The sequence below is a fragment of the Serinus canaria genome, chromosome 5, assembly GCF_022539315.1.
Source record: "Serinus canaria isolate serCan28SL12 chromosome 5, serCan2020, whole genome shotgun sequence".
In the NCBI taxonomy this organism is placed as follows: Eukaryota; Metazoa; Chordata; class Aves; order Passeriformes; family Fringillidae; genus Serinus; species Serinus canaria.
In genome coordinates this window covers 47,508,282-47,625,875 of record NC_066319.1, presented here as the reverse complement: position 1 = coordinate 47,625,875, position 117,594 = coordinate 47,508,282, and the positions used below count along the sequence as shown (strand labels likewise).

At 39.0% G+C, this 117,594-nt stretch overlaps 1 protein-coding gene across 8 annotated transcripts; it reads left to right on the top strand.

Annotated features, from left to right (window-relative positions):
• Positions 1-10,526: 10,526 nt before the first annotated feature.
• On the top strand, positions 10,527-74,326 carry DICER1 (dicer 1, ribonuclease III). Of its 8 annotated transcripts, none has more exons than XM_030239823.2 (30): positions 10,635-10,827; positions 20,370-20,493; positions 27,139-27,204; positions 28,117-28,217; positions 35,627-35,819; positions 36,724-36,886; positions 37,293-37,423; positions 38,322-38,456; positions 39,214-39,374; positions 40,628-40,796; positions 42,887-43,359; positions 47,030-47,162; positions 48,069-48,311; positions 48,410-48,564; positions 49,821-49,953; positions 50,393-50,468; positions 51,577-51,716; positions 54,205-54,384; positions 55,222-55,435; positions 55,517-55,670; positions 56,468-56,650; positions 56,968-57,073; positions 57,170-57,345; positions 57,626-58,409; positions 59,790-59,945; positions 63,114-63,996; positions 66,060-66,328; positions 68,900-69,062; positions 69,158-69,233; positions 69,531-74,326. In XM_030239823.2, the coding sequence occupies exons 5-30, from the start codon at positions 35,676-35,678 to the stop codon at positions 69,694-69,696; spliced, it is 5,766 nt and encodes a 1,921-aa protein (XP_030095683.1). In that variant the 5' UTR covers positions 10,635-10,827; positions 20,370-20,493; positions 27,139-27,204; positions 28,117-28,217; positions 35,627-35,675; the 3' UTR covers positions 69,697-74,326. The 8 variants fall into 8 exon arrangements, with proteins under 8 accessions (XP_030095682.1, XP_030095683.1, XP_050830702.1 ...); XM_050974745.1 differs by lacking the exon at positions 20,370-20,493 and adding an exon at positions 18,656-18,723; XM_050974746.1 differs by lacking the exon at positions 20,370-20,493 and adding an exon at positions 11,277-11,387.
• The last annotated feature ends 43,268 nt before the right edge of the window (positions 74,327-117,594 follow it).

Below are 117,594 nucleotides of genomic sequence, written 5' to 3'. Positions count from 1 at the left end.
GAAAACCTATATAAGAATTTTTGAAGGTGCTTTCTGAAAGTAGACTAAAATAGAAAGTTGAAGGGTTAATGCTTTTTCCTCTGAAAGAATAAAATTTAGTAAAAGAAACATTTTATGTTTATCCTGAAAACCAGGGAATACCAGGCTGGGGTACGGCATCTATTTAATAGCTGCAAGCAGCAGTGTACTTCACTAGTTTGGAGCAAAACGTTGACAGCTTTTCATTATATTCCACTCTTCCTAGGCTTCTTTGGTTTATGATAACTTTTCCTGACCCTTTGTATGTTTACTCTGGTTCTTCCATGTTTATTAATCTTCAGCAGAGGCTACTTGGAGTTGGATTACAGTCTCTTTATAGGGTTACAGCTATCAAAGTTCAATCAAGTATGCTCCCTTCTTCTTTCCTTCCTCCTAAGAAAATTAATCAGGATGAGGAGCTCTTTGGATGTCTAAGCTAAGCAACAGACATCCATGAAGAATGGAAAGGTGAACAGGAATGCAGTGATGCCAGAAATGTCATTACACAGTATTTTTGTCTAAGAAGGAGAAAACACAAGGTTTTTTTGTTACCTGCCACTGATGAAGAGTGACTGATACATTGCAATGAGCAGTTCAAATGTCAAACAGCATCCCACAATTGTATTGGTCATTTCTGCCAGTGTTTCAATTGAGGTACATTTTCCAGCCTATCCCATTGAGAGACAGATTGCTTCTTCCATCCAAAATAGATTAAAAAAAATTACTAAGCTATTCCATGATACTTGGTATTACATTGCTTTCAATTTTTGGGTTTGTTTTGTTGTGGGTGTGCTATAACAGAAGCAGTGTACCTTACCCAGCCATTCCATGGGTGAGAAGACCCAGGGTGAAGAACTAAGAGTGATTGTACTGATGTTGTCAGTTGTGCTTAAAAAAACTGAACTCTTCAAGAGTTTTGCCTTTACCTTGAACTGTAAAGACTGACATCTGCATAAGCAGCAGCTTCCCCCAGTTAAACTGACTTGTGAGCCTGCATCTCTTCTTCCACAGTGCAAGATCCAATTCCTTAATGCAAGGGCCCTGTTCCGAAAACATTGCTTGGTTTTGGGGTTTGTGGCCTATTCTGAGCTATTGCCTAAAAGCCTGATTATGAAACATTTATTATGGCAAAGCCTATTTTAACTTGCCGCCCAGAGGGCTGGCTGGCGATAGTGGAGGGTTTAAACCCTGGTGGGCAATCCATTGTCTACCCATTTTCCAAGAGAGAGGTGCACTGTCTGAATACAGAAGTTTTTGCTGAACTTTTGCCTGGGTTGAAAAATGCTAAGCTTGAACTGACCACATATAGTATATTGATTAGGCAGCTGAATTCAGATACACAGAGGAACTGATCTGTTAAGACTCTTTCTAAAACCTGCTGGTTTTGAGAAAATGTGGTTAGCAGAGCATTGTGAAGTGTGTCAGGAAGTGCCTTGAGGATCACTGAATAAAGGATGTTTGGTGTTCACAGGAGCAGCATTAAAGACTGAGTGGCAACTGAAATAGGATGGTTCAATGTCATTGTAGTCATGTAACTTAACTGCAAAGTGTTTCATTGTGATTCTATAGAAAGTGCAAGGAAAGATAGTCCATTAAAGACAGAACCCTGCTAAACATTTATGGGGCAGATGACTTAGAGTTGAAGAAGTGAGTTAAACAGTCACATAATCTACAAACTGACCAGAATATAGCTTTTGCAAAATTGTAGGAAATTATCAGTGCAAAGGCAGGGCAAACACAGACTACAGTAAAAAACGACAATCAATTTTCAACGCCATGAATATTTTTGAGAGATTGAGCTCTAAAATGTATTTTTATTGAGTTTCTAGATTGTAATGAATGTGTCTACAGAATTTTATGCAAAGCTTGAGAGTTCAGCTGTTTTAAAATGATTTTTTTATATAGCAGTGATTATTTTATCTATATATTTAATAGAATTGTAAAACCATTTTAAGAGTACCTGTAAAATTCTATGTATGTGATACAATTATTTATTAATTATTACTCATGAGAATGAACATTAAGCTATGCATTGGTTGTATCATCCATTTGAAAACTGGAAACTGAAAACAGGAGAAGTGCTTTTAACGAACAGCAGATCTGAAAAGCAGGGGAAATGATTGAATACATGTGTGTGATTCTTAAAGCTGCATAGCAATATGTCATTTTGTGATGTTAAACTTTCAGCTAAAGTTGCAAAATATACTGAGTGATTGAGCTACTTTCTTCCATTAAAACTTCCTGAGGCTGAAATTTCTACATGTTGATATTTGGCTCTAAACACACTTAAATCCCGTACATTTTCTGGACACTCCCAGTTTACTCCTGTTCAGTACGACTGCAACTTCTTTATTCAAGTTCACTGAGTTTACAAGGGTACTATGCTGTACCCAGTGGGAGTTTTTAGGGTTCTCTGCACTAATCCTCAAAGAATTCGAGCTTTAGGAGATTCATTTGGCCAGTGTATGTGGTATCACATTCAGCCATCTAACACAATAATTATTATAATTGTGCATTATCACTTATGCTAGCTTTAAAGACTTGGGAGTCCCTTCTTGCCAAGCACAAACGTGAATGCATCCAGTGATGTGTTCAGTTCCTCTACTTCTGTGGAAGTCAGTGCAACACATCTGTGTGCTAAGCACACACTACAAGATCTGGCCCTGAGGGCACTTAAATCAACATCAACCACATAGGCCAGGAAGTCGCTGAAGCCTATGAAATGCCCATGCAAATCCAATGTACACCAACCATACACCACTCACTTCAGTTACCTCCATTTTACACAGAGCATTTATTTGCCTAAATTCTGCAGAATCAACCCTCCGAAGAGAGGAAGTTAATATCTACTTCTGTCTCCAAGAGAACAGCAGCAGGGAACAAATAACTGGAAAACGAGGGTGAGGTTTCAGGCTGGGGTATGGCCATGGAAGTTCCCAAACTGCTATAGCTGAAAGCTCATACCCTGACAATAGGTTGCCTGCTGTTTCCATTGAGCTAATAGGTAGCAGATCTGAATGGAAGTAAAACCCACAAAATCCTTTGTATTTCTGCATTGTGCAGGTTTTTGTCAGGTAAATATCTTCCCCTGGCACACCACTGATAACACTAATTTACAGCTGCCCAACTTACCATTCATGTGCCAGGTTTGTATGTAAACGGGACACACAGTGTGGCTTGTCCTCACCCATTCCAGCCCAAGGTCATGAAGCCGTTCATGTAGCAGGATGGGATACATGCGCATTCAATGATATGGAAAAGTCATGTTCTCTGTGCAGTAGCTTGCTTGCTCTGTCCATTGCTTCACACAACTCCAGAGCTCACAAAGGGTGAAAATTTAATCTTTATTTTTTTAAGTGCCAGAGTCATTTCAGGGTTATTTTAACTGAAATTGTGGAACATCAAAGTATTTCTTTCCTCTGCTAAATGTAAGACATGGAAAACCTCCTCCCCCCTTAGTGACACTTTTGACAATTCCTTTCCAAGCAGCTGCTACTGCTGATACTGGAAAATGAGACCCATGTTATTTCTCTCCATAGTGGGCGGAAATGTCTTAAGTTTGTGTCTCTGGAACATAAAATTGGCCCCTGAGTAATTAATGTTTTTTTTCTTCATGAAAGGTTAGAAGGACCAATAAAAAGGATTTTACCTTAGTAAGAAATATTATAACCTACCATTCCAAGAAAGGCTAGTTCCTGGTCATCACTACTGTGTTTAGGCCGGGTAATATCTTATTCCCCAAATAGTTTCCTTAATTCCACTGGGCCTTCCTGGAATCTCTTTGATTCATATAATAGATTTGCTGTGTCCAAGGACTAGTTTGTACAGGGGGGTTCTTGGTCCACGGCCATTATTAAGACTGTAACAGAAAATCACTCTTGTTTATTTCAGAATGACTGGTCTAATGTGAATCAAGTAACTTTCAATGTATATGCTGCTGAGTTCTTGAGAGAAATAATGCAGTCACATTTTAATGCCAAATAAGTTACACAAGTCAATTAAGTATTTTTACTGTAATGAAAAATTCAACTTGTACTTCTGTCTTGAACAAAACATTTTAGTAGGCATACCACCTTTTGCTATTGTATACTGCTGTGTAAAAAGCTGAATAAACTGTTTTACCTTTCTTGTTAAAGTTCTCTAGTTTAAACTGTAAAGTGCTAGATGGCTAAAGAGTTAATGAGGGACTTCATTCTAAATAAATAATCTGTAAGTAAGGAATGTAATATTTAAAATACATGTTTCTCTTTGGCAAGTGGTGAGGAATGATGATTTTTTAAAAATGAGAACAAATGCTGGGAGGATTTGAGTGGTGTCCAGATATACTGAAGGAAATGCATTTTCATGTACTATCAAATACATTACTTCTAAATACTTTCTGTCAGGGGCTTGTATCAGATGTTTGCACTAGTTGATCAAAGCTAATTTTTGTGAGAAAGAACTAAATTCTTCTGTATAGCTGGTAAACAAAATGTTTAGAAACTGTTATGCTGTTATAAGAATAGTATTTACTAGTGAATAGCTCCAATTTATTTTACAGATTTTCCAATTTTGAAATAAATGGACAGGTTTCCTGTATCTAATCTGTTACCTGTGGGTTTGTCTTGTGGATTCTAATTGTTCGATTTATTAATTGTGATAATTATATATTGGATCTGTTATATATATTATTTTGTATCTATTACACATTTTCATGCCCAGAAACGAAATGTATATTCTAGGAGAGAAGACCTCAGTAAAGACTGCAAATTCATAAAGTGCATTGTTTCCCACTTACCCAAAAAATGACTTTTGATTTTGGAGGAAGAATCTAAATTTTTCTTCTGGTCAACAAACAAACGGATTTAAAATTTTTATAACTGACATTATAAAGGGAAGCCACAGGAAAGCTTACAAAAACAGTTGTGCTTAATTATTTACTGTTCTTATAATTTATTTATCTGGGCTATTTCTATATACATGTTTAGACTTGGGGATTAGTAAATTACTAGCTGCAGTACCATTTCATATTTACTATGTACTTCCCCCTACACCTTAATTCCCTTTGCAGTATATGAGAAAAAGAAAATATAGTACAATAGAGTTGCAATAGTTCAGAATCAGCCCCATGATGTGTGTCCTGAAAAATATATCTAAATTGGATAAACACACTGAAAAGAAATGGCACACTGAAAAGATATGGGAAAGGTATAGGAATGCTTCCTCTCTAAAAGTTTCATGGGTATCATGCTTTAGGACTTGTAAATATTCCTCTAATCTTTCTACAAAATCAAATCATCTCACATGTTTTCAAAGCGCTTCTAACCACTCCTGCAGTAGTTGTACCTGCCTGTTGGATCACCCTCCCCCACACCTAAGTGTACACAGCAAGAGAATATTCATGTTTCTGTTGAGAATTTGGGATATTTGGGTCCAGCCCTGTCAGCAATGTAGATTTCTGGAATCATAGAACAGTTTTGGCTAGAAGAGACCTTTAAATGTTATCCAGTCTACCTGCTCTGCCGTGAGCACCTCCATCAAATCAGGTTGATCAGAGACCTGTCCAGTCTGACCAAATGTTTCCAGGGATAAGGCATCTACCACTTTTCATAACCAAAACTTTAAAATCTCTAAATACACTTTCGGTTTTGGTTTTGGTTTGATTTTTTGTTGGTTTGGGGGTTTTTTGTTTGTTTGTTTGTTTTTTTTTTGTTACTGACACTGTGGTTAGTGCAATTTGCAAGGGCACTGGGGATGGGAGGATGCAAGCAGGATGTGAGTGGAAGCAGAGTAAACTTTTACAATGGTATGAGATCCAAAGTTTAGTTCAAATTCAAACACAATAAGACAGGAACTGTTGGACTGGTTTTCTTTTAAGTACTCTGGGATAAAAGTAATTCTGACAGAAACTCAAAAATAATCTTCCTTATCCGTGCTGTGTAATCACAATTATTGTAGTATGAAGATGATGCACAATGCAGTGCTGGAAACACACTGGATCCATCTGGATCTTGTCAGCAACAAAGACAAGCACAGGGTTCATTTCAGATAAGGAGCCCTCCACATGTGTTCATACTGAGTACGCACTTGGGTTGTGCAGGAGCCCAGACCCCCTAAGGATAACCTGTGGCCATCACACATATTCTTGTTGGCAGTGTAAACTGAAATCTTCATCCTCTCTTCTGGGCTCATTTTACCCAGTCAGTAAACAAAAGCCAGCAGGAGCAGGAGAACCTTCAAACTGGTGAGTGGAGAGAGCAAAGCCTTTGACTTGAGCTGTGCTCTCTATTATGACACCAATATATGGTGGTAATCTTTTCTTGAGTTGCTATTTCAACTGATGTTACAAGGATTATTTCCAGGAGAGCTAATTGCAGCAATTTATGAAATGCCTTCTGTGACTAACTCCATTCCTTGGTGAGACAGTACCACTGGCTTACCACAGTCCTTGGCAAACCACACTTTATCTTGGAATATCATGTAACATATGATCAGAGCAAAATGTATAGCTCCATCTGCTGTAAATACTTTGAATTTATTATTTTTCATTTATTTTTTATGGTTGCTCCATACCCTGGGGAACAGATTTATCACTCCGCTGATATGTATTTTCTGCATGTTAACAAGAATCGACATACATATAGATTTATACATTGTAAAATGGTATTTCTTGGTTCTCAGGCATAAATGAGCTTTAACAAGGGTGTATCTCAAGGACATTAGGAACTTCTGTTAACTGCTGTATGACAGATCTTTTGCATTGTGCCATTGCAGCTACTTGTTAAATTGCTCCCCTCTTTCAGTAAAGAAACCCTATCAGGTGAAGTTTCAGGTGACTGGGAAAAGGAAACCCTGCACCTATTTTTAGAAAACTCAGAAAGGAAGAGCCTTTCCCCCTTGCTCCTCTAGTTCCTTACTGGCAGAAACCTGAAAGGAAACAGTGCAGTGCTCAGTTCTTCACAGGCTAACACCATCAGTAACATCATCAGCAAAACTTTTCCTTGGTGCCATGTTCAGGAGATGTTTTTAGTCACACCAAAGTCTTTTGTGACTCCCTCCTTTTTCTACTTTTGATGTATTTCTAAATTTATAGGAAAATAATTCACAGCATCCAAACCCATTGTAGGTTTGATGGCATCAAAAAAAGCCAAAAGTTATTTCTAGAGGATTTGGAAGCCAATTTTGGTTTAAAAATATTCTCTCTCTGTGAGGCATTCCAGAACAGCTAACAGAATTCAAAGCTCAGAGTTGAATACAAATCTTGCAGTTGACATAAATTTTGTTCCCCATTTTTTTTAGCCACTGGTAGCTATAGGGGATAAAAAACGGATTTCTTTCCTAACAGAACATTTATTTTTCTCCATTCTTCTTCCTTACCAGTAATTTAAATTTGTTTAGTTTCTTTAGTGATATGTCACTGTGATAGAGACACTCTAGAGACTGTAAGTAGATGATTATGGAGGAGATCATCAGTCTGAAGAAATCCAAGGAAAAAGCAGGGAACTTTGCCTGGGAGATGTTGCCAGGAGAGAGAGGGGTCAGTTTCCAAATGACATCAGCTCATATCCTCATGTCAGTAATTTAAAGAGGGGAAAAAAGAAAATATTACTGAAGTTTCTCTTGCGCTAAGGAAAATATCCCTGGAATTATGAAGTCTGGGTCACTGAAGTGGGAAAGCATGCCATTTTTTCTTTTTTAATGCATTTTAGGGTGAGACAAAGATTCATGCAACCTAACACCTTGTTAAAAATCTAAGCTTCAGTTTTAGAAATGGAATCTCCTTTCCTTCTTCCAACTTCCTTCTCTATAATCATACCTGCAGCTTTTTCTCATAATAAATTGCAGGTGCTATTATTAGCACTGCGGTTTAAAATATTTTCAACTGCTCTTTCCAGCAGCGATTCACAGCTATGAGTTGGAAAACCTGGTAGCTAGACTAGGGGCTTCCTTGAGAGGAAAGCCTCAAGGAAAAATTTCCCAAGTGGAGTGCAGAATAGACACATCCTTTCCTGGCCAGAAACTAGAATGCAACACTTGGGCAAGTTCTGCCTCGGTAACTGCCAGCTTGTGTCAAAGTGCCTCACTGAACCCGGGTGTGACAGGAGGCCAGAAGGCACCGTGGCTGGTACCAGCAGCAGGGAACAACAGAGGTCACCATTGTCTCGCAGGAAGGAATCTCTTCAGCGTCCATTTTAGACCCTGATATGAGTGGAGCTGAAATGCCTGGTTTCCACCAGTGTGATTGGAGAGTTCTGTAGCATGAACAATAGCAATTCAATGTGACAGAAATGATTTTTAATGTCAGTTTTTCTCTTTTCTAACCCAAACACAATCTTTAATCTTAGTCAACAGAAAAAACCAGAAAAGCCTCCACTCCCCATCCATTACTAACTCTTTTTAAAAGGGAGATAAATGTCTATTTTCTTGTTGTCTAACAACAGTTAGCCCATAGAATACATATCAGTATTTATAGTACTAAAGATACGGGGAAGGCTGTTCCTTGGTACATTGTAACTCATTCCATTCCAGATTTTAACAGCTGGGTAGCGCGTCCTTTTCCTCCCACAGCCTGTTTGTTCTGTTTTTATGGTTGATTGTGTGGTTTTTTACCGAACTCTGAATGCCAACCAGTTTATAATATGTGGAATTTTTCAGTTGCATCTCACAAGTTCATCTCACTTTAAAAATCTTTGAAAGGAATTTGTGAAATCAACATAAAAGTAAATTTTTAATTTGGGGTTAAACTGTGAAGGTTAGCTCTGATTACACAAATACATGACATCAAATATTTTTCTTAGAATAGAGAGAGGGTAGTGGGGATGGGATTGTAAGGAACAGCACAGATTGTATCCTGTGCTTTTATATCAAAAACTCCTGTCAGCCTGCAGGCTCAAGGAGGAAATAGTTGTGGAGAAAGACACCTGATTTTATAAGAAAATAACTTACAGAGTTCTCCTGGTATTTGTCTATTTTGTTTTCTAAGCATTCTGCTTGTTTTCTCTTTGAACCTACTTGAAATGGATAAAATTCATTATTTAACCATGGCCAGTACTAAGGAAGCTTTCTTTCTGCTCTATTTCATGTTAGAAGGAACCAAGAATGCCAATTTACATCAGTACTTCAGCTAAAATTGGAAAAATAGACCCATATGCTCTGACAGCTCCCACTGGATAAGACTGAACAGCTGCTCTTCTTCCTCAGCTTTTGTCATGGGATATAATTATTCTTCCATCCATAAAAAAACAGAAGGATGCCCTTTCAATCCTATAAAAATACCCAGTACTGTAACACTTAACAACATAATGGCAGGCATTACAGAAGTTGTGCTCTAAACAGCAGCAGAGGTTTGTGCCAAGAAAATACTTAATTTCATAATACCCCAGGCCTCTAGATCACTTTGAATCTGAAGTAATTTTACTTGGGTTGTTTTCAATGAACCTCAGGAGTGCTCCAGTCAGCTTTATTTTTTCATACTGATTTTGCAGGCACTATTGTGTTACAATGGTTGTTTTAGAGCGGCATGTTCCTGGTCGAGAGCAGATGGAAGGAGGAAGCTGCACATCCAGCGACGGATCTTCCACTGAAAACACACTGCCTTCTGCTCAACTTACAAGGGCAGTGGCTGGCCAGAAGTGGTATCGCATTTATAGTCATCTTTTATCAGGCACCAAGGTTGATCAGCATCCTTGTGCAAGCACACGAGATCACAGGAGACTCTCTCTTGGTCCCCTGGCTTAACACAAATGTAACTCATTCACCTCTGCCTGAAGGGTTTTGGTGGTGGCAAAACCTTACCCTACACCAGCTGTTTAATTCCAGATATTTCAGGGCACTTCTAAAAGTATTAGTAGTAACAACTACTAGATCGATGAAGTCTTGCCAAAGTACTGGAATGAGACCAGTGCTCCAGCCAGGCAACAATCTGCCACATGCAGTGACAGAAGGGGATGCTGCCCTGGCAGCCCACACAACCCCCTTTCTTCTTCCACCTTCTGGGCCCTGCACCAGCAAGGACTGAAGACTCCTCAGTGGAAAAGCAGCACTTTGCCTGTGGTAGGGAGGTGACTTCTTATGGAAATGGCCACCAGTGTGTGGAAAGGTGGGATTTTTGATGGAGAGCAGCTCAGCGCTGCTCTCTATCCGCATTGCCAAAAGGGATCGCCTTTTTCCCCTAGGGCTTGCCATGCGATAGAAGAACCCCATTCCCCCAGATCGGGCACTCCGTGACCCTCAGTGACACAAGGAGCAAAGGCCCGGCCTACACCTCCCTCCCAAGATGGCGGGCACCGCCCTCGCCTCCGCGCGCCCGTCGCCCCCGGCCCCAGCGCGAGACCCGCCCGCCGCGGGAACGGCAGAGCGCCCGCTCCGCTCCGGTGGGGGAGGGGAGGAAGGGTAGGAGGGAGCGCGCACGTGAGCGCCCGAGGCTCTCCGGCAGTCGCTGTATCCCGCCCTCCCATTGGCCGCCTGGCGAACCTTTCACCTTTTACCCGGCTGCGGCCGCCAATCGCCTGCTTCCTCTCATAGCGTAAGGGGATGCGGAGCTTGCCGACTGCGCAGGGCGGAAGTCTCGGAGCGGGGTTGCGCCGCGGGCGCTGGGCGGCCCCCGTTGGTACGGGCGGGAGGGACGGGGGCGGCGCTCCGTTTGCGTAGCGCCGGCCGTAGCGCAGGGGCAAGGGAGGGAGGGGGAGGCCGTCCCGGGCCCAGGTGAATGGAGGGACCTGACAGCTGCGGGGACTAAGGCGGCGGCGGCGGGGAAATGGCGGCGGCGGGAGCACAATGAGACGCGGCCTGTAGTAGGGAGAAGCGCCGGGCTGGGTCCGGTCCGAGCAGGTAGGAGATGGCGCGCCGGGGAGCTGCATGGCGGCCGAGCGCGGGTGTGTCGCGCCCGCTGGCCGCACCTCCCGCTGCCCCGGCGCCGCCGCCAGCGGTGTGGGATGGCGGCAGCCCGTCCCTCCCTCCGGGGGCCCGGGCAGTGCTGCCCCGCCTCCGCCCCAGCGGCCGCCCGCGCCGGCGCCCGGGCCCCGCGATCGGCCTGGGCAGCTCCCCCGGCGCCGGCGGGGCCCGCACGGCTGGGCCGCGCTGCGGCCCCGCTCGGCTTTGTCTGTGAGCGGCGCCCCCCGGGCAGCTGCGCCGGAGCCTCCCGGGGGCTCCGGGGCCCTCCCGCCATGTCCGGGGAAACAGTGGCGGGTAGTGAAGGAGTTTAAACTCAGCAGTGCTGATGTTAAAGGCGGTATAAGAATGGCTTGGCTCTTCTTGGCTTCATTTCCATCCTTTTCCAGGGTAAATTAAGGCAGCGTGATTAAAGGCAGATCTTCTGCTGGGTGAATGTGCGTTGAAAAGTGAAAGGTTAAAAGACACGCATTTTGCACAGGACTTCGTTGCTGTGTTAGGTAATATAGATGTAGCCTGCATGAGTAGAAAATAGGGGGTGATACTTTGATACTTATATCTGACCAAAAAAAAAAAAAAAAGTTTTTTGTGCATTATGCTTAATCAGGAATTAGTGTTCAATATAAGTGACTCTCTAAGTGAATAGTGAATCTCGGTTAACTGCTAACAGTCTAGAGGATGTTTTGTCCTTCAGATCAGCCTTGAGTATTTTTGATATTAAGATTTTGGTCTTCAAGTTAGGAGGTTGGCTCAAGTGGTGAAAGTATGTAGGTTGGAAGATTGTCTTCTGTTTTCTTTCCCTAAACGTGGTAATCAAAACAGTTAACTTTGCAGACACTCAGTTTGCCCTGTTTTACTGTGTTTTATATGTTTTCTTTAAATAAGCCACTCTGGATGCTCTGCTGAAATGTTGACTGCACGTGCATGTTCTGTAGGTGGGGGTGGTGCTTGTTTTAGCAAGTTCATTCAGACACTAACTGAAATTAATTTCATAACTATTTTCCTAAGTTCCTCTCCTAAGAGAGTCTTTCTTATTGTCCATCTCCACACTTTTGTCCATGAGCTTTGAAGATGCTACTAGCAGTTTTCAGCTGGAAGGTGCTTTTTTTACATGTTTAATAATTGGGTTGTTTATTAATTGGTAGGGTTAAAAATCTGTATATATTTATTCAGAAGTGTTGACCCTGAATTAGCTACTGCTGTTCTTCAAAGCATCCTGATAATTCAGTTCTGTGAAAGTGGCAGGTCAGTACTTGGCAGCCACAAAGCAATTAATATGAGAATTAGCAATTAATTGAGAAGGCAGTGACATCAGTATGTGGTTGTATTATAAACCTGTTCTCAGGCCCTATGTTTAATATTAAATGCAGTTTGGGTATTTTCTCTTTATCTCCCTTCTACTTCAGAAAGGTTGTATTAGGCTAAGAGAAATGTAGATGGGAAATTGACTAGGGCTTTTCACATGAGGAAGGACATACCAGTGAAGGGATAACAAACATCACAAAGGGAGTCATGAAGAAAGTAGAAGAGGGAAGTGTTGATTGTTTGCTTGTTTCCCTTGTTTTTGAAGGATTTCTGTATCCTACAGACTGAACACAAATGTATACTCCTTTATGTTGTGTGTAACTGACCAACATGGTGCATCAGTCTATTTGGAATGCCAGAAGTTTACCAGACAGTTGAAACAATTAATTTGTGGTGAAACTCATCCAAGACTCTAAAAAGCAGAGTATCTTTTCAGTCTTGGCAAACACCAAGGTGGCTGGTCCATGGAAGGCACTTCTTCCTGCCCAGCAATTACAGAGCTCCATACATGTCCTCTACTAGTTACTGGTAGGGGGAAGCTAACCAGGCCCTTTTGTCTCTTATATTACACGAATGTTTTTCTACAAGTTAGGCTATTTTTTCTTTCTTTTAAAAAATACCTTGTTCATCTGTAGCATTCAAATGGAAAAAACCTAAAACCTGCAGTTTAAAAACAGATGTATTTTCATGGGGTTTTTTTTGTAGACAATAGATGTTTCTCCTTTCCCACCTCAAAAATGTGCAAAGTACTTTGCCACTTTTTCAGCAAAGTGTATGGATTTGCTTCAGCACAGGTGCTCAGAGTCTGAGTGTATCTGCTTGACCTGTGCTGGCTTTCAGTATGAACTGACTAAATGTACATTTATCTGTACTGAATGCAAATTACTGGCAAAACCAAATGAAAACACATTCATTCTTATAAGATCAAGGAGTTATTTAGCAAAATGGATAAAAAGAGCTGAAATAATTTGATTTCTCTTTAGAGAAGCTCTAGAATAAAAGTGAGAGCAAGAATTCAGGAAGATTTTGAAAAGGATTCTAGGCCTTTAGGATCGATGAGCATTACAGTAAGTGTGAAGATTACAGACAGGTTTTTTTATTTTGGGGCATAGGTTAATCTATTGATACCAAAGGGGATTTTGCCTTTTTTGCTTTTATACATTCTCTATATTCTTTACATATGTATTTTTAGTTCTGTAGCCTACTGTTGTATTTGTAGCTAGCATTTTACCTACTCTGTTGGACAGAAAGACAAAAGAAATTCCCCAGCGGCACCAAGCCCTGAGGGTCCAAGGTTATGTCCTCTGGGAACTGTGGTCAAAATGGCTTCTCAAGACACATTTTCATGAACAAAGTTTAGTTATTATCCTAGGGGGAGTTTCAGAAAAGGGTAGAACCAGGGGGAATTGCCTCATCACCTATGTCTCTAACTGGGGATTCTTGTAGGTTATGCTTATTTCTAAACATACAAAAATTGTATCTGCTTTATATTATGTGTGCATCTTCAGTGCTTTTCATCCAGCATGTTACGCACCATTAGGACCCTTGTAAAGGTAACCACTTTTAGTCACCTGTGTCTGGGTCATGATTGTAGGACCAGTGAAAAGGCATCACTTTCAGGCAGCAGGTAGAACTTCAGAACATTCTGAGATAGGTTGTTCTGTTGTTTCATAATTCTCTCTGACCTTTTTCTCTCTCATGTAGGTAATACAGACTAGGGAGTATGCTAAGCCTGGTAGATTGTTGGCAAAACAGCAAGGTGGCTCCTATGTCCCAGTGCCTGACTGTAACCAACCACTAGCCATCTGTATCCCATCACCTTCATGTGTTCAAGTAAATTCTTCAGCCTGATAGCAGAAGTTTGGTTTTATTTATAGAGATATTTTTAGGAAGTTCTACTTTTAAAAAAAGTAAAAAGTATCATTATAGCATTGTGTAGAACAGGAGCTTCTATAAAATGTTTGGAATGTGCTTTTAGAATGTATATCCTGAAGGCTAAGAATAGTTGGAGTTGATCAGAAAGGATGATTTTGCTTTACACCTTCCTGACATCTATTTTTTCATCCTTTAGTGTTTTGTGAGTACTATATGTATTGTAATAACCCAGAAGAGAAGAAACTTGATATATAGTAAAAACTAAAAGTTAACTTTTTAGCTGAAGTTACAGAATTCGTTGACATTTCAAGTTTTGGTGTTTAAACTATATTGACTAGGGGTATGGTGGCTTTAGGACTGTTACTAAAATAAACATTCTAAAATACTTAATCTAGAGAACAAAGTAGTGCCCATTTTAATGTGTGCCATGTTATTATATTAGGTAAACTCTTGGTTTTGATAGTTCTTGAATTCTTATCTAGTAACATAATTTTTTCAAGTTTGTCTATTTGGAATGCCCTTGTAGTTTCTGCTCTGTATTGCGGACTGCATTAGTTAAATCGGTTTTCCATCCTATTTATCTTCAAAATCATACAGTCAAGAAGCACAGAACTGAAGGAATTTACTTGCATTGTTGCACAGCTGGAGGTGTTAAAAGGCTGTTCTCTGATGGGAAAGAGAAGAAAGGGCAATATTTTCCAGTTTCTTCTGTTGTAAATACTCCTGAATCCAAGAGACTTCAGTTCTGCTTGTTGTGGTCTTTCCTTGAAGTGCAATACACTTGCCAGTTTGTGATCTGTGTTTTGGTTGGCGTGGGTGTTACTAGTGAGTTCCTTCTTACCAAGACAGAAAATCAAAAGAGTTCTCTCTTGATCTTTGCTAATGATAGTAGAAAATTTTGGTTTGCTGTGTTTTCTCCTCTTTATGTCAATGAGTCAGTACTTCTGTGATGTAAGCTAGCAGGATCAGTTTCTACCCATGTTTTAAATATTCTGTTATTCTTCATAAAGGATTAATTCCTTTGGGTTCATTGAATGAACGTGAGAGATCTGAGAGGCAGCAGGGTAGCTTCTGACTTTAAGGATTGGTTGTTGGAAACACAGGTGGTCAGTTTGGGACTGTTTTAGCTGGCCTTGGGGTTTTTTTGTTTGTTTTAGATATCAATATCCTTGTGTTTTTTCATTTGTGCAAATGCACACACAAACATAAAAAAATCCCAACCCCAAATGCTTATTTGAACCAACCACTTATTTTTAGTTATTAAAACCTGTTTTCTGGTGCCTGTCTCCTCTTTTGGATTCCGATTCTTGATAATTTGTCAAGGCATGTAGCAGCCTTTTCCTCAGCTGAGATGCTAGTAAGTAGCTGGGTATCAGTAAAGAATATAAGAGTATATGGTCTTAAGCATAAAGAATATATGGTCTTAAATATAAGAATTTAAAAATTTTATTTTTGAAAACTGGAGTTTTAGACCTTCCCATTTACTGATTGCACAAATCTCCTTTCCTTAGGAAGTGAGGTAAATACATCTTGCTTTTTAAAGCTAATTTGTATGATTCCACTGAGGTGTTTTGGCTATGCAAGCATCTCTGGGCTGGCTGCCTTTGCAATTCATGTTTCTCTTTCATTTGCAAAGTCTGCTTTGTTTCTGATCTAGACCAAGTTCCTTACTGCTTTCTTTGAGCTTTTACTAGCCTTTTATGGTATTTCTGTTCTATAATTTTTTCTTCAAGCAGAAAGGAATGAAAAAGGCTTAGCTATCTAAAGGTGAAGTTGTCTTGTAGTTTGTAGTAAAAACTTTTAGACGTGATCTGATTTCTAGACAGCACTCGAACCATAGAAGACGTAATTTCTCTCACTAAATTTTGGCAAGTTAATTCAGGTGTTTTTATTTTCACCTCCTCTTTTGAGTTTAACTTTCAAGTGCACAATAAAAGACATTTTTTGGATATTTATATTCTGCATACCTTAAAACATTTGAATGTATTTAATCTGTCTTATTAACTGGGGTTTTATGAATTAATAATATTATTTGGTAGTATATCTTCTTTATTCAGGATATTAGTGTCTGGGATCAATCTTAAGCAAGACTTTAATTCCTCACTGAAGCAGTGTATTTCTGAGCAGGCAAACTTGTGCTTTGCTATATCTTCATGGTCAATGGCTACTAGGCTCTTGGTTTTGGAAGAAGACATAAAATGAAAGTCCTTACAATATAAACAAAAGTCTGGTCAATTTTCTTTAGTGACTCACAACCTTTGCCATCTTTCAACTAAAGTTAAATGCCCGTATTGTCAACTTGCTACATAAAGTTATTAAGAAGGAATATGACCTCTGTTAAAATTTGTTTTTGGGGAAAAAAAATCTATGCTTCTCCCTTTGCCCCCAGCTACTGAAGATAATTTTTCATGGTTCTTGCTGTCTAACATAGTGCTATCTCAATGACCTCCAAGACTGTAGAAACTAAATTACTGTTGGAGATGGATAATGAGCATAAAAATATACTACTTCTTAATATAAAAATAACCCCAAACAAGCACACATTTAAACCTGTTTCTGCTTTGTCTTTTATGAGTCCCCAAGATGATGTATGTGTTTTTGTCATTTGTTCTTCTTGCTGGCTATACTTTTCTGTTTGTGTGATACAAAGTAAGAGGAAAATTGGAATATGAATGTTTTCTACCAGTTAAATGAACAGATTCAGCATGAATGGCAGAGACTGTAAGGGGAAAGTGAAGCTTGTTACTCAGAGCCATGGGATTATCTTTGTATCTTTTTCATTATTTCTACAGTTACTACCAGCAAGGTCTCATGGACAGCCTCACAATTTTTTACAACTTGTAAAAAAAGCATGTGAGGAAAGGTTTTCCTTTGTTCATTGTTTCTAAAGAATATTGAACTCTATCAGTATTAGCCACAGGATTTCACTGACACTAAAGAAAGATAGCAAGCTGTAAGTGATAGGGCAACAAGAAACTGTCTGTATACTTGCAAAGATTATAAATCAAAAAATAAAAACATATCCAAGTATTTCCAGAATTGTATCCCCAGTGTATCCATAGGTTTATGTAGTGAATAGATAAGTTGATTTGTTTACTGTGCAATCAGTCACAAAGGCTCTGAGTTAATTAAATCTTCCACTACAGAAGTGTGGCTGTACCACCTACTGAGCGATTTGGAAGCAATGGGTTTGAGGCATGATGGGTGATGAAGCTCTGGAGGAGCAAGTGTGTAGGTTTTAGGAAAGTAATGCCTTTTTATCTTAAAGTATTTAATTGAAAAAAGGATTGGAAGAATGCCAAAGACAATTATGAGCTCTGTGGGTTTTTGAAAGACGTATGATCAACTTCCAGGAGATGAGCAATTTTCCATGTTGTAATCCTTGCATAGTTAATGCTTTGCTATGTTGAAGTTAAGAAGTTAAACCTGCCTTAATTAACAGTAAGTTGTCTGGAAAATGGTCTCCTAATGGCTATGTGTTGTCTAAATTGAATACAGGATGAGATTTAGTGACAAAATTCATGATTTGTTAAAACTGTACTGACCATTTGTTATCCTTTGAGGATCTGCAAGGAATTATTGGACCATTTTTGGGCATGTAGTGACTGGCATAATGATGAAGCAGGTGCTGATTTCTGGCAGGCATTTGGAATAGTATGCCACTAGTGCTACTAATGTATACATTGCCAGCGATTAGGAGTTGTTAAAACCTTTTATCGGTTCATCCCCTTTCTGCAGTCTGCTGCCTGTAGGTGTTTCCTCTGGCACCATTCAAATAATTTTGGACTATACAGGAAGAAGTTTTGGGTTTGGAATTTTTATTGATCTTAGTGTAACACAGTTCAGCAGCAGTTGGCAATAGAGAAGTGAAGCTGGTGTCTGATTTTAAATTGCATAGTCAAAAACCTGTTGAATCTAATTTCATTGTTTTCTGTAATGAAGGCGTCAAAGTGGATGACAACCTTCTCCTCATGGCAGCTCTAATACTCCTCTGATCCATATCAGCTACTCAGTTCAGCTTGCTGAGCCAGTAGAAAACTTGCCTAGGTCAAGGAAAAAAAAATGCCACTTGGTTACATTGTCCTGAGCCATTTTTCTCCCAGAAAGTCAGACAAGTGTCCAAGCTGTTAAAGAAGGGAAGGATCAGAGACAGTGGGGTTCCTTCACTGAGCACTAGGTTGCCATCAGGTTGGATCTACAATCTCATGAAAACTAATCTCAAACTACTACTTCTCACCAATTAATTGAAATAATTGTACTATGTTTTTCTTGAATTTATACTTTCTCACTTACTGTTAATAGCTGCTGTTATAAACAAGTGTGTTATGACAGTAGTTTTGTGGGTTTGTGTATGAAAATCAGCTGTGGTAAATCTAGGATAGGAATAAAGTGAGGGGAAAATTATGCTATGAAAATTAAAGAAAAAAAATTGGATTTAACAGCACTTCTTTAGAAATTACTATTCTGACATAGGAACTTTTTAATAAAAGTAACTATAATCAGTGCAGTAATCAAGATGAACCGCTTAACAAGACTAATTCATCTAAGAAAAAAGTTATTCTCTGTGATTTCTTTCATTCTTTTATAGTCTGACTCAGCTGTGGTCACAGATGACTTGGAAACAGTTGTGGAGGCAGCAGGTAGATGGAAGAGAGGGTAAGAGTGATGCTTTGGGGGTGTAACAGTGCTTGTACTAAATGCATGGTAAGCTGTGACCAGGAAGCCTTTATTATACAGTGTTTTGTCTTGCTGCTGAGTGAAAATGAAAAAAAAAGTCATAAAATGAAAAGAATCCTTCCTGTGCTTTTTTTACATCAGGAATTTATTTCTTCTCTGATTGATTGTTTTAGGAAAAATTTGACTGTACAACCAGCTACAGATTTTTATAAACATATGTGAGAAAGCCAAAGTGAAATACTGATCTGATAAAATGATGGGATGTAAAGACTCTGCACATGCCATATGCTTAATCCCACTAGAAGAGGAGTAAAAAGGTCACTCTTCTTAGTGACAGCTTCCTCATAAGGGTTTAAGGCACTCTTCAATGTATTTCATTGCTTTAGTTGATTAGTCTCAGTTCTCTAAAGTCTTGTCTGTGCAACAAGGTCAGACTTAATAATTTTTAACTTAAAAATCACATACCTTTTAAAATTTTATTTCAAAACTACTTTCCTATTACAAATCTTAGAGGCCTATATGTTGGATTTCGGTGTTTTGTTTTTGGTTTTTTTTTTTTTTTCTTTAGTGGTTTGATGGGTTTTTTTCACCAGTCTTCGTATGCAATTGAAGTCACTTGAATTGTAAATTAGGAAATTACAAGAAAGGTAATTTCTTAAAATCATTAGTTAAAAAGAAGTGAGAGACTTGGTGTTCAGCGTTGAGAAAGCAGTGCTGAGGAAGGGGAGAGAAATATCCATTGAGGAAGAGGAGAGAAATCTCCATTGAAAGTTAGGCATGTAATCTGCTTAAGTCATTATGGAAGTCATCAATTATCTGCCTCTTTAGGCATCTTAATGCGTCTGTGTATGCCTACTCAAATAAGCTGCTCATTAGCTGATGAAAGCAAATGATTCGTCAATGAAATTGAAAGTCACTTGTATTTAAATACTTATTTTGAATAATTTCAACTTCTGTTATTATAAATGTAATATATGTTTGCATTAATTGAGTTATAAATTCTTTCCAAGTACACCATAGTATGCAGGAGGAAAGTTGTTCTACATAATTCAGTATAACAATTAATAAGGATTATGGTGTGGTTACTGCAGTGTTGATGGCTGTGATGCTCTTTTTCTAATTAGTCAGATGCCTGTGTTGTGAATCAGCCTAAATGATAGCAATATGGATGCAGTTATTTCTAAGGAAAACTATAAAAACAATGTAAGTTCCCAATAGGGTAGTTTTGTAATAACCCTAGATTTAAGCTTTCCTAGTATAAATCTGGGATGTTTACAAGTATACATCTAAATTTGGGATGTTAATGCCTCTGATTTAATTGCACTTGCTGTATTGGCATATTAATGGTGGAGTAATTAACTTTAAAATGATTGATTATTCCTTGTTGATAAAAGAAATTATTTGATATATAAAGACTTATAGTAAGGTTTTGGGGTTTTTGGTTTTTTTTTTTCTTTTTTTGAACTGAAGTATCTCTGCTTTTCCAAATCTTTGATTGCATTCATGTCTTTACTTCTAGAAACTTGCACCTTTCCTTAAATTCCCTCATAACTAGATCGAGTTTTCTTAGTTGCTTGCATGCTCCCAGTGCTTCTTCTGACAGTCTGACTGTGTTTTCATTACAGCTGCCCTTCACTTATGTGCTGCTTCATGCATGTCTTTAGAGAGTCTGGGTTTGATTGACCTCTGGAGAAACAGTCTGACCTGCTGGAATTGGTCATCTGCAGGGTAGTGTGAGAATAAATGAGGGTAAGAAAGTACTCTTAAATCAGTACTCATCATTAAGTGAAAGAATGGGTGCATGCGCAGAGCTGCCCAGACTGGAGGAGTGATACAGTGATAACTGTGAGAGATTCTCTGTGAATTTGAATTTTGTTTCTCCTATTCAGAATGGAGGAGATGTGTTCTACTGTTTATCTCATTCTTCTCTCATTCCTTGTCAGTCACCAGGAATGTACCTGCCAGGCTGTTACTGTGTTCTTCCAGTAGGTCTTAATGTATCCACAGTAGAAGCTGAGCACAGCAGCAGGAGAAAGGAGGGGTAGTCCAGGCTCTGCCAATGCAGCTGCTAGTCAGCCTCACAGAATTTGGCCATATTTTTTTCTGAAAATTGAGAATTACTGAATTAAGAAAACACCTCAGAGGTTTTGCTCATAGTTGCTTGATGTTGGCTACTTAATGTTGCTGCAATCAAGCTACTGTACTTCTGGTAATTAGATGATACCAGGCATAATAATTGGTGGTTTGGCAACATCAATGCAAACTACAGCTGATGTGGTAAGAGCAGGAAGGAATTCTTTCTTTCACTTTGTATTTTCTATTTTTTGATAACTAGGATTTGTGGAGCGAGTAATCCTGAATACAGCAAAATCTGTGCTGTTGTTTTTACACAGGAGTCTCTACTCAAACTTGTGTGTTTGGGTTCTGCTCTGAAAATGCAGTTCACAACTGATTCAATTACAGTTAATATTACAGAAGAAAGGAGCTCTCTTCAGCTAATGGCTGTGGACTAGTGTCGTGTACATATGTGTGTCTTTTTTAATGTAATATTGTGTCAATAATACAAACAGGGACTGGAATTGAAACAAGTTTCGGAATATAGTCATTCTGAGTTTGCTTAGCGGAAGAGTTAATTGACAGGTTTAGTAACTTAGTTATATTGTTTCGAGAACCCAACATAGTGTCAGAAACCTTCAGTTGCACCATTTACAGGGATTTAACTCCTGTAAAACATTATTTCTCAGGCCTGAGTAGTCATAGATAATAATATAAAAAATGGAATTAATAATTTAATTTCTCTTTCCTTCTAAATTGCCTCTATAATCATTAAATGAGTATTCAGTAAATACTATATCCAGTATTTACAACTGCTTGAATGTCTGGAACAATCCTGTCCTTTGCATATCTGGGAATGCTTTTGTATTCATGCAGGAGTAGCTCTCACTCCGTTCTGGAAAATGAAAGGTAAAAAGTTACCTCCACCTTTATGCCTCCCGATCTTTTTTAATGATTGTTGTAGCAAAGCAGCTTATTTCAGGTTTTAAAGCTTTTGTTAGCATTCAACGAGGAGGAACAACATATATATTTTTTTTAACTCACCTAGTTAAGAGAACCCATCGCTATATGTTATGATCAGACCTGATGTTGACAATTGGATTAATACTGCGATGAAGTGTAATCTACGTTTGATATAAAAGGAAGATACCTATCCATATACATTCAGAGAACTCTCTCAAGGACACTTATTTTCTCAGTTTATTCTTCATCTTGAATTTGTTCTGCTACTGTGCAAGATTGATGGATGAATCAGGAAGGGGTCTGTTTTCTGATTTGGATCTCTGCGCTGCAAGGTTTAGTGGTGCTTAGTTGCAAAAGGATTGGAACTAAGGGACCTTTATCAACTGGTTAAACCATCTCCTCTCTCAGCAGTGAAGTATGTTTGACCTTGTTCCAGCTTTCATGGTTGATCATATGAAAAGTTTTCAAAGAAGGAAAGAAAATGGAAAGCTTCTCAGTCAATATTTAGATGCCTATGACCCCATATATTGGGGAAAGCAAGCTGTCCACGTTGCATTTTGTGGATCTTAAATATTTTTATTTTTCAAATTCACTTGGGATTACTTATGTTTACTCCTAAACCTAAGAATTTGATTTAAGGCATCTATTAAAAAATAAGCTTTAATTGAAGATAAAAACCTTTGGAGTTACTTAGCACAAGAGGAAATCCTTAAGTCTGCACAAATCATTCCAGTTTTTCCTACCAATAGCTCAGGACTGACAGTGCACAGAACAAACATGTCTTATCTTGTAGGTATTTTTACCACTTTACCTTAAATAAGGATTTCAGCTCTTCTGTCACTACCTTTTTGCCAAGTAAATTGTTGAATATTTTTGATTCAGTTTCAGTATTGTGTCATTTGTTTTGGAGGGGCAACAGGGCTAGAGGTAACTTGTGATCTGGAATTGCTACATGAGGCTTGAAGCATTATACTGGTAAAATGTAATATTTATGGCTTCTCACCACTTTTGAACCCCAGACAGTGTGCAGATGTTTGCTTTATTGGACAATACTGAGAAATAAAGATTGCATTAAAAGATAAAAGTTGTTTATTGATAAGAGCTGCTGAAGTCTTATATTATTTTAAGTGTAAAGAATGTGAAGTAACGCTCATGTTCTAGTTTAAGCGCGTGTATTTACATAGAGGGAAATAACTATAGCTTCTCCACTTTGGAATTAAGTCACATCATTTTACATGATGCACATTTATTCTGCTCAATCTGCATTTGAGAGCCCTTGCAACACTGTTGCTTTGCCACAGAGCATTTTCACAGAATTGTGGAATTCCATATGATTTAGGGAAAAGGCCCCTAAAATCCAGCTATCAATGTAAGACTGTCCCAAAAGCATGTCCCTAAGTGCCACATCTATGCATTTTGTTAAATGCCTCCAGGAGTGTTGACTCGGCCTGGGTAGCATCTTCACCTTTACATATTCTTACATATTCCAAAAGAAAAACAAATACAAACCCAACAACAAGGAAATAAAAAAAATAAAACTGAGAAAAGAAAACCCAGTGGGCCTATGGAAGTGTCTTGGAAGTTATTCACATTTTCCTTCAATAAAGTAATCAAGTGTGTTTTTTGGTTGTTGTGGGGTTTTTTCTCTCTGGTGAGGAGCTTTGAATGTCTTCTAAATTTGGGAGGAAAAAAGTTTCTTCGTACTACATATTTTTATTAATTTAATACTCACTTCATCCCAGCTTCACATTAAAGAAAATTTCAGTAGTGTGCCTACAAGTTCACTTCAGGGAAAGGCCATGTGAAACCAAGTAGTGTAACTGGTGAGAAGTTGTTCTTTTTTAGGATGAAATTGAAAATAACAAAGCTTAAAATGGGGAGTAAATTATATGCTACCCAACATATAGTACACATTTTAAGCTTGCACTAGGAAGAGTTGGTTTGATTTACCATTGATGATAAATAATCTTTTGTTTTGTTTTGTTGGTGTTTTTATTGAAACTAGGGCTAGAATTTGGACACTGGTTCTTTGGTGGTACGTAAATTTGATATGGCTGACTGCAGTAGATGTGAACTCTCGTTTTAGAATTGGTAGAAGTTTAGACGTTTTAGAGCTTGATTTACAATCCAAATGTCTGCTGGCCTTGCATCATACAATTAAGGACTTCAGCGAAAGCCTTTTGTAATGTAGGGAACTTGGTAAATTTGGATGTTGTGGCACAGTGGTAACAGTGAACTGTTGAATACCCCTGTTTTGAGGAGCTTGACTTTCAGCCCCATGCAGAGAAAGGGTTTATGTTTATGCAAATAATGGGATTGAAGTCCCCACATGGGGTTATATTCAGGGGGCAGCTGCTGCTTTTACTTATCCAAAGCAAGAATAATTAATGCTTTGGAACTGTACTTGCTTCACAGCTTGCCCCCAAATTGGGGAAGAGAGAAATCCCTGCTCTAATGTCTGCTTAATTGCCTTCCTGTAGAAAAACATAAGTGCCTGAAAAGCTTGAACATAACCTTTAAATCAACTAAATCATCACAAGTAAATAATTTGGTACCCAAGTAAATGACTAAATGATAAATAAATTCCCAGATATGGTCAGTTATCCCTACTTGTGATACTGATATTATAGTTACCCATAAATTAGAATCTACACATTGGGCTGCAAATTTCCTATGCAGCAAAAAACCCTCAAATATGTGGCATAATTTAATTCTAATTGCTGTTAAAACTAAATAAGTGTGTTTCAGAGCGTTTTCAGATTTTTTTGTCTTTGGAGAGATGTGTGTCCTGAGTATAATTTTTTTCAAATTAATCTGAGGCAGTAGGGAGTTTGTACTATGGTTTCTGATGTAATTTCATTGTTTGTACCATAATAAACCAAACAAAAATAGTTAAAATATTAAGTTGCTGGAATAACAAAAACAAAAGGAAAAGTCCCGTTCTGTAGTCACCCCTTCCCCCCTGCCCTCAGCAACCAGCTGTGATTATAGAGGCAGGATGCTAGCCCAGATGTACTTTTTCTTCCCAATAATAAATGCAGTTTTTACCTTACCCCCTAAAGATCATGCAGGACTTTGTTCCTGCTGGAATTCAGTTGTATTTGCCTAAAGATTATTCACTAAATAAATCATGTGATTTTAAGAGTCCAGTTGCATAGAACTTACTACAAAATAACTTCATTTTCAGATTGCTAACTGTTTGAATAATGATTTAATTGCTCTAGGGACTAGCTGTTTAATTTCAAATTGTCAAAAGATGTTGAAGAGCAAGAACATGGATAGTCTTTCAGATTCAGCCTGTTGCTTAGACTGTGACAGCAAGTGTTACACTGTAAGCTTCAGTTGTCCTTTTTCTGGCCATCCTTTTTAGTAGCAAGTTAGGTATCATATGAGTGTGATTATTTTCAAGGACTGAATTGCAAACCCATGAAATATATTCTCTCTCTCTGATATATTTGGATACTTGATTTTTGCATTAGTGGTGTTTTAGTAGGAAATAGCCGAGATACTTGAAGAACTTGGCTGAGATTTGCAGAAGTAGCTTGTGGCTGCTTGCAGATTTCTAGAGCACTGGAGATCTGAAGAAGCACCTGCTCTGTCACTTCTTGGATGCTTCTCTTGATGTCTCTATAGGAACTGATTATATTTTATGCTAATGCTTTGAGTATTTATTGTGTTTGGGGTGTGTTTTGGAGGAGTGTTTGCATATCTTGGAACTCTTTCCTTCTACCTGTTGATAAAATATGTGAATGTAGAGCTCTTAAAATAAAAGGTGAAGCCCTTAAAAAAAGGGGAAGCCTTGCTGGTTCGTAGAAGACATTGACATTCCTAAAAATTAGGTTTCTAAAATGTCGCTATTTTTTCCTTTTTCTGTTTTTTTTAACAAGATCCTCAGAAACTATAGAGCAAAATTGAACACACACATATATGTGTGTGTGGTTGTGTGTGTATATGTGTATATGTATGTGATATGTATGTATGTGTGTTTTATATATATATATATATATATATATTATATATAATATATATATATAATATATTAATAATTTTTTTTAATACGGTATGAAGTGTTTTGAGTGTTTTGGCGGCTGTGGCTGCAGCCCGGGGGATGTTCAGCGGCGGGCAGCCCTGGCGGTGCCACTGACGCCAGGGACAGGTGCCCGTGGCCCGCCGGGGAAGGATCTGGAAGGATCGAACCCGGCTTTGTCTGGGTGGGTGCAGCAGCGCCATTGAGATGGTAATGTGATAGACGCTGCTGTTTTGTGCTAGACCTTGACTGCATCTCAGGAATGTGGCCTGTCTGGTTTTAGGTTGGCATTCAAACGCCTACTGTAACTCCTGCCCGCCGATCCATTGATTCAAGCCCAGGTCTTCTGGCTTCCGTGTACCGAAGGAAGCGGTTGTGCTGGTGGAGAATTAGATTTATGTACTTTTTTTGGTTCTCAGATCTTACCTACTGGTCTCTGTGCTTTGTGTTTGCCATCTGCCATTTGCAGTCAAGTAAATTTGCTCTGTTAAACCATACAGCAGTAGCTTTACTAACAAGGGTTGAACCTTTCTTTCTGTTCGTGTTTGTTTTGCTGGGGTGTTCAAATGCTCCATTGTTCCCTTCAGCTTTTCTTTCAAATATATAGAGAGTGGAGTATATTTGTATATTTTTACCGTGAATGTGGCAGTTTTCTGTTGTTAGGTTATTTTCTGGTTCAATGGAATATACTGGTTCATGTTAACAGGCAGTGAATAAATGAATAACCTAAACATAACAGGAACATGCTGTAATAAATCTAAGTTCTACTTACTACATCTTCGAAGCAATTTGCTGTATTTTGTGCTGAAAATAAAGGATATATTTATGTATGCTCGAAAGACAAAATTTAAATGTAGCCTAGGGAATTCATTTTTTGTCAATCTGTTTTGTACATGAATGCAGTATCCATCAGATTTTCTGTGCAGCATTCCTTTTGTATTCTTGTAAAATAAAAGAACTGTTTACTTTGTTTTCTGGAAAAACATACATTCTCTCAGACGCCTGTCTTAAATGTCTTGAATAATAATTTTCTTCTGGATTTCGCTACTTGTTAGGTGAAACATGCATGGAGCACAGGGGAGAAAAGAGTGAATCTAATTGGCTTTAGCTAGCAATTACTTCAGCAGATAAAACAAAACATGCAGATATCTCCTGAGCACTTGAAGCTGATCTTTCAGACACTGACTGTATCCCTAGCCAAAAAGGGACATATGATAATTAGACTTTGAAGGACCATGTGCTCTTGCTACAGAGCTAAATACTAGAATGCAAGAAAGCAGACTACCACATGGCACAGTTGATTTTAATGGCAGTTCATGGTAAAATGCTCTCTTTATGTTACCTTTTAGGTTACCTAGGGTGAAACAAAATTACAGGATTGGGGACTCTGGAAAAGCTCAGCATCAGCGTTTGAGGTAAAAATGAACATACTGAACTAATCTTGCGAGTGTCCTCTTTGTTAACTTTATGGAATTGATTGGAGGAGAAATTTTCATCTAGATCCATTTTGTGTTTAAGTTTTCAGTATTGATTTTAAAAAATTGGACTTCACAGTCTCTCTTTAGGTCTGGCAAAACTCACACTTTTAGGTGTATGTATTGTGGAATTTTTTTATTTCATAGTTTTAAGAACACTCTAGATCTGCTGAAATACGGTATTTTTGCTTTAAGTTGTAGTTTTACGTATGTGTGTGTATATATAATATGTTCAGTATAAATATATAATACCTGTGTTTGTCTAATATATCTAGAAATTTACTGCCATGAATTTGTATCTTTCTGAATTTTACTTTTATGGTTAAATCACCATCTTAAGTGCACAGTATTTTTTCTTTTACTGAAATGACTGGTGTAGGTCAAGAGAAACGGGTGTTGCTTTTTCATGACTGCATTTCTTCCAGTTTTAAATTGAAATAGTTTAAATAATCTTGAACTCTGATTTTTTTTTAATGTCTTAACTCCAAGTGAAAATGCATATGAATGGAAAAAGCAGTGCAATTATACAAACATAGCATAATTGTATCACTCTACTCATGTATTTCCCACATGAGCTAGTAATTAATGAAAGTAACCTGGAATTAGGACTGGGGAAGTATGTGCACATTTAAACTAAACGATCTTTTAAATTTTAGGTTCTGATAGTAATCTAAACTATTTCATGTTCAGAGTGAACCTAGATGGTTTGTTTCTGTCAGCAAGTTGTGTTGTAGACTCAACACATATAAATGTTTTTAAGCAACTGATTTAACCACAATTAATCTTGCTATTGTAGTTCCCTTTTCAAATAATTTTTATTGTTCATGGGTTTTTGTTCTTGTTTTTTTTAAGAGTCAAGGCTTACAAATTATGTGATTATTCTACAAGCTGATATCATGATGTCAAAATGCAGTTCAGGAAGCATAAACACAGAGACTGCGGAAATTAAAACGGTAAGACTGTGCTTTGTGGTATGGGAGAAGCAGGTTTTGATGTATCCTGCACTGTGTTCTCCTGTTTTGTATTTAAAGATGCTTCAGAACCACAGACTAAAGCAACTTCCATATGTGAGTTTATAGAAATTGACTAAATTTCTTTGGAAAGAAAAATGAAAGTAGCTACTTCATTTTATTCATAGAAGTTTAGATGTTTATCATGAAACTCTTGCCCTGATACTTCTTATGAAGCTGAATGTGATTAGAAATCTATTCAGTTTTTTATAAGGATGTGCATGTGCTTTTCTTGTGGATCTTATATTCAGATGTGGTTGTATTGGTGAAATATGATCAGCTTTAAAAAAGGAGTTGGCACAAGGGGTTAGAATTAGAATTGAATTCATATGTTGTTCCAGATAGGAGATACAAACTGAATGGTAAGGAAAAGAAATGACAGGTAAATTAAGGTCTTAGTTTCAATAGTATGCTTCATTTTGAAATATGAGTTCAGCAAAAATAAGGAAAGAGGCTATCTGATTAAAACTACATAGCAGAAAAATGTGCTTTGATAACATAGGGAAGACAGAAATGTATTTATAACTGCTGTGCTCACCTTGCCTTGCATCTTTGATCCACATACTTCATGTTTTATCTTTTGTCATCTGTGTTGTGGAGGTGAAAGGAGTCTGCATAGCACCAGTTCTACATTGCTGATTAAGCAACTGCATAGTTAGGGTTGTTGCCCTGGCCTTGTACTCATCATTTTAAGAAATGAAAGTCTGTTCCAGAATCTGGCTGCAGATCTGTATTCTTTAAAGCAGAAACATCCCCTTTCTGAATGTTTATTCTGAATGCCTCATGCACTGGTATCACAAGAGATGAACTACAACACTGATTTTTGTTTTTGCATTGTATTGCTTTACTTGTAAATGCCCTGCAGCCTGTGTGTGTGTTATGCTGATAAATATTGGCATAATCCTTTTGCATTTGACTGTTCAGTGTGCAGCAGCTCAACTTCTCTGTGAATGATGACTTGCTGGCTCCATTGGTTGAGGTGGACTGAATGCAACAAAAAGTGTTTATTAGGCTTTTGCCCCAAGTCCAGGTTTGGTCATACTGAACACTTCATGAAGGACTTAAGGGGTTTTCTGAGTCTGCTAAGTGTCATGTTGTACTCCATTTCTCTCTTGCAAGCAGACATTTAGGAGGTGTCTGCCAGGAATTTCACCTGTTAACTGTTGTAGTGCTTGTAGAAGTGCTTCAGAATCAGCTCATCCAAATGTAGAGCCTCAATTTAACTTTTGTTTTAATAAGCTCTGTAATGAAACTTCTCCTGGACAACAGAAAGCAGCTGTTGTTGTGCTGGTATGTCTTGATAGGCTATTAAAGACCAATGTGTGACTGGTTATGTATCAGAAGAATTGAAAAAATAGAATTCTTGTAGACAAAATGGATATTCACAAAGTATATTCCTGATTGTGCTAGGGAAACCAGGGAAGATGGTCCTTAAAGGAGTACTTATATTTGAGCATTGTAAGTGTCTATGCATTCCCTTGGAAAGGAACACATCTGAAATACGTTCTTTCTTTTTTTCATTTAAGAATATTGTAAGACCAAATGTAAAAATTGCTGTTAGGCAATGCATGGGATAAAGATCTTTGAAGGACAAGACAGAAAGAATGTCTCATAAGATATGTTCTGTGTTAAAGAGAGCACAATATAAAAGAGATTCTTGATTCATCTTACTGAGTAATATTGACAGTTATTTGATGTTTGAGTTGTGGATTTTTTTTTTTTTTTTTTTTGTTATTAATTTTTTTGTTTGTTTGTTTGGGATTTTTAAGTTCTCTCAAGAGAACTAATTTTGTTACTATTACTTCTGCAACTAAAGTTGCAGGAGTAATAGTAACAAAATATGCTTCTTTTTCTGGAAAGAGTAGTGTGCTCTTCTGGGCTGTTACTGAAAAAGTCAAATCCTTTTAAAAAGTACACTTCTTTTAAAAGAAAGCTTAGAAACCAGACAACATAGAAATATTGCAGGTTCACCTAAATTGATGCAAAACCAGTTCTTGCCTGTGAATGGTTACAGTATAAGTTGTTATGGAACATTCTCAGTGACATTTTACATTTTGTATATTAACATTTACATTCATTTTCTACTCTGTATTTCATATTTGTAATATTTTACTTTTTTTTCATTTTATTTGTTCCTCCTTTACCCAGGTAAGAATTCTGTGTTAGATCATTCAGCAAGTTGATATTTCATGTAGCACTTGAACATAGAAAGTGCTGTAAAGAAACTGCATTCAGACTCTTCAAGTTTTTACGTAAGAGACTATTCAAGCAGCAAAGTTCTAATAATATTTTTTTATAAATTGTGGTTTATTTCCTTTAGAGTAAGTGGATTATTTTTACCTCTTGAGGATAACTTGTTTTGGCTGATGCTAAGAGTGTTTTTAGAGGATAAATTAGACATTCCAGGACAAAGATGAAATCCTAAAGCATCACAAATAATGTTTGTATCACAAGGATTATATTAGGTACAAATTTACAAATTGGTATAGAAAGCAATTTTAATACCCTGCAAATGGCAGTAAGAACTTTTTGTTGTTAATTGGAGATGATATAGTTTTGCATTAGCTTGTGAATACAGCACAAACTGTGCTCACAAATGGTGATGAAAACTTGAAAGTTGCATCCCCAGCTGTTGCTCTCTTATCTGTGTACCTCAGTGCCATTCCATTAATGTTTTAAACTGCCCTCCGAGCAGGAGTGGATCCAGGATGAAGCCTCTGGTTGGTGTGGCTTGTGTTCCATAGTGCAGTAAACCTTGAATTAATGTGTGCCAGGGGATGGCTTCAAATTTCATATAGTCATGTGACTGAAAAACCTACACCACAGTTCCAAATTTATTAAAGACTGGAAAAAATTGCTGTTGGATGTTGTTGACTTCATTACCAATATTGTATATTTTTCTGGAAAACGATTCTTTAAATGATGGAATAAAGTGTTAGTTTTAACTCTGCAGTTCACAATCTGTTCACATAAATGTGCATTAAAATAAGGACACTGGGTTGTGAATTCTGCTCTTAACACTCTCAAGATTCGTGGCCATGAAAACTGAACTTTCCCTATTATTTAAGTAGAACAAATAAGGTTGAGCCTTATCCAGCTTCCATAACTAGTCTAGAGTCGCAGGAAGTATGATTTATTTCAGGTGTTTCTCACTCCAAATTCAACTTCAGCACGTTCTTACAGTTTCTTGTTCTGTCAGATTTCAAAATAATGCAGTGGACAAACATGGAACATCTTAGCAAGTGTCTTTATTACCCAACACTGGCTGAGCAGGACTAGTTTGGCTTTTTGTTATACTTCACTGTTAGCTAGTTTCAGTTAGCTCATGTTCAGTTTTCTGTCCACAGATTCTGAACATATGTGCATACATCTCAAATGTTTTCAATTTAAAATCTGTTCTTCAAGTAGTTGTGTTCTTTCCCTTTTTATTTCTAGATGATCCTGTTCTGCTTTTCTTTTATTGAAGAACTTGATATTTTTCCTTGCTATTGAAATAGAGACTAGAATGGTACAATTACTGTATTATTCTGGCTTAGTCCCGTAATAATGTTGACATTGATCTTGTCAGATGCTATATACTTCCAATACAAATTGTAGAAATGAGGGCCAGGACTAGGAAACCTTAGTATAGCAGAAAGAAACATTGATTTGGTTTGATAACCTTTTCTTTTTACCTGACTTTGCTCAAATTCCCTCTCCCTATGTGTTCTTTCAAATATGTTGTGTCTCATGCAAGCTCAGCCCAGGTATGATTGCAGTGGCGCACAATGCTGTTTTGGTACACAGAAACCAAAGCTGCAGTTTAGAGTATATGTTGTTTCACAGCCTTTCCAGATAAAGCTGGAGCCATAAAGCATAAATCCTCTTGCTTCTTTCAGCAGGGTAGCTAAACTGGTATCACTGTTTTTAGGTGCATAGAAAAAGAAGTGAATTATTTGTAATATTGGATCCTGTACTTGTTTCTTATTAGCAGCCTTTTAAAATAAGGTTGGTTTTCTCTCCTTAATTCCCTTCTGGTGTTGTGATATAGCTATTTTATATGTTCCCAAAGTTGTATTTATCATTGAAAAAGAAACGCGTGACAGATGGAACAGTAAACAAAGAGGAGGAGCTGCTCATCTAAAGTGATTTATAAATAACTGAAGTGGGTGAGCTTATGTACAAGAACGATTGAGGAATCAGCTTCAGCTTTTACTATGGAAGATGTTTGGTATTTTTTCCCTTGTCCATTCTAGCAATTGTTATGACAGAGAGGTTTCATTTTAAACAAAGCAAACATTAGTTGTTTTTCACCAGTTGCTCTGTGTAAGTAGAGAAACATGATTTACTGTAGTCATGCAAAAGACCTTTGTGTTCTTCAAACACTGCAGGGGGTTTGAACTGTGCGATCTTTGAGGTCTGTTCCAACCCAAACCATTCTATGATTCTAAGGATGTTTTTGTCTGTGTTACCAACTCATGCTTCCTCTCACTGGAATACAAAATGAGAAGCTAGATATATCAAAGGAGAGCATCATTGATAAGCTGGGAGAAGGGGGTGTTGTGGGGATGACATCTTTCCCTGCTTTTTCTCCCTTCTTCCCTGTTTTCCTGCACCTAAACTGTCAGTTCATACAAAAGCTTCGTTAAGGTTAGTAGTGCCCAGAGTTTTTGATGTTTTCTGCTAGTGTCTGTGGAAGACTGTGTGTCATGCTACTGTCCTGGCCATGTGACTGATTTAATCTATCAGTCACATACTGATAAACATCAAGTACATTTGATGTGTGAACACTCAGAAGATCAGAATGTCAAGGATGATCGGATTGCTACATGCAGCTGTATAACACCTAAACCATTCTATGATGATTGTGTCTTTCCTGCCAGCTGTATCCTCTGCCCCAAAGCTTTTGAGTCCCAGTGGAGGAACAGCCACTAGTTGCAAGGAGGGAAGGAACCAAAGCATCTTTAGTTATGCTATATTAGAACACTCAATAAAACTGTTACTATAGTTGCGTTGTTAGAACCTGCATGTGCTTGTATGCATTTTTTGAAATGTATAGAAATCTACAAGAGTATTTTTTTGTACTGAAACTGAAATGAATAATGACATAATACTGATTTTGTGTTTTGTGTAGACTGCTGTTCTTTATTTACAGCTAAATAAAGCAATATTGGTCCTTTTTTTCTGTTTAGGTAATATGAAATAGTTGGGCTGAAATGGTAACTTAACATTACAGGAGTGAAAAGTAAATGAGAAGGTTGCCATGAGTTTGGAGATCATCCTAAAGCAACTGAAAAAACATAAGATGTTAGGCATGTTCCTTATTGTGTCCTGTGGAAATGCATATTTGTTCCTTTTGAGTTTTTTAGGATTTTAAGACATCTTTTCTTTCTAGAATCTTCTCACTATGACAGTTTTGGTGACACCCAAATAGAAATATCAGATAATATTCCAGCAGTATCAACACACTTTGTATATTAAAGAGGAACATTTTTGATGGAGGGGGAGTATGTTTATTGCTGATCCTAAATTCAAGAAGTTAGATATATCCTTGATCCTATACTAAGTAGCATTTACTACTGAATGTTTGTCTACAAAAGATAAATACGTTTTTACAATGGAGCTATATGTGTAATGGTATTTCAGCTTAACCACACTGTCCTTCAGGGCTTTCCCTGCCACTTAAATGAATTGAGACAAAGCTATATCTGACCACTTACTGTAAAGTGAAATTACTTCTGACTGCAGGAGGAGTGATGATGTAGTTCAATGTATTGCCGTCTCTTTATTTTACAATATTTACCTGAGATGGAAAGTGAGATCATTGGTTTAATCTCTTTTTTTAGGGCTTCCTATAATTATTTAATACTAGTTTAATATCAGTGTCTAGACATGGTCCAGATTATAATATTTAATTTAAAAATATTAATATATAACAGAACAACAGTGTTATGAATACTTCTCTTAATTACAGAATTACATAATTACTAGGGTTGGAAGGGACCTCTGGAAATCAAGTCAGTGGCCAGTTTTTTATTTGATTGTACTGCTTCCTTTTTTACTCTCTCTCTTTAGTTATTTTTGATAATCATTACTGGTTCTCTCTTAGATAATGTATTATACTTCTCTTATTTATTTTTATTCCTTGCTGCACATCTGCAAAACTTTAGCAACTTTCCTATTGTATAGAAAAGCAAGAGCATTTCAATGCAATAAAATGATAATTAGCTCTTCCTCATGCCTTTTAAATGAATTATTAAATATGAATGCATCATCAATTATATGCATTTCTCAACCCATGTTGATGCTAAAATTAATATAGAGCTTGCAGGAATTTTGAGGAAAACTAACTTTTGAATATATTGATTTTTTTTAATAGGGTATGTATCCAGTTTGAGGAGGGAGTATTCAAAATTTCATAGAATTCATATAGTATGTTTCTGTATACTTCAGCAACATTTTTCTATATCATCAGGCCATAATCACTTTCCCAGGCTAAAGGTTTTTATGTTGTGGGGTTTGTTTGTTTGTTTTAGTTGGCAATTTTTTTGTTTAATCTTGTTTGTTTAACCTTGATCATTCCTGTCAAATAGCAAATGTTTTTAACACACACACACACACCCCGATGATGAGGTCTTCATAGCCTCAGCAGGAAAGTGTTCTGCAGTGCTCAATTGTCATGAAGTTCTGAATGCTTTGTTTATTTCTGAATTACAGTGTCTTTATGGAAGTTGGTGGTTAACCTGGTAAGGATTCCATTCTCAATTAGTCCTTACCAGAGTCATCAGCAATTACCTATAATGCTTCTGCCAGTTCTTAAAAAGCTAATCTAATCAGAATCTGATGATTTGAAAATACTGACATTCTTGTGTAATTTCTGTTCTTTTCCTAGCAATTAGAATGAAATTCCTGTGTATTTAAAGCTTTAATTTGTCAAAAGCCTTTTTGGTTGGAAAGAAAAATGGAAAATCTGATACTTCTTCCTGTGCTTTAAATTTCATTGTTTTTCTTTCCTGAAATAAAACTAAGACAGCTTTACTTTTTAAAGCTTAGATTTCAAATGAAATTCTTTCAGACCATAAATGGAACTTCATATTAAAATGTGTGTAAATCCAAATGCCTGTAATGAGCATTGTCCTGTAAAGTACAGCTCCTTTCGAATTTCTGGGGTACTTTGATAAGCACACATCTTCAAGTGGAGAAGTGCCTGTAAATTTAAAATTAACATTTTCTGCTGAAAATAGTATGAGAAGAAACACTTCTTCTTAAGAAACACTAAGTAAAATCAAGTAATGTCATTTTCTTGATAAAAATTTTCTCTTATTGTTTGAGATTGCAAATATATCTAATACTGTTCAATTTTCTTCTCATAGTAGGCTGTGCTGGAACAAAAATGCAATGAAAGAAACACTGGATGAATGAATGAAAAGCCCTGCTTTGCAATCCCTCAGCATGGCGGGACTGCAGCTCATGACCCCTGCTTCCTCCCCAATGGGTCCATTTTTTGGACTACCATGGCAACAAGAAGCAATTCATGATAACATTTACACGCCAAGAAAATATCAGGTACTAGTGATAGTACTAATACAGTATCAAAAAAAGTACAATTAAATCTATTAATTAATGGAAAAACAAGAGCAGGTGGAGAATGTGCTGCAATGCAGACTGCGAGGGCATGTCTCTCTCAGCTCCACCTGTTGGGAGCTAATTCTTTAGTTTGGCTTTGTTTGACATTTGTTATATCCCCCCTTCCCTCCTCTCAGTTTGCTCTAACGAGCAGAACTGCTTTTAAGCTGAATGTTCTCCTGCCACTCTCTGCAGAATGCTGCTGGGGACAAATAAACTGTGCCTCTCAATTGCATGCATACATCATGTCTCCTTCCACCTCTCACTTTGTCTTCCACATGGTATACTAATTTTGATTTTTGGTTGACATCCTGGTCAAAGCAGCCCTCTAAAGTCAGAGACCCCATCAGGGTACTCTGATTTTTCACTTTAAGGAAAACTGAGTTCTAGAATACCAGTTCTCTTTGCACTGCACAGGTGCCCAGAAGCCTTTTGATAGCATTACTGGGAAACTTGGATCACATTCAGCTGGTCTGCTTGCTTATTGGGCTGAATTTATGCATGCAATTGGATTTAAAACCTGTAGTTTCTTTCTTCATACCATGTATATAGCAGCAGAATCATCTATTTAAAAGATACATTCAGAAAGCTACCTGAGAGTAAGTTGTGGTACTGAAGGGTTTTAGATTTAAAAACTGGGTTATATATAGTGTGTTAATATTTTTGAAGGATTGTGAGAACACATTGTTATGAAAGAGACATGTTAATTATATGGCACCTGAAAGATTTCAAGTGATACTATTGACTTGCCCTTGTCTATAGTTTATTTATCACTTTGGTTATTTTTTTGTCAGCTTTTTCACTGCATTACTACGAGTAAGAACATTCTTATTTTTTAACCTAGGTTGAACTGCTTGAAGCAGCTTTGGATCATAATACAATAGTCTGCTTAAACACTGGCTCAGGGAAGACTTTTATTGCAGTACTACTCACTAAAGAGCTGTCCTATCAGATCAGGGGAGATTTCAACAAAAATGGAAAGAGAACTGTGTTCTTGGTGAACTCGGGTAAGAAGAAATGTTCCTAAACACACTGCTAATGCTTGCATGGTAAATTCTGTAACAGTAGTTCTTTGAAAGCAAAGTTGGAAAAAACTTTTGTGTAAAGCCTTCAACAGCAAATATGTGATGCCTTTTGTTTCATCGTCTGTTTAATGTAATCTGTTTATGTATATAACATGTTCTGTTTTCTAGTTTAAAGTTAAGACATTGACTCTGAAGTGCAATTTAGTTAGCAATCTGTTTCCTTGATGTGGTTCTTCATAGAGGCAGTTGCCATGTACACGTGGTTTAACATTAGTCTAAGCTAAAGACCACATTATGAACTGTGGTGCTAGGTTATATTACACACATCTTATAAACTGAATTATGAGAAGACCTTTATGTAAATGAGATTTGTTTTGTTTTCCTTAAGCGAATCAAGTTGCTCAACAAGTGTCAGCTGTCAGGACACATTCAGACCTTAAAGTGGGAGAGTATTCAAGTTTGGAGATAACTGAATCATGGACAAAAGAGAAATGGAGTCAGGAATTCTCTAAGCATCAGGTAATGTATTAAGTAAAAACTATAAGAAAAGCTTACAAAGAGTTAGGTTGGTTCAAAAGTGATTCCTTCCAATTATGCATTCAGTCATTTTTAAAAAGAAATCCAGCATATTGGTAATATTTGTATGTTAATTTTGAGGCAAATATATGTAGGTGTTTTCAGATTGTTTTTAAAAAGCCATCCTCTAAGTCCTTTGTTTTCAATCTCCCTGACTTGTTCATTATGTTGATTGCAGAAGAAATTTTGAGTGTGCATACTGTACTTTAAATGCTATTAAAATTTTATTAAATGTCAGGGTTTGTGGGTTTATTTTCTGGTGATTAACAATGCTTTATGGAATATGTCTGAGGAACATAAAAAAGTGTTACTATACTTAGTGAAGTTCAAAGTGACTGTAAAAACTACATAATTTTATCAACAAACTCAATTTTTATGTGTTTGTGTACAAGAAATAAGTTTTTATTTAAAAATAATTCTGATAATGTCCTGCTTATATTACAGCTGCAAATAGGTAAGAGCTTATGAAGAACTGTCTGTCTGGACACATGATGATGGGACACATATAAGGACACTAACTTAATTTATTAGGATTATTTAATGATACTTGTTCTGTGTGGTCTGGTTGCTGTTGAGATTGTCTGTTGTATTCATTTTTTAACTAGGCATGTGCCTGGAGAGATACAGACAAATGTATAAATACACCTTCATTCAGAGAGATGGTTTTCTCCAGTAGAGAATGTTTTAGTCTCTTTTGTCCTTACCTGGTGTAACTATATCAATAGGGATTGGTATTTGCCAATACTGTCTCACAAGACCTGCAGAAAACTTTTCCTTCTTCCCCTTGACCTCTGATAGCTTGTACTTTTCTTGTACTGATACTTTTTTCCTTTCAATCTAGGTTCTGGTTATGACATGTCATGTTGCTTTGACTGTTTTGAGAAATGAGTATTTATCCCTGTCAAATATTAATCTTCTGGTGTTTGATGAGTGCCATCTTGCAATCCAGGATCATCCATACCGTGAGATTATGAAGGTGCATTTATTGCATGAATGTTTAATATACTTGGTTGAGGAAGAAAAGTGAGTGGGAGAGCTGGAGAATTGGAAACCATTTAAGGCAACTTTTGCTGCCAAAAAAGATATTAGTGGAACCAATGTTAGCATGTTCCTGGGGCTGTGAAATTACTGTATTGAGTTAAGACTTCAGTGATACTGTGTGGTAGAAGAATAATGTATTTACTGTATTTTACAGTGGGGATTAAAGACAAATGTGTCTTTACAGAGAAGCTGAATTTACTGAATTAGGGGAATTTTAAAAATTCATCAATAAAATATTTGAGTTAAGGAATGGGATATGCTAATCAGTTTTTATTGTTTTTAAAAATGCTGATCTCTAAAGGTGTTACTGGGGCTCTTTCTAGAATATTATTGGCTCCATGTCATTTTTGGCTTATAAGTGAGAGATACCTGCATAATAAGTATCTTTCCAAATCTCTTTTCAAATGTATGTCCCTTTTTATATGGCGTGGAAGTATTATGTTATGTATTGTAGGTGTGACAAGACTATTCTGTTTAATGCTGTTTCCATTTTTCCATGTTGTAAATACTTACCTTTAAATGCGATGGCTGTTTAATTTCCAGTCAGTAGAACAGAAAATATTAATTCAATGTTTGGTTCCTTTTGCAACCCCTGCTATTGAAATAAAAGTTTCCAGCCTAAGCGTCATAAATTTGCAGGTAATTTAGCAGGATACCTTTTGTAAATAATTAAATTTGATTTGATTTCACAGATCTGTGAGGATTATCCATCATGTCCTCGAATTTTGGGATTAACAGCTTCCATTTTAAATGGGAAATGTGATCCTGCTGAGTTAGAGGAGAAGATCCAGAAACTGGAGAAAATTTTGAAGAGCAATGCTGAAACTGCAACAGATTTGGTGGTCTTGGACAGGTGTGTTTTATAATGGTTGTTGGTAAATGGATGCCTGCATTTTCATTTTGGATAAAGGAGTAAACCAGTAGCCATATTTAGTCTTTTAAATTTTAGAAAAGTTTGTGTGTATATGATGCTGATATTCCATTTAGAATGGTAAATGGCTTTTGAGTATAAAGGCTGATTAGCCTTGGTAGGGAGAGATTTTCTGTCGTTAAAAAACAAATCAAAAATACAACAAAACAGATCCTCTAATAAAAAAACCCAACCCAAAACAACAACAACAACAACAAAAAACCCCTCAACACACCACCAAGCTAAAAACCTGACATTTCACCAAATACTTCTGAACTTTTAAAATGCACTCTTTTTTGTGGAGTGTAACTGTTTCACATCCAGTGTATGCCATAATGTCTCTATTTAGGAAAATGTGGCAACATCCACAGTGCAATGTGCTCTTAAATGCAAGAGCCTTTGTTTTTTTTCTTTCTTTTCCCCAACTGCATAGCCTGGGTTTTAAAGGCTAATGAAAGATAGAGGGAGAGGGGAGGAGGTAATAAATACTTAAATAACAGAGCGAGTGAGTTACAGAATCTAGAGTCCTGTGAGTGTTGTTTAAACTAAAAGTGGTGATAATGCATTGACTTGTTGTAGGGGAAAGTAGGGTGAAATGATTGCTATGTAGCATGTTTTCTTCTACCACCTGTACTGTATTGTTGAGTTTCAAATAAAAAACTCAAATAAAGTTAAAGGTTAAAAGTTATGGAACAGGTGTTTTGTCCATGCATAAATGTTTTAAATGCATTTTTTTTAACTTGTCTGAACCATTTCCTTTTAAGAATTTCCTGCTGCTATTCAAGAATAATAATTACTCGTGTAAATGTATTTAGAGACATAAATTTACATTATGTAGCTTGGTTTTCTTTTGTATAGCAAGAGAGTGCACTATCGAAAAACAAGTGACGATGCTGATGAAGTAATTAGAATTTGCTTAAATTTTCCAGTATTTGAAATGAGGATAGCAATATTAGCCTTCTATTTAGAAGTGTATTAAAACAGTATGTAGAATTAAGTAGTTCAGTATTTTGGGAGATGGAGGTTTTTCTGAAGTGTTTAATGGTATAATTTTTAATAATTATTGATTCATGGTGGGGAAGAAAATGTTCTTGAATACATGTCACGTTGCTGTTGTGTTTGCTGTATAACCTTAAGAGCTGAAATAGCTCTGGCTTTCAGAAGCTGTGTTTAACTTCATCTTTGCCCTCATTAAGATATACTTCTCAGCCATGTGAGATTGTTGTAGACTGTGGACCATATACTGACAAAAGTGGGTTGTATGGAAGATTATTAAAGGAATTGGATGAAGCACTTGCTTTTCTGAATGACTGCAACATATCTGTACATTCAAAAGAACGAGATTCTACCTTAATTTCTAAGCAGGTAAGGATATCAAGAAATGTGAGAAACCTGGGAATAGAAATCTTACTACTGTTTATCTTTTCCATGTGTGTTACATAACTGAAAACTCCTTAGCTAGCTATCCTTGATTATCTGAAGCAAAAAGACTTCTGATTTTTTGTGTTCATTAAAATGCAGTTGTTTCCATAAATGAGTGGGGCTTCAATGTCAGGCATTGATTAGAATTCCATTTAGATTGAGATTCAGATTTGCTTAAAGCACTAAAACAATTCTGCACCCTGATGTTCTAGGTCCTTATTTCTGAAATCAAGAATTTGACATTTTCACAATCTCCAATGACCTTTGAATAATTCAGTACAGAAGAGGAAATAATGCTTCAGGAAGAATTTGGACTGTTCCCTTTTGTATTAAAAATTGGTAAAGGAAGAATTTAGGCAAAAATTCCAGCCAGAGATGTACAGTGTCTGTAATTTATCTTAGACCAATGTTATCCTAGTGTCACACCTTGCTGGAACAGAATTTGAATCTCAAGTCTTGCTTGACTTTCTCTGTGTTTGCCCCTGTGTTGTCCTGACCTTTGGCAGAGGATGGTCCAGAAGGTGTGGAGTGTTTAGCAGGGACCTCTCATACAGGGGGTCCAGGTACCTTTTTTAATCCTGCTTGGCCTTCCTGGTTTGGAATTGCCTGCTAAATTACAACTGTGTAGGGATGTAAGTCTTTGGACAAGAAGTCATTAGTGAGCCACTACTGTGGCTATTCTTCTAACAGTCCATGAGAAGTTTGGAGAATATATTTCTTCAGCCCAAAATATTCCAGTTTCCTTTAGCGTTCTCAGAAACTGAAGACTCTGACACTGTCTATAAAATAATATTTGTGCCAGAGGGAAAGATGGTGCATAAGGCAGCCTGTCAATAATAGTGCATGGGAATTGGAAGTCCTGGTTACTTTTGTGCTAAACTATAATAGGCTAAAATACATAAGGAATGCTGGCTGGAGGCAATCTTCATGACTTGCAGACTTCAGAAGAGTGTGATTAACTGCTCTCCATCTAAAGCTTGTAACCCTCTCAGCTTGTTTTAAACCAGTAGCTCTCCAAGAAGATGGAGGCACCCATATTAAGAAACAAGTTTCAGACTCAGGTGCTTTATGTCTTGGCAGTGTAGAGTATCAAGCCTCAGTATTGCAGTTACAACTAGACTATATAGTTTTGCCCATAAGTCTTAGAACTAATAAACTCCATGGAGTTCGGATAGCATCAAGGGGATGATAGTCTGTTCTTTATTTCCTCACAAAAGGGAAGAAGTCAGAGAAATTAAAGTTGCAGCTGAAAACCAGCATCCTCTTATGGTGCCATTGTAGTTCTTCTGGTCCAATATAGGGCATCCAAATGATAAGTCCTTTTAATAATGTTATCAGTGTACCCCATTTCTGAATTCCTAGTTTATTGTCTGACAACTTCACTCTTCTGGAGGAAACAACTTCTCATAAGATAAGATTATGATGGTGCTCTAATGCTTATTCTCTTTTCTATGAATAGGATATAGTTTTCTCTTTTTTACTATTCCACCCACACGAACTATGTTCTGTTTTTCCTAGGATAGACTTACTAAGACTACCTTAAGGCCACTGTAAAACTTTCTGGTTATATACTTCTGAAACCCTGCCAGCTGTCAGTAGCAAATAAAGTAAAAATGCCCAGTAAACTGTTATTCTATTAGTTCTGTGTAAAGTAGTAAAGATAAGAATTTTTGCTTTGTTTATCTAGCTGCTTCAAAAAATATTCTTCTTTTTTGTATAAATTTCAAATTGCAGTTCTACAAAATGACAAACTTTTGATTAAGTTTGGGGTTTTTTGGAGATTCAGAAATGTACAGTTTGAAGTTGGTTGGTAATAATTTAAGGGGGGGGGGAAACTTGCTGCATTAGAAACACCAAGTTTCCCAAGGTCATCTAAATAAGAAAAGCAGACTTCTGCTTTTTTTTTTTTTTTAAGTAGAAAAATTGCCATAATCCTTACAAAAACTGTGCTGTAAGAGAATAAAGCCCGTAGTCTTAAATGAATAGTTGATGAATGTACTCTTTGAACTGATACTTGAATTCATTTGTTGTAGATATTGTCAGACTGTCGAGCTGTGTTGGTTGTTCTGGGACCGTGGTGTGCAGATAAGGTAGCTGGGATGATGGTGAGAGAGCTGCAGAAGTATATCAAACATGAACAAGAGGAGCTGCACAGGAAATTTTTATTGTTTACAGACACTTTCCTAAGGAAAATACATGCACTCTGTGAAGAGCACTTCTCGCCTGCCTCACTTGACCTGAAATTTGTGACCCCAAAAGTAATAAAGCTGCTTGAAATCTTGCGCAAATACAAACCATATGAACGGCAGCAGTTTGAAAGTGTTGAATGGTATAACAATAGGAATCAGGATAATTACGTATCTTGGAGTGATTCTGAAGATGATGATGAGGATGAAGAAATTGAGGAGAAAGAGAAGCCAGAGACTAATTTCCCATCTCCCTTTACTAATATTTTATGTGGAATTATTTTTGTGGAAAGAAGATACACAGCAGTTGTTCTAAATAGGTAAAGCTTTTTTATTTAACAAAAAAAAAAATTCTGAAGAAAAAAGGCAGCCTTAGCTGCCAGGATGTTAATATCATGAATATGTAGGGGATTGCCTTGTATTTTCAGAACTCTATTCATAAGGTTGGTTTAGGAGATCATGCAGAATATTTCTAAAGCATACGAGAAGAGCATATGTCTTTGAAAGTTGTACTCAAGGACTTGTTTCAGACATGAGTTTTTAATTTGATTCCTTTAGAAGGCAAAATGCAAAATGTTAAATACTGTACTAAACCTGTAAAATAAGCATATATTGATTTGTTGTAATTAGTCTTTAGATTTATATTTTCAATGATGTTGGAAACTTCTCTAGCCTACTGAGTTCAGTACTTCTGGAAATCTCACCATTACCCTACTAAATCACAATATTATATGATCTAAGTCTAGAGAAAATCAAATTTACAATTGCACAAATATCTCTCAAGATTTACCAGTATTACTTTCACAGCTGATGTTTAAAAAACACTTATTTAGTCAAACACTGAGTGTTTTCTTAAAGTCTCCACCAAGAAAAATATGAATGTGAGAGTATTTGCCAACTGGTGGTATTGTAGTTCCTTACCAGTTCCTATTCTTGAGTATGATACATGTTAGTTATGTATAGCACTTAATTGTTAAAAGCCATTTGTCACAAACTGGCAAATAGGTGAATCAGTCATGTCATGAATGACAAGACTGATTCACCTATCCTGATTTTGGTTTTGGATAGGTTTCTTTGACAGTGTAGCAAATGTCCTGTGCCAGGTGTTCATTACATTCTGGATACCTCTAAATCTAACCCCTCTCTTGGTACATTTTTGCTCAAGTTAATAAGTGCATAACATATCCTTTGATCTGCAGACTTGTCTATGTCAACTTTTGTTTTATCTTTTCTCTTTTCCTTTGCATTTTAAATATGTTCACATAAATCTGCAGTATGCGGCAAACCAAGCTGTTCAGCATAATGAACATATTCTGTTAGTAAGTCCTGAAGAAATGACATTAACAGTCATTTGCTGAGGTGAAATGAGTATTTCATTACCCTACAGGGAATGAATAGAATTATGAAAACTTGTTTCTTCTCTGTTCAGTTATGAATGTGATTTAAATCATACTGGTTTTCTACTGTGCATTCATTCTTGTATTCTGTGATTTATACACTATACAATATCCTAACTGCTGTTGAACCTGACAGAATACACAGTCTAGATTAAATAGGTGATCAAATTCTGCCATCTTTGAGCTTTAGGCACCTTTAGTAGAGGTTATTGGTGGCATAATATAAAACTATATATAACTTTTTATCCCCTTCTGAAAGCTAGCTGCCAGACTCTCAAAATGCTCCTTTACCTCATATAGCACCTGATTTCAGAACACCTGATATTGTATTGACCATCAGGTTAGAAGCCTTTGGTGGAGAAGCTCACTGCAGGCTTTCTTCAGCAGAGGGCATTTAATTTCAAGGGTCTCTGCTGATGATAGCTCTACCTAAGCTATATGTAGGGGAAAGACTCTCTACTGAATGAGAAAGTCATGAGTGCTTGAATGAATATATCACAGCTACTTCCAGTAATGGAACTGAGTTCAAACAGAAGTATAATTTTTCTTAAAACACAGCTATTTAGAATACCATTTTGTGAAATCTAGGATGACTAAAGAAGGGCAAAATTCATGGCATGACTTGTACTTTCTGTCTTTAGTATTACACTTAGTTGGTGGAGTGGCTCACTCAGTATTTAAGTTGGTGTATACAGTTCAGTTCTGGTGCCTGTAAGCTTCTTTTCAGAATAGAAGACATTTACTAAAGTCCAGTTTCCTTCCATTTGCATTCTAGCTCCTAAGAGGCTAGTGCCTCTTAGCTCCCTTAAGAGAAGGGTTTGAAAGCAGAAGTTTGAAAAGCAGAAGTTATCTGTTTGAAAAACACCACCCGTTACCTACCACAAATAGGTTTTTTTAGTCACAAGTTTGGAGTCCTATATGTTTCTCAGGAACTTGGCAAAGATTTGCAATGAAGTGTTTATTCAAATGCTTTTTATTGTCCATTTCTATACAAGTAAACTAAAGTAAGAATCGTTTGAGACGTTTAGTAGGTACTCAATTTGTACCTATCTCACAGAAATGCCATGTCAAAAAAGAAATAAAATATTTCTGTCCAGTTATTAACCCATACTTTCTTAGATAGTCTGTCTCAAGAGCCTGGACTGCATACAGAAATGTAACTTCATTTGGCCTTAAACTAACAAACCACATTGGCACTTCAGCACAAGAGGGTCCTTCTGGTCTGTTTCCCTAAGGATGGCAAGTTGTATGCCTGTTTTCTGTCCTCTTGTCTATCTCTCTGTTCATTCCAGTTTTAACAGATTGCAAAAGAGAAAAGCCTTTGAGGTGTTTTATGTTTCCATAAATTTTGTTTAAAATGGGGACTAGGAAAGGAGCTAGATTTAGTAGTTTCCCAAGGGTAGAAAGAGCAGGGATGACTTTGCATTTTCCCTCTGGTTTGGCAGCAGCTTGCTGGGCAGATGGTAGGCTTATAGCTGGGGACTGGCACAGCATCCATCTACTTCTGTGTGAGGCAGAAGGGCCAGAGATTTTTTGGGGAAAGTTTCGAGTTACTGCTGGAGGTGTAGACAGACAGGCTGTTCTTTGGCTGTGGGGAGCACCTGGTAATGGACATGATGGATGTGCTTTGAGCAGAGTAGTAGTGGGATGGCTATAGTGACACATGCAAGGGATTATCTGTTGTATATAATCCTTTGGGTTTTATTGGATCTCATGTTAAAAAGCCTGTTGCAGTTGAGTAATTCCAAATTCTGTTCTTCCTGAAAACTGATCAGCTAATGATGCTTCAGCATTCTTACTTTGATTGCACACTGTAATTGTGGTTTTAAATCCATAAATGCCGCATTTTTAGATTTCATGCATTGTTTAGTTGAGCAGTCTTCTGCCTTATGTGTGAAATCAGAACACTGCAGAAGCCAGCCTTTTCTGCTTCTATAACATAAAGAATACACTGAGTGGAAATAAAGTGAGAGCATGAAAGTTCCTCACATCCCTGTCGATTTTTCCTTTTAAAGAATTTTATTACATCCTCTGTTTGGGTTAATTTCACAAGTAGTGAACATCTGTGTAGGCTGAGCATCACTCTTGAGAAAAACAGGTCAACATTTTGTCACCAATATACTTGAACAGAATGTATATTCTAATATTAAGTAGAACTATAATCTTACATTTTAACCTAGAAGTTAACATTTTATACGAAGAAACATGCTTTTGTTGAGGAAGCAGATACAGTTCTTTCTTCTAAAATCAGCTGGAGCCTACAGAAAAAGATTACCAAAGTAATTTTGAGTAGAGTGCTTTAACAACAGAGAACCTTAGAGTAATAGATTGGTTTAAAAATATCTAGTTTTAGCATGATAGGTCTGAGATGTGTGTGAAGCACAAAATGCATGAGCACTCCTTGTGTTTCTGAATGCAGTCTGTGTTGTGGTAACCTTACCGTGATTTACGAGAAGACTGCAGTCAATTTATGTGTTAACATGACTTAATTGTCATGCTTCCACTTTTCCTTTTGATATAGATCTTACAAATAATAGCTTTTCCTCCATTTTGTAGGTTGTGTAACTTCTAAAAACACGTGTAATATTTTTAGGTTGATAAAAGAAGCTGGCAAGCAAGATCCAGAACTGGCTTACATCAGTAGCAATTTTATAACTGGACATGGCATTGGCAAGAACCAGCCTCGTAACAAGCAGATGGAAGTAGAATTTAGAAAACAGGAAGAGGTAACTTCAAGAAAAATGAAACCGGCAGTACCCTTTTTTTGTGTGTGTGTGTGTGCGCCTTTGAAAACAAATCAACAGGCAGAGTCTGGGCACAGTCACAGGAAGTTTATAGGCTTTTTTTTAACAAATATTACTTACTGGAGATACAGATGTTGTTTGTATAACAATAGAAGTATGTTTGGAGACATTGCTATGTCACATTACACAAACAGATATTAAAACTTGATGCAAATTCATGTTTATATCTAGTCAGATCATTATCTAATATTTCTGTATTGTGTTAGTGTAATATAATAATATTTTAGAATGTAAAGAATGTCAGGTTTACTGACATTTTCAGTGGTTCAGCTGATTTTAATATTTGTCTTTTATAAATGTGAAGATGGTTAATTATTGAATGTTAAAATGTTTAAAAAAACCCTGATTTTACATCATTTAACGCTCATCCTGGCTGGGTTGTGCTCCAGACACCACACTTTTCCTTAGTATTGTTTCATATATAGTATAAATATCAAAAATGCCAGCTCTAGAATGTGTTCAACTCCCTGAGGATGCTTCAGCCTCAGGAATGTTTGGGAAAAGATGGTGTTCTGAAAGCATAATTTGTTTTTTCATTAATACCCCAACTGAAATCTTGTAATTAAATGGGGGGGTGGGGGAGATCCTCTCCATAGCTAGGGGTTATAGTAGCTTCTTAGACACATGTCATTCCACAGACCTGATTTTGTTCTTAGAAATCTGCTGGTTCTGATAAATAGTCTTGTTGTATTTCTTAAAATATTCTTTGTAATAGTTTTTTATTTCCATGTCTGGACATGTTTTGTTTTCTGTCTCTGGACACAATTTCATGATGGAAACATATCTTGTAAAATTAATCTGTAAAATTTGTCTTCATTACTTTTGCAGGTTCTTAGAAAATTTCGAGCCCATGAGACCAACCTACTTATTGCTACTAGTATTGTAGAAGAGGGTGTTGACATACCAAAATGCAACTTGGTGGTGCGTTTTGATTTGCCCACAGAGTACCGTTCCTATGTGCAGTCAAAAGGAAGAGCTAGAGCACCAATTTCCAATTACATTATGTTAGCAGATACAGATAAAATCAAAAGTTTTGAAGAAGATCTTAAGACATACAAAGCAATTGAGAAGGTATGAGGTCAAAGGAATGTGCCTGGGGTTTTTTAAGTGTATCTTAGGACTTTTTCAGGGAAAAATCTCTCATTGTGTTCTTTTCTTGGAATGTTTAGATCCTCCGAAACAAATGCTCAAAATCTGTTGATGCCAATGAAACTGAAACTGAACCCATTGTTGATGATGATGATGTCTTTCCACCCTATGTATTGAGGCCAGATGAGAACAGTCCAAGGGTTACTATTAACACTGCTATTGGACACATAAATAGGTAAGAGGTATATTCACTTCTTACTTCATATCATTCAATAAAAGGTTTCTTAGTCGTTCTCGCAGCATGGATGCATGGGACATTATACACATTTCCTTTTAGGCACCTTGACAGAATCTTCTCTCCTAAAGAAAGTGGTCACAGAGGTTTGAATGGGTTATATGCTTTCTTTATCCTACCAGAGATTCTAGCTCTGATAATAAATGTGGTGATGTTAATTCCTGTTTAAATAAAAGTTTCTCTGAAAACATTCAGCTTCAAAATGTGTTCTAAATTTGCATTTTTGCTCTTGTCAAGCTAGTTTTAAAAATACATAAACAAACTGCTGAAACAGTAGTTAAATCTTCAGTTCTAGTATTCATATTTGTGGTAGCAGTTTGTTGTCATCTTTACAAACAAAACCACAGTAACTAAGGTGCACCAGACAGGATGGGAGCTACTCAAATATCAACTCTGTAGGGGGATGGTAATTAGAGGAGGTTCTCAGTGATAGGTAGATGAAAACGACAAGAAGATCCAGGAAGCTGTGGACCAGTCAATTTAACTATAGTCATATGGAAAGCTATGGACCAACTCATGGCAACAGTTTTTAAGCCCATAAAGAAAAGGGGGTTGGCAGAAACCATCCAAGTTTTACTGAGGGCTTTTTATCTCCCGTGTCATGAAGTGGTTGACTATGAAAAGCAGTGAATTGCAATTGCCAAATACTGCCTTAGTAGATAAATTCTTGAGATGTAGACCATTTTGATGGATTGCCTGGTAAATAAAGCCTCTCAAAGCTGTCAGATTTGAACTATGAATGGCAGATGGCAAATGGCTCAAAGGCTGTCTTGCAGCTGTGTATGTGTTGCATTGGGCTATTAAGAGGTCCAGCACAGTTTAACATCAGCATGTTGGCATTTAATACCAAGCTAGGAGAGGGAAGTCAGTACAAGGGAGGAAAGGTGGGAGGGGGAAACCATGATAAATAGGAGGAGTAAGACAGCAGTAAACTCAGGAGGCATAATGGGAACCTTGGGACCTGGCAGGAAACAGCCTTGTGCATCATTACAAGCTGGAGTGACCAGGTTTATTATAAAGGACTTGGAGGTGTTCTGCTCAGAAGTTACTTGAATATGAGTCAGTAGTGTACAGTGCTCAGTATGCCTGAAATCATCTTCTTTAGCATTCATACCAGTAAGGTAAGGTTCCAGTGAAATGTGTTTAGGTTTCGGTTTGCAGGTTTTGATGATGTGTAAAATGTTTTGTCCACTCAGGTACTGCGCTAGATTACCGAGTGATCCATTTACACACCTGGCTCCCAAGTGTAAGACCTGGGAACTACCTGACCATACGTTTTACTCTACTCTCTACCTGCCAATCAACTCACCTCTTCGAGCTTCTATTGTTGTAGGTATTTGGGCAAGGAAAATCATGGAAATACATAAATATGTTGGGCTAAGAATGGTCTGTGCCATTTCTAGATTTAGTTTCACTGTTGGTAATGAAAGCTAGATTTTTCTGTATAGTACTAACTGATTTTAGATCGCTGTCTTTGTTATAATTCACTTTCCATCAGTTACTGTTCATGCCAAAGGCAAAAATATTTAAATATTCCTCCCCGTACATTGTTGTTTCATGCACTTGTCCTTTATTGGTTTTGATCAATAGTATAGTTGAGTTCTTGTAATTTTGATTTCTATGGAAAAACAAGCCTGAATACCTTCATAAAACTGCCATCACTGTGTTTTTTACAAATATTTTGCTTGCCTCAGATGTTTGTGCTAAACTAAATATAAGTAACTTGCTAGTAAACCAAAGTTTTTACAAACTATTTGAATGTTTATAGGGCCCTCCAATGAGTTGTGCAAGACTGGCTGAGAGAGTTGTCGCTCTTATTTGCTGTGAAAAACTGCACAAAATTGGTAAGAACTGGAAAAACAACCCCTTTGCTAAAGTACATTTTATAGTTGAGAAGTTGCATATGATATGGATGTTGTATATGTACATGCCCTTCTCCTGTAGCCATCTGTTGCAGCTTTCTTTTGCTTGCCTTATTTTTGTGATGTGGTCATCTACTTACTAATTTAGCTTACACCTTGTAAGTTAAATTTGCCAGGGAAATCAGGTTATTTAACAAATTTTGTATTAAACAGCAAAAGCAACGTTAGTACAAGAGACAAAGATCTCGGCATTGAATATACTTAATAGGGGAAAGTGTCTTGTTCTCTAGAAGATACTGATTATAGGTCAGGAACTACATCCTACAGCCAAAAGAACATGGTTTTTAAAGTGATTTTTGACAAAATATAAAACACAACCCTGAATTTATTGCTTTCTCTACTGTATTCTAAGTCATGGTCTGAAAACAGGACATTGCAGGACTACTTCAGCTGTTTTTTCTAGTAACGATGATGGAGCATGTTCTTCATTGTGGAATGTTTTAAAGATAATTCTGTGTTACTTTTTTTGATGAAGTACATAAGTATTTATGTATTTTTTAAGCAAAAAGGAATTATAGGTCTGGGGTTTGTATTTTTTTTTTCTGAGTTAAACCTTTCGAACATGGAATTCATGCCAACAAATATATCCAAGAATGGCACCCTGATGGTGGCTCAACCCAGTGTTGAAAGTGTACATTCAACAGCAGTAATTTACTTTTTAGAATGATAGAGAAATATAAATTTTCCCTCTTCATTTGTATAACTCCATATGAGTGATTTTAAAGTAAGTGTTTAAGTAAAAGATTGCTTTTGTGCAAAAGGAATTATTGGATATTTTCGTTACAGAATTCAATTTTTAAATTAAATGTAAGAGGGTTTTTTTACTCCAAATAAGCATTTTTTCCCAAAATTCAGTCTTTATCACTCTTTCCCCAACGTTGCACTTTTGGACCCTTGCAGTAGTCCATGTATTTTAAAACCTTACATGTGAGGTGTTTTCACAAGCAATCTCACTACTGCGTAGTATCTGAAGGAACCAAGATTTGATTGTTCATAATACTATTTCTTTGTACTCTTTCACAATATTCAGGTGAACTGGATGATCATTTGATGCCAGTTGGTAAAGAAACGGTTAAATATGAGGAGGAACTCGATTTACATGATGAAGAAGAAACCAGTGTTCCAGGAAGGCCAGGCTCTACAAAACGAAGACAGTGCTATCCTAAAGCTGTTAGTATCACTTACTGCTGTCCAGATCTCTGATCTAATACTTTATGTACTAATAAGACAGAATTGCCAACTCTTAATCTTAGCTGATCAGAAATTTTTGGAAGTTTTGCATTTACTATTTACTTTGGTGTTCTAATTCTGTGTAAACCTGCAGTGCTGCCTGAGTTTATGGTACCACATGCTTTGGAAGCATGCCTGTAAGCTCAAAGAACATACACTTTCTGTAGGGTTTGTTGGCAGACACTTATTTGCCTAGTATGAAAATAAATGTGAAAAAAATAGTCCTGCATTAATAATCTGTAAAATCTTTACCTTATTACTGGCTTTCAGGACAAATAATTGAACACTAAAGATGTGCCCCGGGCTAAATACAGAAGTATGTTTGGGGTTTTTTTTGGATGGCTGGTTTAGTTTGGTGAGTTTACTGGTTGAACACAGAATTTCATAATTCCTGGTTTAAATCTTAGAATATCAAATAAGTGAACCTGTATTTTTTTTCTTTTAAATTAGTTCCAAATATTATACGTAATATTGTACTTGATCTGTTGAAAGGGTCACACAAGAAAGTACAGCTGTGTGTTAAGTAATGTGTTCACAGTCTGTTACAACAGGTTTCAACCACACCAGCTTGTAAAACTGGACTTCTTAAATGGTATTTGTGGGGGAATAGCATATGCTTTAAGAAAAAATGGAGGAAAGAAGCTTTGCAAGAGTATTTTGCAACTCCTCTGGAACCTTCTTTTTTCCTCTGCAGTTGTTACAGGTTCTGTCTAAGGTCCTTTGAATAGGACAGGTAACTCATATAGAATCTAATAATCTTTGCATTTTACAAAGATGCACAGTTTGCATTTTTGCACAGTATTTCTTGTTACAAATGTTTTTCTCTGTCCTTTTGCCTCACTAGTGATTGTTGGAATAGGGGTGATTCATAAAATGCAAGATTATGGTATCTCATTCAGAGGAGTTGATTTGTCAAGTGATGCATCATTCTTTCTCAGTTATTTCTTTTTTAATAGGGAACCTAAGAATACTTTCCCTTGCCTTTGTCCCAGCTTCTCACATCTGGAAAAGAAGCTTTGGCAAATGTTTAAGGTCTGCAAGATCCTCTTGGGTTTAATGTAGTTATTAAATTTATGAGTAATTTTCCATTAAGCCGAGGCCATAGTTTTACTGCAGTGTAACTCTAAAATCCAGGACTACATGTATTGCAATTTAGTTTTAGATAAACAGGAGGATCATTTTGAGACCTGCAAAGTAATGAACTTCTACCAAACATAAAGCATGGTTTCTTAACGTCTATGACAAATATGAGCAGCAGAATTAAAAGTGCTTGTGGCTGTTGCAAGTATTCACATCTGCCAGCTAGAATTGTAATGAGAGAACTCATACAGTGTAGTGCTTGGGCGAAGGAGCAGTGTATGGAATTTTGTTTGTGTGTTTGTCCCAAGTGTATCAAAACATTTTTTGATACTTTTATAGAATTCTGCTGGGAAAAGAATCTGTGTTAGTGAAGCAGTAAGTTCAGTCAAGCTTTTTTTTTTCCTGACTACGCACACTTTCCTTTTTACTGTTTTTTTTTTCTTGTTCTGCTGTTAAGTTCCAAATGTCTTGGACATAAAATGTGCTCTCGTGTTACTGGTTAAATGCAGACATTTGCATCAAATCTTGTTTCAATCTGCCTAAAGTGAGGGGAGGCATGTTTTGCCTCCATCCACTACTGCAGAAAGGAAGGTTCTAAGCATACCTGAAAGCAAGATTAAAATACAAACAAAGTTAAATGGTGTGATCCAAAGCGATGATACAACTTTATATTTTATAAAAGAGGAAGGAAAGAGAGAAAATAGAAAAGTAGGAAAATGCCCAGAATAATTACAAGAAGCACAGGAAAGGGGCTACCACTACGATGGTGTTGGCTTACAGAGTGTGATGTGTCTCTCCAGTGAAGTCCCTCCCAGTGTCTTGCCAGTGAGGGAGCAGAGCCACAGCAGTGGGACCAGCACAGGGGGTAGGGGGCACAAGCAGCCAGCACCTTACCTTAGCAATCTTTTGAGGCTGGGTGTGTCCAAAAACACCCACCACCAATATACTTTTATTTGAGGCAGTGATTCCATGTGAAGAGGCATCTTTAACCTTGGGGGCAGACATTTGAGCTCTGGTATCTACTAGAAAAGTTACAAGAACTTCATGAGGACCAGTAGGACAGGTTGTCAGTAAGTCTCCTTTAGAATTTTTGGTAAGTCTTCTTATGAAAGCTCACCTACTGAGGACAAAGGAAATCTCATGGCTGCTATGCCAGGCTGCTGGCCAAACAGTTTTGCTTAAGAAAGAAAACACTGCTTGAGCCTAGAATAATTTTTTTTGTTGTTCCTTATTTTTATCAATGTGCTTCCAAATAAACTTAAGAGGACTAATTCAGAGAATAATAACTAGGTGGACTTTGCTGATTTTGTCATGTTAATGTTTTTATTTTTTTGATTTTTTTTTTCAGATTCCAGAGTGTTTGAGGGATAGTTATCCCAAACCTGACCAGCCCTGTTACTTGTATGTAATAGGAATGGTGTTGACAACTCCTCTACCTGATGAGCTCAACTTCAGGAGACGAAAGCTATATCCTCCTGAGGATACTACAAGATGTTTTGGCATATTGACAGCCAAACCTATACCTCAAGTAAGGAATCTATTTCTTTTCCTTATTCTGCATGCCTTGCAACCTGTTATTTTCCACTTACTCCCCACCCAACAGAGCAAAGAGTTGGAAATGACCATAAATTATGCTTGTATCAAGTAAGCTCCAGAAAATAAGCAACACTGTCCATTCAGTCACATCACCACTTCTTTTTCTATCTTTAGGGATGGAACCATCTATTTTTGCTGAAATTTTGGTTTAGACATTTAGTATTTTACATTGGCAAATTCAAGATGTCCCTCCTTTTTGTATGAGGTATGATAGGAGTAGATATACCATCTATGGAGGTGGCCTGCACTGCACTACCTTATCTATACAAAAGCTATGGTAGCAAATTCTCTCAGCATTCCTAGTCTGCAGCAGCAGAAAAAGTGAGCCATGTTAATTGAAATTGGCACCTCTTGCTTCAGAAAATTTTTAATAGGCATTTTCTGTTGGTGAGACTCAGCTGAGGAAGATTTTTTCAAATTGTATTTTCTGCTGTCCACATAAGAAGATGTTACAGGAATATTGCTGGTTTTCACATATCTTATTTCATAATAGAAAAAACTTCATTTTGTACTTAGCTTTTATAAAGAGAAGACATGTAAAACACAAGGAGAACTATTAAAAAAAACAAATCAGTAATTCTTTAACATTCAGAGTCTCTTATGTAATTGAAGGGTCATCGCAGTTCAAAATTCTGATCCTGTTTGTTCCAATTTGCTGTAGGCTCAGTCAAGCATTACCTCAGAATCTGCACTAAACAGACAGTACTGTGTAAAGGAATCCCACTTTGGATTCTCTTTTGTGATTTCTTTCAATTTTGTTCTTGTTTAGATTCCTCACTTTCCTGTGTATACTCGCTCTGGAGAGGTTACAATATCCATTGAGCTAAAGAAATCTGGTTTTACTCTGTCTCTGCAAATGCTTGAGCTGATAACACGACTCCACCAGTACATTTTTTCACATATTCTTCGTCTTGAGAAACCTGCACTAGAGTTCAAACCTACAGAAGCTGATTCAGCCTATTGTGTTCTACCTCTAAATGTTGGTAAGAACAAAAATTTTGTAATTTACAGCTTGTCAGAAAAGTTCAGCCTAGAAAACTGAGTTATGCATTTTTCTTTTTAAGTTGATGACTCCAGCACTTTGGACATTGACTTTAAGTTTATGGAAGACATTGAGAAATCTGAGGCACGTACAGGCATTCCCAGTACACAATATACAAAAGAAATGCCTTTTATTTTCAAGTTAGAAGATTACCAGGATGCAGTTATCATTCCACGGTGAGTACTCTACATAGTGTAGGTGTGTACCTGTTGTATTTATACAAACACTTGTGATAAGGGCATGTTAGTATCTGCAGCAGAATTGCTTTTTAAGAACTGTATGCTGTTAGTCTGAAGGTATGTGGTGGCGTTTCAAATAATTTAAGGATTTTTTAAATCAGTAGTTTATCTTCTATTAGTAGGATATCTACAAAAAAGATGTTCCAATAGCCTGGCTTTAATTTTAATATTCTGCCTGTACTGCAAGAACTTCACTTTCCTTGAAAAGCTTATGAATTTACCTTGTTAAGTATTTGAAGTTTGTATTTTAACTTTGTTTAGAGGATTACTTGGTTAAAATGCCAGTTTAGACATGAGGTAGTACAGTCCTTGTATGCAGAGGAACTCAGTTTCTTCTGATGCACAATATCACATTGGAGACCAGATGCTAAAAAGCCAGATTATCAAACTTAATTGTTAGGTGTTCTGAATTAAGAAATTATAATTTTCAGCATTGTCAAGAGCTTGACTTTGTATTATATATTGAAGACCTAAATCCTCCATTTAATTTAAATGTTTATTTTGTAGAGGGAATTTCACAGATTATAGATTGACTTTATTCATCTTTGTCTTAAAACACATTTCTCATTTAGCATTTGAGTTAGCTAGATGAATGGTTTTTACAACAAAAAGAACCCTCATTAACCAAAAATCTCAAGTGCACTGATCAACTGTTAATTTCCTGGCCATGTTAGAACATGAAGAACTTAACAAAAGCTTTACTGTAATGCCAAAATATTTTATATTTTTTTTAGATACCGAAACTTTGATCAGCCTCACCGATTCTACGTAGCTGATGTATACACTGATCTTACTCCACTCAGTAAATTCCCTTCCCCTGAATATGAAACTTTTGCTGAATATTATAAAACAAAGTATAATCTTGACCTTACCAATCTTAACCAGCCACTGCTGGATGTGGACCACACATCTTCAAGGTAAAAACAGTCATATTTTGTCTGATATTTGTAGTTTGACAGTAAAATGCCTTTTTTTTTTTTTCTTTAAAATATGGGATAAAGCTGAGTATTTGTGTCTTCCAAAATAATTACTGATTTATTTATTTTTTTTTTCCTTGAGAGATACTTAACTTGTGTAACAAAACCCATTAATTGAATCAGTTTTTTCCCAGAGGTAATGGTGCTGTCACTTCACAGCGCTTTGAAGTTGAATATTAAGAAACTTAAGGTTTAGGCTAGTAAGTTCTAGTCATTAATTATGTACTTACACCACAGTATTTTCACATGGTTTTTAGACTTAATCTTTTGACTCCTCGCCATTTGAATCAGAAGGGAAAAGCACTTCCACTAAGCAGTGCTGAGAAGAGGAAAGCAAAGTGGGAAAGTTTGCAGAATAAACAGGTAAAATAGCAGCATCTAATTCAAGTGGACTCTCTTAATGGTTATCTGATGGATACCTTTACAAGGAATATTCTATTTTTCCCCCTCCTCTCCCAGATACTGGTTCCTGAGCTCTGTGCTATACATCCTATTCCAGCATCATTGTGGAGAAAAGCAGTTTGCCTCCCCAGCATCCTTTACCGCCTGCACTGCCTTCTGACAGCAGAGGAACTAAGAGCTCAAACAGCCACTGATGCTGGTGTAGGGGTTAAATCACTTCCTGCAGATTTCAGGCATGTATTTTCTCAATAGATATTTTTCAATATGATGTCTGATTTAGAAGGTGGAAACAACTATTACATGGATTATGAAACTGGTAACTCTTATTTAACTCATGGCACTTCTGAGTGAAACGCAGTTTAAAAATATTTGATTGTAAGAAGTGAAGTTAGATGTTTTAGTCACTGTTCTCTTCAAAAGGCTGCGGCTCTTTTTAAACATTTATGTGCACGTAGAGTCTTCTTGTCTTCTGCTAATATTTTTTGTTAACAAACCTCCTGTTTATCTTTACAGATATCCTAACCTGGACTTTGGATGGAAAAAGTCTATTGACAGCAAGTCCTTCATCTCTCTTCCTAACTCCTCTGTAGTAGAGAATGAAAATTACTGTAAGCACAGCACAATTGTAGTCCCTGAAAATGCTGCACATCAAGGTGCTAATAGAACCTCTTCTGCAGAAAACCATGACCAAATGTCTGTGAGTTACAGAACATTGCTCAATGAGTCACCCAGTAAACTCCAAATTGATGTCTCGGTAGAACTTGCAGCAATTAATGGTGTTTCTTATAATAAAAATCTTGCCAATGGCAATTGTGATTTAGTTAACAGAGACTTTTGCCAAGGAAATCAGCTGAATTACTGCAGGCAGGACATACCTGTACAACCAACTACCTCATATCCCATTCAGAATTTATACAACAGTGAGAACCAGCCCAAGCCCAGCAATGAATGTACTCTACCGAGTAATAAATACCTTGATGGAAATGCTAACAGATCTACCTCAGATGGATGCCCCATAATGGCAGTGACCACCAGTACTTCAAAAGCTATTAATCTTTCAAAAGACAGAGCAGATTCTGAAAAGAGCCCTTGCAGTGGGTACTCCTCAAAAACTCTTGGTCCTAATCCTGGTCTCATTCTTCAAGCTTTGACTCTTTCAAATGCTAGTGATGGGTTTAACCTGGAGCGGCTAGAGATGCTTGGTGATTCATTTTTAAAGCATGCCATCACTACATACTTGTTTTGCACTTACCCTGATGCTCACGAGGGACGACTGTCATACATGAGAAGCAAAAAAGTGAGTAGAAACAATCCATTCATACTGTGTAAAAGGCATGCTGTAACAAGCCATATAAATGAAATTTTTGCTGGAAGGTTGAAGGGGGGAGCAGGTTGATTTAATTTCACAGCATTGTTCATTATACATTGAGTATCATGCATATTAGAAACAAAAATTCAGGTTTGAGGGCTTAATGTTGCCATAACTGTGATTGATTGAAACTGTTTTCTGCAGTTCAGTTTGAACCAGCTGATTACGGATTGAATGAAACTAAAAGTTCTGGATTAGTGAGAACATTTGATGCACTGAACTTCTAGAGCTGTGTTGAGTAGAAGCTCTTTAACAGCAATGCTTGAATGAAGGATTGAATTAACAGCACAGAGCCTTAGTTTGCATCTTTACTTGAACTTTCCTTTGTTTCTCAAGAAGTGATTGCCTTGAAATTTCTAGTGTCTTACTTAAAAATGAAACAAAGAAATCTTACAGAACTGTTGCAATAAAACTTGTGGAAGTATTTTAGGGTAAATGTAAACAGTAGGGAGCAGAGTCTTTAGTTCTGCTGCTGCCAGAAAAAAATCCACCGTGAAAACTTTTCTTTGTTTTGCTTTTTCCTCCAAATGAATGTGATAATTTCAATTAAATGCCAGGGCATTGACTGTTGACCTCTAATAAAATGCATCACTCTGAAAATGAAATGATTGTATAGCTTAATCTTGGAAAATAAGGAGGTCTAAATAAGTTGCACTGTTCATATAAAAGAAGTGATTGAATATTCAAGTTCAAATTTCAAGACTTGAAAACATGCAAAGTGCATTTAAAAAGAGAAAGAAAGATCAGTGGTTGATAGTTAAAAAAGAAAAGGAAATATATTTGTATATGAGAATGCTTTTTTTCCCTTCCCTTTAAAATACTTACAATCATTTTAGAGGCTATCAAAATAACATCTGGATTATGACTCAATAAATGTTGTATGGAACTGTTTTAACACTTTCTTCTGCCAAGGTTTAGGTCAACCTACCTATAAATAAGAATTTTTCATTCCAAATGTAGGCTGAATGATGGTTATTTAATACTGTAATAAATTACACTTGAACATGTTCTATTTACTATTATTTTAAAAGTAGAAATCAGTTTGTTTTGTGAGGAGAAGGTAATATATTAAATTTTTTTTAACTGAAACAGTCACACCTAATATGCTTGGCCTCAGGAAAAAAAAAAAGAAGATGTGTATCTTGCTTTGGGTTGGTTCTGCTGTATTATGAAAACTGAACTCCCTTTTGAGAGTTGGAGAAAATGCACAATAATATAAGATCCAGCTTGACTCTTTTGTTCCTTTTGCCTTTTAGCCTATTTATGTAAATGTATGTCCAAAGGTTTATCAGAATGTTCTTCTTAAAGGTCAGCAACTGTAACTTGTATCGCCTTGGAAAAAAGAAAGGACTGCCAAGTCGCATGGTGGTGTCGATTTTTGATCCCCCAGTCAATTGGCTTCCTCCTGGTTACATAGTAAATCAGGACAAGAGCAACACTGACAAGTGGGAGAAAGATGAAATGGTAAGAATTTATTTAACTATGTTGATGGGTAATCTTTTGTGTGTCTGTGTTTCTTTCGCCCCTACCTGATCCCACCACCCCCAGTTACTTTGCTGTTTTCAGCAAAGAGAAGGTAAATCTGTACATTTCTTTCTAAAACTTCTCTGTAAGAAATTGAGAGGAAAACTGATTCTAACCAGAACCTGAAGTAAGGAAATTTATTACCCATTATCCAGTATTGAGTGTAGATATTAATGGAGAAGCAGAGAAGAAAAAAAAAAAAAGCTTTTCTGCTGATATTTAGCCTGCTCCCAGGAGTTTTTCAGAAGTTTCTGTTGGAAATTTTAAATGATAATATCATCGCTGCTTTAGCTGTAACATGTTCAGGCAGAACACTGTCTGCTTTTTAATAATGAGTTCACCTTTATAGAATATATGAAAAAGAGTTGGTGTTTTTCACAGTGCTGAGGCAGATTGAAGAGTAGAACTGACTTGAGATAATGTTTAATATTGATGGCTGGTGGCTACACCATGGGTATCACTGAGAGCTGCTTCTCATGTCAAATACAATGCTGGCTTAAGCTCTCTCACTTTCTGACATCCTCACTGTCTTATTAAGCTCTTCACAGTGAGAAATCCTCATGAGGAAAGGTTCACACTATTTTCTGATGTTCTAGGACTAGGAGGACATGTTCAGATATACCAGTGATCACAGTAGTCAGTAACATGACCTTTAAGTGTTTCAGACTGGTTTGAAGTTCAGGGGAAGGAGGTGGAAGGACATCTTTAGTTTTCCCAGTTCTGAAGACCACACTCAGGCTATAGAACCACCAGAGGGCAGATGAGAGTACTGTTAGGTAGATGTACTGTGCAAATAAATGTTTATTGCAGAATAAAACAAGCTGATTATTGTGGCTCTGTACTGTGCCAAGATTTCATTTCAGAGAGACTTCCTGCTGTACCTTTCTGGCAAATGAGATAGTACGGTTGGGACTGGGGCTAATTGTTGGTTTTTAGAAGGTTTCAGTTTTCCACAAGTTTCAGTGGCCACTTCCTCTGTGATAATCACTGTTTATTTGTAAATAAAACATACAGTTTCACACAGAAATGCAGACAGTGATGCAAATAAATAGTGGGGGTGGGGGGTTTGTGCCAAGTAAATATTTTGCTTTCCTAGATGTAAATTTAATTTTCCATCCATGGGCTGATGGTCTATAACTGAAACTAGAGATCTCATTATGATAAATCATTACTAAAACATAGTAGTCAAATTGTAGTATTTGTCAAGCTTTATTAAAGAGAAGAATCTTTCTTCATTTTATTAAATGGCTGATTTACAAAAGAGCATTAAAAAAGCACTTAATGTGTACTTTGCGTCATCTTTTAATTGGCAATAACTTCCTGAAAATTAGTCAGGTATTTAAGAAAAAAATCATTTTTCTGGGGTTCATATTTGATATTTTTTAAAAATGCTAATGACAAAAGAATTAATGATTAGAATTGCTTTCTGTTTCCTTTAGCCACTGCTCATCCTTATCCCTTAGAATTTTTTTCTAATGTACAAGAAGTAATGTACAGACAATGTTAGAATAGTTCACGTAGCTGTCCTGCTACTTACAATTTCATTTTAAGAAACTTGTGAATGAAACCACAGTAAAAATTTATAATTTGTTCCATCTTTGTAAAAACAGATGCCAAAATCTGTTTTGGAGCATCCATATAGACGTGTCTCATTCAAAGATTTTTCTTATTTCAATAATAAATGTGACGGTGGTGTGTAAAAATAAAAAAGCAGCACTTGTCCTTGTTGGGACTGGTTAAATTAATCTCTTTTTAAGTTTTATATTGCTACAAGTATTTAAAATAACTATCTCAAATCCAGTTTTGATATCTCTTTCTGAGTAATTTAGGTTACAGAAGTCCCTGTGTGTGTGTGTGAGATAGGGAATTACAGCAGCAGGAATGCTTTCAGCAGAATGTCTAAACTAAGAACTTCTATAGACACTTTTTTTTCCTCTCCTCTGATTACTAAGCCTGGTCCATCCCGATGAGGAGCACTGTGATCTCTTTGATCCTTAGGTAGTTTTAAGTGCTGCCCAGTGCCCCTTAAGGCTGCCACCCATCCACACCTCTGGATGGGTTTGCATTTTGCCCAAAGGGAAGCATTCCCTGTGGTAGCATCTGGTTCACAGATTTGCAAGATTAGTGACTGAGCCCTGCAATATGACATGCATAGGTTCAGGGCAGATAGAGGCTGTTTCACTTGAATCAAAATGTTGTTGGCTTTTAGGACCCGGTCCAGGAAAGTGCTTTGAATCTGATCTTGCTCCTATCAAATTCAGTGGCAGAATTCCTGCTGACATCAGTGTTGCTGTGTTGAGCCTTTTGATGTTAGGAAGACTACCAGTGCATTTAGCTAAGCATGTTTAAGTGTTTTCCTGGATAGAGGCCATGACAAATTTTAAAGAATTAGAAAGAATTATATAGTTTGGGAATATTTGTGTTCAAGTTTTAATTTACATCAGTCCATACCAATTTGTTCATTATGAGGAGGGAAATGACATAAGATGTCATTAATTTTGCTGCTGTGGGTGTATATGTAAATATTAGAAAATTGTTGACAATTTTTGCCTTTTCTTTTATTAGTTAGAGCCTGTAAAAAAACCCCAGAAAACTGAAGAAAACCCCCCTGAATCCATTTTCTGTGTAGAAAGATGTAGAAAAAAATCTTCAAAAATGCATTAATTCAACATTTGTAATAGCCTTACTTAGCAGTTTGAGAGAAGGATGCATCCAGAACTTTCTTATGCGCCCTAAAATTTATTAATTTAGAATTTTCTGTTGTTTACTTTGGTTTGCAAGTGTATAATGTTTAGTGGATTTCAAATTCATTGTTTGTCCCTCACATTCAAGTACAAGCACGAGTTCTTAAAAAATGCAGCATGTGCTGTGTGTAGAACACATGCTGCTGTAGGTTAGTAACAAAGAGTTTGTTTTTCCAGGACAATTATTCCAGTCCTTGTGGAAGTTGAGGTTGTATTGTGCATCTGATCAGACAATATACTTAGGAACATAAAAAAAGCAGTATTATTATTAGGAAATACTTCTCAAATCATGCTTTTCTGATCTTTCTGCAGTAAAAGTGTCTCATTTCCCTCTTCAGCACCTTTTTTTTGTGTTCTTTCATAGACAAAAGAAAACATGTTGGCTAATGGTAAACTTGATGATTATAATGATGATGAAGAGAATGAAGACCTAATGTGGAGGTTGCCCAAGGAAGAAACAGACTTTGAAGATGATTTTCTGGAGTATGATCAGGAGCATATCAAATTCATTGATAATATGTTAATGGGATCAGGGGCTTTTGTGAAGAAAATTTCACTCTCACACTTTTCAACCACTGATTCAAACTATGAATGGAAAGCACCCAAGAAGTCATCCATGGGTAACGTTCAGTGTTCATCAGATTTTGATGATTTTGACTATAGCTCTTGGGATGCTATGTGCTATCTGGATCCTAGCAAGGCTGTTGAAGAGGATGATTTTGTAGTGGGCTTCTGGAATCCATCAGAAGAAAACTGTGGTGTTGATGCAGGAAAGCAGTCGATCTCCTATGACTTGCATACAGAGCAGTGTATTGCTGACAAGAGCATTGCAGACTGTGTGGAAGCCCTGTTGGGCTGCTATCTGACCAGCTGTGGTGAAAGAGCTGCTCAGCTCTTCCTGTGTTCATTGGGGCTGAAGGTGCTCCCTGTAATTAAAAAGACTGATTGGGAAGGCACTCTGTGTGCTACCAGAGAGAACTGTGACAGTGAGCAGAAAAATCTTTCACCAAATTCTGTTGCTGCTTCTGTAGTAAATTCAGAGCCTTCTCTGTGTAAAGACCTGGAGTATGGCTGTTTGAAGATTCCACCAAGGTGTATGTTTGATCACCCAGATGCTGAAAAAACCCTGAATCACCTTATTTCTGGTTTTGAAAACTTTGAGAAGAAAATAAATTACAGTTTTAAGAACAAGGCTTATCTTCTTCAGGCATTTACTCATGCCTCTTACCATTATAATACCATTACTGGTAAGTTGTTTTCAAAAAGCTCTATAGTTTTTTCTCCATATTGCAAAAGCAAGAGAAGTAGTATCTTGTGTTGTTATGTATAGACTTTTTTTAGACATCACATGTTACAATAGTCTTGGAATACAGTGTCTTAAAAATAGTATTTTGCTTACTGTTTACAAGGGGAATGCTTGTTCAATTTGTATTTCAGTGATTATTCATGTTTTGACTTGGTGAAGATAAAGTATATTTACTGAGGCCTCATCAAGTTTTGAGAAGCAGCATCAGTGATAAATGCTCTATCACTAGCTGTGTGTGACTGACATTAGATCATCATTTAATGGAAATAAATTCTTGTAGACCTCTGGAAAATTGCCGTGTACTTCAGGAAATAGTAGTAATATTTTCCAAATATATTTAGCAAATTCTTTCTGTAATTGAGTCCCAAGAATGTTATACTTTGTCTGTACTTCTGAAGATGAACTGTAGGCTACAGCTTTTATTAGCTGAATAATCTGTAGGAGTGCAGAATGTGGAGACTTCCCTTTGAAGCTGTGAATTCAAAGTCTTAGTATAAGTCCAGGCATTTTATTGAGTAAATATTTAAAGTCAAAGTTTGAAGTAATTGACTAAATCAGAATAAATATTAGTTTCAGATTAATGTTTAATGTTTCTGTACATGATCTCATAAAAGATTTTACAGCAGTAGAAATTTGTATTTCTGTGATCTTTAATTGCTCTTGCTTATACTACTTGATGTAGTATTTGTTCATTCTAAAACCTGCATGCATTTTCCTGCAATAATATGCAATCAAAAGCAAACCATGATAAAATTCCAACTATTTGTAGTGATTGGCAAATTTCTTTGCAGTCAGCAGTCTGAATTTTTCCAATAGTGAATTGGACCCTTGTTCCAAAGAGTGAGAAAGCTCTGCTTTCATTAAAGAAATAAGTAATTTTTAAATGCTACTGCATTGAGAAACAACTCTGACAAAACACAGAAGCACTCCTTTGGTTTTTTGTTGTAGGGGCTATTTCCCACATATGTATTTACTTCTTACAAATATTTCATAAAATGTATTGAAAGTAAATTATTTCTTTATTTTTAGACATACATAATAAATATATGTATATACACTACCAGAAACTTTGTGGCATAGTGTCTAGTTAAAATTGCTCTGTTGAAACTGTAGGAAAACATCTGATTAATTTCTGTTTACGAAGTGAGACAGCTGTGAATAGCTGTTACCTGTAACTTTTTCTCTTTAAGGCATAGCTAGCAGTTGAGTTCTGGCAGTGTCATAGGTTCAGCTGCTATAAAAGCAATTTAGTGCTAGTCAGTTCATTCTCATGGTAACTTCTTTAGTAGTTTGTCTTCTTCCTTCTTAACCTTCCTACCTGTATTTGCATTCAGGAAGGTTTTTGCTTTTGTTTGTGTTTTAAAAATAGGTGTTCTCAACTCTCTGTTCCTATGGCCCCTGTCAACTGTCAAAAAAGCAAAGGCTTGACAATTTTAATTTCCAGTTTAAAAGACATATCCTAAAAAGGGATCTTTGTTGAAGGTGTCTTAATGTGTGTCAAATCAGACCAAAACCTCAGATTTTGTGTTCCCCTGCTCTTAATACATTGCTTTTTATATTAATTGGTTTTACATTTTAATTTTTTTAAAATTTTTTTCTTTTTTAGTTTTAACTGTTACAGTGTTCTGCTGAGATTCTGCTGGCAGAATCTCTTAAATTTAAATTTTGATGTTTCTCAGCACACAAAGATCTTGAGTAAAAACATTTGGATTTTAAACACAGCTGTTTTTCTAGCCTACCAAATTAACATTTTGTTCAAAATTGGCTTTACTATTAGATATAGCTCCTGCTTTTCCTGATTTCTTTTTTTTTAGTATTTCACTAGGAATCTCTTTAAACACAGGGATACTTCTTTTAAAAAACAGACTATCTTCTCTGACCGTTAGTTAGTTTGTGGAATTTACATGGCACTGTACCAAACTTCTTATCCAGAAAGCCTGGAAAAAATGTGTGTGTTTAACTTAATTGTGGTGTTGTACATTCTTTTATTTCCAATGCTTTAAGATTGTTACCAGCGCTTAGAATTCCTGGGAGATGCAATTTTGGACTACCTCATAACCAAGCACCTTTATGAAGACCCACGGCAACACTCTCCAGGAGTTCTTACTGACCTACGATCTGCTCTAGTCAATAATACCATTTTTGCATCATTAGCTGTAAAGTATGACTACCACAAGTACTTCAAAGCTGTCTCTCCTGAACTGTTTCATGTTATTGATGACTTTGTGCAGTTTCAAATGGAAAAGAATGAAATGCAAGGAATGGATTCTGAGGTTAGTGGAAGTAGAAGAAGTATGTTCAGTATCCGATTTGAAGCGTGTCACTGGATTTCTTAACATTTTTTTAATGTTTTGTGCATACAGCAGCCAAACAAGCAGGCTCCCAGTAGTAAAAGGATGCAATCTGCAAAGTAAAATACAGCTTTCAGAAATTATAAAATCAATTAGAATTTACAGCAGTTAATTAATTTGAAAGCCATTTGCCTCTAGGTTTTTCTGTGGCACTTGATTTCAGCTGTTGTTTTGCTCTTGTGTTGTTAGAACAATGTGGGGCACACATTTAGCTTGCTGCTTTCACCAGCTGATAGGAAGCACTACTACAATATGAAATTGTGGTGAAGAGTTGCTAAATCACGTAGTGCTGACTCAGGGTAGGGTATCCCTACAACACCATGAACAAAGCAACCATGGCACAATGCTGGGATTATTAAATGTAGTACACTGACAGGAGATTTCTGCTGTTTTTCTTATGATTTCTATGGAGGAGATGTTACTGCACTATACTCAGGTATGTCTGACATGCTCCTAAAGGCATTTTGCTAGCCAGGGAAACATTACATGCATCCTTCAAATAGGCCACTTGAAAAATAGTTTCACTGAAGACCTGGAAACACAGGTCATATTTTGTGCTGTGCAGGGAAGCTGATAATAATGAACTTCTATTTTTGGGAGAATGTGGTAAAAGTAATTAATTTACATAAGCTGGTTAGGAAATCTGTGAGAACAAGGACCTTGTGAGTCAAGTTCTAATAAGGATCTGGAAGATAGGGACTACTCATTATCCTTCTTTAAAAGTGTTACCCAGTAGATGTTCATAATAATTTGTCTTCTGAAAAACTGACCAGTCTTTTAAAAACTATTCTGTCTGACAACATGCCAGCACTAAATAAGCATGGGGTTTTTTTGTATTTAATAGGTTTTTTCCTGATAGACAGTTTAAAACTTTAGGAATCAAAATATTTGTCACATATGTGTTCACAGCCCTTGCACTCTGTTGCAAGTTGAAAACCATGTTTTAAGGGAAAAATTCATTAAACATTGAATAAGAAATATGCCACTGAAGTTCAGATAATATAAATTACTTTATACTAGAAGATTAAACTCTTATCTCTCTTGTTTTCTCTACAATATGTGTGAAAAGGCTAGGAACTTATTTTCAGAGCTTACTGTGTTGTTTTTTGCTTTGTTCAGTTCTTGCAAGTATGCAAAAAGAAACTTCCACCAAAGTTGCAACCAAATTGTGTGATAGCTGTTTCAAATAAAATCCTTGTTTCACTCTCCCTACGCCTGCTCCCTATCTTGGTCTGGCACTGAATTACTGAAACTCTTATTTCATCGTTTAATGTAAGAGTCTTTGTTTCTGCAGTCCATGCCAGCTAGACTGGTTTCCATGTGTATCTCCACATCATCTGCTTTTCTATTTTTTTGAATCTCACTCATGAAACATCTGTCCCACTCCTTGCAACTCTTAGCTTCTCTCTTCTTCTGTTATTTCAGCATAATGCAAAAGTGCTTCAGTTTACACTTGGTATGAAGTGCCCTATTCAAAACAGTTGCACTTGGTTTTTGACATCAAAATTCCCATTTTATTGCTGTATGCATCAGGTCTGACTATTTGTTTAATTTATTTCAGGTAGAAATATTGGGGGTAACACACTTATGAAGTATTATGGTCACTCTTAAGAGAACTGAATTAGATTTTAAGCCCCAAACTGAGTGAGAGTGTAGCTGCTGAGGAGAAGACTGACAGAAACTTATTTCTCTTCAGGCAGAGTAGCATAATGGTCAAAATTTTTGTTTTCAAGTTACTTTGTTTGGAGTTAGGAAAATGTGTATTACATGTGTTTAAAGTATTTTAGTAAAGGATTAGATTAGCTCAGGACATTTAAGACTACACTGAAAGTTTATTTTTGATAGTGAGAATAGATTATTGTCTTAAATTGGTAGCATAGAAAAAAACACTGCCTGCTGCATTAAACACCTAAATGTGTCTTTTGGCTCAGTCTGGTGGTGGTGTTTTTCAGTTATTAATGTCTTATTTTACTAGTGCTTGTTTCCTGCTTGTCTTCAGGGGTAAATAAGGTAGGGAGAGGTACATGCAACTTTATTCCAGAGACTGGATTTAAAGAGATTTTGAAAGTCTCTTTTTGGGAGATACATGATGTGTTAACTCTTCCTTTGTAATGGGTAGCTTTCTAGTATTAACTGATGGAAGTCTGGTTCTAATTGGGAGGACCAGACCCATGGTGAAATCCTACAGAATTATCACAGAAGGAATTCACAAAGTATGAAAGTATCCTGTACACAACGGTGTTTGGGATTTTTTTTTTCTATATCTGAAAAATTATATAACCAGCAGCTTGGTTTCACTGGGGAATAAAACAACAGTTTTGCTGTGGAAGGTTGTCAGTTAGAAACTTAAAGGAAGCATCACAGGATATAGGATGTAGGAGAGCTTACATTTCTGAAGATCTTTGTTTTACTGTAAGTGAAGCAATTGTTTCTCTCTTTTCCCCTCCCCTTTTCTCCACCTCCCACCCTTGTCTTTTTTTTAATTGCCAACAGCTCAGAAGATCTGAAGAAGATGAAGAAAAAGAGGAAGACATTGAAGTACCAAAGGCCATGGGAGATATATTTGAGTCCCTTGCTGGTGCCATTTATATGGATAGTGGAATGTCTTTGGAAATGGTTTGGCAAGTGTACTATCCAATGATGAGGCCACTAATAGGTATTGCCAGCTTTCAGAAAATTACTACTAATAAAGTGCCATCTCCTATGAAAAGAACAAAGCTAATTTTTTTTTTCACTTTTTTTATCAAATAGAAAAATTTTCTGCTAATGTGCCCCGTTCCCCAGTGCGAGAGCTGCTGGAAATGGAGCCAGAGACAGCCAAATTTAGGTAAGGATATGCTTTCTTCCATACACACTGACAGAAAGTGTTTCGAAACTGTGCTTCATGAACTACAGAGAATTTTAAATGTCACAAAGTACTTGTAATTTCTTTTGCACTAAGCAGCTAACCTAATCATCATTGTGTGCACTGTTCTTTATTTTTTTTCCACACATAGCTTTCTGAGAAATGTAATGATTTCTGTTTAATTTTACTGCTTTAACTTCTGCAGAGAAAAGAATGTAGGTCTCTTATTTCACATTACCTTGCCTTGGCAGTAAGTAATTCTTGTGTATATTTTTGCAGTCCTGCAGAAAGAACTTACGATGGGAAGGTCAGAGTTACAGTGGAAGTTGTAGGAAAGGGCAAGTTTAAAGGTGTTGGCAGAAGCTACAGGATTGCCAAATCTGCAGCTGCGAGAAGAGCACTACGAAGCCTCAAAGCAAATCAACCTCAGGTCCCAAACAGCTGAGACTCCTCTTAAAAATAAATGAAATGGGGAAAAAAATAACATACAAATAAAGCAAATTTTTAACAGTTGATGTTGAGAGGAACAAATTGGAAGACAGAATTTAAAGTTTGTTTGATAACAGAATAGATAACAAAACATTTAACATGTATAAAATTTTGGAACTAATTGTAGTTATAGTTTTTTGCGCAAACACAATCTTGTCTTCTTTCCTCACTTCTGCTTTGTTTAATCACGAGAGTGCTTTAATGATGACATTTAGCAAGTGTTCAGAATAATTGTTGTCAGGTCTTTTTGGTTTACTTTTCTTGTCAGTACAGCTTTGCTTAGTATTAGAAGGCCAGGGAGCTTATGCCTAATGCAGTTGCTAGATTTATATATATATAGTAATCTTGGAATTCTTCAATCTGTGCACTAGTGCCAGTCATAAAGCAGTTGATAAACTGTACTGGATGATTGGGTATAAGAAAGATTAAGTGTGCCAGTATTCTCCTTTTTATTTTCCTTTTTTTTTTTCTCTCCATGTCATCTTTTTACATTAAGATGGCATTCCCAATCATTATTGCACTTATTTGTTAGGGACAGATTTTAATTGAAATGGCTGGCATACTGGTAGAGTGAAACTTCGGTTTCCTTATGCCACACAGTCTTGCATAAAAAAAGGTTCTTGCCTTAAAAATAAATAAACCCTCATTAATAATCTTTAATTTCTGATCTTTTTTGGAACAAACTGTTTTACATTCCCTTCATTTTCTTATGCATTTTACAATGATACAGCTCTATATTTACAGTACAACTCATTACTATAGCTGTGACTTATTACAGGATTATAATAGAAATTATATTCATATATATGTAATTAGGTTATTTTTAACAATTCTGAGGAGGTGGTTAGTCTACAGTTTTTTTTATACCATAAACAAAATATGGTCTTTGGCTAAAATTCCAATTTTACACAAACCTGCAAGCTAGATAGTTCCAATATGGGAAACAGCAACAAATAATTGCACAGTGCAAACTGTCACTAACAAAACAACCTTAGACATATCACACCTAAGATATGCTGCAGATTTTATAGTCAATTGGTTACGTATTTAACAAACAGAGCACCTTTACACTTAGAGATATTTCCACATAAATTTCTTACTGTACTTTTCAGAATTGCATGCATATTTCATCTACCAAAGCTGTGCTGTTAAATAACATGAAAGTTGATGTTTGAGATATAACTGCCGTACTTTTGATACATCTGTGATTTAGGTCCTTAATTTAGAGAAACTAGCTCATTGATGTTTTGGTCTACTGGGAGCGTGGGGGGAAATCATACTTGTATTTTTTAGGCTTTGCCTATACTTCTTTAATTAGATTTTTGTAGGCACTCTTCACTTAAATACCTCAGTTCTTTTTTTCTCTTCTTTTCCTTTTTATTTTTGCATGCATTGGGTTTTTTTCTGTTTTGGTGCTATGTTTATATATTATGCTTGAAATTTTAATTTTTTGCACTGTAACTATAATACCTCTTAATTTACCTTTTAAAAAAAGCTGTGGGTCTTGTATTCCCACCAGTATCAGTAGAGGTTTGCTGCAATTTTGCCCTGTTAATTATGCTTGAAGTTTGAGAAAGCAGAGCAAGGTGTTTTAACGTTTTCCAGCACAATAGTTTGAACTTGATGCTGTGTCTTATGAACTAAATTACAAACAAATACTGTATTTCCTGCTTTTAAACCCTATTCCTTTCCTCACAAATGCACACTAAAACAAAACAAAAACTGTCAGCTCTTGCTTTCTTAACAAAAAAAAAATAAAGTATATGCCTTAGTGACAAGGGGCAGACATTAAGCTTTTCTGAAATACAGTTTTCAAAAGTTCATATATTTGCTATCTCAGTCACTTTTCAGTCTGTGAAAAGGACTGTTCTTGTATTTGAAAGCTGCTTGTTATAGGAGTCAAACCAAGAATTAAAATACTAACTTATAAAAAAGTCTAGTATTGGTACTTCAGTCATAAAAGGAGGTGTAAGAACAGCAAGTGGATGATATGGTGATATGGAACAATAAAAACATGCAGTCCAAATTCTCAAATGTAAATTGCTTTGCATTAGCTGTTTGAAAAAGGTCACTGATTTAAGCTGTAGCTTGCTCTTAGTAGTAGGACTGAATTTTCTTAGTGAAAATACATGATTACTCATGTCAACAATTCTGTGTTTCTGGCCAGACATCAATCAGCAGATTAAATCAGACCATCTAGAAAGTCTTAAGTAGTTTTAGTTGCATTGTGAAAAGCTAAAATTTCAGTTATTCTTTGAATGCCTAAAATTCTTACTGATTGTTACAAGGTTATAGATTCTCAGGGGTTTCAGGTAATTGTTAGCAGTGAAGTGGTTGTGGCGTGTTTGGGTGCAGACAAAATCAGCTGAACCTACTCTGTGTTTCAGAACAGTTTAATGATCACTTTGTTACTAGATAAAGCGTATGAATTGGACATGTGAAATGTGTAGTGGCTGACTATAAAGTAGTTGCTGCTGCTGATGCATTTTTAAATGCGTTTTAAATGCCGCGATTTTTTCCAGTGTGACCTCATTGAAATACTTTTATCCTTTGAGGCAGAAAATCCATAGTAGTTTCCATGTTCCACATCTGTGTGTTTTACCCTACAGTTGATATGATTTTGATACTGGACAGTGTATGCTATTAAAGACCTAAATCTGATCATTTGAAGGTTGGGGTAGAAATCACTTGACATGCTATAAGCACAAGTGTAAGCGGACTGTTGCAGCCCATCTTCAAGACCAGCCACACAGGCTCATCATAAATGGTGTGGGGGTTAATTGGCATGAACCTTGGGGTTTTTTATCTAAGTCCTGTTATACTGTACTTTAAACAGTCCTCCTAACTATGCTGCGTTTTTATTTTTATGGCTTTTTTTTTTGCGCTGTTCTGTTCATGTAGCACAAATAAGCATTGCACTTGGTACCATGCTTTACCTCATTTCAAGGAAAAAATGCTTAACAGAGAGGAAAAATGTGGTTTGGCCTTGCTGCTGTTCTGATTTAATGACTTTGAAAAAGATAGTTTTTAATGCCTGCAATGTGTCACTTACTTGCACAACTTAAATAGGTCATTTGTAACGTCTGTGGCATTTTTACTGTACGTGGAAAAAATACAACAAAGATGTGCAACAACTCTTGATTGTATTTTAAAGCTATTATTTTTCTACTGCATCATTTTGCTGTTATGTGAAGTAATTTAAATTAGAATGACCTCTGACTGACACTCCAGTAATTATCTCTGAACAAACCAACATTTTACACATATAATTTTTGGGAGAAGACAGCCCCTAGTAATCTGGTCAACCTCAACTAAATCTGTCCAGTCTGAATATTCAGTGCTCAGTAGTGACTTCTGAAGTGTTTGTTCAGCTTGATGCTGCTAAAGTCCATACAAAAAAAAAGCCTACTATTTTTAAGTCTTATTACACAGTAGTATGTTGCAACTGCCGAGTGCAGGACTTGAACAAGAACCAGTTTCAGTGCTGGGGAGGAATATAGTGGTGGCCCAGGGATGAGGTGCTGGATCCTCAGCTGGTGCAAATTGATGTTGTATCATTTTAGTTAATGGAACTGCATTCATTTACATATCTGATGATCTTGTGCTTGTATGTATGTTTCAGAGTTTCAGTTTTTCCTCCTTGTGAGCAGATACAGAACCATCAACTGGAAAATGTGGGGGGTTTATGTTATTGCATATGACATAACATATGCTACATATTCTATGCATTTATCTGTACATGAACTCTTTGTATCCTGGTCACAGCAGCACATGCAGTCCAAAAATGACAAATAGCATTGTGGTCTGCTGTGATACTGCACTTGACTCTGACAGTATTCTGGGTTTGTTTTGGATGGGGTTCCCCATGAACACATTCTCATGGAAATCTCTGTATTTTTTATGTGAATGAAGCAAGAAGCATTTTGATTTTCGGTACTTAATTACTGACATTGATCCTTTTTAAATTGCTCTAATATTCAAGAAGTTGATTTCTTTACTTTCATATTAGATTTTAAACTTTAAACACTACAGTTCATGACCATCAAATGTAATCTAAATATCAGCTGTAACTCAATATGAATTATGTTAGCAAATATCTAGAGGTCATTGTAGTATGCTCCACTAGCAGTTAAAATTAACTTCTATCAAAGCTAACTACAGTTCTTAAAAATAAATTTCATCCAATAAAATCCTTGGGGTTTTCCCTCTTTTATTTGAATGGCAACCACAGACTACTTTAATTGCTTTGTAGATGCACTCAGAATTTACTGCAGCAGCAAGTTGGCGAGAAAAATGTTTGTGAACAATAATTGGAAATTGCAGGCATTTTTATTGTAAATAGTGTGACTGAAAAGATGGTTAAAATCAAGTAGAAAGAATAACAAATATAATTTGATGGACAATAAAATATTTACCATCACATGCTGCAGCTGTCTTTAAGGGACATAAAATGTAATTCATTCATACTGTAATCATGCTGCAGAAGTTTGCAATCTGCACCTTATGGATCACAATTACCTTTAATAGTTTTTTGTAATAATTGTAGCTGAGTATATCTCCAATAAAGTTATGGTCTGTTCACCTTGTATTGTCGTTTTGCTTTTTTGTTTAATTCCTGTTAATATCTCCATAAATCTTCTAGAGTTTACAAAAAAATTGCTGTTCAGTCTAAATTTAAAAAAAATGTGAAAACATTCGTGAAAACAATATTTCTTCACCTTGTTTAAAGACAAGTCTGCTTGTCTCCTTCCTCTGATGAATGAACTGTCTTCAGAGCTATGTGAAGACTCTTAAGGGACACTCAGTTAAAAATGATGGTGTATGTGGTACGATTTGATCTCTGTGTTGACCATTATACCTGCAAAATGTCTGTTGGAGCTGGGAGGCCCCAGAGCACAAGGGTTCTGGAACAGAGGTTTGCATGACTGGCACGTTTTAAGAATAATATGTTTATATGAGCTAAATAGTCTCAGCATTAATAACATCAATTTCATTATTTTTCTGTTGCTTTCTGTTAGTATTTTGCTTATCCTGAATATTGGCAGTGTGTTTGTAGAATGATTTGACTGCCACAACAGTGTCATGTATCTTTTATGGAGACAAGTCAGACCTGCCAGACAAAGATCGGGAGTCTTCCTTTCTAAAAACTTCACAATGTAGCAGTCACTTGTTTGGCATCTGCAGTGAGCATCTTTTACTCCACATTCTAAGTTATTGAGAAAAGCCTGCTAGGCTGCTGGTAGGCATGGTGAGATAGCTTTTTCTGGGATTTGGAAAAAGTGCCTTTAAGGGCCAGGCCCTTGAGGCTCCAGTGTGTGGGCTAGTAAGGATGACAACACAGCCCCCTCCTCCCCAGGGAGGGACTCACTCTAGCAAGTCAGTCAAATCAGAAAACTCCCCCCAAATTTTCTGCAGGAAAATTGGTCTGAAAATAATAATACTAAAAATTGTTTGAGGATGCCATTATATCCTGTTAATTGTGGCAAAATGAGGTGAGGGATGGCCTTCTCAACTGGGGTCTGCAAGAAAGTGGTCCATCCCTTGCTGAGTAGCACTGTGGAGCAGATGGAGTTCTCCAGAAAGTCAAGGTGTAAGATCAGTAGAGGTTCTGCTTCAAGGGCATTTTTTGTCTGCAAACTTGTTTACAGACAAACTTTAGTATTCTTTCCAGTCCTGCATCCAAGACATTTATGAATTTGAAGAGCAGGGCCAAGGATGGAGCCCTGTGGAAACCAGCTAGTGACAGGTCACCAGTGTGATGTCAACTCTTTGTATCTGACATGTGGGCCAGTTGCTCACCCATCCCATGATGTGTTTATCCAGCTGTGTGCTGGACATTTTGTCCAGAAGAACTCTTTTGAGAGAGAGTATTAAAAGCTTTACTGAAATCCAAAAGATTACATCTACTGGCTTTCCTGTATCAACTATGTGGGTTACATTGGCATGTTTGATAAGCAGGACTTCCCCTTTGTGGAGCTGTGCTGGCTGTCACCAGTGAGTGATTGTGTGGCATTTCAGGAGTTTTTCAATACCTCCCTGAATAATCTCCATAACTTTACCAGGCACTGTAGTTTCCAGGATCCTCCTTGCCCTTCTTGAAAATGAAGACAACATGCACCAGTTTCCAGTCAGCTGCAACCTCTCTGCATTCCCAAGACTGCTCAAAAATTGTCAAAGAGAGGTTTTGTGGTGACATCAGTCAGCTCTTTGAGGATTCTTAGATTAATCCCATCAGGCCTCATAGATTTATAGGGATACAGCTGGAGCAGCACATCCCTCACAAATTCTGGATTGCCTGGGGTTTGATCATTCTCAGTCACTGTCCTCCAGCTCAGGGTACCTGAAACCCCCTTAGTCCATCACTAATGCTGAAGACAGAGATAAAGAAAGCATTAAACACCTCTGCCTCATTTCTGTCCCTGTTTGTGAGGTGACCATCCTCATTCTGGAATGGGCTGATGTTGTTTCTACACTGACTATTGCCATGAATATATTTGAAAAAACTTTATTGTCCCCCATATTTCTGTCAGCTTCAACTCCATTTGACTTTTGGCCACAGGGATTCTCTCCCTCCAGTGGCAAGCAGCATCTCTGTGTTCCTCTGTGTCACCTGACCTTGCTTCCACTAGGTAAGCACCCTCATTTTTTTGCCTTATTTCCAAGAGATTACTGTTCAGGCAAGCTGGCCTTCTGTCTTCCCTGCTTGACTTCCAACATTTGGGAATTGTGTGTTCTTGTGCCATGAGGAGGTGATGTTTAAAAAATGACCAGCACTGGTGGACCCCAGCACCTGCAAAGATGTTGTCCCAGGAGATTTTACTTCCTAGTAACATGAGCATCCTGAAGTCTAGAGTTGAGGTTTTGCTGATGCTTTTCCTTGTGTCACCAGAGATTTCAAACTTCATCACTTTGTGGTCACCAGTCTCCACCTGGTTTGTGAGATCCTCTCTGCTGACAAGCAGCAAATCAAGGAGGGTGCCTTTCTGAGTTGGCTCACTTAGGTCTTGTTGCACAAAGTCATCCAGGTTTTTTAGGAATTTTCTGGCCTGGGTTGTACCAGCTGTGTGATGCTCCCAATCGATTCCCTGCAAGTTGAAGTTTCCATCAGGACAAAGGAAGTTGACTTGAAAGTGACACTTTGTTCCTCAGAGAATAATATGTCCAGGCTGGGGGGTACATTAGAGACACCCACTATGACATCCACATCATATGTTTGCTTCTTGATTCTTACCCAGAGGCTCTCAACTGTGCCACTGCCAGCTGTGATCTCCATACATTCTGCTATCCCTTCTATTACCTACAGTACCACTCTGCCTCTTCTGCCCTGCCTGTCCCTCCTGAAGAGCCTGGAACCCTCCAGCAGGCCATTCCAGTCACAGGACTCATCCCACCAGTTTTCACTTATGCCATTGATGTCAAGTCTCTGGGACAAGGCCAAAGCCTTCAGTTCATCCTTTGCTCCTCATGGTGTGTGCATTAGTGTAGAAACATTTCAGGTGTGGTGCAGCTTAGCCAATGCCTGGTGAAGCACACTGAGATATCCCATTAGTGCTCCTTTCCTCAAGTTCTGGCACATCATTCAATTACTGATCACTGCTGAGCCTGGTTTTGCCCCTTTTCCCCTTCAATGCTAGGTTAAAGATCTGCTCTTTGTCCTTCTGACAATCTGAGTGCTCACCCCATGGGAATTGAAGAGGGAACACATCTGTCTCTGGAGGAGTCTACAGGTACTGGTTTCTCATCTCCTTATTACCAGAAAAAATTGTATCAGTTGAAATAAGATGTATTTGGTTAGCTGTTTTCACTCAAGTAAAATCATACCAAAAAAGGAGTTTGAAAACTGAGGGGAGTAAGTTTTGGACAATGCTTGTCTGAAAAGAGGCAGTAACAAAGCTAATCATAACTCCAAATCCAGAAACACAAGAGGAGCGGGTTTGGTGTATGTATGGGCTTCCCTCAGCACTGCTGCCAGAGTCCAGGTGCAGGATCTGTTCCTTAGAGAAAATCTCCATGTCAGTGGACACAGGCAGTACTGACATGTAAGCACATTTTATTTTCCTCATAGCAGTGATTAGGTCTTTCCTTATTGTAGAATGTGAACAATAATTTCATTTTGGTGAGTAAAATAACCAAGAACCTTCTCAGTTTTATAGAAACAATATCATTTACTTTGCTGCTTAACCATCTCCACTTACCTGGCTTATACTATATTTTTAACATTACTTTTTATGTGTATTTTATTGGAAGTCTCATGCTAGCTTTTAAATTGAAGTAATTTTCTTCTGTTAGCTTGAAAATTTCCTGTAGTTCTGAGTTCCTGTCTGGCTCTCACTGAAGTCACTGGGAAGACATACACTTGGGGTCTGTAACTTGTGTGCATTTGAATTTAACACAAAAGTCCTTCAGACATGATAAGTGTAAATTCCAGATGTCAAGCAAAAGGTGAGAAATACAGGGAAGTGCAAAGGCAGCCTCTGCTGTTCTGCTTCTATATTTTCAAGCTTTTCAATACAAAGTGGCACATTCACTAGCTGCCTGCTTCTGAGATAACCCACTCTCTTCTCCCAAGTAACAAGTGACAGAACTGGAGGATACAGCCTTGAGTTGTGCAGGTTGTTGGATATTAAGAAAAATTTCTTTCCTGAAAGAGTGGTCAGGCTGGAACAGGCTGCTCAGGGAACTGGTAGAATCACATCCCTGGAAGTGTTCAAAAGGCATGTGGGTGTGGCACTTGGGGACATGGCTTTGTGGTGAGCACAGTGGTGTTGGGTTAGTGGTTGGACTTGATGACCTTTGAGATCTTTTTTACTCTAAACAACTCAATGATTCTATGAAGATTCAGGCATGCCCTCTGCAGACAGCACTGGGGCTAACTCCCACCCATTTCTGTGCTGTCAGTGGAGCTGCAGGGCATCATTTGGTTTTCCTGCCCTGAGTTCACCCTCTCAAAATGAGGTGAGTTGAATGAGAAAGAGGTCCCTTCCTCCTTAACCTCGGGATGGCACTCAGCTGGTGACATGGATCTCACACAGTAGCCTGAAGCTGGAAATGTTCTTCCAGAGAAAGTGATGGAACAAAGAGAAAAGATTTCATCAGTGCAGCATGGCCAGGGAATCACCTTTTACTCCAGAATCACTCTCATCTCTTGCCAAGGTGAGGATAATTCTCTCTTCTTTACAGCCTCTTGGCCTGAAGCAGGGGAGATGAACTGCTGCAGCTGTGCCAGCATTTGTAATGAACTGGTGCTAAGTTGCAGACTTACCTAACTGTGGCAGTGAGTTCCATGAGGAGACTGCAGAATCACCAGTCCAGGCTTTAACTGTATATTCCTTTAAAAAAAGTAGTTATCACAGAAGTACTTGAGTGCCACTTTCACATCACTTTTAGGGTAAGGTTTTTAACTTTACTTAGCTTCTCATCTATACAGCAACATCAAGAGAAGAGCAGAGCTATTTGAGTGTGTTTCCTTCTCACTACCATCATTAGAAAAAAACCAGCAAACACTTCTTGTTAAGCACAGACAGCTGGTTCCGTGTTCTTATACTACAGCCACTTAGATCAGTTTTTACTTTTGTGCATTCATTCTCCAGTCACCACCTGACTTTAGACAAGACCTCTCTGTCTGAAGTGTCTGAATGGAACCCTGAATTCAGTAGAGCCTCAGGAGCTTGATGGTTAAGATTAGAGTCATAGTTTGGAATGAAAGGGATCTTAAAGTGTAGTTTCACCCTGCCCCACAATGGTCAGGGACACCTTCCACCAGCCCACTTTGCTCAAAGCCCCATCCAGGCTGGCCTTCAACACTTCCAGGGACTAGGCATCCATAGCTTCTCTGCTATTCCAAGATCTGCCCTGTTCTCACACAACTATACCAATTTATGCTATTTTGCAGCACCAATTTCAAGTTAAGAAATTATTGCTTTCAGGGTGATTCTAGCTGGAATAGCAGGGCATTATGTCCCTGCCAGCAACACTCACCACCTTTTTCCCAGCTTTACATAGTACATGTGCTCTAGGCAAAAGAGAGCTCATTATACAAACAAGCATGGCATAGGCAGCTGTACTCCCTGTCTGGCCAACTGGCTGCTGTGCAGGGCTGTGCCAGCAAAAACCTCACACAGAACAAGGGCAAACGTTCCTGGGACTCTGCCTCAACAGTGGTGTTGAAATTGCTCGTGGTGGAGAAGGGAAGGGATCTGTGGACGATGTAGTAGACATTTTTTTGCTGGACCAAATGCCTTTGTTGGGCTTTAAAAAGTTGCTCTTTCTGTGGAATCTGTCAGCTAGGAGAGTTCCTGCATGGAGCACTGAATATACTGCCTGCCACAGAGGGGTGAATTCCCAAAGAATTCCCCTCTTCTCAGCAGGTACAGCAGGGCAGAGAAAGGCAATGAGACCTTCCTCATCCACCTTGCAGGGCTGAGTCAAACACACATCCTTGTGCATGCACATTGAGAGGGAAATCCTTATTTTACTCAACATTTAATTGCAAGCTGTTGAATTTAGTGTAAAATAACCATACAGCAACCTCTGTGGAAGGTTTCTTGTAAAGTGGTGTTGGTTTATTAGCAGGTTAGCCAAGGTGAAGGGTTACTTAATGCAGCAGCTGAATAAATCACAGCAGAGCCTTATGGCACCTAGGCTGTAGGAACTAAACTAGATGTGAGTACATAGCCTATGCTAGATATTCAGCAGCTGCTTTTTCTATAGGATACTGTGTGTTGATGTGAGTCAGGAAATCCCAGAAATTGCAATGACTGAGGCAAGGAGTGATGGGGGACCTGCATAACACCTGAAATGTATCAACAAATAGAGAAAGGTGCAGACTGAAAATATGCTGGAAGAAATGCCAAGATTCAGAGACACTTCAAATATACAGAGGAAAGGAAACAGACCTGGACAAACCAGCAGATAAATAACACCCTCAGAAAGGGTTGAGCACTGTGGGGAAGAGCTGGGCAGTGGTGGAAACAGGCAGAACCAGAGTAATCTAGTAGGCAGGAGTAAATCCATTGATAGTGATTTTCAGTTGTAAGCCAGTTTTAAGCTTCTCACCTGATTTCCTTGTAAAGCTAAATCTAATGATTCAGAAGTTGATTCCTTGCCTTGATCAAAGAGGGTTAGAGAAGGTCCTGAATGAGGGTGGGCTGGAGAGATTTGGGGCTGACATGAAGGCACACGAGACTACTTTGGCAATTATGGTAGGTATGAAGGAGATGAGGCTGCAGTTGGAGCCAGCTGAGGAGCACAAACATTTTTCAGTGGTGTAGGTAGCAGCAGTCTTTGGCAGGCAACTTCTGACTGGGTAAACAGCCTAGCAAACATCCATGCATTTCCTGATCTGTTCTAATATTGCATTATTTTTGTACAATTTCATCCAGTTGCCCACCACAGAGATATCTATCAGTATGCTCCCATTTTCCTGTGGTTTCCTAGAAACACAGCTGGGGTTATCTCTGGGGGATCTGGGCACTGCAGGTGGTGATACTGGAGACAGTGCCTTCAAACTTTCAGCTCAACCCCCTCACCAGCCAGAGCTGCTCCATGGGGAGCTCCTCCCTGTCCCTGACCCACTGCCCGAGGGCTGGAGCTGCAGGCTGGCCCTGCAGTGCTGGTAGGATTGCTTACCAGAGATGGCTACGGCAAGAATGCCCCAAATTGTGCTGAGTCCTGCCACAGCTGCCTGTGCACCTCCCTCACCTGCAATTGTGACCATGCCTTTTATACAAGGCTCCTGAGACTTGGGTGTATTTTCTGTGCTCCCCATGCCCAGCCATCATCTCTCTCTGTCAGTGTTTCTGACTGAGCACAATGTGCACAATTCCTCTGCTCCCCTAACCCCCACTCTGCCCCAGAGGCAGCTGTATTTCCACAGCCAATGAAGCAATTCCTGAATGTACGATTTTAAAGTGCTTTGGGACCCTCTGGGAGAGAAGGTGCAATTGTACAAGAACAAGATATTATTTAAACAGGAATCTGTGTAATAGGTGATAAATTTTGATACTGTATGTTTAATATAATATGACGGTTGTAAATCCAGTGAATTACCATAGGCATTTGCTGTGCTGTGTGTTTATGAATTGTTTGGGCAGGTGTTTTTCAAGTCCCAGTTTTTCACACAAAACGTGAGTTATAGGACAGTTTAATAATATTCCTTACTAGACTCCAGTATGCTACAATTAGCTGCAGAAATGTTATCACTTGATGGTTGAGCTTGATTACTGATTGAGTTCATGTATGAGAACGTAAATGAAAAAAGCAACAAAGAGGAAAAGAGACCTGCACAAGTAAACTTTTAGACTTGCCTTTGATCTCTTACAAGCAAATATCTTTTAAAGCTGCAGAAATCAATATTTTCAGTGTTGTTCAACCTGTATTTTACATGTGCTTTCACATAAGTTAGAAGCAGACTATTTTGATTGCAATAATGAAATCGTTCTCTAAAAGTTTATATTCAATAGTTAAACCATTTATATTTATTGATGTGAAGGGATATCTGTACTGCACATGTTACTTGAATCAAACCTTGTAGTATAGCTTTTAAATCAGATCCAAAATAATGTAATTCGGGATTACATACAGTCAGAATTTCTTATTTTTATTTTTTACTGACTTCCACATAAAAAGACTTATAAGAACTTGAAAAACTTTTCCAATCTCTGAAGAAGAGAGAAGTGCTCTATTTCACTCTTCCATCTGCTTTTGTACCAAGAGCTAAATCTCAGCCTGAGCTGATGTTGTGCCAAGCAGCACAGTATTAAACTATGGAGAGTGAGGGTAGAGGAGAGCTTTAGAGACTGAAGAGCATCATCCCCATCACTGTAGGATTTTGTGGGTGTAGATCAGGCTGTCATTAGTTTTATGAAAGGCTTTTGCTGGTGTTCTTTGGAGTGTGGAATCCTTTGCTTGCTAAGTAGGTGTTTCAGCTCCAGAGGGGTTGATGTGACTTCCACACCACCATGGCCATTGCTGGCACCTTCCAGTTGAGCAGAGCTCCTGGCTGGGTGTTAGAGGTTCTGTGCTCCTACTGCTCCAGCTGATGTCCAGGGGGGCTGAAAGTCCTGGTCATCACTGCCCACCTCTCCAAGCCCATCCCACTGTGGCTCATGCCCTCCTGAGTGCCCAGGAGCCGAGCACCACAGCAGTCAGGTCCATGGCTGTGTCACTGGATCTCACTGGCTGATGCTATGAGCTGGTAGCTGGGATGGAGTCTCACTTACACATTTTCTTCCCCCCTGAATGGTGTAAGGAAGGCGCCTGCAGCCGGCCCCCTCCCCACACCGTGCCTTGTGTATGTGTAAAAGCTGCCCTTGGCCCCAGATGATATGTTTGCATTTCATAATTGATGCTGAACTCGACTTGAGGCAGATAGGAAAGGACGATTTTTTAAACAGATGTTGCAGGTCACTTGTAAGTTATTTGTCAAATAAGTTTCAGAGCACAAGCCGCTGCTTTTGCCATTGTAACCAAAGGCGTCTGCTGTTCAGCAGCAGTAATTACAAAGCCAGGGCAACGCAGGGAAAATTCATCTTATTTAAAAGTGTTTTAGTGTCACCAAACAGCTTGCTATGCCATTAGGTGAGTTTCGCTAGACACATTCAAGTTGAGGATTTTAATTTGTTTGAAGTATTCTCTAAAACAGAATTATGTTGGAGTTTACATAAAATGAGAGAATGACATGAAAAGTTTTAACTTAAGCAGCAAAATATAAAGGCTAATCTTATTTAAAAGTAATATGTGTGTCTTGATTGAGTGCCCAGATACACTCAACTGGGACATTTTAGTGGAATCGGTTCTAAGCTGTTACACTGAGTTATACAGAGTAGGTTTTCCTGAGCTCACATTGCCAGACCTGAAATACTCTTGTGGCTGCATTTAATAAAGAAACGAAAGTCTTGGGTAAGGGGATATGATTTTTTATGACAGAAGGAATGCAAATAACTTTTAGTCTCATTGCCTAGACCGGGTTTGGTCTGATTTGATGGAGTTTAATAATGACTTATAACCTGTGCTGACAATGTGCAGACCCGCACAACGTCATTTAACTCATTTATTCTGCTTGCTGTAAAAACAAAGAGATGGCAAATAAATATATGGAAAGTTCATTGTTTGTCAGAGGGCCCAAGCCAAAAGTTTTCAGTGACCTTTTAAAATATGGTCCCAGGCTAGTACTAAAATGTCTGTCACTCAGCGCACACACTTGCACAATTTGGCCTTTTAACCCGTGCATCTTGTTTTTCTCTCTTTCAACTGGTTGTATGAATTTCAAATCAGCTGCAGCTATTTAAGTTTTTGCATTGGAGGATTACTGTAAATTGCAGTCTGACAATTACAATGTACAGCGCACAGGAGAGTTATTAATGGATAGGCCTACTGATGGCCTTTCAGCGCTGACGAGGGCCTGGTGTTCCTCAGCCGTAATTAGATCCAGGGGTCGGGGTCTGCGCGGATGAGGCAGGGAGGGGGCGGCCGGGGAGCGCCGCTTTATCAGAGGAAGATATCAATTGATCAGAGATAGTTACTATCGGCAACGTCTAAATCTCTAATTCACCTTCTTCTTAATGACTTGTATTGGCTTAAGAAGCTAAGTCATTTGACAGCACCGAGCTCGGCTGACAAAGCTGCGCAGGTGGTTTTAATAGAGGATTCCTGTTGCTTGAGACTTCACTAAAGACGGAGCAACAGTTCAACAGACACAACAGAGGCCAGTAAAAACCCTGCTCTGCTGCTCTGCTCTCTGAGGGTACCTGTGGGGCTCGGGCTGTGTTGAACCACCACTCCCATTTACACGGCGCTTTTTCCCTTTGCAGACCTGAACAAGGGCTTTCTCTGAGGTTTCGGTATTTATTTTAAGGAATGAATCTTATGTGGGCATAAATTATATGTGACAAATGAAAACCCTTTGGAGGGGGATTTATTCATTTATTTATTATTGCTCTATGAAAAATGTTTTCCAGGACATAATGTTCCTGGAAAATGAAATATACTTTTAGGACAAAGAGAGAGTCCAATGCCCAGGAAAAACCAGTGAGCATTGTAAAAGCTGAAGACAACAGTTGTTTGCCATTGATAAACCAAATGCAAACCAAGTGCTTAGATTAGACATGGCTTCATGAACCAAAGTGGCAGCTTTTTAATGAAGTAACCCAAGAAGCAATGGTTTTGTGCTTAGATTATCACAGTGTAAATCCAATAAGAGACGGGCACCTAACACCCCAAGGTGCTGCTGATCCTGCCCTGTTCCTCTCTAGAAGGATTACAACCACCTGCTGGGAAGTTTTCCATGCAGTAAAGCTGGTAGCCAAACTGATATTCACAGAATGTCCCAGAGACTTTTTATTATTTTTATTCGGATGATGTATACACATGGGAAATACAGGTTTGAGTCTGTTAAGGCTCTTTTTGGGGGTAAACATTTGTTTAAAATCTTGTTCCAATCTCTTAACACATATTGAAGTAAAATCTAATTGAGTAGATCACTGGCATAGGCAGAACTTTCTGTTGTTGTTCTTGAGGGAGAGCTCAACAGAAAAGCACATCTGTGGGACTTTGCATTGTAGCCTTGAGTGGAAACATATTTATCAGCACAAAGCCTGCTATTTTAAGCTCTTCTGGAACCTGCAAAACTGATGGGCATTTCTTCTGATTTCACCACCAGGTTCGTGGCCTCATTCCCAATACCACTTCTAGGTCACAGTTTCTAATTGAATTGTGAATTTCTAATTCACAGTTGCGAGCCATTGTACTTCCAATGAACTTGCAACCCAACTCTGTAAGCTATGGCTTTGCAGCTCCTAGGCTGAGAACTGCTGGCCTGAAATGTTAAGAATAAATACACTGTGCACCTGTAGAGTGCTGTTATCTCAAGATCTCTAAGTGCTTTCAAAGCTTGCTGTTTATGGTTTATAAGGCTCTGAGTGTTCTTTCAGAGGGGAAAACAAAGGCAGGGGAAAATAAGTAACTCTCTCAAAAGCAATAAATTGTTAAATGGTTTGTTAGGTAATTTGCCCAGCTCAGTTTGAAATCTTGATCCTTTGATACTAATGGTAAAAGTCACAGAATCACAAAAGGATTTAGATCACAGATCACAAAATCACTCCGAGATCATGAAGTTCAATCTCGGGCTGATGGCCTCCCTGTCAACTAGACCACAGCACTAAGTGCCATTTCTTGCACACCTCTGGGGCTGGTGATTCCACCATGCTGGGCAGCTGAATACACAGCTCCTTTAGAGAACAATTTCTTCCTGATATCTAAACCTCAGGTGAGGTTTGAGACTATGTCCTCTTGTCCTATCACTGTTGTCTGGGAAAAGGCACCAATCCCACCTGGCTAGAAGCTCTTTTCATGTGGTTGTAGAAAGTAGCGTCCTTTCCTCCAAGCTAAACACCCCCAGCTCCCTCAGCTGCTCCTCATAGATTTGTGTTCTGGACCTTTCCCCAGCTCTGTTGTCCTCAATGCTCCAGCCCCTCAATGTCTTTCTTGTTCTAAGGGGCACAGAAATGAGCAGAGGATTCGAGGTGTGGCCTCACCAGTGCTGACAATCAGGGGGACAATCCCTGCCCTGCTCCTGCTGGCCACACCATTGCTGACACAGGCCAGGTGCCATTGGCCTTCTTGGCCACCTGGGCACATGCGGCTCATGTTCAGCTGCTGTCAGATGGCACCCCCAGGTCCTTCTCCACCAGGCAGCTTTCCAGCCACTCTGCCCCAGCCTGTGGCACTGCCTGGGGTTGTGGCCAAATGCAGCAATTGGCCTTGAACCTCATAGTGTTGGCCTCAGCCCATCAACCCATCAGAGCCACTGGCTTCAGTGTGCTCAGGAGTCACCAGCATTTTCTTTTGCTTTACTTAAGGATGGTACCCAGAAGCCCAAGTCACAGATAATTACACATAATTATAAACTTTTGTCATTAAAGTGGGAGCTGTCATTTTGGAGCTGACTGACTGGGATAGCTGGGGTGTCAGTGTCATCCTGAATTTAACAGGGATGTGCCAGAAGAAAGCTAACTGGAGAATGGTGCTGAGGAGGAGGGCTGCTTTTCTGGCCAGTGAAGCAAAACAAGAGAATGGTGACAGCACTTGTCTTCAACCCAAAATGTTCCTATTCTGCCATGAGCAATGAGGGATGCCCAGCAAATACTTTTGGGACAGGTGTGTAGGGGAGATGTTTGTTATAAAAAATGGTTTTATTTTAAAATTGCCTGTGCTTATTCCCTTAGACTTCTGTTTTTTATGTTTGAATTTATGTGGTGAAGGGGAGGTTTCTTCACATATTTTTAGAGTAAAAAGTGAAAAGATATTACTGACATCTTTGTATGCTATTATTTAGTCACAAACTACTGGCAATGGTGAGGGAAATAAGCAGTGTGGTTCTTCAAGATCCCAGCACATACAGAAAGGTGTTTTCCTCCTGTCATGTGCCTTGTGTCCTCTGCCAGGTACTGGTGCTGGGGCAGGCCTGTGTCTCCACCACGTTGTCTACAACTGCCTGTGAAACAGACAAAAATCAAACTTCTCACTGAGGAAGAGTTTGGTACCAAGAATCAAGCACAACCTGTTCTTTTGCTGTAACTCTGTCTTTTTTATTATTTAATTTTCGTTTAAATATAGGTTGGAATATTTAAATTTATTTTGCTCTCCTGCGTTGAGGGACTTGGTGAAAGCATTGTTAGGGAGGTAAAGAGCAAATCTCAATCACTTAGACCTTAAAGGTGACAGTTTTGGCATGTTTTGAGGGCTTGAATCAGGGGGGCCACATTCTTTGCTCATGTTAAAAGGGGGACCTCTGCTGACTCAGTCAAGCTCTGCTCGTTTATGCAGACAAGATAGGGCCCAGTGGTTTGCTCTGTAATGGTTTCCATAAGAGACATTTCAGCTCACTCCCAGTGCTCTGTGTGGTGTGAATAATTGCAATCTGTTAGCAATTTTGAGCAAGGCTGTTAGCACCATGAGCTGATCAGCTGAGCTTTGCAGAGATGTTGCTAAGCTGTTCTCTCGCAGTCACTTTGCTCTGGCAGTTCATCTCTTGCTACAGGGCAGTGTAACTGGAGGCTGCTGGTATTTAGGTGGCTCTTCCCCCTTCTGCTTGCCAGTCATGATTGTGTCCCACCAAGTAACACTTCAATTCAAACATGCCTGCCCTGCTCCATGGCTTTGAAGGTAGTTGCTCTCTTCCTTGATGCCCATGAGCTGTTGACATTGTGATAAGCTGGTCACAAGAGGGTACATGATTGGTGACCTGATTCTGTCACGGTGCCCATGAACCATGATCAAAATATGATTTTCCCTGTGCATTGGGACTTGTGTCTCTGACTCATGCCTCTTCCTCAAGTAAACAAGTTTACTGATTCAATCTTTAGTTCACACATATCTGTGTATATGCTCATTTTTGCACACACACTGTAAGTGGGTGTGTGCATGACTTGTTCATCTATGGCTGGCATGTCAAACATCTGACGACAAAGCAAAGGAAACCACCAGCTCTCCAGCTTCTGAAGTGAAGCACTGCTGCAAAAAGTATTATAATGAATAACTGACTTCTGTCTTAGTGGTGCCTTCATCTTTTTATTCCTTTTTAAAATAAAGTCTGTTTTGACTGTTCTGCTGTACTGTTAACAGACGGATACACTCAAAATGTTGGCAGTTAGGTTCAAGACTGGATTAATATACGTTTGTTATTTTAATAGCATATCCAAAGGCAAATATTCCTACTGGACTCCACCCTTCAGCTGTGAAGCAGATTGTAAATCAGTCCCTTTTTTGTTGTTTTTAAAGTAGTTTAGGGTCTTTAAAATGGTATTTAACATTATTACAGTCTGCTTGAATATTGTACAATTTCTAACTATTTCTTCTTTTTTAATATCCACTTTCCTGCCACTCAGAAGCTTCTAAAGAAAACAGTGCAGTCACCACTAATGCCAAGGTGTAGAAAAAGTGCTTATACTGTTCTTGGTGTCTGTTCTCTCCCAGGTATTTAGGTGCTATGATTTTTGGCTTGCTAGGAAAACCCAACATTTACAGAGGGAAAGAATGAAGGCCGGGTTTTCAGACTTTGTCTTTAAGGCTGGCATGGGTAAATTTGTCATTGCACCATTCCCTAGGAAAGCTCCAATAGGTGCAGAGCCAATGGTCCTTGTCCCTTTGCTGCCATCCTTAATGTATCACTAAGACTGTGGAAAAAAATATTCTGCATCTGGAAATTTGGAAGGAAATGGCTACTGGATCAGGAGCCAGCAGTTCTGACACACATCAGACACATCCATCAAGCACTCCATGACCTGTGAAAATTATATCCTAAAATATCCTTGTTCATGTGTTTCTATTTTGAAATTTCAGTCTCTGGGTTTATTCTCTTTCCTCAAAGTCAGAGCAATGTAACCTGGGTGCTGGAGGAAACTGGTTTTTGAGCTGATCTTAGATTCCTGACTGATTCTAAAAATAGGGCCATCCTGTCCATTAAGATAAGACTGAAACTCTGGTGACATTAAGCACAGTTATAATAGCTTTGGTGTTCTGGTCTGGAAAAAAATGCCCATCCTGTCTAGCAGGGCAATTGTGTTGGTCTTGTCTCTCAGACCTGGGTGAGAGGTTCCAGGCTATCAGATGTCACCTCCCACCACGTCTGGGCAGCTACTGTCCCCAGAGGGAGAGAACAAGAGAACATATGATGTTTCAGAGTTCTTGTGATAAAGCTTGAGTACCCTGGAAAGCAAATCTGCTTCTTGCTCACCTCGTTCTCTTCTGGTTTCATGTCCCTAAACTCTCTTGTGCTGCTTGTTTTCCTTTTCTTTGCAAGGCTCCCCTTATCTGGACTCCTGCTGGATCTCATGTTCCCGTTCACATCCTGCCCCTGTGCTGTGGAGGGCACATGGGATCAGTGCAGCCTGTGCTGGGAGCCCTCAGCCTCACTGACGGGCCAGCATCTGTGCACAACATGCTGTGCAAACCCAGGGCTGCTGGCTGTGTCAGTAGCATGTTTAGAGTTCCCAAATGAAAGGACTAAAAGGTGAAAAAGATTATCATTTTTCAATCCCTGTAATCTAATCACTGTGCAGACTGACATCCAACCTTGCTTTCCTGCTCTCCCAGCTCTGTGTTCCTGCCCCTGCCACCCCAGCAGCAGTGTTTGCAGCCTGCACACTGAGCTGGGCAAGGTAACTAGTCTCATCACAGCTATTCTTAAGGTATTTTTCTGTTTTAAGGTCATGTTAGCTTTAGGCTGGATCAGGTTCCTCATTTGACCTACTGCATTAAAATTTCAGGAGCTGACACCAATCTCCCGTGCCCCTGGCTGTGAGCTCCTCTGAGACCTCATGAGCTCCCAGCGTGTCTCCCATCACACCAGCCATGGCAGTGCCACCAGGACCAGCTGCTGCTCAGCTTACTCAGTGAGCTGATGTGTCAGAATAGGAGTGGTCCTGTGGTCCCAGCACCAGGAACTCATTGGAAATGGTTGGCAGTGGACAGGTGAGGGAGAGCTGGGCCATTTCTTTCAGGTTGACAGTGGGTCAGAATAGGTGTGGTGTGAAACTGGACCTTCACAAAGGCACAAATCAAAGCACCAGATCAGCATGTCAGACACAAGCAAGACTTTTTTACCTTGAGGATGGGACAGAAGCAATTTATTTAACACTTGTGCAGGTAGCAGTCAGTGTGCTGGGGCTCGCTCCCTGCTCCCCATCCACGCCGCACGCGCACAAACACACAGACACACAGACACAGACACACAGACACACAGACACAGACACACACAGACACACACACACACACAGACACACAGACACACAGACACACACACACAGACACACACACACACACACACACAGACACACAGACACACACACACAGACACACACACAGACACACACACACACAATGACTTCTTTGTTGGAGTGGAAAAATGCTCCACGGGGAGCTGCACATCCCAGAATGCAGCTCTGCTTGTGTCTAGAGCCGTGATGGATCACTGTGGGGAACCTTAAATCTCGGCAGCGCTCAGATCTCTATCAGAAATGAGGGCAGCTGGAGTACGCTCCATTTAATGTAAACTGCACGTGTAGAAGGATTCCTTACCACCTTGTCAGTGCCACCCCCAGCTGCCAAGGCCGAGAGCCCCTGAGCCCACTGAAACCAAAGGGAGGTGAGCATTCTCTTTGACTTGGATGCAGGTATTTTAAAGGGAACATGGGAAATAATTAGCACATAATTAACCTGTGGAACTTGCTGCCAGGAAGTATTACTGAGGCCAACTGCTCTGCAGGGTTAGGAATTTATATGAATAATAAGAGGTTCAAAGTGGAAAAGGTATCAGCCTTCAAAGCAGGGAGGACATCATTAAACAAAGTGAGTTAAGGAGATGGTTTTCTTATGAATAGATTATTTTCTAGTGGTCTGTTGTGGGATGTCTCTCACATTCCTGTGAACTCTCTGGGAATAACTACTGATGAAGACAGTAGACCACTGGTCTGATCCACTCTGTCAAGCACATTTCCTATTAAATATACAGTATTGCAGATGTACTCTAGAACTATTGGAGCAGCATTCACCCTGCTTCTTTCCGTGCTCTGGAAAATCACTGCTTGTTCAAACAATGTAAAAAACAATATCTTATTGTGTCCCAGATCTGTCACTCTTGTAGATTGCCATTATACAAATGGTTCATTGTCACTTTGTCTCACTGGCAAGTTGTTCACTAGAAATGAAAACATAGATATGGAGAAAGCCAGTCTGTTTATGGGATGAACTACATACAGCTGTCAGAACAGATCAGACTGGAAGGCTGCCCTGCCAGGAGGGACCTTTGCATCTGTCTGTAGGGGTCTGAGGAAAGAACACAAGCAATGGAGTTAGTGAAGAATTGTCTTTCCTGGTAAACCATCTAATCATGGGGCTTCACACCTCGTGGATTCCTAGTGTAGCTTCAAGTTATGTCCCCAGCACAGGGATTAATACACACTTTTTAAAATTTTTATTCCTTCTTGAATCCTTTCTATATTTTGGCCATCACCACATGCTGTAGCAATGTCATCCCATGTTTCTCACTTTCTGGGTAAGAAGCTGCCTCCTCTTGGTTGTTCTGAGCTTGCTTGGCCCAGTCTCATGGGATGGAGGAGAGTGAACAGTCTACACACAAGATACTATGGCCCCATGGGCATTTCTTGTACCTTCTTCTTCCTGCCCCCTCACAGCTTTTCACCCAGCAGGTCCTGAGACATCTCAGAGCCTCTGGTGCTCCCTCTCTCTCCTCTTCCAAAGAAGAGCTGAAGCACCTCTAATCAGATGGGCTCAGCAAGAGGCACAGAATCACCAAATGTCTCCAGACAGTTCTTGAATACCTCCAGTGAGAGGGACTCCACAGCCTCTCTGGACATTCTGTTCCAGTGTGTGGTCACTGCACAGTAAAGTTCAAATACTAATACAGTATAATAGAAGTTTCCATGTAGTCTCCTTTTACTTTTGTGTGTCCACGTGTAGAAACCCAGAGAGGATTACAGCTCATGAAAACTCTCCAACCCAGCTTGAAGCTAGCAGCCTCAGGGCTCTTGAAAATGAGGGGAAGGTGCACAGCATATCTCCATGGGCTCCTCAGCCTTCTGCTGCCATGACTGCCCTGTTATCAGTACCCAGCAAGCCAGATGACAGCTGCTCCTGCTGCCTGCTCAAGCCACAGTCACACCTCCAGGCTGCAGCATAGACACACCCTCTGTCTGAGAGTCTTACTCTACTTGAGTTCTCCCAGTTTTAATAAATTTGCAGTGAAATATTAAACACTGGCATATACATTTTTTTTGGCAAAAAGAAGCAAAAGTTGGAATCTGAATTTAAAACTGTAATGCAACAAGTGGACATGTAGATTTATGGACTTAACAAACACATACAGCTTTTGAGACATGCCTAGCAGACATCATGCTTTTAAAATGTCACAGTTCATGTAGTTGTCACTTCAAACACTAAGGAAGCTGGCACTCCCCAAGTGCCAGCAAGCTCTGACTGGACAGTAATAAGACTCAGACGTCTAAAATTAAAAACTGTCCAAGAAAATGTATAACTTCTTAAAGACCTCATTCTGCATGTTTTATAGCACACTCCACTTTGCAAAGAAATGGCTGTCTGATCAGCTAAATAAAAATGAGATGTTTCCACTATACCTTCAGCAGAGGAAACAGAGCTGTTTGTAATGGAACAGCTTCCATGGGCAGTGTTGTGAGCACTACTGATTGAAAAATATCTTCTCCTATGAGGTTTGCTTGCCTTTCTCTGGCAGATGTCTAATCAATGATTCTGAAATGTGTTTTACACTGTGACCCATCTGAACATCACTGATGAATAGGACATATTATTTTACTTCTGCAGTTATCAAAAGCCTCATTTCAGTTCACAAATCAGACAGTTTTTCTTTCTGCTACAGCATTTTAGTAGTGTCAGCTTGGAAATCTCATTGCAGCCTGTTTCAGCAAGCAAAGTACCCTGACCTAATTGAGACCTCTGGTACAAATAGGCAAAGCTTTGGAAACCTGCTGCCATTCTCCTCCTAAGACCAGCTGACAGACAACCCTACAGAAGCAAATTTCTCCTGCTGAAATGCTCCATTGATAAATGAGACTTTTCTTCTGGTTCTTCAGAAAGTTAAAATAAATATTAAAACAAGAACACTTTTTATGAATTCCAAGCAGACTTCACTCTTCAAAGAAACGTGTTTGTGTTTGAGTTTGAGAACTTAAACATACAAATTTTCTGGTGAGCTGAGGCAGGAGAATTCTGGAGTGAATTTATTCTAACCTAACAGGATATTCTGCTGATGCACAGCATTGAATAATCACAGATCAGATGTTTTAAATGTTATTTTCCATATACCTGGGGGTAGTTTTGCAGCCAGCTGTTGCCTCCTCGTCATCCTAGAGACATACTGGTTGTACTGGATTTTCCTGTCCTTTTGCTTCGTGTTTCCTTAGGCCAGTCAGATCAGCTCCCACATCCAATGGCCTGAGCTCCTCGAGTCCTGCTGTGAGCACAGCGAGGCACAGGCACACGTGGCTGAGCACAGAGGAAAGAACAGTTCATTCTGCCCTTGCAGACGCAGGCTCAAAATCACATTTTTCAGACTTCTGATGCAGATGTTGGACACTAATTAATGCACTGACTACCTCGTTCCACTGAATTCCTTGTTTCCCTCGATGCCTCCAGTCACACTTCCAAGCCAAAGGTTTCTATTGGGTATGGTGGGACTTCACACTTTGACTTAATTAAAGCACATAAGAGAAGCACAGCTAAGTCTCATCTATAAATGTGGATCCATGCTAGAAACACATTAGGATGAACAGTTCTGTTGTAGTTTCCTCTTTTTTTCTGTGAAGAGTTCCTTTGGTGAGGCAAATGGAAATAAAATGGAAAAGAAAAGAAATACTCTTCCCTATGGAGATGAAGAAGAAAAATAAGAAAACGCTTTAAAACCCTAGTACTAAATAAAAAAGACAAGAAACAATTCCTGCACTACCACCATGGCACACAGCAAAAATGGGTGTTGTCTGTCAATATTGGTCAAGCTCCTTTCCTTGTCTCCCCTTCAAGAACTGAAGACACAACAAGAGCAGTGATGCCAACGCACTTCTCAAGTTTACTCATCTCCATTCTTTCCTCTGCCAAAGTGCCTGGCTCTTCAGAAAAGTTCATGAAAAGTTCAAGGATTACTAACCTGTACAGAGAAGGACTGAAAAAAGAGATTTTAATTAAATTCCAGACTTGTTATTGAGTTAGAGTATTGTCACAACAGACAATTATTGGTTTGGAGAATTTGGGGGTTTTTGACATGCAGCAAAAATCTAAGTGGGGCAAAAAGAAACTTTTGAGGAAAGGAGAAATCTCCAGTCTTTGGGTTATCAGGTCCTTTTTGCCCAGGGTTTGTAGCAGGCATGTGGTGGGACACAATGCAGTGCAGTGCTTTTTGAACTATACTATACAAATACTGGCCCAAAAGAAGTTTCGTGGATAACTTCTTGCTTGGGTGGGCAAGACTCCTTCCTTGTGGGTGCAGCTGGAGTGCTGCTGCTCAAAGCATGATAGCAATTCTATCAACCAGGGACACAATGCACACAACCACAGCTGAGCTCACAGCTTTGCCTTCCCTGGAGGAGTTACCAGGAGAGTCCATCACAGGCCCTTTAACAGCTCCCCGCCACTTTTCTCAGGCTGAGTCCCACCATAGGATCCTTGAGAGCACAGGTGTCAAAAACATGAATTCTCCATGTATGACTACATGTGCTGCATGTCCTTCCCCTTAAGTCCATGTGTATCACAAGTTTCCTGCATCCAGCCTGGCTGATTAGGTGTGTGGCTAGAGCTGACCAGCTAGGTGGGATGGTTTCTCTAATTACTCCACTGGGAAGACTAAACTATTTCCCTAGCTGTGCCCAATGAGGTGGCCGTGTGTTTGACACCCTCTCTTTACAAGGAGATGACAGGGCAAAATATTTGCTATAAGGGTGTATTGGATGAATGGATTATGCAGAAATTCTGAGATGGAATAAGCGAGATATTTAGTAGAGGCATAAATGTGTAGGTTGAAACTCTAAGATTAAAGGCCCATGAAAGATTTGAGTTATTTTATTGTACTGCACTAGATACCAACACAAGAGTGAAATGGAAGAGTGTTTCCTTGAAAGTACTTTGGGCTCCCACAGACTAAAGGGATTTTGAAGCTGACCTGAGGTGAAAAGAAAGGCTTTGGAGGGGCAGGAGGTCTCTTGTATCCCAAGGGCATTGTGGTGTCATGAGAAGTTTTCTGGAGGATCTGAAGTCACTTCTGACAGCCCACGGGGATCTGTGTTGGCTGGGATGCTGGATAGGTCACCGAGAATGTTTGCACTGGCATGTCCCAGCACTGAGCTCCCTGCTCACACCAACCCCCACAAAGGGATGACAAAACAAGCTGCCCCCAAACATGGTCCCTGCCACCCTCTGTTCAGCAGTGTACATTTGTCACCACAAGGCACTGCATATTTAATATCTCACAAGGCTTGTCTGACTTCCAAGGGCCATATCTCATGAGTGAGATGAAATACTTTGCAAAGTGTAGAAAAGCCTCTCTAATCCCAGGGACAGCAGTCCCAGATTTTCACATTGCTGCTGTCACATGTTTCTCCTGAGCCCAGAAAAAGTCAGTGATTTCCTTGATTTGTCCATTAAGCTGTTCCATGGCCCCTTTAGTGGCCCACAGGATGTCTAGCAGTTCTTGGTCCTGCTTCACCAGGTGGAGAGGCTGTAGTCCTTGCTAGACATTCCCACTGAAATTAATGCAGAAAGTCACCCACACTCTTTTGAGTTGTGAAGCTGTACCATAATAATAATAATAATAAAAAAATAGATTTATGGACAGGACATGCTTGCATGGTGTATTGGTAATAGCTTTCTCCTTGTAGAAATATATATTCAAAAATATAAAAATGTTGAGCTGTCAAAAAAATGATTGAAGCAGCAGCTAACTATTATTTTTCAGGGTAAAAAGTGCTCATTTGCCACTGACCATCTTCTCTTCATGTAGTTATCCCCAATTAGGCTAAAAGTGCCAGAATTACAATATAGTGTCTGCCAATTCAGCCTTACAATGGCTAGATAATTATAGAGCAAGAAAATAGTATGTCTGGAAGGGTGTTAAGTGAAGAGCAAGGGGCCATGTAAATAAACTTGACAATGATATTGAAAGGCAAGAAAAAGACACTACTGGATAATAGCATTATTGTGTGCAGGAGTTATTTACATGCAACCAGAGCTTGTCACAACTAATGAGAATTAGAGGAAAGCCCCTGCCCTTGGATACCAGGCACACCACAGAACATCTTTGTCTCAAGAATGCCAACACAGAAGCTTAATTTTCTTTCTGTGCTGAGCAACTCAGAAAATTGGAGACTGCATCTTCTGACTGGGCCTAAAACATGGTCACAGGGTCAGCTTCCAAATATCAGCTCTCCAGGCAAGTTCCTCTTCAGAGGGCAGTCAGCTCCAGAATACAGAGGAACATGGGGCATGGGGCAGTGCTGGGGTTGTGTAGAAACCACCTGGTTTTGGTGGTGATGGAACTCCAAAGAGCTAACCACGAGCTAGCTACACCAGACACTACTCTGGCCTTGCCTTCATCATCAAACAGTGCTCACAGGAAGGCTAGACAAAACTTCCATCAACTTCCACTGTTTTCACCAGACACATTTATGGCTTCAGAAGGACTTCAGCCTCTTTTACGTGTAAAAATCTTAAATTGCAGCAGAAGATCCTGCATCTTTCACCAACTTAAACAAACAGCTTCTGCAAGCTACTTGTAGAGCTTGCCTATATCTGAGCCTGCTCTGTTCACGTTCTGAAGTGCTTTAACATCTCACTGTACAAACACAAACTTTCTCTGCTATGGCCTGTCCTGACCAGAAATTATGGTTGCTTCAGCCCTATTAATTATTTGAAATGTAGATTAGGACAGATAGCACACTGTGCTGACACAACCCCATTGCATTCAGTCTGCTCTGAGCATGGGCAGAGCAAGGCAGTGTTTGCCTGGAAAACACTGTGTAAATGTTCTTTTCCCTGAACTAAAAGGAAGGCTTGTCCAGCATCCAGCGGAAGGTCCTGCTCTGAGACAAGGTCTTTTATCTGCACTGAAAAATAAACAAGAATCTTATCCATAGCTAATAAATATCTTCAGGATTTGGCCCATAGAAATGATAAATGGAATGGGTCTGTCAGATTATAAAGGGTACATAAGATTTCTCAATTTTTTTTCTAACTGTGGCTGTATGTTAATGGAGACACAATGTCAAAAGCTACCCAATATTATGATATCCAATATACTGCATAATGTCCCACTGTGTTGGTAGGGGAAGAAAAAAAAAAGCCTGAACAATCAATATTCCTTAACTTCTGAATGAAGAAATGTAAATTTCTAGATGTCATGGTGACACAGAAAACTTTGGAACTGGAAGCAAGCTCATTTTTCAGGGTTGAAAAGCAGGACAGCAGAGGCAGCAGTTGCCCTGCATTTTTAAGCAAATAAAACACATGGATTATTTTTAAATCACTGTCCCAGTTTTGTGAGGATTCATTGCTGTTCCTGCACAGGAAGGATTTCATCCCCCTGCCTATTCTTCCCTCTCTAGAATCACATTGTCCCCCTGTAATTTTCCAGCAAACACTTCAACATGAGAAAAGTAATTTTACTCCTCATTTTGCTTCTTTATTTTTTTTTTTTTTAAATACAGGGTAGCATCTGGGAATAAGAAGGAAGACGCGGTTATGTCAGGAGCCAGCAGATTCCCCCTGGTTTGCCAGTGGCCAGCACAATGTGTGCTGGTTGGAATCTCACCTGCAGGTGCTTGAGTAGCATCCCAGGTGGCCTCTTGCTGTGTTTAACATCCTGTGTGAGAAAAGCTCTGCCACTCTCCTCAAGAGCCATTTCCCTGCTGAGTAAGGCTCATACTGACAGTTTGGAGGAAATCTGCAGCCACCAAATTCATCCCAGTGAGAGCTGTTTTCCACCAAGGCAGTCATGGCTCGGCTGTGACTAAGGCTGATGTTTGCACTGCTGGTGGAGCACTGCCTCTAGGTGTGTGCAGGGGTCTAGTGGTGAAACCACTGCCTGGGTCACCCAGCTCAGCCTAGGGAGAACTTCCAGCACCCTTCCTGCTGTCCTAGACATCTCCCCATTTCTCCCCACAGTTCTTCACAACCTCTTCTCAGTTCCTGCCTCAGCTGTGGTGCCAAGGCTGCCCATGTGGCCTCTTTGAGCTTGAAAAGAGTTAATTGTTGCAGAAAAGTGAAAGAGCGTAGATTTAAATCAGATATTAGGAAGAAATTCTTCACTATGAGGGTGGTCAGACACTGGCACACGCTGTCCCAGAGAAGCTGTGGATATCCCATCCCTGGGAATGTCTAAGGCCAGACCAGACAGGGCTTGGAGCAACGTAGTCTAGTGGAAACTGTCCTTGCCCATGGCAGGGAGGCTGGAACTAGATGATCCTAAAAGTGCCTTCCAACCCAAAGTAATGCATGATTCCATGATAAGAGCAAAGTTTGGACATGAGTTTCCACCTGGGGAATGTACAATGCAGCTTACCACAGCTGTGCTGTACTCAATACCTTCCAGCCTTTCCCTCTAATCAGGTTTCAGATCTCTACCTAGGGATACGTAAATACTTCTGAATCTGGCTTTAAGTGATGAAAGTGCCTCAGACCCATCCATTTTCTCTGAAACAGGCCATATCCTTCCCAACTCCCCCAAGCTGAGGTAAAACAGCAGTATCCTGGTCCCATGCTGTCCCATACTGGCTCTTCCACTATTTCATGGACCCTTCCCAGCTGCTTTCTCTCCCTCTGCCCCCATGCTGCTCTGTGCATTGACCCAAAGCAGCAGTGCAGGGGGCTGTACCCTCCAGCCCCACACACTGCATTTCTCCAGGTGACCTCTGAAATCTCAAGCAAAGCAAAGTTTTGCCATGGGGGTCACCTCCTCTCCTCCGACTTTGCTGTGGCCTCTTTTTCCTTGCCTGCCTGTGGCTGGGGCTGGAGCCTCCTCCCAGCCTCCTGAGCAGCCTTGCATTGGTGGGACACCTCTCTCAGGGTCCTTTTTGGTAGGAGACCTTGAACACTGTACAGCAGTGCAGGTTGCTCCTGGTAGTTTTATGCAGCTGTGTCAGATTAGAGGGCTGCCCAGAGCTCAAAAGCATCATTCAAGGTAACTGTAGGGCTGGGATGAGCCAAGGTCTCAGAGATTTCAAGGTTTCACACTGATATCTCCTGGTGATGCACCCAGCAACCAAGTCCTTTTCAGGTCCTGTTTCCTTCAAGAGAATTGTATTGCTTTATGTCCTTCAAAAGCTGACTATATTATGCATTAAAATGGCAAAAACATTTACCTAGATCTCAGCTGCTAAATCATCTTGGCTGGGCATCTTACTCAGATGTCTGAGCTCTTCCTTCCCATCTCAACCACCTCTGCATGACCTGGGGGAGTCAATCCCCTTGGGAGTCTGTCCTCCTTCCCAGGCACTTAAATGCTTAGGAGGCTCTGGCCTTGTTGCACCTTGTTGTTCTGGTGCTTACTGGTACCTTAACAAGTCTATATTTCATCTTTTTCCAGGGGTACCCAGAGTTTGGTAGTACTGAAGTTGATGTCTCTGCAAATTCTCTAACCAAGCAGGCTGGTTACCAAACACACTGAGAAAATTAGCAACCTGATAGTACAGCTCCTTTATGGCCTTTTTGTGTGTCCTTTCATTTCAATTCATTTGGAAAGAACATGACTAAATGGCAAAAATAAGTACCTGTGGAGTCACTGGGCCAAACATTCCTGGTGTAAGGCTGAAGAAGGTACACCTGGGACAAGTTTAGCTCAGTGGATTTAGGTATGCCTCTCTTCTCCATCTCAAAGAACTCCCAGCTGATCGGAAGCACATCTCAGGACTTTCATGCTGCCCATGAAATGAACCCACCTTTCATGTTCTCTAAACCTGAAGACACACTAAATATTTTGTATTTCTTGTCGAATAGCCCCCAGAATGCTGTATCAACCTGCATGGTTAACTCACCCATGAAAGTTGAGGTAGCTGACCTCTTAGGATTTCTGCCTCTTCAGGCTTGCCCCAGTGAATGGAACAGAGCCAGGGCAGGGGGATAAATTCACCTTCCTTCCCAGAGGGATATAGCACAGAGAGTTGTGGAAAAGGATTCAGGACCTTCAAAGCATCTGAGCCTCTCTGTGGAAGGGAGCTCAGGGGCCACAGAGAATGGGGAATGCACTTGAGCAGGACTGATGTTGTTTGCCTTTGGGCCAAGCACACGCCAAAAAAGCAGATTGCAGTTACCTTTTTGTCCCCTCCTTATCATACTGCCCCTCTCTTGTGAGCCCAGTGTCTTTAATCCCAAGGATCTATCCCAAAATATTTAGCTCATTTTGTACATATTACCTTCAAGTAATCATACACCACTGAGTCATACATCATGGGATTAACAATCCTACACATGGTATAAACAGAACCTAAATAAAATCCCAGAAAAAGGATATTGCCTTTTAAATAAGTCCTGACAGCTGTGGAAAATATTATGCCCCAATACAACCCTCCCATACGACACACATTAATATGAAGAGAACCCCAAACTGTTCCTCTGGATATTTTGTAAGGTTTTATTTTATTGTGGATTGGACATATTGAAGTAAGACTATAATCTTATTGTGCTCTGACCTGTGCTTTTACTGCACTGTATAAACAGCAGTTACTATGTTAGATGGAGAAATGTTTACAGAAAGAAGAAATAAAAACAAACGGATTTATTGTGTTGCAGAAATTTGAAACAGGGCTGAAAGGCTGACCATGTGTTTTGTGCTTGTAAGAGCTTTCCCTGATGGAAACAGACAGCTTAAACATGACAGAAGCCCAGCGAGGTCCCGTGCTATCAAGAATAAAATGCAATATCCGCACAGCACCGGCTCTTTCCAGCCAGCCTCGCCTGCAATCAGAGCCCTTGATATGGCTCTTGCTGTTGTCTGTTCACATACAGCAGGTTTGGGATCTCATTGTTTTAATAGATTTTGAAATTATTTTTAAGTGCTAGTGAAAAGTGCCAGATTGACAGCTCTGGAATCTGGAGCCTCTTTTTAACCACAGAAAGGTACAGCATGGGAAATGGCAAAACAAACTTCCTTCCCCAGCCCGAGCCACAGCCCCATCAGTGCAGAGAGGAGGGAAGCACAGGGGGCTATCCTTCTCCACAGGCTTCTACAATGTCCTAATGCCCTCAGGGCAAGCAGCCACCAGCCTTCAGGGGCTGCAGGTTGAGAAATCACCTGAGGCACCCAGAAAACCAACCCACATAGACAAACCACTGGGCAACCAATCCACACACACAACCACTGAGTCCCTGCTTTGGGAAAGCTGTTTTCCTCTCTTTCAAAAGCTCACTTTTTCTCAAGACAAAGATCATTAGAAAAAACTGGACTTTTGCACATCATGATTTGGCTTTTTTTTTTTTTTTTTTTGTTGGCATTTTTACTGACAAGTGTATTAAGATCAATGCCAACATGATCATTCATTTTTCCAAATTCTGTGTTTCTGGCAGAAAAGAATACAAATAAACATGCCAGTGATATCCTTGATAAGAAGATTGATAAAAAACACCATATGCAAAATCTCCAGCTATAAAATACAGAAATGAAACGCTGCCCTGTTTTCATCCCTACAAAATGGAAACAATTTTAATTTTTTTTTAGGATTTTTCTGTTTCATGTTTCAACCAATCTTGTGATCTTCCAAGTCAAGTCTCCACAGACTGCTCAAAAAGGAAAAAAAAAGTTTCCTAGGATGAAATCCTGCCCCCATTGAAGTAATCTGCAAAGCTCTAGTTGAATTCAACCCAGCTAGAATTTCACCCCTTATTTGTACACTGAGCAAATCTGATCTGGACTTGGTAACACATAATAAACATGGGACCCTAGGATGCCATTTTCAGTCACTTTTCAGAGGAGAGCTGTGCTTTAATTTATTTTGTCAAGTGTTTCCACTTAAGTTTTTCCTATTAATGCTTCTGTTACCCGCTGCACAGTAAGGTTATACCTCTTATAAGTTCTTCTCCCTTAATAGTTGTGGTACTTTTGCAAATGTTGCTCTCTTTAATATGTGATTGCAGAATAATGAATGCTTGTCAAACTGATTTCTTGCTGTCTTCAAAGAGTTGGATGTGTTAAGCAATTTGCACTAGCAGAAGGCATGATGTGACTTAAGGAGCCCTGGATAATTCATCCTGTTCTATGGCAGTCACCCCATAGAACAGGATGAATTATCCAGGGCTCCTTCCCAATTATCAGAAGTCAGCTGTCTGGCCATTAAAAGGATGCTTCAGAATTTGTGATACTCCAGTTGAATTCTGTCCCTTTCAGACCCCCATTGCTAAATGTCTCTGTGTACATGAAAAAATGAATTTCTGAAAATAACCGTACATCAGATAAAATCCTGGAAAATTCCATGAGCCACCAAGTGTGACAAGAAGGGTGACACACACACTCTGCAGGAGAGGAAATCATAGTCCAGGTGCTGTTCTTGGTAACTTCAAGAATAGTTCATAAGATTAAACCAGAAATGTAAAGGGATTATCAAGAAAAAGAAATAATAAAGTTTCCTGATTATTATTTTTTCCTCAGTGAACAGCACAAATCTTTCCCTTACAAAAAGCTTCTTGAGAAGCTAAAGACTAGATGTTCTGAAGAAAGCTCATTGACAAATCCCACTTTTTGGGTAGAAAGTTTTATCAAGTAACAGATAAACAGTTATAACAAAAAAAGTTTTTCCAAAGCTAAAACCATTCAGATTTTTATGTCTAATCCCTTGTTTAGCCCAGGGCAGGGGCAAGTATTGGCTGACCCTGCCATGCTCCTGCTCCCCTCACCCTCCCAGCAGTGCAAGGCTCCAGTCTCTCACTTTTCAGCCTGTGAGTTGTCATCCCCTCAGCTTATAATAGTTTTACTCATGAAAACAGTGTCACTATATCACATTAAATGTTGAAAAGACAAGATGTCAAGAAATTATCATATTGATATAGAATCCCAGGTTTTGGAGGAAAGAAAAGATTTTTCTAGTATATCCATATAAGTATTTAAAATGGCTGTTTGAAATTGCCTGGGGAAGCCTTAGGGAGACCTTTAACTCATTGAATGTAGGAGATGGTAGGAAAATAAACATTAATTACGCAGCCTTGTGAATTAAATGTATTTTAGACACATGGGAAACAGGGCTGGGAAGGAATTCAAAAAGTTAGTGATTCCAACTTTCTCTGCTGGGGTGGGATCAAGTCCATGTGCCATGTGGAGTCTAATCAGCATTTTCCTGAGCAGGTGATGTGATCAGGAGTGTGTGACCTTTGCACATGGTCATCTGTCCTTGCTTTCAGGCAGCAGAGCTCACTCCTTGCTGTGATACAGGCAGGAATCAGGAGGTTCACCTTGATGCTGAAAAAGCTTCCTCAGCCAGAACTGAGAGTATTTTGCAACACCATTTCTTGCAGGTCTGTTGCAGGATTAGGACTGAGAAACGCTCAGAAATGTTTGAGCTGAGAAGGTCTTCAAAAACTGCTTTACAGCAAAAATTGAAACCAATGCAACCTATTTATTTTGTCAGACAGAAACTGGGCATGGCTGCGGATGGAAGAGGAGCAACTCCAACAGCTGACTGCTGCTCAGAAGGATAGCCTGGGTGCCTGCTCTCTCCTCTGGGGGCCACCAGCACACCCAGAATCCATTATGGGGAGAAAATTTCGGGTATCAGATAGGTCTTGATTTTATCAGTACAAAGGGAATATAAATCAGTGTCTGCAAAGGGAAACTTTAGAAGGCAGTGAGGTTTTCTACACTAAAAGAGGCCAGCTACCTCTGACTGCTGGAACAACTTCTCCAAAGCTGTAGTGGATTACCCAAACTGGAGATCTTTGTTAACATTTTCCAGCTTAGCCAAAGGGTTTTTGTTTGGCTCAGGAATTGCTTCTTGGTCTTTGTTGTTTTATGGCCTTTGTTATATCAAAAGTCAGACTAGATAATCATAACAGCCCCTTTCAGCCACCAGAACTTTGGATCTATTATACAATTTTAGGAAATCCCAGCCCTGGCTCCCATGAGTTACATGTGGTCCTGGTGAAAGTCAGGGGAGAATATTGCCTGTTGAAGTATGTGCACTCCCTGTACAAATAGGTGCTGTGCACAAACAGAAGATAAGTGAGCAATTGTGTGAGTCTGTGAATGAAACAAGATGATGCACTACAGAGAGAACGATAAAATGAATCTCTGTGTAAAACCAGCCATCTAATGGAAAAAGCAAGAACAGATGGTGAAATAACTCCTAAACAAGCTGTTGCTTTAGACTCTGGCCATCCACAAACAAGTTGTGAGAATTTCTGATCCATGGTCCAGTGATTAAAGAGATGAAATTCAAAGGAAAAAGTGGGGGAACAAAAGAGGGGGGAAAAGAATGCATAAAACCCCAGCCCAGTTTAAGTTTCATAGTGAAATATCAAAGCAGTATTGAAACATAGGAATACCGAATGCCAATACTTTATTTTTATGTTTTGCATTTACTGAATCAGTTTCAATTGTATGAGGCTCTCTGCCCTTAAGCCCCATGATATAAATTTTATTGGATTTAAAGGAAACAGATTGGGAATCTGGGACAGAAATATATATATATTTTACCAGTGCAGATTTTATGGTTTTGCCAGAGGAAGCTTCAAAACCATTTGATGTGCTGCTTATTTAGTACTACTAACATATTCAGGAATTGAGGATGGGAAGAAAGAGAGAGGTAGGGGAAGGCAGAGAGATCTGTGCAAAAAACAAGTAAAGTTCTTCCCCTGGAACCAATAAAGCAATCAGAGGCTGCAAGTGTGCCTGGGGACATGTGAGTGAGAATAGAGGGAGGTGGAGGAGGTGGAGAGAGGGAGTTCTAGCTGCCAGCAAGGCCAAGCAATGTTTCCATCTAATTTTTTCTGTGTCAGTCTGAGTGTTAATGCTCTAAACTCATCATTGAACAGCCAGCTGAGGTGAGGATGGCCATTAACACCTAGCTGCCAAAATCCTGCTGGTAGAAGGGCAGCCAGACGCCCTTTTGTGGGTGCTGCCCTGGAGGTTTTATCCCTCGTGCTCAGGAGTTACTGTCTAGCACCTTCCCTGCAACCAGGGCCTTCCAAACCCCTGGGGACACAGTGGAGTTAAGGGTAGGTTTCCAATGAGTTGTTTATTCCTGCCTCACAGCTGGTTGCCAAGAGGGAGGAGAAGCAGCTCAACACTGCATCTCTGGCTCAAGCTTTGCTCTCCACTGATGCTGCAGGAGACCCTTGCACTTTGCTCAGGCAGAGGTCTTGTATGGAAATTGGCCTTCAAGCCACTCTGGAGCAAGTCCAGGAGAAGTCCTGGGCACTAAAAGGGGGCTGGTCCCTCTCTTTGTCTCCTAAATATTTCCTGGATCTCTGAAGTAGAGGAGCCTGAGGCACCTCTCCAGTTTTCAGGAAAAATGTGAGCATTAAATTGAAATCTGCTACCAGTGATGTGGTTCTCAGTTAACAGGCTTTGTCACCATGGTGGGGAGTGTGTGGTGTGATATGTTCCCATTTTCCAAAGATTGTCTGTCTGCCACCTCCACTTCCACCTCCCACCAAGGCCTTCCAGCTGGGATGATGGCTGTACCACTGGAGGACTTAGGCTACAGCTTCCTCAGCTTTAAAAAAGAGTAAAATGCTAATCCCTACAGAAATCTGCTTTACTGAGAGGATGAGCAGGTCCTTGGCCATAATTCCTCAATTCTGTCTACCTCAGCTGTGTGTTCCTTCAGCTGGCTGCCAGCAGAGCCAGCTGATGGTGCTGACCCAGATGCCTGAGCCACCCCACAGCAGCAGTCATCATTTGGGGTGTTAAAGGACAGGGATCTAGTCCCTACTTTGCTCTTTCAACCCCTGCATGTGAAAAGGTAGAGGAGAGCAAGCTTTTTCCTGGAGAATGTAAGAAAATGTGAAAGGATGTGTAGGAGGTAGGGGAAGAGCCAATATTTCCCAGTGGTTTAGACTATATTGGCCTTTCCTAGCCATGGGAAAGCTGAGGAAGTCACAAGCTCCCAAATTTCCACAGCTGGGGTAGGTATGGGCAAGAAGATGAAGTCTGTAGTCATAGTTGTGTAAGCTGTTGATCTTGGACACAGAGGAATTCAGACATTTCCATCATCACTGTTAAAGTAAGGGGCCACAAATGGACCAGCCTACCATAGGGTAGGAGAACTGGAGTTGTTCTTGAGGGAGAGGAAGCAACAAGAGGCAGATGAAACAGAATGCAAAACGGGTGTCAAACTGCCTTTCTTGAAAGATGCAGGGCTGGACATTTAGTTCTCATGTATGGATATTTAGTTCTCAGGACAGGTCTTCAGTCAGAAGTAGCTCTGTGTTTCCTGAGTATCCCTAGAGCTGCTCAAGTCACAGGGGGGAAGGTAGAATAGCCATTGGAAAATGAAGATTATGGAGTTGTGTTAGTGGAGTTACTCAAAAATATTCCAAAAGCTGTGCCCAAAGAGGTAGGGCCAGGCAGTTAAATTCTCTGACATCAGTGGGCAGTCACACAGCTCTGAAATGCAAGGCTAATATCTTAAGTGCCTTAAATTCATCAAAATGACTATTTCTGTAAACATATATACTGCAGAGTAATCTGATTTATTTGGGCTTTGGTCATGGCAAGTGTTTACTAATGTCTGTTTATGCTGCCATCACTAGGTACTGCTTTAAGTCACTCTGCCCTCAGAGTTTGCACTCACCCTTACACCAATGTGTCATCATTTGCTTCTCACTAAATTTTATGTATGTAATGTCTTAATAAGAGATAGTCCCAGCAAAGAACTTCTAGAAAAATATTTTTCTTAGAACAAGTCCTGAGTTCACTTCAGCTGTTTGTCTTCTGTGACTGTTGTAGAGAGGAACTTTGCTAACAGTGATACTTCTAAGAAAAGAGTGGTGAGCAGACACTAGAAAATATCAACAGAATGCAAACTACAGCTGTGCAGCAGGGCTCATTAGCACCTAACCTGTGGTAATCCAAATAGAGGCAGTAAAAAAAAGTGTTTGAGAAACTTAATGTTGGATATTTTTAATGACTTACTAGAAATATTTTTGACCTATTTTTCTTTTTTCTAGAAATAAACAATTAGATTTTATAAATTCTTTGTCCTTCTTCTGAAGAAGCCTGTATTAGCCAAGAAGTGTTTTTTTGGGCTTCTTTCTGGGCTTTCTTTCCTCATTCAACAACGAAACTGCATAAAATGTATAAAAATCCAAAGGAATCATCATGAGATTCTGTTTAGAACCTGAATATCCAAGACCAAGCATTCCAATAATTCATCTGAATAAACTTATTAAGTAAAAAAAATTAAATTTTTTAGTTATCTAATTTGAGAACGAAATGTATTTTATGGAATCATCCGTAACAAAAATAAAAAGGTAACGTCTGTTGTTATTAGTGGGATTTCTCAAAATCACAACTGAACATACCCTACAAGTATCATGATAATGTGAAGCCAGAATCATATTTTAATGCTTTCCAGAGGTAAAATGTTTTACTTTCTTTAATTTAATTCACTGGGCTGTAATATCTAGGGTCTGAAAAGAAGGTTATTCCTATCCAGTTTGGAAAATGTCATCCTGTGGTAGAGGAGGGCTAACCATAATGCTGGTAATGCTGGACAGAAAAAACAATCATCCATGCAGCAGCTGAAAGAAAACAACTGTAGCATTAAAAAATCTTTACTATTGAATTACAATGTGTACTAAAACTTACACTCTGAAACAGACTTTCTTGTGCATAATCCTGATTAATAATAAAATGGTTGAAGGGTTTGAATATTTTCTAGCTGATGGCTCTGACAAGTTAAGGCTAAATATACATTGCAGCAACCACTGTTGCATATACGTTTCATGCACAAATGGAGAAAATAACATGTTGACTGTAATTTCGAACAACCAGAGGGATCAGTCTCAGATTCATATCTTAAGATAAAATGGTGCAATTACCATTGCAGTCCATCTTTCTGGAATATCTTCAATCAAAGAAAATTCAACCATAATTGTGGATTTCAGTGGAATATAGATGTAGCAAAAATGTCTCAGACCGCTGCGATTACATCATCTGCATCCTGAAGATCCCGTGCATTCACTCCCAAGCCCAGCACAGCCACAGCTCGCTCGGTGCTCTGTGAGGAGACCAGTGACACTGCACAGATGAAGAGAAAACAAACAAAACCCAGTCAGGGCTTAGGGGGATTAGTGTGCCAACATATGCAGATTTTCCAGCATCCTCAGGGAATGCCTGTGAGGCTCAGGGGTCTTGACCGTGGTCCCACCCAGGAAGCTTTGCCCGTGGTGGGTGGTGGAGGAACCTGGACTGATGCAATTGCCCATCAGTGGGTCCCTCTAATGGGACCCTCAGGCCAGAGGAGACTGTCTCTTCCCACGGTCAGTGACCTCTCTCTTTGACTTCTTATCCTCAGAGAGCAAAGCAAATGGAAACAGACCTAGTCAATGAATCCCCATGTTAGTAGGGCAGGGCTAAGGCACTGTTTCCTTCCTTCCCACTCCTGCAGTGTGGATGAACCTCACTAGGATGCTCCTGTCCTGGCACCTCCTGCCAGAAACTTCTGCCTGCTTCGAGGCACAGACAGTCCTGCTGTCTTCAGGACTATCAGGTTCATGATGGATGGGAGGGAAATGAAAGGCAAGGAGATGGTGGGGAGCAAATGAGAGGACAAGAAGGATCCCCTAAGACATTACTATCCCAAGTTTTTGGTTTCTTTTCCATGCCTCAAGGTGCTGTGTATACCTTCTGTATCCTGCTTCTCAGCCACATTAGACCAATGTGACATGCCACATATGGTGCCACGGACACCTTTTATTTAATCCACCTTGGAAAAAAATGCAGTGCCACAGGCATCTCACAGACTTATGCAAGTTGTAATAATCACAATTTTAATTTTCCCCACAACTTTGAGGCTTAATAGCTTTAAAATCTTACAAGTTGTAAAAACAATTAAAGCAATAATTTTAAAAATAAGCAGAATGGGACCTTCAAAAGAATGTGAACCTTTAACACTTCACGGTTAAATAAGGGCCTTGTAACACAGTCACTTGAAGGCCAGCCCTGAGAAAACGCAGAAGCATCCTGTGAATTTGTTGATGCTAGTTCAGACAGACTGTTTATTTTCATGATTTCATGGAGGAATTTTAATTTAATGAGTGTTTTATACACTAATGTAAAGCATAGTTTCAACCCTATAATTATAGTGTCAAAATATTTCTGCTTAAACAGCAGCAGCTGACTACAGAAATGTGATTTACATCTGAATTGTATCAGGGGGACACTGCTAAAAATAATCAGCATGTGCCTTTTAATTGAATAAAAAAATTAACAAAGAATATCAATGTATTTCTCAGCCTAAGTCTTTCTGCCTTTCATATAAATGCTTTTCTTATTTGCTTATTGCCTTTTCAGGGCTAGGATTTCCAGAAAAAGTGTAGGCACAGAATGGCTGTGTGTCATTTTGCCCACCCGTTCCTCCCTACTGCACACACAGCGATGGGAAATTGCATGAGCAAATTGTCAGTTCCTGTCATTGAGAGCCTACATTTTTTGAAAATCTCACCATTAATCTTTCAGCTCAGTTTTAAAATAACCAACTGCCATCATGAAACAGGTTTCTCATGCTGCTTAAGGCTGTCAGCAGGTTTTGACCAGTTCAAGCCACATTTTGCTCTTGGAATGGGGTTAGAAACCTTTTTGTAGCTGCTGCTGCTGGAGAATTCATCTTTTGAGGTAATGCTTAGGGCAGCTTCAGATGGGAGAAATCTTGGTTGTGTGTTCCCAATCTGTTTGCACCACTGCTCCACCAGAGATGGGAACACAGCCCTGAGCAGGGTCCTGGTCTTTGTCTAGCCCTTATCCATAAAGCAGGATTATTCTCTGTTTGTCTTACAGTACCTTCTAGAGGCCCTGGCTGAAATGGCACGCCGTTGTGCTGGGTGTTTCCTTCACTTCCCAGGGATGGACAGCCTCTTCCCCAGAGGAGCTACAGCCTACAGGCCAAGGCACACACAGGAAGGACCCTTATCCTTATTTTGGAAAAAAAGGACTGATGCTGAGTCTACATCTACATCTGCTGTGGCTGGAAGGGCATGGGATCCTTCAGAACATATGCCTCTGCCATGTGCTGGCTCCCTGCTGGGGAATGCCAGCAAAGCCCTTCCGAAATGTGGTGTGCTCACAGACCCCACTGTAAGAAAGGGAGAAGCAGCAAGCAAGGGCACCAAGGGCTGGGTCTGCAGTCAGGTCAGCAAAGGCAAACCTGAGAGCACATCATAGCAGACCTGCCCTCCAGTCTGGAAAACTTCCAGAAGTATGTGATTTTCAAATTTGACCAGGAAATCTATGAGGAAGCAACAGATATTTTCCCAAGAGGTTTTGTTTCATTTATGCAGGAGAGTTTGGAAGAGGAGCTGATGATGTTAACTCACATACACATGCATGCCTGTGGTTGCCTTGTCTTTGACAGCTGCTCCTCCTCTCCTGGGCTGCCTGAGCCATTGTGGGTTTAGGTTAAGCAGATCTCTTGTGCTCAGAAAGGGTTTGAGACAGTCAGCTAGGCTGCAGGAAGCCCTCACTCTTTTCTCTCAGCCTTCAGCTTTAGGTCATCTCCTTGCCCATTGCAGAGCTCACAACCAGCACTGTCTCCTGCAGCCAGGTCAGCCCCAGCAGGGCACTCCAGCAGTCACACAGCCCGTGTCACCAGCCCAGGGTTCAACAAGCAGCAGCCCACTGCAGGTCCTGTGGGCTACTGACATCTCCATGGCACCAGCTGAGTTTCAAACACTGTCAAAATCAGTTTTGTGCTCTTTGGTTGTTATTTTCTAGCCTAAGAAGGTATGATTATGGTCTTGTAGAACCAGCATGTGATCCCAAATGCATCTGCAAGTTAGAGGGAAGTTTCTATTATGTTTCTATTAAACTGTATAAACATTTAATACGTGCATTACCTACTGCATATGGGCAGGGAGGTATATGCTTCCACCCACATGTCCAGATGTATAAATATTGTGCTTCCCTTATTTGATGAAGCATGAATTTGGAGTCCTCCAGAATTCAAGGCTTGATCCTGATTCTCATCGATCTGCTAGCTTTAGTTCATTTTCTTCCTGAAGCACAAGATCCTCTCAGATGCCAGCAACGTGATGTGAAAGGTTTTTCGCAGGGTAAGATCCTAAAGTTCTGCTATGGCCTTTCCTGACACGAGGATCAATGTATGGATGAATCTGCTGTTTGTATAAATTTCAATGTCTCTGCGGGAACTGCAAATACTCTTTTCATTTTTTGCTAAGATTCCACTAAATTGTCCTTTGGATTTATTTCAAAGAAGGAAAAGAGGGGAAAAGGCAGTAAAGATTGCTCTTCTTATGCTTTAGTTGTTTTTTTAACTCAATTATATTTTGACAATTCTGTATGAAACTTTGGAGTATGTCTTTGTTTAAGCAGTATATCTTCCATAGGAATAGTCAGTTAAATGTATATGGCTAGTTTCAGGCATAACAAGCTTTGACAAGGGCATTTAGCGGTTGTAATTCAAATCTAATTCAGAACATCTTAGCGCTGGACCTGTCAAGCACTTGAAATGCACTGTAGCTGCAAAACCAAAGGATACGGTCCCAGTCGTGCTCTGTGTGGCATCAAGCTGATGTGTCAACAAGAGCAGTTACAATTACAGGTTCTTTCAAGCATACTAAACTAATTTACAGTACTCAGAGAATGTGGGAAAAGGCCTTGCTAGCACAAAGGTGCATGGCACTTTTAGACTGCACAGGCAAGGCAAGTGGCATGGCCATTTCATTCAGGAGCTTAAATTTTACATAGTTTCGGTACCACCTTTGGGGGGTTACATTTGTAACTAGATATTCTGTCGATAATAATAGATTTGCCTTGCAGCCATCAAATACCCTTGTCAAATCCCATTAGAATCACACTGCGCATTTATTTGAAACCTCAGTTTAAAATTCATGCATCTGCTAAGTGAGGATGGGGCCCTATTTGCGCTGGCACTGACTGGTCCTTTCTGTTTGTCTTCCTTGTTTACCTGATAAACACCATTTCCACTGGCTGCAAAATGCTTACAGGGATTAGAATATTTAGTGCAAAGGGAGAGGTTTTCCCAGAAGCAGATCTGATCCAAGGATGTCCCACAAAAAACAAGACAGAATTACAGTAACCAACATGTAATTTTAACATCACGATATAAAAAGACTTGATTTTAAAGTGCACCAGTGATTTAAAGCAGCTGCACATATTTAGAGGGCATTGCTTTAATGTGCACACAAAGGCTAATGGAAGCTTTTACAAATGAAAAAAAATCAGGTTTTATGATTTATCTACTTTTTATGCACAACATTATAGGCCTTCCCCCCAGGGACTCATAAATGTGATTTTTACTTCCCAAATTACAAAGCTAGTCAATTATTTGGGAATGAGTCATTCATTCAAAAGTGTCTGTAACGGGATGTGTTAACCATCAGGAAATTTTACACCAATTGGAATTATAAACACCAGGGTAAAAAAATCTCTTGGCCAACCAGCTATGTCTATTTGTGAAACCATGAGCAAGGAGCGCAGTGTAACTTATGCTGGAGAAATTCTGAGAAGCTGACTTGGAGGGGAGAAAGGGGTGGTGAATTTTTTTCCCCCTTTCCCTTTTGATTGTATAAAATGTGTTTATTTTATTTTGAAATAATGTAGTTAGCAAGTCTGCAGCAACTTGCAGTCAAGGCTCCTAAAGCACCTTATAAACCTCAGTCGATTAAGCTTGCAGCCATGTACAGGGCAAGGAACTATTAGCTGCATTTTATGGAATGAGAAGCTGAGGGCAGGAGGTGCTGCTGGTGGGAGACACACAGGCATTTCCTTTGGTGACCAAAACCACTCCTGCCCTACCACAACTCCACCAAGGCCAGCAGGGACCAAAGGAGCTGTTTTTAATTTGCATCTGCTTCCCTCTGTATCTGGCTGCTTGCCCCCAAAGACTTGCACTGACCCATCCAGAAGTCATCCCTGGGGTTAACAGCAAGCCCCAAGCACGGATGTGACTGATGACTCCTGCCTAAACTGATTATCACAAAATCACAGAATATGACAAGTTGGAAGGGACCTGTCAGGATCATCAAGTCCAACTCCTGGTCCTGGACAGGACATCCAAGAATCCCACCATGTGCCCTAGAGCATTGCCCAAATGCTTCCTGAACTCAGTGTTGCCAAAGGCTGTATTCTTGAAACATCAAATTCTTCTTTTGGCTACTGTAAACTCCTGCTGCATCCTAGGCCGAAATTAGGAAACCACTTGGGATCTTTGTTAGTCACTAGGTCTCCAAAGAGAGCAGCAGTCAGGGAGGAAAGAAGAGAAGCACCTATGAACAGATAGGTGTGTCTCTGCCACTCTTTAATCTATTAATCCCAACCTCATCAGTACTGCATCTCTTTTCTGGGGAAGACATTCAACCCTTGTTCTTGGAAAAAAATTAATACATGCACTTGCAAGTGGTGAATTAAAAGTGAAGGGTGGAAAATTAAGGTTAGTGTATTTATAGCGCTACTGTTTTTAAAGTATTATTAGAATCTAAATCATTATTTCTCTTTTTTTTTTCCTAAAGGAATTTGAAAGTTGTAAATTACTTCAGTGATGGAAATATTTGCCCTGGTTCAGCACAGTTGCCCTGCTTTTGTGGCATCCTGGATTTTTCAAAACAAATTCCAAAAATGCATTTAGTACAAAGCAGATTGATAGTTCTTACACACAGTCAGATGATTGAACATCTGAAATTTAAATTTCAGCTCCTCACACACACTCAAACGCTGTGGGGCCACTGTTTCCACATGCAGAATATCTAAATGCTAATGTAAGGACAGAAGTAGGATCATGGAAATCTCAGTAAGGAGTCATCCCATAGTAACATCCTGATGAAGTCATACTACTTTGGGCTTAAGCCATAAAAAGGGTGACTCAGAGTTGGAGAAATGCCCCCCAGGGCCTTGGATAAATAGTGTCAAGGATGGAGAGAGCTTCAGGAACAGAGCCACTGCCACAGATCTCATGTGTGGGCTGATGCTGAGCAGCGAGGGCTGTCCTGGGACCCAGTGCAGGGAGGTGTGCAGGGAGGTGTGCAGCAAGGGCAGAGCTGCCTGCCTCCTTTTGAGCTGGGGAGAAGAGAGATCTCAACTCTTACTCCCACTCCCACCACCTTCATAAGGTTCATTTTCTGAGGCTTTGCACAATGCCCTTTTTCCTTTCTTTGTACTACAGTCTAGGCCATGGGAAGGCAGAACCAAGTACCTTGCACCAGGAATTTCCTCACTGTGCCATTTCTGCTGGCTGGTTTGAAAAACTGTGAACACACGGCTGGCACGGCGAGCCCTGTTTTCTTTTCTCTGAAAATGTAAGCAAAACAAAACAGCACCTCATGAATCCTCAAAACACCGGGTGTTCAGAATCTGCGTTCAGATTGGAATTGCATTATGTAAGTCCACCAAAATGACAGAGGAATGTATGGTATTCTAAGATAGCAATAAAGCCAAAGAGTGCTTCTAAATAATCAAGTTCCTTCCATATCCTGTTTACAAGTAATTCCATTATTCAAGCAAAGCCTGGATCCTACAAAGACTTTAGAATTTTGTTGCCATTAAGTGAGTGAGCAGATTGCCTTCAGAAAAGCTATACATGACATAAAGTTAAATATAAACTTATTTCTATAAAATAAGCACTAATGTATAATTAAGCCAGTTATGGGTTGCTGAATCAGGCCCTGAATAGTTTGGCAGTACATGATGAAAGCTCCCCACCTGTAAATTACTTTCTGTGAAACACCTTAATCGGATTCCAGACAAGTCGGAAGATTGAAAGAGAAGGTGGAAAATTTCAGGGAAAAATAGATTTCCCTGGTCTTAGCTAATACTTCGAGACCTTATCTGCTTCATAAAGCTGGTAGGCCAGGTGCTGAATTTTTAAGTATTTTTCTGACATGTATTTTTCCAGAGAAATCTAAAAAACGTCAAGTGGCTTGGGTTCAGGTATTATTTACAGTGCAAATCAAGAATTCTTTCTCTTTTTTTCACCAAACTCATATGCCAGGAATCTGACACAGGATCTGAACCACAACGATTGAAAATTAAGGAAAGTAAAGGCTATTCTCTTTGTCATCACACTTCCACTTATAGTGATATGCTCTTTTGTTATTAAGCAGGCCCAATCAAAACAAAAGGGATACTGTTTCTTTTATGAGTAATGCACTAACCCACCAGCAGAAAAAAAATCACATAAAATGTATGGGTTCGGACAGCATAAGATTTATTACGATGGCTACAAAAATTATTCCTTCTTAACAGCACTTAAATTGTCTAATTATTCACAGCTGTTTTCAATTTGTTTCAGGTTCTTAATTAGGGGGTAGAGTCCTCTGCCCAACGCCTGAACCAGCACTGTCAAAAAAGGCTAAGAATGGTTTCACGCTAAGCCAGCCCAGCCCTGAGGCTGATTAGTGGAAACCACTGCAAGGTAATTTGTTATTCATAGTTATCCATCTGCCTCCTGCTGGGCTGAGATAAAGAGATACACAATTTCCTTCTTGTTTGAATCATTATTTTAGTCCATCACAGCAATCAAGGCAAGTCTGGATGGAAAGGGAAAAAAAGTAGTGTTTTCTGTTCTTTTAGGGAAACATTCCCGGACAAGCAGGTATGTTTGGGAACCAGCACCTGATAATCTTAATTGACCTCTGGATTTGAGTTTGGGAGATCTTTGTTTAAATTTAGCATAACAGCAGGAGGCTGTGTGCCTGAGGGGAGCAAACAGATGTGCAACCTGCAGGTAGGAGTCACTCCTGGGGGTTTAGGCTTCCATCAAAGACACCTTTCCTGGAGGATGTTACAGCAGGGTACAGCTGGTCCCTGCCGAATTTAGGGAGCTACAGTTTATTGCTAGAAGAACATGCCAGTTCTACTTATGTGTGTTGCGCACTAAAAGTAGACGATTATGTCATGCTTAGAAAGATCAGAAAAAACGTTTTGGTCAGGGTGCCTCAGTTCTGTCCTTGATGTTTTCTTTCCTTTGAAGGCTTCAACCATTACAGTTTTGAGAAGTCAAAAGCCTGTGAGGCTCCATGCTCTCCCTCTGAGAGGCTGCTGGGTGTTTTGCTTCAGCAGCAAATCTGTAGGTGCAAGTTCCTGCCTTTGCCTGCAGGAGTCTGTGCTTGGGCTGGATGGATGGCTGGGCACATACAGTAAAGGGAGCTCCAGCCTGTTCCAAAGGAAGTCTTACTGGTTTAAATGGGAGTAATAAATCTTTCAGGTCACCAGCTGCACTTAGCTGGCCTCATTAAAATTCAGATCCTTAGTATCTGTGGGCAAGTGTATGAAAAGGGGTTATGGGGTGAATTGGTCAACAGATTTTAGGTTTGTTTGTGCTCCCTGTGGACTCCCCTACTGAAAATGTCCTGAAGAGTTTAATAGGAAAAAAGAACCTATGTTATTTTTTTAAAGTATCCTATAGGATTTAATAGGGAATTATATCCTGGCTATGGACATTTTTTTATGGTTCAGATAACTGTAGGAAAGACTGATTTGTGCATTAATGCATTTTTCTAGTGTGTCTCAATTATTGAAACATCTGCACTAAGTGAACTTGAAACCTCTTTGATTCCCTGTGCAAATTCTCACCATTCAAAAGTCCTCATGTTTTCCTATTTCTTGCCTTTAGCTTAATAGTTTCAGAGTGGGTTGCAATAGTATGTAACTCTGTAGCTTACAAAGGAAAGTTGGGTTTTTAAGATGTAATTGCTTAAAACCTTCAAATCCTGTATTCAAAAAACATAGCTAGCTCAGCACCGATTGATCTTCTGGATGTTATCAGCAGCATCTGTTATCTCTAGTGGAGACAAAGACTTTCAGCCTGAACAACAATCCTTGCTCCATGTTTTACTGGGTTGGGGAGGTTATTTGAATGCATTCCACCAGTCATGGCTGTTTAATGGAAGGATGGAGTTTTGTCTGTTTCAGCCTGGAAAAGTGATTTTTTTATTATTTTTATTTATTTTTATTACTCTCTGCTGCTATTTACACCAGAGCAAAATTAGCATGAGCTTTTAAGGCAGGCTGTTTCACAAGGTGTGGGACAGCAGAGAATTTTTTTCCCAGCTAATTGGAAAACGAAATACTACTATCTTAAAAAACACATTGTTAAGTTTGTTAAGTCCTTTTCCAGGTTCATATAACAAGTTTATAGCAAGC

Bases quoted from the DNA above. Each gene is read 5' to 3' on its own strand.
- DICER1 (XM_030239822.2), top strand. From the start codon at position 35,676: ATGAAAAGCCCTGCTTTGCAATCCCTCAGCATGGCGGGACTGCAGCTC. The intron at 39,375-40,627 runs GTGTGTTTTATA...GCCCTCATTAAG, and splicing joins GATTTGGTGGTCTTGGACAG to ATATACTTCTCAGCCATGTG. The intron at 43,360-47,029 runs GTAAAGCTTTTT...TAATATTTTTAG, and splicing joins ACAGCAGTTGTTCTAAATAG to GTTGATAAAAGAAGCTGGCA.